Source organism: Gorilla gorilla, chromosome 23 (genome assembly GCF_029281585.2).
Source record: "Gorilla gorilla gorilla isolate KB3781 chromosome 23, NHGRI_mGorGor1-v2.1_pri, whole genome shotgun sequence".
NCBI classification, from domain to species: domain Eukaryota; kingdom Metazoa; phylum Chordata; class Mammalia; order Primates; family Hominidae; genus Gorilla; species Gorilla gorilla.
Window position 1 is genome coordinate 47,752,549 of NC_086018.1, and position 121,896 is coordinate 47,874,444.

General features: G+C 52.7%; 1 protein-coding gene and 1 pseudogene across 8 annotated transcripts; both read right to left on the minus strand.

Annotated features, from left to right (window-relative positions):
• Positions 1 to 51,815: 51,815 nt before the first annotated feature.
• Positions 51,816 to 53,197, minus strand: LOC115931933 (large ribosomal subunit protein uL18-like; annotated as a pseudogene).
• A 14,498-nt stretch (positions 53,198 to 67,695) lies between these two features.
• BRD1 (bromodomain containing 1) lies at positions 67,696 to 121,678 on the minus strand. 8 transcript variants are annotated; one of them, XM_055374412.1, is made up of 13 exons: positions 121,314 to 121,678; positions 116,808 to 118,188; positions 97,781 to 97,937; positions 92,418 to 92,549; positions 91,988 to 92,116; positions 91,235 to 91,547; positions 87,463 to 87,723; positions 80,865 to 80,969; positions 72,057 to 72,192; positions 71,413 to 71,540; positions 70,427 to 70,536; positions 70,007 to 70,161; positions 67,696 to 68,829 (listed from the first exon to the last, which is right to left on the minus strand). In XM_055374412.1, exons 2-13 carry the CDS (start codon positions 118,172 to 118,174, stop codon positions 68,646 to 68,648), a joined length of 3,177 nt encoding a protein of 1,058 aa, XP_055230387.1. In that variant the 5' UTR covers positions 118,175 to 118,188; positions 121,314 to 121,678; the 3' UTR covers positions 67,696 to 68,645. The 8 variants fall into 8 exon arrangements, 6 of the variants coding, with proteins under 6 accessions (XP_055230387.1, XP_055230385.1, XP_055230386.1 ...); XM_055374410.1 differs by having other exon boundaries at positions 80,865 to 81,362; XM_055374411.2 differs by lacking the exon at positions 121,314 to 121,678 and adding an exon at positions 121,080 to 121,153 and having other exon boundaries at positions 80,865 to 81,362.
• Positions 121,679 to 121,896: the final 218 nt, after the last annotated feature.

Genomic DNA, 121,896 nt, shown 5'->3' on the forward strand with positions numbered 1-121,896 from the left:
ACCAAACTATAGCAGAAGTCATCTTTGGTCAATGGATCTAAAGATGATTTTTTTATTTTTTCTAAGTTCAAGTGTTTTACAAATTATTTTAAGTAAGCACACATTACCTTTATAATATGGTAATGTACGTACTGATAAGTATAATGATAAGTATTCTAAGATCCAGGATTTTTATTCTTCCGATGTGTTTGAAGAGCACAAGAGAGAAACCTGTTTCCCTTCCTCTTTGGGCCGAGGCTCCCTGGGCCGTGCAAGGCTCTGCGGAAGGGGAGCCCTGCCCCTGTCTGTCCCGGATGTGGCCCCTGGAATTTGGTGGCTCCAGGAAATAGGAGCTGAATGAACGAATGTTTTATTGAGTGCCTGCTGGAGCCAGGCCTTGTTAGATTGAGATATACTATTAACTAGGTGGGTGGGTCACTTGAGGTCAGGACTTTGAGACCAGCCTGACCAACATGGTGAAACCCCATCTCTATCTCTAATAAAAATACAAAATTTGCTGGGCGTGGTAGCACATGCCTGTAATCCCAGCTACTCGGGAGGCTGAGGGAGGAGAATCACTTGAACCTGGGAGGCAGAGGTTGCAGTGAGCCGATGTTGAGCCATTGCACTCCAGCCTGGGCAACAGAGTGAGACTCCATCTCAAAAAAAAAGAAATACTGTTAAGAAAGCAGAGCCCCACACTGGAGCAGCCCCTGGATATCTGCAATCTGGCTTAACAAATCTATCAGCTAAGTCTGCAGGTGCAAGCCCCGCTAGGATAGATGACACCAAAAGAATAAATCCGATGGATCACGTGTGAAATATTGTATGTTCAAGACAAATCATTTGAACTACCAAAATAAGTCAGAAGTACTCTACAAAAGCAGCTTAAAAAGTTCTTAGATGGCCCTGCTGGGCCAGCTTCTCCAGGCCTCTGGTGATTCTGGGGCCACCAAGTCCACGTTGCCTCAATCATCTGGTGGCACCTGGACCAAGCCAGGGCCGGAGCCTGGCAGAGGAAGCAGGTCCTGTTTGTGTCTCAGAGTCAGAATGTCCTTCTCCATGCGACACTCACACCCTGTCCCAGCTAATTTTTGAATTTTTAGTAGAGACGCGGTTTCTCCATGTTGGTCAGGCTGACCTCAGGCGATCTGCCCACCTCAGCCTCCCAAAGTGCTGGGATTACAGGCATGAGCCACCATGCGCAGCCAACACACTCTTAATTTTATTTTAGCTAATACAGATAACAATAACCAAGGGACTGACTGTTTTGCTTTTTTTATTACTTTGCATTTCCTTATGTATCCAGCAAACCAGCTCCCCAGGAGTTGGATCCATCTTTAAATTCCACTGGTAACTTTCACCTTTGGTAGCTGAGCCCAGACCACCTGCAGCTCCATACCAGGGGTGACCATGTGGCCACCTAGGAATCAAAGTTCCTCAACCCCCACCCTTTTATCCTTTCTCTTCCCAAATCCACGTTTCTATGAGCCAGGCCCTTCTAGCAAATCCCACTTCTGATACCAATTCCGTAGAAAAAAACAAAACTGTTTTTCCTCTGCTGTCATCCCACATCCATCAATACAGAAGACTTCTGTGACCTCTGGAGTCACAGAGGTCAGGGGTGGGTTGTCCCCACCAACAACCAATCAATTGCCTCTGTAGTGGACGGTAGCTGAGTGTCCCCTAATTCAATTCAGCTCTGATACTGTCTACCTGGAGATAGCATCAGAGCCCACAGGTTGAGGGCTCAGTCCCACAAGACTCTCCCCAATTTCAATGCCAGTTACAAGCCCTGGGTTGTTTTGCTTGTGCTTCTGACTAAAAGGCTGTAAATCAGGGTTCCCAAATCCCCTCCTTGGGTTAATAAAATTAATAAAATTTTCTAGTGGGGCTCACAGAACTCAGGGAAACAGTTATATTTCCTGGTTTATTATAAAGGATATTACAAAGGACACAGATGAAGAAATGCATAGGGCGAGTTATGGGGGAAGGGGTATGGAGCTTCCATATCCTCCCTGGCCACATCACCTTCCAGGAACCTCCATGTGTTCAGCTGTCCAGAAACTCCCAGAACCTGTCCTTTTGGGTTTTTATGAAGGCTTCATTATGTAGGCATGATTGGTTAAATCATTGGCCATTGGTGATTAGCTCAACTTCAGCCCCTCCCCTTCCCACAGATTGGAGGTTCGCTGATAGTCCCAACCTCTCATCCTGCCTTGGTCTCTCCAGTCACCAGCCCCCATCCTGAAGCCACCTAGGGGATGCCAGCCATCTGTCAACTTATTAACATACAAAAACACACTCATCACTTTCGAGAGTCCAAGGATTTTAGGACTTATAGGCAGGAAACTAGGTGAAGATCAAATACATATTTCATGGTATCACAGCCTGGAAATAAGGGAATGATTTCCTGGAGGAAGAATCAGATAATTTGAACTTGGAGGTACCATGAGGCAAAAATACCCCTGGGAGCTGCCCATGCAGCCTTCAGCAGGGTCAGCACCACCACCCACACCCCACTGTCCTTCCCAGGCCCAGGCCCTGAGCCCATGCTTTCCCAGGGGAATAAAGGTGTTCCCCTAAGACTCAGACCCGAGTCCAAACTGCAGTGCTCCTTTTTATTTTCCAGGATTTGCAAAGAAAAGAAGGGCTTAGCCTCACCAGCTGCCACTGGAATAAGAGGTGTCAGGTTGTCCCTAGTGGGAGGAAGGATACCTGTCCCCAGAAGAGCCCAAGTGCCCAGTAAGAATGGCCATCTCAGTAGGCATTGGGTTGGCCAGTCCTTGCCCTGGAGCTGTCCTTGCTGCTACCTCCTTCCAAGGGAAGCCAGGAAGGGGCTGGGCTGACCCCACATTTGCACAGTTTCCCAATCACATGGTACAGTTATTCTTTCACTCACGGGGAAATTAGGCAGAGGCCTGAAATCAGGCATCGACTGGACCTCAGTAAGCTGCTATTAAGAATAACCAGGTAAAGAACTAAGGTCATAGATCCTTAGGAAGGAATAGAAGAGCCTGGGAGTGATGACGTATCCCCAGCAGCACACTTTGGACTAAGCGGGGTCATTTCTCTGATTACAAACCTATTATTTAAAATGTCGTGCCAATGAATTCGAAAATTTACATGCAATGGAAAATGTCCTAGATAACTCACCAAAACTGACATAAGAAGAGAAAGAAAATGTAAGCAGCCCTATATCTATCTATTAAATACATTGTATCGCATTTAAAACCTTTCCGCAAAGAAAACTGTAGCCCCAAGGGATTTCACCAGTGAATTCTGCCAAATATTTAAGGAAGAAAATGCTGATTATATCCAAACTCTTACAGAGAATTTTAGAAGCATGAAAATGCCCCAACTCATTTTTGAACCCAGCATGTCATTGATACTTAAGTAAGACTAAGAAATTACAAGAAAATTGAAATAAAGGCCAATCTTCCACATGAACTTGGATGAAAACTCCACAGCAAAATATTAGCAAACCAGACCTACTAACATAGACAAAAAGGAATGTATCACAAATACATCTGGAAGTGTGTTCACCTGGGAATGCAAGGTTGGTTTAACATTTAAAAATCAATCCGTGGGATCTGTCACATTAATGCTGAGCTGAGGGGTTCACCACATGAAAAGATTCCCAGATGAAAACACTCCTTGCCTCCCACTTTGTTGACAGATGCTGATGGCAGTCAACCAGCCAAAGACCTGTGGAGAAGCAAGGTGGAAACTGGTGGGCTTGGCTGATTGGGAAAAAAAATGACCAGAGGAGGAAGAAAGGAGACAAGGAGGAGGCAGTCTCTCAATCTCAGGAAAGCTCCCAAATGCTTCCTGAGCCAGGAACCCAAGACCCACACCTCCCACCACGGGCATTGGTCCCCAAGCCCCCCATCTCCTCAGCAGCAACATTACCCTTAAAGCCCAAATGCAATCAGGTTACTTCCCAATTGAGTGAAACTTAGTTGCAGAGGATGAACCCAAAATCCTACTGGGCCTCCAAGACCCTTGGCAAAACGGCACTACACTGCCCTCCAGAGTTACCCACGTGTCTACCTGTGAACCCTCGACCCCCGAGCACTCATGTCTTTGGGAACTTTGATCACACACACACACCTCTCATGCTCCTGTCTCACCCGACATCCACATATTTCTCTTCTGAGCCAAGACCAGTCCCGCCCTCCCTGGGTGCCCCTGTATGTCCACCCTCCTGTGTTGGGTCCTGCTGTGTCCCAGCACCTGTTCCCAGGCCAGCTCTTCCTCCAGTCCTGGCACCATGCCTCGGTTGTTCATCCCCAGTGCTGGGCACATATGTGATGTCTTTGTTCATTTGGGCCACGGCAGCGAACTACCATAACTTATAAACAGCAGGCATTCACTACTCACAGCTCTGGAAGCTGGGAGTCCAAGAACAGCTCTGGAGGCTGGTAGGCTCTGTGTGGTGGGGACCCACTTCCTGGCTCATAGATGGCATCTTCTTGCTGTGTCTTCCTGTGGTGGAAGGGATGAGGCTCCCTGGAGAAATGGTTGATTGCAGGCCTGGGGTAGGATACAGACCTGGCGCCTTGAACATCTTGTTATAGCAGAGAGAAAAGAAGCCTTCAGAGCTGCGTCACATCAAAAGGATTCAAGAGTCAATTCTGTAAAATCCGCTAGTTCAAAACAATAAGAAAGAAACCCCACTGTTCCTAGTTTTTTGAAAACCGGTAAATAAAAGGAAGAATCAAGCCCTAACCTCACTTTCCTACACAAATGATATCTTGAAGTAGTCAAGTGGTCAAGGAGGAAAAGTGTCTCCTAAGAGAAGAATTCCAGCCCTGCGTGAGGAAGGAACAGTGGAATTACAGCTCACCCCTTTGCAAACTCCAGTGGCAACGGTGGGTCTGGACACTGACCATCAACAGCGGTCACGTGGCCAAGGGCCTGCCAGACACTGAGTGCACCCTGATGAAGAGCACAGGACCGCCGTGGGCCATGCTGCTCACCAAAAAAGCCCAGCAGGCCCACGATCTGACTGTAACCTCACAGGGAATTCAGGGCGGAAGAAGTCATCTGAAATCGGCACCACAGAACACAACCAGCAAAATCCTAAATGTAGAGAAATCAGCAGGCCCAGCGACACAGCCTCTTCAACATGTTCCAGGGAAAAAGGAAGGAAGAGAGCCATTTCCACAGGACTCTGAGACACACCCAAGACCCACCTGCCAAGGCAGCCCAAGGCCAGGCTTGGGCCCTGACCGAACAAAGCAGAACATGAGATGGGAGATGGCTGGGGAAATGTGGACACTGACCAGATATTTGTTGATATGAAGAAATTGTGGGCAACTTTTAGATGTGGGAGTGATATTGCGGTTGCTTTTAAAAAGGAGTTTTTGTCTTTTGGAGATACAAACCGGAATGCCCCATCCATGAAATGCTGAGATCTGGTGCTTCCCTGATGTTCCAACAAAAGGAGCTCTGAAATGAGAGCGTCCTAAGGCCCTGCCAGAGGGAGACGGGTATAGCGGATGATGGTCTAATGCTTTTTCTAAATATGTTTGAAGTTTTTTATAATAAAAGGCTCTTTTTATACAAATCCCCGGGAGAGGCTCAAACCGGCCCAGCTGGGATCCGGGGCCCTCTTGGCCCACCCTCTGTGGCCAGGGAGAGCACAGCTCAGCCCGGCCCGCCCGCAGACGGGCTGGCCCCAGAGCCGGGCCAGGCTGGGCCTGAAGTCAGCACCACGGACAGCTCTGGCCGGGCAGCGAGGAGGAGCCCCTTTCGCGTGGAGGCTGCGGCTCCCAGGCCAGCTCCAGCCTTCCCAAACCAGAGTTTTCTCAAGCTCGGGATTCTAAAAGCATTTATGGGGAGACACAGTCCCCTATTCGAATAACATGGTCAGAAGGGCTTTTCCCAGAGAGCGGTTGAGGCGGGGCACAGCTCAGAACAGCAACATGGCAGCCACCGTGGCAAGACCCAGTGGGCTCTGAGCTGTGGCTGGGGCCAGGGCTTTGCCTCGACTGTCCTGAGGGAGGAATTCAGAAGGCTCACTTCCTAACTGAGCTCGTTTCTAATCCTCATGTATACCAAGAGCTGCTTCCACTAAAGCCCCCCTCTTCCTCCACGGGTCACCTGTCACCTCTTTAGTTTCCTCCTCCCAGAGGCCTCCGACACAAAGACAGGGCTTCCAAAACCAGGACTGAGGCAGCTGCCAGCTCCAGGCTGGGCTCTGGGTCTAGTCTGCGGGAGGAGGCTGAGGAGGCTGAGGACGTCTGAGTTAAGGGCCGGAACCTCGAGGCAATATTGATTATGCATCTTTATCACACAAAATCAAATTCCCTCCGCAGAGAGCTTGAATTGCTGGGAAGAGCAGCAGAGTCAACACAACAATCACACACCCCTGTCCTCGGCGCAGAATTGGAGATTGTATATATTTATTTGGAAAAGGCCTGGGCTACTTGTGGCATCCTGCCAAGACAATTTGAAAGGTATCAACAGTTTAAATGACATTTTCACCTTCAGCAAATACATCTCTGCCTGCTCGGAATGCGACGCTATCCTGCCCTGGCAATCTATGATACAGTCGCGTCAGAAATAGGTGTCAGCTCTCATTACATTCCCGAGGATAAATCCCACTTATCAGGGCCTGCAGAGTCCCAGGCCTCCTGACATCCCATTTCAGACAGCAGCCTCCCACCCCCGCCCCTCCTCTCCCTAAGAGATGCCGTCGGAGTTTTCAATCGCTGAGCTTCTGCTGGATGGGAGGAGATGGGAGGAGACGGGCAGGCATCGCTGAGCTCCTGCTGGATGGGAGAAGACAGGCAGGCATCGCTGAGCTCCTGCTGGATGGGAGAAGACGGAGAGGCAGCCTGAGATTTTCGGGGCATGGTGGACAGGACGCCCTGTGTTATCAAAGACACCTTGGGTGATCAAGCCCCCGGGCCTGTCTGCTCCCTTGCTGGAAAGTTTTCTATTGTCAAAAAGAAAGACTCTGTTGCTCAGAGGCATGGGTCTCCGGGTCATAGTCTCAGCTACCCAGAAGGGCGTCCTCCCTAATCCCAGGGGCAATGAACTAAGAAGCACAGGGAGCTGTGGAGTTACGGAGCCCCCAGGGAGCAAGAGGAGCAGGATGGCGTGGCCGGCGGAATCCTGAGAGTCAGACTTTGCAAACAGAGGAGAGTCTGCAGGGGAAGAAGAGGGTGTGTGTTTGCAAAGGTCTCAGAGAAGATCGATCAAATTTTAAATCTCTATCCAATTAATAATGGAAAAAGAGAGAGGAAACAAATAACCAACACTGTGGGAGGCTGAGGTGGGAGGATCGCTTGAGCCCAGGAGTTCAAGACCAGCCTAGGCAACATACTGAAATCCTGTCTTTAAAAAAGTAAATAAAAATAAATTCATAAAAATTTTAAAGACATTTTTAAGCATTGAAAAGACAATCCACAGCCCGGAAGAAAATATCTGTGAGTCACAAATCTGATAAAAGAATAGTAAGAAAAAATAAATGCACAAAAGATTTGAACTCATATGTCGCCAGATATACAAATGGCCAATAAGCACATGGAAAGATACTCAACATGAGTCATCAGAGAAATACAAACTACGAAGTATCTCTAGACCACACCTTTTCAAATGCCCAGAACTCCGACACAGGCCGTATCAAGGGCTGGTGGGAATCGGGGACACCGAGAGGCAGATACCCTGCTTGCCGCTCCCGCATTTGAGGGCTGGTGGGAATCGGGGACACCGAGAGGCAGATACCCTGCTTGCCGCTCCCGCATTTGAGGGCTGGTGGGAATCGGGGACACCGAGAGGCAGATACCCTGCTTGCCGCTCCCGCATTTGAGGGCTGGTGGGAATCGGGGACACCGAGAGGCAGATACCCTGCTTGCCGCTCTAGCACTTTGGAGAGGAGTTTGGTGGTTTCTGCAGAAGTGAGGGGGACGCACCTACAGGACTAAGCCATCCCGTGGCCAGTGATCTGCCGAGAGGGGTGAACACCATGTGTCCGTGTGAAGACACGCACATGTTCACAGCGGCTCCCCTTGCAATAGCCAAAACCCGAAAACAGCCCAATGTTCCCAATGGGAAAATCATAAACAAGGTTTACTATAGCCAGGCGGTGGAATAGTACTCAGAGATAGAAATAAAAGACTTAGGACTGATACACAAGATGCCATAGATGAATTTCAAAATGATTAGGCTGAGTGAAAGAAGCCGGACGGAAAAACTAAAACCCTGCAAGGCACACGACCCCATTGGCATAAAGCCCTGAAGAGGCCCCTACACGGCCGGGTGCGTGGCTCACACCTGTCATCGCAGCCTTCTGGGAGGCCAAGGCAGGCAGATCACAAGGTCAGGAGTTCCAGACCAGCCTGGCCAACATAGTGAAGCCCCATCTCTACTAAAAATACAAAAAATTTGCTGGGCGTGGTGGCGGGCGCCTGTGATCCCAGCTACTTGGGAGGCTGAGGCTGGAGAATCACTTGAACCCGGGAGGCGGAAGTTGCAGTGAGCTGAAATCACGCCACTGCACTCCAGCCTGGGAGACAGCGCAAGACTCTGTCTCAAAAAAAAAAAAAAAAAAAAGGCCCCACCCAGCACTTAGGGCAGTGGTTGCCTGGGGAGGGGTTTGGGGAGGCGGGTGGGCTAGGAAGGGGGTCTGCAGAGGGGCACAGAGAATCTTCAGGGGGCGGTCTGTTCATTCTCCCGATGGTGGACATGGTTTCACGTCCAGCCTTACCAAAGTGCGCACTGCTCAGTCCTGAGCAGCTCCTGCATGTCAGCTACACATCGATAAAGCCAGACTCGACTCCCCACTGGGCACAGGGCATCAGCAGCGTCCAGGATGCTTTGGGAACCCATGAAAATGTTTTCATTTCTTTTAAAATGTGGTGGAGTGTGACCTTGTAGATTCAAAGCAAGTATTTTAGTTTTTTCTCACACTGGAAAACAAAACGAAAATTTTAGCACCCGTGAAAACCTATTGAATTCTGCCTATAATGGAAAAAAAAAACAAGATGTCAAAAGATTTAGCTATGTCCAAAGTAACTTTTACTATTGACATTATTCTGAGGCAAAGAGCCTACAGTGGCCAAAGCACCATGGGTGGTGAAAGTCACACTGCAGCCCTAGGAGAGGCTGTTCTGTGTTCTGTGTTTTCAGGATTCTAGCTCAGAATGTGTGGTTTCATGAGCAGGGTCAGCCCCACAGGGGAGGCCAGTGCACCCCCACACTGGCGGTGAAGGGTGGCCTGTGTCATTGGGGTCCTCAGTCTCCCGCCAGCACCCACAGCCCAGCCTCACCTGAAGGTGGTCCCAGACTGCTTGCAGCCCTCGTCCCCAAGTCTTGGAGAGGAGAGGCCAGCACATCTCACAGCCGGTTTGGGAGAAAGGCGCTTGGAATCCGACGTTTTATTTTCCCAGGCGTTTGAGTAGTCCTCAGTTTCCGCTTGCTTGCTTTTGTTTTGGTTTTGTTATTGGTTTTTTAGAGACAGGGTCTCGCTCTGTTGCCCAGGCTGCAGTGCAGTGGCTCAGTCATGGCTTCCCGCAGCCTCCACCTCCTGGGCTTAATGGATCCTCCCATCTCAGCCCTGTGAGTAGCTGGGACCACAGGCACACACCACCATGCCTGGCCATCAGCTTTCTGATTTTATTAGAGAATTGACCTGTAAAGGGAAGGAAGCAGCACCTGTGGTTTAGGAAAAGACACCACCACATAGGTTGCCAGATGCCATCCGCGCCATCTGCCCTGAGGGCCCCCAGCAGAGACTGGATCCCACTGTGACCCGGTTAAACGTCCACATGAAATACATCAGGCTCTGTCAGGCCCTGGCACAGAGATGGGCCTGAATCCATTGACATTCACGTCTCCTTTACTGAGTCTCCTGGAACAGCCCACCTTCCTCCTCCCAGAAGTCTCTGATTTCCTCCCTCGCTGCTGCTGGTGCTGCAAACCTAGCGCTCGCCTGAGTCCCCGTCCTCGGCACACCTGCTGCTCTGGAGAGGCTCTCTGTGAATGGTAGACACTCTGGGCTCCCTCGCTGCTGCTGGTGCTGCAAACCTAGCGCTCGCCTGAGTCCCCATCCTCGGCACACCTGCTGCTCTGGAGAGGCTCTCTGTGAATGGTAGACACTCTGGGCTCCCTCGCTGGGCTCCCAGGACCTTTGGAGAGGAAGACGTGAGTCTGCAGCAGCATCTCAGGACAGGAGAGGGGAGGGGAGCGCTCCAGGGGTGGGGCCACGCTGCTTGTGATGCTTCCCATTGCCAAGCCCTGCCCCCGGCTCTTTCTCCCCAGCGCCAGACCAGCCCCAGCACAGAACCCTTGTTCTGGGCAGGTTCAGAGGAGCATCCGGCCCAGGGAAGAGGAGGCCCAGGCAGGTGGGGCCCGGCAGCCCCAAGTGGCCAGAGCTAGGACGATGGCAGGGGCCTAGGACAGAAGAACACGAAGACCCACGGTCAGGAAGGGAGGGCCAGCGATGCCACCTGAGCGGGCATGCGACCAGACCAGACACAGGAACGAGGGCTCTGGGCAGGTGCCAGAGTGGGCAGGAGCCACACACACTTAAAGCCACCTACTTCACACAGAGACACTTATGCACATGCATGTATGACACATGCCACACAGACACACACCACACAGGCATGCATGCAATATGACACGTCTACACACACACGCCAGGGCACACATGCACACAACTTAGGCACACATCACCCACGAGGACATGCGGTACACGTGTTCACACCACACAAGACATACAGTCATCCCTCCGTGTCCGTGGGTTCCAGAACCCCCCAAGGACACTAACATCCACAGGTGCTCACGTCCTTTATAGAAAACGGTGCAGCGTTTACTTGAAACGGGTTCCAGAACCCCACACAGACACTAACATCCACAGGTGCTCATGTCCTTTATAGAAAACTGTGCAGCGTTTGCTTGAAACGGGTTCTAGAACCCCCCACAGACACTAACATCCACAGGTGCTCACGTCCTTTGTAGAAAACAGTGCAGCATTTGCTTGAAACCCAGGCACATCCTCCTGGATGCTGTCAATCATCTCCAGGCCCCCCTGTGACACCGAGTCCAATGTGAATTCTGTGTAAACAGTTGTTACACGGCACAGGTTTTCTAATTTATTTGTATTATTTTTAATCGTTGTTTTGTTATTTTTTAATTTTTTTGATATTCAGTTAGTTGAATCCACAGACGAAGAGCCCACAGATGTGAAGGGGCCATCATATACACACACGTGCGCACATGCACACACAGACACATGCATACTTACACACACACACCCAAACAGCATGACACACATACACACACGTGTCCACATCACACACACACACCCCGCAGACCGGGGGACTTGGCTGTGCCCTGGGGTCTGACCCCGCCCGTCTGCCCTCCCACACAGCCGTGGTCACTGCTTTTGGAAGTGCTAATGAAAACCTGCTGCGCACGAGAAGCAGCAGCGAGTCACCTGGAGCTTGGCAAGCCCATCCCTGGAGGCCGAGGCTGATCACCATAATCCACAGTCCTATTTACATCTCGATTTCATTCTGGGAGCCGCGGCCGCCAGCATTTGCATAACTTACGGCCAGTGGTGTGCACCCTGCCCCGGGGAACACAGACCGTCTCCTCCCCATCAGTCCTGGGACCCGCCTGATTGGCAATTTGATTAGGAGACAGAATAATGCCGGGCGATAGAGTATGTAATTTATTTAAATGTAACAAAACGTGACACGCTATCACTGGAACCTGGGACCACACCTGTAGGAGCTTATTTGACACAAATTGAGATTTCAGGGTTTACAGATATTGCAAATGAAAACTCTCCGTAGGGTGTCAATAAGAGTTCAACGGTTCCTTTTATTTGGTTTGAATTAATCACAATATAGGGAAAAAGTAGGTTCTATTTTTGAAGGCTTTTTGAATAAAATCATTCTAAGAAGCATACATTTCTTCCGGAGATATAATTAAATTTCCAAACTGTAGTTTCCGGCTCTTACCCTCTGCAGTCAGTGCCGGGAAGGAATGTTGCTAATATTCAGGCACCAGGAAAGTTCTCGCTCAGTTCCTAGCCCAGCAGAGCCACTGCGCCCTCTCGGGAGCCACAGAACACCCGTGAGGACAGCACCTGTGGGCTTGAACCAGAAGCCCAGCCCTGCACCTCCCCTCCACTTCCCTTTCTTCTCCTTTTTCTTCCTTTCTTCTTCCTGGCAAACTGCAGAAATACCTTGCTATGAGCTAGGCCTGGACTCCTATCTGTGCAGCCACTCACAGTGGGCAGTTGCATCCGTCAGCCACTGCTGCATAACAAGCAACCCACGCTCAGTGGCCTGAAGTGATAAACAGGTAGTACTGCTCACACGTTTGTGGACAGCTGGGCAGGTGTGGTCTCAGCTGGGTCCACTCATGTGTCTGAGGTCCGTTGTGGGTCCCAAGGCGGTTCTGCCAGGCTTAGCTGGGCTCTCTCCCGTGTCTGGGGATCGGCTGGGTGTCAGCTGGCCTAGGATGGCCTTGACTGGAACAAATGGGCACTCCTCTCTCCTCTCTCATCCTCCAGCAGGCCAGCCCCCGGGTCCAGCAGGGGTCTGAGAGAGCAGAGACTTGCAAGGCCCCTTGAGGCCCCAGACGACAGCACATTCTTCTTTCCCCCACAGTCTACTGGCCAAAGTAAGCCTCAGGCCCAGCCCAGATTCCAGGAGTGACGAAAGAGCCTCTGTGTCTTTTGAGGGGCAAAGCTGCAAGGTGACAGGACAGAGGGTGTAGAACCTGGGAGACCTTTCTGTCCCCTACAGCCGAGTGGCTGCAGTGGGCCCCAGAGCTGCATCCCCTGGCCTCAAAAGCAGAACAGCCATTGCTGCCCCACTGCCTATCCTGGTGTCTCTTCCCCGGACCACACGTCTGAGTCTGGGGCCACTGGAGAAGATGGCATCATGACCCAGCCAGCCTGGCACACGTGATGATGCTCACAGCTGGCTAATCCCGCAGGAACTGCAGGGAAGCAGCTGATTAAAGGCATCTCAAGGCAAATACTTGTAAGCAGCAAAACTGCCTGGGGGAAAACAGACAGTGAGTCCACTCTGGTCCATCTCTAAATCCTCCACTTGCTCAAAGCCAGGGCCTCATGCTTTTAATAAGTTGATCTGCTGAACACGTCTCCCCATGAAGACCCATGAGGTCAACAGCAGTCTCAGCTCTCTCCACGGTGACGTCCTCCAGAGCCTTCTTACAGGATAAACTGGAAAGGTCTCAATATTACAGGGAATAAGTAATTCCTTCTCTTCGATGGGCCATCAGTAACCCCACACTTAATTTCCAAACACATGCAAATGGCAGCTGCAGGCATCCCTTTTACCCGCATTTCATGAGACAGGAACATGAGCGACACATCTGAACATCACTGCCACTTGGAGGGGTATGAACCCACAGAATCAGCGTTGTGGCTGAGGGCTCTTCTATGAAATGTCAATAAATATTGGGCCGGGCGCGGTGGCTCATGCCTGTAATCCCAGCACTTTGGGAGGCTGAGGTGGGCGGATCACCTGAGGTCAGGAGATCGAGACCATCCTGGCTAACACAGTGAAACCCTGTCTCTACTAAAAATACAAAAAATTAGCCGGGCATGGTGGCGGACGCCTGTAGTCCCAGCTACTCAGGAGGCTGAGGCAGGAGAATGGCGTGAACCTGGGAGGCAGAGCTTGCAGTAAGCTGATATCGCGCCACTGCACTCCAGCCTGGGCGACAGAGCAAGACTCCATTTCAAAAAAAAAAAAAAGAAGAAGAAGAAATGTCAATAAATGTGTTCAATGTGTGTGTTTAACATTGTCGGCTTGAACACGAAGGCAAGGAGCAGGCATTGTCAAGAGAATGAACATACTGAGAGGGAAAGAGTCTCCACCTCGCAGTCAGGTATTTCTGAGGAAAAGACATATGAAACGCATGTGGTTTTTCACATTTGGAGAAAGTGACGACTGTAAGAAGCTGACTGGATAAATAGTGGGGAAAGCTCTGTGCATAGCCAGCAGGAGAGTGCCCAGCATCTGCCGGTAGCTACACAGGCTCCTGGGAGAATCACCTTGACTAAGCGTCGATTTCACAAAGCTCCCAAGTCCAGGAGGGATTTCCACCTCTGCCTCCCTTCGTGGCAGTGACTATTCTGGGGAATTGGACTTAGGTGGCCTCTGCTGCCCGGCCCCTCTGCCCGTGCCACAGCTCCAGGGGTGAGTCCTGCCTGTGCCCAGGGTCCCGCAGGTCCCAGCTGGGTGTGGCTGGCATGGCTGGGGGATGGGCCCAGGCACAGGCTCCTCTCCTTGGGTGGAGCCCAGCAGCCCCCACCTCCTGGGCTGGACCCCTGGGGGGCCTGCACTTCCCAGCTGAGCAGGTAGGGAGGCTGCCATGCAGACGCTGTGGTTGGAGCAATTCCAAAGCACAGGCTGCCGTGTGAACAGGAGGCGAGGATTAAAACAGAAATAAGAAGTTCTCTCTCATCAAGCTTGGCAGTGACATACAAGGTCCTTCCCGGCAGAATTTCGCTTTTGTGCGATGAGAAGTTCTTTGCGTGGAGGGTGGTGATGATGACATGATGACGGGCCTGCGCCTGGCGCCAACTCACTGTATGGAGGCCTAAACATGGCCAGAATGGGAAATTTTATGTATTTTTACCAGAATTTGTAAAAGTCATAACGAGTCCAGTCTTTGTGGCAGAGGTATGCTCAAGTGTCTTTTTTTCTTTTTTTTTTTGAGACGCAGTCTCACTCTGTCACCAGGCTGGAGTGCAGTGGCTCAATCTTGGCTCACTGCAACCTCTGCCTCCCAGGTTCAAGTGATTCTCCTGCCTCAGCCTGCCGAGTAGCTGGGACTACAGGTGCGTGCCACCATGCTTGGCCAATTTTTTTGTATTTTTAGTAGAAACAGGGTTTCACCGTGTTGGCCAGGATGGTCTCGATCTCTTGACCTCATGATCTGCCTGCCTCAGCCTCCCAACGTGCTGGAATTACAGGCGTGAGACAGTGCGCCTGGCCAAGTGTCCATTTTTTTAAAGTCCCTCTGATGGTCGCCCACTCACATGAAGACAAGGCACTGAGTATCCGCATCGGAAGGAGAGCCAACGGCCCCAAAGGAAGCAAGCGGGGCTTGTGGGCAACCTGAGGCCACGTGAGGGAGACCTGCCACCAAGAGGCAGAGTCTATCTATTTCCTCTCTGTGAATCTGGGTGGGTCACTTGCTGGGGCACCAGGTCAGACGTGCCCCCGGGGGGACTCCCAGCCTGGACTCCAGGGGACCCAGAGCTTCTGCTTGCACATCCTGGGACCCCAGGGCCACTGCGCAAAGAAGCCCCAACTGGACTCCCGGGTGGAGAACTAAGGGCTCAAACCCCCAGCTCTGCCAAAATTAACTGGAGACTCCCAGAAGCAGAGATGCCTCGCTGCCACGGGGGGCCACAGAGCTGCCTCGCTGCCACGGGGGCCACAGAGCTGCCTGGCTCACCCACCCAAAGTGCCAGCCCTCGGAGTCCTGAGCTACGTGAGCGCTTATTGCTTTCCTTTTTAAGTTTTTATTTTCAGCTGGTTTGTTACACAACAAAAGCTAACTGATTAACCAATAAATTTGAAAATTTAGATGGCAAGAACAAATATAGAGAAAATGTACAAAAGTGATACAAGAGAAACAGAACATCTCAATGATCTTTTGTCTGTTAAAGAAAATGAACCTTCAGGCTAGGCTTGGTGGAGCACACCTGTAATCCCAGCACTTTGGGAGGCCAAGACAGGCAGGTCACTTGAGGTCAGGAGTTCAAGACCAGCCTGGCCAACATGGTGAAACCCCGTCTCTACTAAAAATACAAAAATTAGCCTGGCGTGGTGGCGGGCGCTTTTAATCCCAGCTACTCAGGAGGTTGAGGCAGGAGAATCGCTTGAACCCAGGAGGTGGCGGTTGCAGTGAGCCGAGACCATGGCACACTCCAGCCTGGGCAACAAGAGTGAAACTGCATCGAGAGAGAGAGAGAGAGAGAAGGAAAGGAGGAAAGAAAGAAAGAGAGAGAGAAAGAAGAAAGAAAGAAAGGAAGGAAGGAAGGAGGGAGGGAGGGAAGAAAGAAAAGAAAGAAGAAAGAAAGAAAAGAAAGAAAGGAAAGAAAGAAAGAAAGAAAGAAAGAAAATGAACCTTCAACCTAAAACTTTCTCACAGAAAGTCTCCAGGCCAGGTGAGTTCCCTGGTGAAATTTTTCAAACATTCAAGAAAGAAATAAGCCCAACACACACTGCTGGCACAATGATGCCAGCGTAATCTTGGTGCCCAAACCTGACCAAAGGAAAGGTGGCTATGGGGCCAGCCCTCATGAGCAGATGTGCAAATCTAAACAAGTGTCAGCAACCAGACCCAGTGCTGTCTTAAAGGATCTTGAACTGCAACTAAATTATTTGTCTTTTCATTATTAATTTTTCCAACATTGAACAAATGCTCTTTCACTGACACTGGTCCTCTATTTAGCCACATGTGAGCTTCTAATTTAAATTATGTTATGTTTTTAACATTTTGGCCGTGCGCAGTGACTCATACCTGTAATCCCAATGCTTCAGGAGGCTGGGGCAGGAGAATCATTGAGCCCAGGAGTTTGAGGCCAACCTGGGCAACACAGTGTGACCCCATCTGTACAAAAAAAAGTAGAGGGCAGGTGTAGTGGCTCACACCTGTAATCCCAGCACTTTGGAAGGCCAAGGCAGGCAGATCACCTGAGGTCGGGAGTTCGAGACCAGCCTGACCAACACGGAAAACCCAGTCTCTACTAAAAATACAAAATTAGCCACACGTGGTGGCGCATGCCTGTAGTCCCAGCTACTCAGTAGGCTGAAGAAGGAGAATTGCTTGAACCTGGGATGTGGAGGTTGTGGTGAGCTGAGATCGTGCCATTGCATTCCAGCCTGGACAACAAGAGTGAAACTCCATCTCAAAAAAAAAAAAAAAAGAAAAAGAAAAAACTAACCAGGTGTGGTGGCATGCACCTGTAGTTCCAGCTGTTCAGGACGCTGAGGCAGGAGAATCACTTAACTCCAGGAGGTGGAGGCTGCAGTGAGTCGTGATCACACCACTGCATTCCAGCCTGGGCAACAGAGTGAGACCCTGTCTCAAAAATAAATAATAAATAAACAATTTCTACTATGTTCTTTGTCTAGCCAGTTGTTCTTGTTCCTAATACTCTGTTCTTGTTTTATGAATGATATCTGTCTTCATCTCTCTGAAGATTGAATTTTGAATGGACTCACTGTGAAGTTCTGACTCCTTTGATTACCTCTGGTTTCTCAGCTGTGACTCCTCCTGTTTGTTGAGGCGGCAGCCTCCTTCCAGAGCGGGACGTCTTTGGGTGTTCGGTGATCCTGGCTCCTGGGGGTTTCTCTCCCGCAGGTGTCCAGGCTTGAAGAGGCCTCCGTCTGCAGCACTTTCGCTGCCCTGCTCTTGCCCTTCAGGTTGGATGTCAGTGCCTTGAGTTACAAACCTGTGTTGGGGGCTCCATCCGTCACCACAGCCGGACAGTGCCACACACCTGTGCTCCCCAGTACTCATGGGGCTGACACAGGAGGATGGTTCGAGCCCAGGAGTTGGAAGCTGTAGCACACGGTGACTGTGTCTGTGAAGAACCACTGCCCTCCAGCCTGGGCAACACAGCGAGACCCTGTCTCTAAAAAATAAATATGTATATGTATATATATATATATATATAGCCACAGCTGGGTAATGCAGTGGGTTGAACAGTTTCCAAAATGTTCATCCAGAACCTCAGACTGTGACTGTAGTTGGAAATAGATTCTTGGCAGATATGAGTGATTAAGTTTAGATGAGGTCACGCAGGAGCAGGGTAGGCCCTCAGTCCTATGACTCGTGTCCGTATAGGAAGCGGAGGGGACACAGAAAGGAAACAGGTGCCCGGGAAGATGGCCTTGTGCAGACAGATGCAGAGACCGGAGCGATGCAGCTGCTGCTGAGGACACCTGGGGACACCGGGGCGGGAAGCCGGAAGAGGCAGGAAGGAGCTTCTCCCGGAAACCGCAGGGAAGGCGGCCCTGCCCACAGCCTGAAGTCAGACTCCTGGCCTCCAGAATGGAGGACAACACGTTTCTGTTGTTTTAAGCCCCGCAGTATTGGGGTCTTTGTTCCGGCAGCCCTGGGGCACCCCGTGGACACCCTGCCTGAGGGCGCTGCCCCGTCCCCGGTTCCGTGCCCAGGCGTTTGCCCCGTCCGTCCTGTCCTGAAGGATCGTGGCCGGGTCACTGTGGCAACGCCGTTGGTCACTGTCCCCACAGAGCAGCTTCTGCAACACGCATGACGTCAGGCGCCGCAACCTCGGGACCCCAGTGACCAGGAAAAAGGAGACTTGTGCGTAAACAGAACCAGCATTTTCCAGAGAAACTCCAGAACAGAAAAACATGCAGGGCATTTTGGAGAAGGAGAAGCGGGAGTTGAGACCGTCAGAAATGGCGGGAGTCCGTGCCCTGCACCTGCCAACCGCCCGCCCCGTTCCAGGGCGAAACCGCGTTCTCTCCCTCTCCACGGGAGCCAGGAGCCCGCCCGGTGTTCCCCACCTCGCAGGGGGGAGGGAGGGTGGCCTCCCAAGTCGCACGCGTGGAAGCGGCAGCTCCGGGACCCGGGCATGGGTGGCCCTGCTCCATACAGCCCCGGCCACCACACCCCTGGCCGGTCCCACAGGCTCACACCAGCCCCTCCAGCCATAGCCACAGACAGCCGAGTCCGGCCCCGATGCTCATTCCTGGAGCTCGTGCTCCCTCCTCTGGACTCCCCGAGAACTGTGCCCGGACCGCGCGCCGTCTGCAGAATGAACCGGTGTGCAGAGACACCCGGGCCGGCCAGCCCCTGAGAATCGCCCGGGAGCCCGGCCGGGTGGTCCCCGCGCCTCCCTGGTCTGTCCCAGTCAAAGATCCTGATTTATCGGGGGATTTTGTGGGACTGGAAACCGCCTGGCTGAGGGAGGGTCGGGAGGATTTCACTCCACTGTCTGAGGACTGGCTGCTGATGGCTTTGAAGCCTCCCCTCTCCCTCCTCCCTGGGCCCCACACCGGGCAGGCCTCACTTTAGTGCCTGTAGAAGATTCGAAGCACAGAAGCCCCTGGCATCCCGGGGAACCCCCGCCCCGGCCCCACCCCAATCACGATAAACCCTGGCCTTTGGACCAGCTCGGGTGGGGCGGGGCGGGGGGCTCCTGCTCCCCTGGAAACCTCAGTGGTGTAAGGGATGGGACGTTCTCACCCTCCTGGTGTGTGTGTGGCATCTTCAGTCTTGACATCTGAATCGAACATTGGGCAGGGGTCTCTCCTGTCCTTGCAAGGTGACCGTCGCTGGGATGCCCCGTCTCCAGCTGAGCAACAGCACTGTGTGTCCCAGACCTGAACAGCGAGTGGAGACAGTGCCGCTGTGCCACCGCAGGGCACCTCCCGCTGCCTTGGCCACCCAAGCCCTCCTGGGAGGGATCCAAACCACTGACCAGAAATAACACCTGAAAACCGGAACCCGGGTCCTGGGGTCACACGCAGCCGAAGGGATGGGCTGGCTGCACGAAGGACGGACACGGCGGAGCTCGGCTGTGAGGGTGTCATCTGGGCTCGGAGCTCAGCCGCCGTGTCACCTGACCTCCTGCAACTCCGCGTGTCAGGTGGGTCGTCTGGTTTTATCCCCAGAGCACCATCCTGGAGAAAACCAAGGACACAGCAGAGTATGAGGAGCATGGGTTCCTGGTTCAGAATGAGCTTAAACAAAAACTTTATTGGCTGGGTTTGGCTTTCCATCTGTTTATTTGCTTTTGTCTGTGGTATAAATGTCATGAGGAAGCTGAAAATGGAGAATTAGGAATGGGCCTAAGTTGCTAGTGTCTGAAACCAAGGTTAAGCTGAAGGGGAAGCCCAGGGTGGATGGACCCAATTCTAGGTGGCTCAGAGGCTTCAGGAATGGCTGGATCCAGGAGCTTATGTGACATTATCAGATCTCTCTCCTTCTGTCTCTCCTCTCGCCCTGTCTCCCCCTCTGCCTGCCACTATCACTACCATGCCCCCCAGCCCCCGTGAACCTACTTCTCTTTGAGTCAGGTCAGGCCCCTGAACCCTCCTACCCACAGCCATGAGGAAGATGCTGTTCCCCGCAGCCAGCTTCATGCAGACTCCCCAGTTGGCCCTGCTGTGGGCAGGAAGATGAGGCACCTTCCCTGGCCAGCCATAGACTAAGTGGTGGCCCTGGGGCCAGGAGACGAGGGGGTCCTCTGATGATGGTGTGGGTGCAGTGCAGCTGCCCTCATGAAAAAAAGAAGACTTCAGGCAAAGATCTAAGTAAGAGATTCCAGGATCTACGATAACCCAGCTCCTAGGGGAGGGAGGGATGCAAGAAACACACAGCGTAGAGTTCAACTCAGCAAGAAGGGGCAGCATGGCTCAGAGTGACAGACCCTCACACCCACCACCTGTGTCCCACCAACCCGATGCCCACAGCGGCTGGACAGGCTGGACCAGGGGAAGTCTGCGTCTTGGACGCTGGTGCTAGGCCACCTGCATTAACCCTCAAGTCCACCCCAGTCTGCAGCGTGGAAACTCAGCACTGGGCTTTTGTGAAGATTTCATGAGTTGGTTCCTGATTAGAATCTGGCCCCAACCACAGGCCTGATGAGGCTTTGCCCGGCAGGCCTCGGGGAAGCTACCCTCCCCGCACCAGGCTTCTGCAGCCAGCGCATCACGGCGTCTGCAGGGAGCTGCAGTCCCGGGCCCAGCGGCCACCCCAGCACCAGAAGGCCAGCTCCCACTCACGTCTAGAGTCCTAGGCCAGGCACCAACATCCAGAGGCCTCCTTAGCGGGGTGGGGGTGGCAGCTGAGCCACTTTCCTCCCCTCATGCCCTTCCTGCCCCTGGCCCCAGACTGTTTTCAGAGGCAGTGTCTTGCTGTGTTGCCCAGGCTGACCTCAAACTCGTGGTCTCCAGCGATCCTCCCGCCTGACTTCTCCAAGTGCTGGGATTGCAGACGTGAGCCGCCACTGTGCCCGGCTCTGCCAGGAGCCTCTTGCTGGGGGCTCCTCCTCTTGAGGCGATCCCCACATCTGCACTGCACCCGGCCAACCCTCACCCGTCCCCTCCGTGGGGTGAATGGGACACGGGAGCCGGTGCCTCCCTCTGCCTCTGGTCTGTGGCCACCACCGTAGTGAGTAAACACTTGATGGCCGCGGTCGGTCCAGCTGTTCCTCCTCACTGACCGGCTGGACATCTGGTGGCTCAGCAGAGTGTGTAAGAGCCTCTGTAAGCCCCAGAGCGGGGTGCACTCTCCAGGTAGCCTTGGTCCCAGGCCTGAGCCAGCCCTCTCACACCAAGCTCAGGCCAGCTCTCAGGAGGCACCGCTGCCTTCCACCCTGGAACAAGAAACCGCAGCCACCGTGAGACTCCAGCTCCCCGCCCGCAGCCCATCGGCCATCCAGTCCTTTCCTTTCAATTTTGTCCAGCATTTCCCCAGCCCAGTCCTCCCAGGCCCTGCTGGTACCCATCCCCGTGGTGCCAAGGGGACGCCTGCCCAAAGCCGACCTCAGCCCCTCACGGTGGCTCCCAGTGCCCGTTTAGAAAGAGAGTGAGTTCTTTGGAGGAAAAGGAGAAGATATCCTAGGCAGCCTCTGCAGGGCAGGTGTGGGGAAGCTGGGAGTGGTCCCAGCCCTCGTGGGAGGCCTGTGGCAGCCCCGGCTCTGGAGTCAGCGCTCCCTCCTGGGAACCGACAGCTGTCTGTGAGCTCTGACCCGGCAATTCAGAAGTGGCCATGGGGACTGCGTGTTTGGAATAGGGGTCTCCATCCCTCCGTTAACTGGAGACGCAGTGGGGACAGTCACTGAGACCCCAGGGGAAGGGACACCTCACAGGAACCAGACAGAGAAAACACAGACTTGTCTGAATCCACTTCTAGCATCTCATTAATTCTGAAACATCAAACAGAGCTCGGCTATCAGAGGCAACAACTGAGTTGGAGGAGGTCCTGCTTCACCCCGAGAGGTTTCCCCGGCCCCGTGAACCATTGTTCTGAGGAAGTTCCCCACCTCCTTGCCCGCTCCCCACAGCCACAAGTCGTGAGGGGCTTCCCCCTGGGTGGGGGGCTCCTCTCCACCTCCACTCACCCTGTAACATCTGTTTCCTCTGCCCGGGGCACAGAACAGGGGCTGCTCAGAAGCTGATTTGTTTTCTGTTGAATTTGTTGAAGAATCATATAAAATGGACCCTTATAAGGGAAAGTAAGTTTAAACCTTCAAAAGAAAAGTATACACCAACCTGGTTCAGGGCGAGGAGGCCCTGCTTTCTCTCCAGATGTTGGCTGTGTTAGTCAGAGTTCTCCAGACGAACAGAGCCAGGGGGTCGTGCACAGAGAGAGGTTTATTTTTAAAAATTGGCTCCCACAGTTAGTAAGCTGAGAGCTCACCATCTGCAGCTGGCAAGCTGGACACCTGGGAGAGCCGGACACCTGGGAGAGCCGGACACCCGGGGGAGCCGGACAGCCAGGGGAACCAGAAGCCTGGGAGAGCCGGACACCCGGGAGAGCCGGACACCCGGGGGAGCCGGACACCCGGGGGAGCTGGACAGCCAGGGGAACCAGAAGCCTGGGAGAGCCGGACACCCGGGAGAGCCGGACACCCGAGAGAGCCGGACACCCGGGAGAGCCGGACACCCAGGAGAGCTGGACACCTGAGAGAGCCAGAAGCCTGGGAGAGCCGGACACCCGAGAGAGCCGGACACCCGGGGGAGCTAGACAGCCAGGGGAACCAGAAGCCTGGGAGAGCCAGTGCTGCAAGCTCTAGTCCTGGTCCAAATCTGAAGGCAGGACAAGCCCATGTCCAGGCAGAAGGCGCCACGCCTCCGACAGACCCAAGGAGGCCCCGCACGCTGGGGAGGGACCACTGCGTTAGTCATCCATGGACTCAAGTGTCCTCCTCACAGCCCAGCCATGGTGACACCTCGATTCCGCATCACATCAGCGAGTGCACGGCCTCCAGGTGGCTACGTGCCCTGCGTACTCATCACACTTGGCCCAGCAGAGCCTGGGTGGCTTCGTCTGGCCTTATCTACTGGGCCAACTTACCCTCTAGATCCCCCAAGCCATGGTCTGTGGCGCCCCTTTCTACCGTCCTGCTCCAGACAGCGAGGGCCTCTCCGTGGTTGAGGGCAGGGAGCACAGTCTTTGCCAAGCCCACACGCTGCTCCCGGGACAGCAGGCACAGGCAGATGCAGCCCCGGCCCCGGGAGCAGGTGTGGGCTCCAGCTACACAAAGGAGATCTCAGAATCGGGAAACACGGCCACCCTTGGCACCCAACTTCTTTTTGAAATATTGAAATATTTTTCTTTTTACAAAAATGTGTTGTGTTCAAATGCTATAGGTTTACTTTTGTTATATGGAAATGAATGAATATGGTCTAACTTCTCAGTTTTAATTTTGATAGGGTAGATATCAGTAGACATAAGCCACATAAACAAAAGCCTGCTGGAGTCCTCAATAATTTTTTTTTTTTGAGACAGGGTGTCACTCTGTTGCCCAGCCTGGAGTGCAGTGGCACAATCTCAGCTCCCCGCAGCCTCAACCTCCCTGGATTCAAGTGATCCTCCCACCTCACCCTCCCGAATCCCTGGGACCACGCCTGCCTAATTTTTGTGTTTTTTGTAGAGATGGGGTGTCACTTCATTGCCCAGACTGGTCTTGAGCTCCTGGGCTCAATTGATCCTCCCTCCAGCCTCGGCCTCCCAAAGTGCTGGGATTACAGGCATGAACCATCACACCCAGCAAATAATTTTTTTTTTTTGAGATGGAGTCTTGCTCTGTCCCCCAAGCTGGAGTGCAGTGGCATGATCTCGGCTAACTCTCACTGCAACCTCCGCCTCCCAGGTTCAAGCAATTCTCAGGCCTCTGCCTCCTGAGTAGCTGAGATGACAGGCATGCACCACCACCCCTGTCTAATTTTTTGTACTTTTAGGAGAGATGTCTGTAATCCCAGCACTTTGGGAGGCCAAGCGGGGAGTATCACTTGAGCCCAGGAGTTCAAGACCAGTCTGGGCAACATGGCTAGACCCCATCTCCACAAAAAAATTTTAAAATTAGCCAGGCATGGTGGTGCATGCCTGTGGTCCTACCTACTCAGGAGGCTGAGGCGGGAGGATCACTTGAGCCCAGGAGTTTGAGGTTGCAGTGAGCCATGATCACACAACTGCACTCCAGCCTGGGCAACAGAGCAAGACTCCATCTTAAATAAATAAATAAATAAATAAATAAATAAATAAATAAATAAAATGTACCATCTTAACCACTTTTAAGCGTGTACTTCTGTGGCGTTAAGTACACCCACATCCCTCTGCAACCATCGCCACATTCATCTCAAGCACCTGTCATCTGCCCAGACTGAGACTCTGTCCCCATTAAACACTAACTTACAATTTCCCTTTCCCCACCCCCTTCCCCACAAATTCTACTTTCTGTCTGTGTATTTGATGACTCTAGGCTCCTCACATGAGCAGAATTATGCAGTATTTCCCTTTCGTGTCCAGTTTGTTTCACTTAGTAAATTTTTAAGGTTCATCTACGTTGTAACATGTATCAGAATTTTCTTCCTTTTTTTTTTTTTTTTGAGATGAGGGCTCACTCTATCACCAAGGCTGGGGTGCAGTGGCACAGTAATGCCTCACTACAACCTCTGCCCCTCCTCTGGGTTCAAGCAATTCTCGTACCTCAGCCTCCCAAGTAGCTGGGACTACAGGTGTGGACCACCACGCCCAGCTAATTTTTTGTGTTGTTGGTAGAGACAGGATTTTGCCACATTGCCCAAGCCGATTTTCTTCCTTTTCGAGGCTGAACAATATCCCACTGGACGCGCAGACCACATTTTGTTTACCCATTCATGCACTGGTGGACACTTGCGTTGCTTCCACCTTTTAGCTCTTGTGAATAACGCTGCTGTGAACATAAATGTATAAATATCTGTTCAAGTATTGCGCTCAGTTATTTTGAGTGTATATTCGGAAATGGAATTTCTGGATTACATGGTCATTCAGTTTTTGGGGAAGCCAGCACACGGTTTTTCCATAGCTGCTGCATCATTTTACATCCCCACCAAGCGTGCACAGAGTTCCAATTTCCCTCTGTGCTCGTCAACACTTGTTATTTTCTCTTGCTTCCGTAAGAGCCATCCTAATGGGCATGAGGTGGAGTCTCACTGTGGTTTTTACTTGCATTTCCCTAGTAATTAGTGATGTGGAGCATCTTTTCATGTGGATCTTGGACACTTGTGTATCTTGTTTGGAGAAATGCCTACTCAACTTCTCCACCCACGTTTTTTATTGTGTTGTTTGGTTTTTGTTGTTGTTGAGTTGCAGGAGTTCTTCACACATTCAAGATATTAATCCCTTATCAGGTAGATTATTTGCAAATATTTTCTCCCATTCCACATGTTGCCTTTTCACCTTTTTGATAGTGTCCTTCAAAGCACAAATGTTTTTAATTTGGGGCCGGGCACGGTGGCTCACGCTTGTAATCCCAGCACTTTGGGAGGCTGAGGCGGGCGGATCACCTGAGGTCAGGAGTTTGAGAACAGCCTGACCAAAATGGTGAAACCCTGTGTCTCCTAAAAATACCAAAACTAGCTGGGCGTGGTGGCGGGTGCCTAGAGTCCCAGCTACTTGGGAGGCTGAGGCAGGAGAATAGCTTGAACCCAGGAGGCGGAGGTTGCAGTGAGCTGAGATTGTGCCATTGCACTCCAGCCTGGGCGACAGAGCAAGACTCTGCCAGAAAAAAAAAAAAAGAAAGAGAGAGAGAGAAAGAAAGAAAGTTTTTAATTTTGTTAAGGTCTGATTTACCTATCTTTTCTTTTGTTGCCTGTGCATTTGTGTCATATTCAAGAAATCATCGCCAAAATCAGTATCACAATGCTTTTCCCTTATCTTTTCTTCTGAGAGTTTTAGCTTTTACAAGTAGATCTTTGATAAATTTTGAGTTAATTTTCAAGTCTGGTGCTACATAAAAGTTCTGTTTTATTCTTTTACATGGGGATATCTAGTTTTCTCAGCAGCGTTTGTTGAATGGACTGTTCTTTCCCCATTGAATGGTCTTGGCACCCTTGTCAAAAATGATTTGACTGTATATATGAGAGCTTATTTCTGGGCTGTATCCTATTCCCTTGTTCTATATGTCCTGTGTTTATGCTGGTACCATACTGTTTTGATGACTGTAGCTTTGTAGTAAATTTTGAAATTAGGAAGTGTGAGTTCTTCAACTTTGGGTTTTTTTTTTCTTTTCCAGACTGTTTTGGCTAGTGAGGATCCCTTGAGATTCCACATGAATTTTAGAGTGGGTTTTTCTATTTCTGAAAAAAAAAAATAAGTCTGCATTTGGGAGGCCAAGGCGGGCAGATCACAAGGTCAAGAGATCAAGACCATCCTGGCTAACACAGTGAAACCCCGTCTCTACTAAAAAAATACAAAAAATTAGCCGGGCATGGTGGTGGGCAGCTGTAGTCCCAGCTACTCAGGAGGCTGAGGCAGGAGAATGGCATGAACCTGGGAGGCAGAGCTTGCAGTGAACCGAGATTGCGCCACTGCACCCCAGCCTGGGCAACAGAGCCAGACTCTGTCTCAAAAAAAAAAAGTCTTTGGAATTTTGATAGGAATTGCATTGAATCTACAACTTGCTTTGGACAAGATGGATGTCTTAACTATAATAAGTCTTCTAATTCGTAAACACTGGGTGTCTTTCCATTTATTTATGTCTTTTTATTTTTTCAGCAATGTTTTGTGCTTTTCAGCATACAAGTCTTTCACTTCCTTGGTTAATTCCTAAGTATTTTATTCCTTGTGGTGCTATTATGAATGGAATTTTTAAATTTCTTTTTTGGATAGCTCATCATTAGTATATGCAAATGCAATTGACTTTTTGTGCGTTGATTTTGTATCCTGCAACTTTGCTGAATTCACCTATTAGTTCTGTTAGTTCTAACAGGTTTTGGGTGAAATCTTTAGGATTTTCTGCATATTCCATCATGTTTTCTGTGAACAGAGATAATTTCACATCTTCTTGTCCATGTTGGATGCCTTTTGTCTATTTCCTCTGACTGCTGTAGTTGGAACTTCCAGTGCTGTGTTGAACAGCAGTGAAGAGTATGGGTACGTTTGCCTTGTTCCTGGTCTCAGAGGAGAGGCTTTGTGCCTCTCACCATTGAGTACAACCCTCACCGTGGGTTCTTCCTACATGGCCATTGTTATGTTGAGGTCGTTTCGTTCTAGCCTGGTTTTTTCCATGTTTTTATCATGAAAGGGTGTTGAATTTGTTCAAAGGCTCTTTCTGCATCGATTAAGGTCACGTGGTTTCTTTCCTTCATTTGGTTAACATGGTGTACAACATTGATCGGTTTTCATATGTTGAACCGTTCTTGCATTAAGGAACAAATTCCACCTGGTCCTGGAGTAGAATCCTTTTAATATGCTACTGAATTGGGTTTCTGCTACTATTTTGTTGAACTTTCCATTCTATTACAAAATAAAACGTTTTTATGTTTCATTGATTCATTCTCCTATTCCGGAAAATATCGAACATGCACATGGAATCCCTTTCATATGTGTCTTCGGTATCCCTGTGACCAAGAGCAAGAGAGAGTCACGAGAGGCAGAGATCCTCGGAGACCCAGGGCTTTGAGCTGGATGCAGGGCTGGCCAGGCCCCTGGGGTGTCTTGTGGCGGTGAAGACGGGGATCCTGTGGGTTCCACGTGTGGGAAAAGTGGTGAAGCCACCGTTTGATCATCTGATGATCAGAAGAGTGTGGGTGGCAGGAGCTGGCAGCTGTCACCAAAGCCACTTCCTGTTGTGCTTAGGCACTCAACCAAACTATGTTTTCCAGCCTCCCTTGATATTGAAGATTATCACAGGACTGAGTTCTGGCAAAGGAGTATGGGCATCAGGTGCACCAGCCTGGTCTCCAGGACACCCTGGGAAGCTGTTCCCGGGCTCTTTTTCCCTCTGTCTGGAACCAAAGTGACCCCAGGGCCATGTCTGGAAGCATGTATGGAAGGTGGAGGAATCCTAGGAGAAGGAATCCAGTTCCTGACCATTAGGAACAGAGCCAGCCATGAGCAGCACTGGACTCGAGAGTAAAATACACTTGACTGTGTGCAGCAGCAGAGATTTTTAGGGTTTTTCTATTATACTCACTGAGGTAGTCACCCATGTAGCCACACCACCATCTCTGGGTGTTGAGCTGCACTGGCCTTTCCCTCTGGAACACTCTGACCTCCCCGTCTCCTTCTTTCTAGAACACTCTGACCTCCCGGTCCCCTTCTTTCTGGAACACTCTGACCTCTCAGTTCCCTTCCTTCTGAAACACTCTGGCCTCCCTGGTCCCCTTCTTTCTGGAACACTCTGACATCCCTGTCCCCTCTCGCCTGGCTCTGCTGCCTGCCGGGCTGTGTCCCACGGCCAGGGCTCCAGGGTACAAGGGGAACCTCAGCCTCTCGGGTAGAGAAAAGTCGGGGAACTGACTCACAGCCTCACGCCTCTGGGGCCCCAGTCACTCTCCCACCTCCCCGCTACTGTACCTGCCCCACCCCCTCAGTCGCACACCTGCCCCACGGGAACACAGTGCAGCCTCTAGAAAAAGTCCAGGTGCTGCTTCCACACAGGCACCAAACCTGAACAGCAGCACAAAGGAAGGTGTCTGAAAGGCGCTTGCAACACTCACCCAGAGATAATGCTGCGGTTTCCACAACTGCTCTGTTTTAATATCGACTCCCACGAGTTGAGGGGACGTTATTTTCCTTATTTACAGATAAGGAAGGTGAATCTAGGCAGCCCCTCCCACTCACCCTCCTGCAGCAACGCCCCTGACACCCCTCTACCCACCCTGCTCCGGATGCCTGAGCTGCCTGCCCTACGTGATGGCCTCAGAGGTCTCAGCTGAGGACCTATGGGGGCACCTGTGAGGTCCAGTCATCTGAAGCCATGTCCACACTTGAAGACCCAGGCTCGCTGAGAAAGCTCGGCCTCGGCTGGGCTGCTGGGGCTGCAGGGGAGACCGGGATGACCCAGAGGGAGGAACCAGCACCAGGCTTCAGGAAGGGGGTGGTCGGGGATACTAGAGAGGAGAGTCCGCAGCAGGTCCCAGCTCCGCCGTGTGGCCAGGGACACCCCTGAGGCCTGGTGGCCCGTCCCTGCCCCCCCCGCCAGGGCTTATTCTCCCTCAGGGCACCCAAGAGGAGAAGCCTTCCCCTGCCCTCATACTCTCACTGCAAAGGCCGGGTAGGGCTGAGACATTTCGGAAGGAGACCCACTGCCCGCAGAGAGGGTCGGCCTCCTCCGGGGTTCTGGGGAGGGGACAGTGGCAGGAGGCGCCTGGTGAGATCTGGTGAGCGCCAGTTCCAGACTGGGGGATGTGGGGCACTGTCCGAGGTCCTGACCGTCTCTGGAGGGCCTGACTATGTCAGGCTCAGGACTCAGAGGACCTGTGCAGCAGCGAGAACAGAGGGGTCCGAGGAGGCAGAGACGGGGGAGATGGGGCTCACAGCGGCACTTGTCATGCAGACTCGGGGCTCCTGGGCATCTCTGATACTCAGGGGCCATGGGGTCAAGACAGATTCAGGGATCCGGCCAGGTCCAGGGACTGAGTGGCCTCAGGGTTGCCTCCATCCACTGCACCTGTGGGTCCCCACATGGCCTGAGTCAGCCCAACCTGGAGCTCCAGCCAGGGGCAGTGCCGGAATGAGCAGAGCCTCACCAGAGACCAGTGGTGGTGGACACGGAGGGGATGCCAGCCTCGGAAGGAGAAAGAGTTTATCTCCTAGAGGAGAGCTGTCCGGCCGGGGGCGTGACAGCAGCCTGGGGTCCAGAACAGAGGGAAGGGGCACCGTGCTGTGCGGCCCGGCTGTGCTTCAGCCTCCTGGGAGACTCAGCCCCCTGGGAGGCTGCCCACAAACAGGCCAGGCATCCACCTGGAGGAATGAGCTCCCTGTCAGCTCCGTGGCTCCCCAAACTGGCACATATACCCAAGTCAGACAACACAGAAGCATGGTCTCCATGTGGAGTGGAACGCAGACCCCCTGCCCAGGCCCTGCTGGCTGACCTTGGGCCCCTTCCAAGCCACTAAGCCCTCATCACAAAAGTCAGACGTGCTGATCTCTGAAGCCAGGCCTGACGCCGGGGGCCTGGTTTTCCGCTCTTGACGGGAATAGCTCACAGCTGTGTGTCTATATTGGAAGCCGCTTCTACCAAGCCGTTATTTATATATCTCCTTCCCAAATGGAAATATAAGGAAATGTGTTAGCAATTTTGACTTTATTTCATAAAACACAGGATGAGGCCAAATGGAAGTCTGTTTCTGAATAAGATTACAGATTACAGATCTGAAAAACAAAGTTGTCTTTCAGCTGCAAATATCATTTAGAGAAAATGTCTTGTTTTGTAAAAAGAAGCTGTGTGTTGACAGATTTCTTCCCCTCAAATTCTAGTGGAATTTCAAAGCTCTCAGAGGTTCTAAGCTCTCAAAGTTCTACCTGTGGGGGAGGTGGTGCTTGCATCCTGGACACCCCCTGCCCCCTGCAGGCCCAGTGCAGTGGGGTCGCCAGATGCAGCTCTGTGCCCACAGGCTTGGTGGCAGGGGCAGGGCTGGCTGCCTTGGGGGGGGGATGCCACCTCCGCCCTGACCAGCACCTCAGGTACACCAGCCCAGCAGCAGGATGCAGAGGTTCCAGGATCCCCATAGCAGGACAAACATCCTCATCCTTCCCTGGGCATCTGGAAACCCAGCTATGCCATCGAAGGCTTCCGGGAATGCGCACCTTGCCACTCGCAGCTTGCCCCCCACCCCCAGCTTGTCCCCCACCCCAGGCTTGTCCCCCACCCCCAGCTTGTCCCCCACCCCGGGCTTGTCCCCCACCCCCAGCTTGTCCCCCACCCCCGGCTTGTCCCCCACCCCGGGCTTATCCCCAACCCCCAGCTTGTCCCCCACCCCGGGCTTATCCCCCACCCCCAGCTTGTCCCCCACCCCACCTTTCCTTTAACTCTTGCTCGGCCTCATGTAGAGGTTGAAGGGAACACCCCCAGGCAGGTGACAGCTCCCCACCATCAGGTGACCCACCCGCTGCCTGCCTCCCACAGCCCTCTCACTTGCATCCCCCCAGCAACGCCCCTGAGCCCCCACTTCCTGCCCTGCTTGGCAATGCCTGAGCTGCCTCCCCTATGTGATGGCCTCAGAGGTCTCACAGGGAAGCCTGAGACCCCCGGTGCCATGCCCACCCTGCCCACAGGACCCTTGAAGACCGCAGGTGGCCACGGGCTCCCTCCTTTCTGTCCCCTAGTTCCTCACTTCCTGGTGGTCTCTCCTCGCCTGTCACCTCCCCGAAGCCTTCCTTGGCTGTCCAGGCACCTCTCAGCACACATCTTCCTCTTCCCACCCTGGGTGTCGCATCTGCACGCGTCAGTCAGCGCGCTTGTGCTGGTCTCTCCTTCCCGCTGCTGGTCAACCTCGCCGGGCACCTACCATAGGCCCTGCATCCATGATAGGGACCGGCAGAGCTCTGGGGAGGGCACTGAACCTAGGAGGGCTTCCTGGAGGTCAGTGAGAGTGGAGCTGGGAGTATGAGGAGGACCATCACCCCTGGACTGGGTTCCTGCATATATGAGAGAGGAGACTATGCCATTCCTGCATATACAGATAGGAGAGAGTATCATTCCCGCATATACAGAGAGGAGAGGGTTCCATTCCCGCATACACAAAGAGGAGAGTGTATCATTCCTGCATATACAGATAGGAGAGAGTATCATTCCCACATATACAGAGAGGAGAGGGTTCCATTCCCGCATACACAAAGAGGAGAGTATACCCTTCGTGCACATGCATAACCTCATTGCATGGTGATGAGAAGCCTCGGGCGTGCGTGTGCATGGGCAGTGGGCAACACACAGCTCTTCCCAGTGATGCCGCTTCTGTCTTTAAAATTATGATTAGTAATGAGCGCAGAATTTTTCTTGAAAAAACAAGAGTAAGAAGTCATTTAACGATTTCCAAACTAATTACGAATATGGCCATACTTGAAAAGCCACTCCCTAAAAGTGATGACTTGGCTCAAGCTGCAGTGAGAACCCGCGCAGGAGGCACCCGCAGCCATGCCACTTTTCACCCCGGCCCGAGGCAGAGACCCCTTCACATCCCCACCTTGCCTGCCCCTGCCTCCTCAGTGGGGTGATTGAATAAAGGACGTTGGTTCTGGTTATCATCTTTGAGCTGCCAGGTTTTCTAATGGCTGCATGGAGATATCATTCGCATACCCTCAAACTCACACGCCTAAAGTGCCCAACTCAATGCCTTTTAGTATATTCACAGGCTGTGCGTCTATCATCACAATTTTAGAATATTTTATCACCTCAAAAAGAAAGAAATCCTGCTTCCAGCAGCCATCACTCCGAGTCTCCCGTTTCCCCGGCCCCTGTCCATCATGAAGCCACTCTCTGTCTCTGTAGATGTGTCTGTTCAGGACATTTCACATCAATTCAATCATACACCATGTGGTCCGTGGAGACCAGCTTTGTTTACTCAGCATGATGCTTTCGAGACTCTGTGGGGGCGATCTGGCTGTGGCATCTGTCACCCCATTGATTACCAGGGTTGATTCCACTGATGTGGCCAGCTCAGCGGCGTTCCCTTCCCGCCTGACCACTCCATGTGCCTCCCTCCCAAAACTGTGTGCTCAGCCAAAGAAAATGACCTTCCCAAATAGAAAAGGACCGTTCTTCAGTCCGGGGTGTCCGAGCAGCCATGCTTCCCTGCTAGAACCTCCAAAGAAGCTCTCGAGGTCCATCCATGGTGCAACAGGAATCAGACCTTTGTTGCCATTTAGGGTTTAATACGATTCCATTGTATGGATTACATCACATTTTGTGTAACTACTTATCCCTTGGCAGAAATTTGGGTTGTTTCCACTTTTTGGCTATCACTAATCATGCTGCTATGAACACAGATGTACAGCTTTGTCCATGGACACGTTTGCCTTTCTCCTGGGTAAATGCCTAGTAGAATTCCTGGGTCATCTGGTAACTCTATATTTGACATTGGAGGGAAAATGAGACTGTTTTCCACAGTGCTACACCATTTGCCCCTCCTGCCAGTGATGGATGAGGGATCTGGTTCTCCACATCCTCCCAACACCTGTCATTGTGCCCTTTAGACTACAGCCATCCCAGTGGATGTTAAGCGTTGTCTCTTTGTGGCTTTGATTTGCCTGTTCCTGACAGCTGCTGAAGTTGAGCATATGTCCATGTCCCTAGTGGTCCATTGGTGTGGTTTGGCTCTGTGTCCCCACCCAAATCTCATCTTGTAGCTCCCATAATTCCTACGTGTTGTGGAAGGGACCAAGTGGGAGATGACTGAATTATGAGGGTGAGTCTTTCCTGTGCTGTCCTTGTGGTAGTGTATAAGTCTCACGAGATCTGATGGTTTGATAAAGGGAAACCCGTTAGGCTTAGCACTCATTTTCTTTTGCCACCACCATGTAAGAAGCGCCTTTCACCTCCTACCATGATTCTGAGGCCTCCCCAGCCATGTGGAACTGTAAGTCCAATTAAACCTCTTTTTCTTCCCAGTCTTGGGTATGTCTTTATCAGCAGCGTGAAAACAGAATAATACAGTAAATTGGTACCAGTGGAGTGGGGCACTGCTGAAGAGTTACCCAAAAACATGGAAGTGACTTTGGAACTGGGTAACAGGCAGGGGTTGGAACAGTTTGGAGGGCTCAGAAGAAGACAGGAAAATGTGGGAAAGTTTGGAACTCCCTAAAGACTTGTTGAATGGCTTTGACAAAAATGCTGATAGTGATATGGACAATGAAATCCAGGCTGAGGTGGTCTCAGATGCAGATGAGGAACTTGTTGAGAACTGGGGCAAAAGTGACTCTTATTATGTTTTAGCAAAGAGATTGGCAGCATTTTGCCCCTGCCCTAGAGATGTGTGGTACTTTAAACTTGAGAGAGATGATTTAGGGTATCTGGCAGAAGAAATTTCTAAGCAGCAAAACATCGAAGTGGTGACTTGGGTGCTGTTAAAGGCATTCAGTTTTAAAAGGGAAACAGAGCATAAAAGTTTGGAAAATTTGCATCCTGATGGTGTGATAGAAAAGAAAATCCCATTTTCTGAGGAGAAATTCAAACCAGCTGCAAAAATTTGCATAAGTAACAAGGAGTGAATGTTAATCCCCAAGACAATGAAGAAAATGTCTCCAGAGCATGTCAGAGGTCTTCATGGTAGCCCCTCCCTTCACAGGCCTGAAGGTTTAGGAGGAAAAAGTGGTTTCGCAGGCTGGGCCCAGGATCCCCGCACTGTGTGCAGCCTAGGGACTTAGTGCCCTGCATCCCAGCCACTCTGAAAGGGGTCACAGTAGAGCTTGGGCTGTGGCTTCAGAGGGTGGAAGCCCCAAGCCTTGGCAGCTTCCACGTGGCATTGAGCGTGAGGGTGCACAGAAGTCAAGAATTGAGGGTTGGGAACCTCCTCCTAGATTTCAGAAGATGTATGGGAACTATTACTGCTGTAATAGTACCTTCTATAATTCTTATATGTTCTAGATATAAATGATCAAATATTTGATTTGCAAATATTTTCTCCCATTCAGTGGGTTGTCTTTTCATTTGCTATAATAGAGACATAGTGTCCTTTGATACACAAACGTTTTTAATTTTGATGAAGTTCAACATACCTGTTTTCTCTTTTGTTGCTTGTGATTTTGGTATCATATTTAAGACACCATTACCTATCCAAAGATTTACATGTGTGTTTCCTTCTAAGAGTCTTATAGTTTTAGCTCTTGCAGTTAGATCTTTGAGCTGCTTTGAGTTAATTTTTTGTATGTGTGAAGTGGGAACTCAAATTTATTATTTTGCATATGCATATACAGCTGTCCCAACAGGGTTAGTTGAAAAACTATTCTTTTCCCCCAATAAATGGTCTTAATGTCTTTGCCAAAAACCAACTAAGGGTTTAATTTCTGGGCTCTCTATTCCACTGATCTGTATGTCCAGCCTTGTATCATTACCACACTGTCTCCATTACTGGTGTTTTGTATTCAGTTTTGAAATAAGGAAGTGTGAGTCCCCCAGCTTTGTTCTTTGTAAAGTTTTGAGTTTTGAGGTTATATTCAGGGTCTTTTTAGATTCCATACTAATTTTAGGATGGATTTTTTTCTGTTTCTGCAAACAGGTCAACTTGCGTTTGGATAGGGATTGCACTGATTCTGCAGATCAATTTGGAGAGTATTGCCATCTATTCAGTATCAGTCTTATGGTCCATGAATTTGAAATGTCTTTCCATTTATTTAGGTCTAATTTAATTGCTTTCAACAATGTTTTGATGTTTTCAGAGTTTAAGTTCTCCACTCTCTTGTTAAACATATTCCTAAATGATGTTCCATCTTTTATTTCTGATTTTAGTAAGCTCAGTCTTCTCTCTTTCTTTCTTAGTCTAGCTAAAGGTTGGTCAGTTTTGCTGATCTTTTGGAAGAATCAGCTTTTATTTTACTGATTTTCTCTATTTTCTAATCTATATTTCACTAACTTTTTTCTATTCTTTATTATTTCCTTCTTTCTGCCTGCTTGAGGTTTAGTTTGTTCTTCTTTTTTCACTATCTCAAGTTGGGAGGTTAGGTTGTGGATTTGAAAGCTTTCTTCTTTTTAAATGTAAGGGTTCTCAGATGTAAACTTCCTCTCTGCACTGCTTTAGCTGCATTCCATACGTTTTGGTATGTTGTATCTCCAATTTCATTTATCTCAAAGTATTTTCTTATTTTCCCTGTGATTTTGTCATTAATCTGTTTTGTTATTTAGGAATGTGTGTTACTTAATGTACACATATTTGTGAATTTCCCAAGTTTCTTTCTGTTTTTTTTTCTAATTTCACTCCATTGTACTCAGTGATTGTGTTTTGAATGGTTTCAATCCTTTGAAAGTTACTGAGGCTGATGGATTCACAGCCAAATTCTACCAGAGGTACAAAGAGGAGCTGGTACCATTCCTTCTGAAACTATTCCAAACAACAGAAAAAGAGAGACTCCTCCCTAACTCATTTTATGAGGCCAGCATCATCCTGATACCAAAACCTGGCAGAGACACAACAAAAAAAGAAAATTTCAGGCCAATATCCCTGATGAACGTGATGCAAAAATCCTCAATAAAATACTGGCAAACCGAGTTCAGCAGCACATCAAAAAGCTTATCCACCACGATCAAGCCAGCTTCATCCCTGGGATGCAAGGCTAGTTCAACATATGCAAATCAATAAACATAATCCACCATATAAACAGAAACAATGACAAAAACCACATGATTATCTCGATAGATCCAGAAAAATGCTTTTGATAAAATTCAACATCCCTTCATGCTGAAAACTCTCAATAAACTAGATATTGATGGAACATATCTCAAAATAATAAGAGCTATTTATGACAAACCCATAGCCAATATCATACTGAATGGGCAAAAGCTGGAAGCATTCCCTTTGAAAACCGGCACAAGACAAGGATGCCCTCTCCTACTCAACACAGTATTCGAAGTTCTGGCCAGGGCAATCAGGCAAGAGAAAGAAATAAAGGTGTTTGAATAGGAAGAGAGGAAGTCAAATTGTCTCTGTTTTCAGATGACATGATTCTATATTTAGAAAACTCCATCGTCTCAGCCCAAAATCTTTTTAAGCTGATAAGTAACTTCAGCAAAGTCTCAGGATAGAAAATCAATGTGCAAAAATCCCAAGCATTCCTATATGCCAATAATAGACAAGCAGAGAGCCAAATCATGAGTGTACTCCCATTCACAATTGCTACAAAGAGAACAAAATACTTAGGAATACAACTTACAAGGGACATGAAGGACCTCTTCAAGGAAAACTACAAACAACCTCTCAAGGAAATAAGAGAGGACACAAACAAATGGAAAAAAAATTCCATGCTCATGAATAGGAAGAATCAATATCATGAAAATGGCCATACTGCCCAAAGTAATTTATAGATTCAATGCTATTCTCATCAAGCTACCACTGACTTTCTTTGCATAATTGGAAAAAACTACTTTAAATCTCATATGGAACCAAAAAAGAGCCTGTATAGCCAAGCCAATCCTAAACAAAAACAACAAAGCTGGTGGCATCACACTACCTGACTTCAAACTATACTACAAGGCTACAGTAACCAAAACAGCATGGTACAGGTACCAAAACAGATATATAGATCAATGGAACAGAATGGAGACCTCAGAAATAATACCACACATCTACAACCATCTGATCTTTAACAAACCTGACAAAAGCAATGGGGAAAGGATTCCCTATTTAACAAATGGTGCTGGGAGAACTGGCTGGCCATATGCAGAAAACAGAAACTAGACCCCTTCTTTACGCTTTATATAAAAATTAACTCAAGATGGATTAAAAACTTAAATGTAAAACCTAAAACCATAAAAACCCTAGGAGAAAACCTAGGCAATACCGTTCAGGACATAGGCATGGGCAAAGACTTCCTGACTAAAACACCAAAAGCAATTGCAACAAAAGCCAAAATTGACAAATGGGATCTAATTAAACTAAAGAGTTTCTGTAAGCAAAAGAAACTATCATCAGAGTGACCAGGCAACCTACAGAGTGGGAGAAAATTTTTGCAATCTATCCATCTGACAAACGTCTAATATCCAGAATCTACAAGGAGCTTAAACAAATTTGCAAGAAGAAATCAAACAACCATATCAAAAAGTGGGCAAAGGATATCAACAGACACTTCTCAAAAGAAAACATTTATGCGGCCAATAAACATATGAAAAAAAGCTAATCATCACTGGTCATTAGAGAAATGCAAATCAAAACCACAGTGAGATACCATCTCACACCAGTTAGAATGGCAATTAATAAAAAGTCAGGAAACAACAGATGGTGGCAAGGCTGTGGAGAAATAGGGACACTTTTACACTGTTGGTGGGAGTATAAATTAGTTCAACAATTGTGAAAGATGTGGAAGACAGTGTGGCAATTCTTCAAGGATCTAGAACCAGAAATACCATTTGAGCCAGCAATCCCATTACTGGGTATATACCCAAAGGATTATAAATCATACTACTATAAAGACACATGCACACGTATGTTTATTGCAGCACTATTTACAATGGCAAAGACTTGGAAGCAACCCAAATGCCCATCAGTGATAGACTGAATAAAGAAAATGTAGCACATGTATACCATGGAATACTATGCAGCCATAAAAAAAGAATGAGTTCATGTCGTTTTCAGAGACACAGATGCAGATGGAAGCCACCATTCTCAGCAAACTAACACAGGAACAGAAAACCAAACGCCGCATGTTCTCACTCATAAGTGGGAGTTGAACAATGAGAACACATGAACCATAGGGAAGGGGACATCATACACCAGTGCCTGTTGGAGGGTGGGGGGCAAGGGGAGGGAGAGCACTAGGACAAATACCTAATGCATGCGGGGCTTAAAACCTAGATGATGGGTTGATAGGTGCAGCAAACCACCATGGCACATGTGTACCTATGTAACAAACCTGCACATTCTGCACATGTATCCCAGAACTTAAAGTAAAATAAAAAATTTAAAAAAGAAAGTTACTGAGGCTGATTTAATGGTCTAGTATGTGATCTATCATGAAGAACATCCCATGTGTGCTTGAAAAGAATGAGTGTTCTGCTGTTGTGTGGAGTGGTCTGCAGATACCACTTAGATCTACTTGGTTGCAATGTGTTTGAGTTTTTCATTTCCTGTTGCTATTCTGCCTGATTGTTCTATCCATTATTGAAAATGAAGCATTGATGTCTCCAACTATTTTTGTTGAAATGTCTATGTCTCCATTCAATTCTGTCAGTTTTTGTTTTACATATTTTGGGGCTCTGTTGTTAGGTGCCTATGTTTACAATTGTTATTTTACCTGAAGAATTGGCTTTTATCATTATAAAATATTCCTCTTTATCCCTAGTAACACTTTTTGTTTTAAATTTCTGTAAGTACTCCAGCTCTCTTATGGTTGCTGTTTGCATGGTATGTATTTTTCATCCTTTTACTTTCAGCATTTTTGTATCTCTGAATCTAAAATCTGTCTCCTTTAGACAGTATATAATTGGATATTGGTTCTTTATCCAATCTATCTCTGCCTTTTTATTGGATTGTTTAATCCATTCACATTTAATGTAATTATGAATATAGTTGAATTTGTCTGCATTTTACCTTTTGTTCCGTATATGTCTCCTGGTCTCATGTCTTTTTTTTTGTTGTTGTTGTTAATCTATTCCTCCTTTACTGATTTCTTGTGTAATTAAGTGAATATTTTCTAGTGTAATTTTTTTATTCCTTTCATGGCTTTTTCACCATATTTTAAGTTATTTTCTTAGTGATTGCTCTACAGCTTACCACATATGCTTAACATATCAGAATCTACTTCAGATTTATATTAACTCCAATTATATGTTGGCATGTTATCCTTATATTATTTGTTATATTTTCCTTGTTTATATTATCCTTTCTTATTTACCACTTATTATTCTCTTCATTTGTCTTTTCTTTAACTTTTTTTTTTTTTTTGGTATAGATGAGGCCTCACTGTGTTGACCAGGCTGGTCTTGGAACTCCTGGGTTCAAGTGATCCACCATCTCAGCCTCCCAAAGTGCCGAGATTTCAGGCATGAATCACCCCGGCCACCTTCATTTGTTTCTGTGGGTCTGAGTTACCATCTGTTGTGACTTCTTTACTTCAATACAATGTTGTTCCCCATACCTCCTTTGTGCTATTGTCAAATATATTCAATTTTTGTTTGTTACAGGTCCAGGAATACAACCATATACATATTGTTTTACACAATTGATTTTCAAATCACTCAAAGAAAGAAGAAATGAGCATTTATACTGTCTTTTGTAATTCATTATTACATTTCTAGGGCTCTTTTTTTTTGGTGTGGATTCACATTTCCATCTGGGATCACTTTCAAGGCAGATCTGCCAACCATGAATTATTTTGGCTTTTGTTTATCTGAGAACTTATTTGGCCTTCATGTTGAAAGATCGTTTTCAGGCTATGACAATCTTGATTTACAGGTTTGTTTGGGTTTTTGTTCAGTCCTTTAAATATGTCATCCTACTGCCTCCTGGCCTTCATTGTTTCTGATGAAAAGTCACCTGTCAATCTTGTTGGAGTGACCATGACCATGACCATGAGGAGTCATTTTTTTCTCTTGCTACTTTCAGGATGTTTTTGGTTGTTTTTTGTTTTGTTTTGTTTTGTTTTGTGTTTTGCTTTTGGCTTTCATTCACTATTTACTATGATGAGTCTGCATGGGGATTTCTTTGCATTTATTCTACTTTGAGGTCACAGGGTTTCTCAGATGTATAGATTAATGTGTTCAGCAAATTTGGGAAATTTCCAGGCATTATTTGTTCACATATTTGTTCTGTCTTTTCTCCTTTTCTTCTCAAGTAAACCTGTGATGAGGATGTTGGTGACTGAAAGCTGTCCCACATTGCTCTGAGGTTCTATTCATTTTTCTTCCATGTTCTGTTTTTCAGATTGCATATCTCTATTAATCTATATTCACATTCACTGATTCCTTCTTCTGCCAGTTCTAAACCACCATTGACCCCCTCTAAAAAATCTTTTTCAATTATTGTATTTTTCAACTCCAACATTTTCACTTCTCTTTTATAGTTTCTTTTTATTCATAGCCTGTATTTGAGTCTCTATTGATAGTTTCTATTCATACTCTCACTGTCTTCATGTCTTCCTTTACTTCTTTCTTGTAGAAAGTAAAAGTTCCTCTTCAAAGTTTCCCTTCTTGTTAAAGAATAAATCATAAGTGTTAGAAATAATAGTTTCTTTTAAAGACTAACTTTATGCTAGACATGCTCATGGACATGTAGTACATTGTGTGTCCTTGTACTTTAACCAAGATATCTGTGCTGGATGTGCTCACAGGCATGTCCCAGCTCGCAGCCTATACCCCTTCCTTATTTGGGAATGTTATTACTTTTCTAATTTCTTTCATAAGCAGCTTCCTCTTTTCCTTTATCCTTCCATTACTTTTACCTATTTAGAAAAGTTTTATACTGTTAGCCAATCAGGTTTTAGTTTAAATTGTGCTGTCTGGCTCTGGCCAATGGAGACAGGACACAGTAACAGGGACAAACTCCATAAGGGATAAAAATTGCTTCCCTCCTTTGTTCAGGTGTGCTCTCACCATTATTCCATCTGCGAGGAGCACCCTTTCTGCAGGAAGTAAAGATTGCCTTGCTGAGAGAATTAAATTTATGTTCAAGTGCTATTTCTTTGCAGCACCGGGGAGCAAGCATTTACATATAACAATTCTGCATGGTTTTCTTTAGTTCTTTGACTGTATTAATGATGGATACTTGGAGGTCCCTGTCTGTTAAGTCTGGCATCTGATCCCTCCCATGGGCAGCTTCTGTTACTGCTCTTTTCCCTGTGTATCCGTCATGCATTCCTATTTATTTTAATGTCTCTTAGGTTTTGTTAAGAACTGGACATTTTAAAAACTATTTTTTTTTTTTTTTTTGAGACGGAGTCTGGCTCTGTCGCCCAGGCTGGAGTGCAGTGGCGCAATCTCGGCTCACTGCAAGCTCCGCCTCCCGGGTTCACGCCATTCTCCTGCCTCAGCCTCCCAAGTAGCTGGGACTACAGGCGCCCGCCACTACACCCGGCTAATTTTTTTGTATTTTTAGTAGAGACGGGGTTTCACCGTGTTAGCCAGGATGGTCTCGATCTCCTGACCTCGTGATCCGCCCGCCTCGGCCTCCCAAAGTGCTGGGATTACAGGCATGAGCCACCGCGCCCGGCCTTAAATACTATTTTATAGTAACTCTGGATACTGATTCCCAACTCCCCCACCCCCTAGGGCTTGTTTTTGTTGTTGTTTGCTTATTTATTTCTGACTTGGCTAGGTTACTTTAGTAACATTTATTTCCCCCGTAGAATGGCATTTCCCCCTTCAGCGGCATTCTCTAGTGGGCTCAGCCTTGGGTGTATACACAACCACCCTAGATGACAGCAGTTTTGTTTTCACTGGGGCTATTCGTGTCTCTTTCCCTGATCTCTCTGTTAAGCTCTCTGCCTCATTTGCCATTACCCTCAGCCTGTTAAGCTCCACTAATTACCTGCTGGTCGCTCTATTGTTTTTCACTAAGCCCTGGGGCATTAATTGCTCAGCACACTAATTCAATTAAATTCAGGCAGAAATAGTTTTGAGTTCCAGTCTTAGGTTGATTCTGACCCAGGAGGGCACTTCTTAGCTATCTCTTTACTTAGTTCTTTCCAGCAAACTAGCTGGCCCGTGGTAACAGCTCATTGCTGTTAATTAGGAACTACTGTTTTCTTTTTTTTAACTTTCATTTTAGGTTCAGAGGTACATGTGCAAGTTTGTTATACAGGTAAACTCCTGTCATGGGGGTTTGTTGTGCAGATTATTTCATTACTCAGATACTAAGCCTAGTACCTAATAGTTATTTTTTCTTATCCTCTCCCTCCTCCCACCCTCAATTTTAACAGCACCTGATATATGGAAGGAACTCAACGGTTTCCTGAATTTTTGACTTAGCTTTCTTACAATAACGTATGATGTACACTTGTCTCATGCAGGCTAAAGGCAGAGGGAGCAGGCAGGGCTGCTTGGGGGTCCAAACCCACAAAGCCTGCCCCTGGGAAAGGGACTGGGTGCTGTGAGGCTTAGAGGCTCCAGCTCAGCCTGAAAGGTGCAGGTCAGGCCTCTGCTGGCAGGCAGGGAGCCCTTCAGGGGTGATTTTCATGGAGTGTGAAACTGGACCAGAGACCCCTACACAAACCCGAGGCCCCTGGGCTCAGAGGTTAGAGGTCAGATGCTGCCCTTGTCTTCCTGTTTTCCCAGGAGGAGGCTGCCTACGGGACCCAGGACAATGGCACCCGGGTGCCCAGTGCACGCCCGGGGTCCCCACCACCAGTACCACCCCACCTACCACAGGCCCAGGACGTTGGGCTCAGCCCCAGCCCCAGAGGAAGGAGGAAACTGACAGGTCCAGGACCTTGGGCTCAGCCTCAGCCCCAGAGGAAGGGAGAGACCAAGGACAGCAGCACCTGGGTGCTCAGTGCACGCCTGGGGTCCCCACAACCAGTGCCATCCCCACCCCCTGCAGGCCGAGGACCGTGGGCTCAGCCCCAGCCCCAGCCCCAGCCCCAGCCCCAGAGGAAGGAGGCTGCAGGGCCCTCCACCTTCTGTACTCAGGGCCTGTCTGGAGTTTTCCTAATTAGCTCTCACTGTCTCCAGGTGATGTGAGCCAACTGCATGTGTGTGACGCTATTCACAGCACAGAGGTCAGAGCTGGTGCTCCCAACCACAGGTGTTCAGGGCACAGACGCTGCCTTACTTGGCCCAGTTACACATGCAGCTTTTCTATTGATTTTCCGTCAAGCGAGCCTGCTGCAGACCCAGCTTCTGGGAGTCCTGAAGGACCCACAATCCCTAGGGTTAACCTGCCCGGCTCCCCTAGGTAGTCCCACATCCTCCACCCACCAGCACAGGGGACGTTCATGACCCCCACCCGGGCACAGAGCTGTAGGGAGGGGGGGGTCTCGTGGAAGGTGAGCCTGGAGGCAGGGCCGTGCCCCTGGAGCCATACAGGGGCTCAAAAGGACCTCCTTTCCCCTCCTGGGCACACCAACCAGACTGCGTCCAGCCTGGGCCCTGGGGTCTCAGAGCTTTTCCCGGGAGAAAGACACCCCAGCCTCCCCTGACGAGCTTGTTCCCAGGACAGCAGCGGCCGGGTTGGACGCCCAGTAAGGGGGCCTCGTCTCCTACCCTCTCCATCAAGACAATCATACAGGGAAGAAAGGCTTCAGTGCCAGGGGAAAGTAGGGGGCCTAGGACAGAAGCAGCCCCCGGGGGAGGCAGGGGTTAGCCTCCAGGAGCTCCCGGTGGGGAAGAGCCTGGCAGAAATGTGAGCAGCGCTCTGGAATGAGTCAACCAGCGACAGCAGGCAAGCGGGGGCACGCTCCAATTGTCCTGAGAAGGGCCAGTTTCTGAGCCAAGGCTGCAGCAGCCTAAAGTCCCTGTGGCTGCAGCCTCCATCCCACCAGTCACAGCGACCAAGCCTCGTGGGGAAGACCTCACCCTGCTCCCCTCTGGCCAACCGGGGTCTGCACTCTGAGCCTCTCCAGAGTGTCCGGCAGGGCCTGCAGGGCAGGAGGCAGCGCCCACTCCGTGGGGAGCACAGGTGCCCTTCACCCCTACCCCACCCACAGGGCTCCAGGCAGGACAGGCAGGGCAGGGGTCCGCAGCCCCCCACATGGCCATCCCGGGGCTCCACGGCATCGCCTGGAACGTCTCTGAGCAGCTCTGCCCGAGCCTTCCCCTCCAGAGCAGGCCCCGACCCCCAGCCCCAGGCTCACCACAAGGCCCCCGTCCTCAGCCAGGGCCCCCATGCACTGCCCCAGGTGTCCCAGCCCCGATGGCTACTCCCCGGGGGTCCCACCGCAGTCCCTGTTTCACCCCTGACCCCTCTGCTGGGACATCCGGCCAGGGACCACTGGGCCCTGTGCCCTCACATGCGGTTCAACGTCCCCACCCCATGGCAGCCTTCTGGGGACTCCCGTTGGGGATCGTGGGGGCGGCACCAGTATGGGGCAGGGGACAGAGCCGATTCCCTGCGTGGGGTGTGGTTTGGTCCGCGAGGGCTATGGGGTCCTGGGGGAACGGTGGGCGGCGACCAGGAGAGCCCAGCAGGGACCCCCCCATGCCAGGCCCAGCGCGGCCAGGAGGACCCAAGAGGGGTGAATGAATGAATGAACGAACGAATGAATGAGGGAAGGAAGGGAAGGGGAGTGGAGGGGAGGCCAGGCCCTGAGGGCAGGGCAGGTCCCACCCCTGTCTCAGGCCCCCCATGAGGCAGATGGGCCCACCCTGCAGGAGCCCCTCATTCACTGCCCTGGGAGATGCCCAGCCATGTCCTGCCCTGCGGGGCCTCAGGGTCCAGGGAAGAAGTGGCCCCTTCCGGCCCCTCACAGAGGCGCCCGCTGCACCTGAGGGTCCTCGACCCCACCCCGCCATCCCCCGGACCCCCGCCCTGGGCTCCAGCTTCCTCCCCGCCAGCCCCACCATCCCCGGGAAAGGCCACGCTGTCTCCTGCCTCCCCGTGGAGGTCTCATGAGCCGCCGCGCCCCGGGCTGCGAAGAAACACCCCAGTCCCCTCCCCCACGACCCTCCCTGCCTCCTGGGTACCCTGCAGACCCCACATGGGACTCCCAGGCAGGTGTGACCTCGAAGAGAAGCCACATTTCACCACCTCCTCAGAGACTCAGATGAAGGTCCACACACTAAATGCAGATCTGGAGGAGGCGGAGCAGGGTCACTTCTGACTTTTTTTTGTTTTTGTTTTTGTTTTTGTTTGAGATGGAGTCTCGCTCTGTCGCCCAGGCTGGAGTGCGATCTCGCAGTGGTGCGATCTCAGCTCACTGCAAGCTCCGCCTCCCGGGTTCACGCCATTCTCCTGCCTCAGCCTCCCAAGTAGCTGGGACTACAGGCGACCACCACCAGGCCCGGCTAATTTTGTTTTTGTATTTTTAGTAGAGACGGGGTTTCACTGTGTTAGCCAGGATGGTCTCGATCTCCTGACCTTGTGATCCGCCCACCTTGGCCTCCCAAAGCTCTGGGATCACAGGCGTGAGCCACTGCGCCCGGCCCAGACTTTTCCTTTCTGTGAATGCTACATGTCTTGGCATCTAGCCTGACAGGTAGAATTTACTTGCAAGGAGCTCACATTGATCATCAGTCAAGGATCAGGACTCCAGAAGTAAATCATACAGAAAGTGATCACACCATGTCTCAGGCCACACATGGCCCGTGCGCGCCAGGCCCAGGCCAAGCCTGTGGCAGAGTGGGCAGGTGACCCTGGGAGGAGCAGAGGAGACGGGAAGGCAGGTGCCCCTCAGCTCCCTGCAGCGCCCACCTGGCTGTGGTTTCTCACCCAGAACAAGAAGAATGAAGACCAAACCCTGAGGGGAAGATGTTTCCCAGCCTCTGGGCCAGAAAAGCTGCTCCAGGGAGGAGAGGGGTTGCACATGGTGCCCCACGTCCCCTGTCAGAGGCCGCTGGCAGGACCACATCCCAGAGCACCCCCAGAACCCGGGAGGCGCAGGCCTGGAGCCCGGCCAGGCACACACCAGGGCTACTCCGACCCTGGAAAGAGGTTAGAAACAGCCGCTGTCTGGATTCTCAATGACAAAGGGATGGATGTTCAGGAAGACAGAGGGGGAGTGGGGTGTGGGAAGGAGGACATTGAACAGAAAGGGCCTGGATGCCCACAATAACAAAAGCAAAAGCTGAGGAAACTTCACAGGGGGCAGGGTTGGAAAGAGGAGGGGCGGGATTCAGGCTAGACATAGGAGGGGTGGGGTTCAGGCTAGACAGAGGAGGGGTGTGGTTTAGGCTAGACAGAGGAGGGGTGTGGTTTAGGCTGGACAGAGGAGGGGGTGGGGTTCAGCCTGGACAGAGGAGGGGGTGGGGTTCAGACTGGACAGGAGGGGTGGGGTTCCGGCTGGACAGAGAAGGGGTTGTGGTTCAGGCTGGACAGAGGAGGGGGTGGGGTTCGGGCTTGTTCTGCAAACCCAGCGTGGGTACCTCGGCCTTTCTTATCCCCAGCATGCACTTGGAGCCTGTGCCCCTCACCTGTCGGCGCTCCCAGCTCGGGGGCTTGTGCCCCTTCCTGGTCCCCTCCCCTTGGGTGTTGCCGGGACCTGTTTCTTGCTCCTAAGCCACATCATAGGATCAAAGCGATAGAGTGTCCGTGGCTAAGCGTGTGTGCACGACCACACCACGTACGATTGTGACCCTGCCTTGCTGGAGCCGCTGTCTCCTTTGCTGCGGGAACACAGCAGCCGTGCTGGGCAACACCACGTACCTGGGACCTTCGGTGGCCTCCAGCACCAGAGTGCAGCCTCTGGACAAAAACCAGTGAGAAAATGAAGCCGTCAGTCCTACAGTTGAAAGGACGGATGGTTGCCAGCACCCTGAGTGAGTGTGGAGGTGAACTCTGCCCCAGCTCAGCCTCCAGCCCAGCCGCCACCTGATGGCAGCCTGTGGGCCCAGCAGAGGACCCCACGAAGTGGCGCCAGACTGCTGGCCACAGAGACTGAGATGACAGATGTGGGTCGTTTTGAGCTGCAAGGTTTGTGGTGACCTTGTTACACAAGGACAGACGCTAACACGACGGGTTCCCACAGCAGGTCTCCAGGGCTCAGGGAGTTCTAATCACGAGACCTCGGGGGGGGGGGGTCTTTCGGCTGAGTGCAGAGAATAACGCGGCTGAAGGTCATGGCCAGACGCCTGAGGACAGATCACCAGCCACTGACACCCTCAGCATCGAGAGCTGCTGCCGAATTGTGGCCAGGCCCTTTCCTCTTTTTTTTTTTTTTTTTTTTTGAGACAGAGTCTTGCTCTGCCGCCCAGGCCCAGGCTGGAGAACAGTGGCGTCATCCCAGCTCACTGCAACCTCCGTCTCCCCGGTTCAAGCCATTCTCGTACCTTAGCCTCCCAGTAGCTGGGATTACAGACGCGTGTCAGCACACCCAGCTAATTTTTGTATCTTTAGTAGAGGCGGGTTTTCACCATGTTGGCCAGGCTAATCTCAAACTCCTGGCCTCAAGTGATCCACCTGCCTCGGCCTCCCAAAGTGCTGGGATGACAGGTGTGAGCCACCGCGCCCGGCCAGCCAAGCCCATTTCTAAGAACGTCCATGGGAAGGAAGGAGGGACGTAGCCAGGGCCAGGACCATCCCAGGAGCAGAGTGATGGGTGCGGGTGGGGAGCAGAGCTGGAAGGGGCCCAGGGGCCGTGGTTCGTGGACCTGAGGCCCAGGCCAGCCCCCAAACGCCGCAGCTCCTGGCTCTCCAAGCAGCTTCCTAGGGACCATCAGTAAAACCGTGACAGCAAACCCATCAGTAATGTGATTTAATTAAGAGATAACGACAGTGAAACTGGGAATTGTGCCGGGTAACAGGTCCTCATCGCCTCAGGAGCAACAACTCGGAACTCAGGACATTAATGCATCACAGTGGCACTGTTTGGGGAGAATTGCCGTATTTTTCAAACACCTTCAAACTTCTATTTTCCTTCCACGGTCTCTGAGTTTGCCCCAGCCCCTCGCTGATTAGTTCCAGCTACATCTGCCTTTTCTCATTAAAAGAAAAGCTCGTGCATTTTATTTTCAATTAACTTGCAGGAATCTATCAGGAGAAAGTCCAGCTGAACCTCATCATTCACAGTGCAATTTCTCAGAACCGCCAGGGACGGCAGGTGTGATCCAGGGTGGGGCTGGCCTCCCACCTGCTGGGGCACGTGCACCCCAAGCGCTCTCTCGGGCCAGGGCCGCTGTGCTCAGCCTCCTCCACAAAGCAGGGAGTGTGGGGAGAGGCCTCATCACACTTCCCACCTGGCAGCAGGTGCCTGGACACCTGAATCTCCTCCGCTCTGCCCTCCAGTCTTGTCCCCTTGAAGACACATGGAGCAGGGCCAGACGGCTAATGCGTTAGGATATGGGTTCTGGCCTCTGGCAGCTCTCAGAGCCTGCCTGGTGCTCCCTTGGTGAGAATCTGGCCTCTGGGCACCTCTTGACTCCCCTGGCAAGACAGAGTGGCCTGAGGGAGCCATTGGTCCCAGGGGACACTCGCCAGGACCCTCCCGCAGGCTGTGGATGCGTGTGGCCTGTCCTTGGCTTCCCTGGACCAGACCTGCCCGTGGGCCTCTGGTGTACGTGGGTTCAGTGCATGGCTCCTGGGAGAAGAGTGGCTGTTTAGCCTTCCTCACAGCTCTTTCCTCTCATAAGTTTGCGCCTTTCTCCAGGCCCCAGCTGTGCCCGGTGGCAGGGATGAGATGAGATGTTCTGAAGTACTCGTCAAAGGCCCGGAGAAGCATCGCATGGGACAGGAGGGGAAGGACTCCTGGGGGCCCGTCCTGGGCCTCTGCCCGGAGACCCAGTGTCTTCCTGCCAGCATCTGCTGCCAGGCAGCAGCACCTCCTCCAACACCTCATGCCAAGCATTTAGTGTTTTGTTTGGGAAGTCGCCGGGCACAGCCTGTCTTGCAGGACACAGCAGAGGACACTGGAAATATCACTCATCATCAGAACAACCCTGTTCTCCAGGGCTCAGCCCTCACCTCCACTCCTCAGGGCACCGACAGGTGGGCGGGGCTGGGAGCCTCCGCAGCCCACACCCCTGCAAGGGGTCTTGCAGGAGGGGAGGCATCTGCGGCAGAGCCCAGCGTCCCCACCACCGGCATCCCTGCCTGTCTGCAGTTCAGCCTGGCTCCCAGCAGGCCCGGCAGCATCTCCTCTGTGAGCCCCCAGCCCCTGCCACCGAACATCGCAGGGCAGCCTCACCTTCCCATCCCTGGGAGGACAGGGTCCCTGGAGCGGACACGGGAGTGGGGCCGCCTCACATTTGCTCCCAGAGCAGACCCTCCTGCTTCCCTCCACAGCAGGCCCTCCGCAGGAAGCCCCCTCCCATGTCCTGTCCCCCACACAGCAACCCCGACCGCCTTCACCCAACCTGCCCCACCCCCGCTGCAGCCCCTTTCCAGCCCAGCTCCTGCCCCCCACAACCCTCCTCCTTCTAGAAGCTTCTCCCCTTGGCATTCAGGTGAGGTAAGAGACTGGCAGGACTAGTTTTCTGGTCCCAGCCCCACTGACCCAAACAGGACCTGGTCCAGGCAGGATGAAGTGAAAAAACCAGCAGGAACCAGCAGACGATGAGAGGCGGATCCCTGGCTGCCCTCACTGCTCATTGGCATCAGACATGCCCACCAGTGCCATGACAGTTTACCAATGCCCCATAAGGTGCCACCCCTTTCCATGGCAATGCCCCATAAGGTGCCACCCTTTTCCATGGCAACACCCCATAAGGTGCCACCCCTTTCCATGGCAACGCCCCATACGGTGCCACCCCTTTCCATGGCAATGCCCCATACGGTGCCACCCCTTTCCATGGCAATGACCCATAAGGTGCCACCCCTTTCCATGGCAATGACCCAGAGGCTACTGCCCTTTTCCTAGAAAATTCTAAATAACTTGCCCCTCAATTTGCATTGGCCCATCCTTAATTTGCATGTAATTGAAAGTGGGTTCTCATGGGTATAAATATAGCGGCCAAGCACCCATACACTGTTGGTTGTGGGTGCACTGCCTAGGAGTTAGCCCTGTCCTCAAGAAGCAGTACCGTTCAATGAAAGACTGCTGTCCAACACCACTAGCTCACCCTTGAATTCCCCTTGGGGAAGCCAAGAACCCTCCCAGGCTAAGCCCTAGTTTGGGGTCTTGCCCGTCCAGTAACAGGGGGGGGCCTTCCTCTGCCACTTCACTGGCCCTTCCTTGTTCCCCCTCCAAGTGCAGTGCCCAGGACCTAGACACCACCCACTCACAAGACCTTCCCTCTTTCCAGAGAATTCTGAGTCTTGGCCTGGCCGTCCTAACTCCCCTCCCCACAGCTTTTGACTTTCACCTCCACTGGGCTGTCCAGCCATGACCCCAGCCCCCAGCCCCTTCCTGTTACAGCTGGAGGGTCCTGACTTCCACATCCCCCACAGGGGCCCCCAGCCAAGCACAGCTCCAGACCTGTGGGCCCCATGCAGGCACCATGGTTCATACCTGTAATCCCACCACTTTGGGAGGCTGAGGCAGAAGGATTCTCTCGAGCCCAGGAGTTACAGACCAGCCTGGGCAACACAACAAAACCTTGTATCTAAGGAAATAAAAGCAAAAATAAAGAAAATCAAGATGGTAACAGCAGAGGAGGTCCTCCCATGCGTGCTCACCCAGTGCATGGCTGGAATCCTGCCAGCTCTGCCCCTCCTGGCCGTGCCCCTCTTCCTGCAGATGACTGATCAGAGCAGGTCCTCCCATGCATGCTCGCCCAGCATGTGGCTGGAATCCTGCCAGCTCTGCCCCTCTTCCTGCAGGTGAATGATGGGGACCCTGCACAGTGCCCCCCTCCTCAGAGTTGCCTGCCCTGATGCCCACACAGTGACAGCCCCGCCCTCTCCAGCCCCTGCTGTGTCCCTCCACCTTCACCCCACAGTGACTGTCTGCTTCTGTCCAAGTCCCCATGAACCACAAGCCCGTGGTTGAAGGTCTCTGCCTGTTGCTGAAGCCCCAGTCCCTGGTGTGTCCCCCAGGCTATGGTAGGGGTCCCAGAGCATCTGTTAACCACTGTAGTCAGTTCCAATTTCAGACATCAGTGTCCACAGGGGCTTTGGTGCGGATGCCAGTGCTTTGGGCTGGCCTATTCTACAACTCACCTCCAGCCATGTCATGGCCTCAGCTTAAATCCCTTCAGATGCACAACTGACCAGGCCAGCACAGCAGCCCTTCCACCTGTCTGGGTGACCCTCCTGCCCTGCTGGCCTTTTCTCAGGGCCAGGCTGCAGGTTAAGGCTACAGTGAGCTATGACTGCACCACTGCACTCCAGCCTGGGTGACAGAGCAAGACCCTGTCTCAAAAAAAAAAAATTTATCAAAATCAAAAATGAAAGATGGGATATCACTACAGATCCTACAGAAATAAAAAGGATGATAAGAGAATGCTATGAACAATTTTATGCCAACAAATTACATAACAGATTAAATGGACAAATTACTGAAAGAAACTACAAAGACTTACTCAACAAGTAAACAGATTGAAATAGTAATTTTTGAAATTTCCACACTGAAAAGCACAAGGACGGACGACTTCACTTGTGAATTCTACCACACTTTTTTTTTAGTTGCTGTCAACAAGCTTATTGTCTTTATCTGGAAAATCCTCATAGAAATTGTTTGGTTTAGCTTTCAGCAACCTGCTCCTGAGCTCTGAGGAAGCTTGCTTTCTTTTGAACTACCCAGTCTTTCTTCTGAGCAAGGGACGTTTTCACCTATTCTTTTTAACTTCTTTCGTAGGCTTCTTTTCATAGACTGGATTATCTTGTATAGCAGTATGAGCTTTCTTTTTTTTTTTTTTTTTTTTGAGATGGAGTCTCACTCTGTCACCCAGGCTGGAGTGCCGTGGCGCAATCTTGGCTCACTGCAACCTCCACCTCCCAGGTTCAAGCGATTCTCCTGCCTCAGCCTCTCGAGCTGCTGGGATTACAGGCATGAGCCACCACGCCCGGCCACAGCATGAGCTGTCTTATACATCTCCTCCATCATGTCTGGAGTTAAGATTTTTCTTTTTTTTTTTTTTGGTGGAGTCTCACTCTGTCATTCAGGCTGGAGTGCAGTGGCGCGATCTCAGCTCACTACAACCTCTACCTCCCAGGTTCAAGTGATTCTCCTGCCTCAGCCTCCCAAGTAGCTGGGATCACAGGCACCCACCACCACATCCAGCTAATATTTGTATTTTTAGTAGAGACGAGGTTTCACCATGTTGACCAGCTGATTGTGAACTCCTGACCTCAAGTGATTGCCCTACCTCGACCTCCATAAGTGCTGAGATTACAGATGTGAGCCACTGCGCCTGGCCTACCCTGTTCTTTATGTATTGAGAGAACTGTTTCTTGTAAGCATCTTCATCTTCCTCCATTAAGTAACGCATGTAATCTGCAACATTCTGGCCTATGATGTGCTTCCAGTGTACTTCTGCATTAAATTCTTTGCTTTCAGAATCATGACCAGGGAATTGTTTGGTACCGTGAGGGATAGACCAGCCTCCATCCACAGCTCCCTTTAGGGCACCAAAAACTTTACTGCCAGTGGTAGTTCTGGCAAGGCCTGCATCCAAAGAGTAGGCAAAGGCACCCAGCTGACCATCTATGCTTTCCACATTGTATTCATCGCCAGTCACCTCCACTTGGCCTTCTTAGATCTTGTCCAGGCCAAATCTATTGAGAAGCCTGTGGGCCAGCAGCAGGCCAGGACAATATGCTGCAGTGTCATTTGTCAGGCCAACGTTCACACCATGTTTTGGCAGTTCGTGTGCATACGCTACACAGACTATCATATCCCCCTCTATACGGGCATAAGCAATCTAACAAACGATATCTCTGTTTGTTACACAAACTATGATCCTGTATTTGGATATGTTGTGTTTATTTTTATCCTGTATCACCAAATGTTTCTGAGCATAGTGATCAGCTTTACCCTCGTCTCATCTTCTAAATTTCACCTGGTATCTCTTAAAGCAGGCCTTATTCTTAATTTTAACAAACCCCATCCTATGGAACAGAGACCCACGTCTGTGGCTCAACAGAGACCTACGGGCCCAGCAGCGCAGGGCAGGGAAGGGCTTTACCAAACATTTAAATAAGAAGAAATGCTAATCCTTCAAACATTTTTTCAGCATAACGGAAGACAAGGTAAGACTTCTAGATATGGTTTGGATGTCTTGTCCCCTCCAAATCTCATGTTGAAATGAGATCTCCAATGCTGGAGGTAGGCCTAGTGGGAGGCGTTTGGGTCACAGGGCTGGATGCCTCAAGAATGGCTTGCAGTAATGAGTGAGGAGAATTCACTCATTATTCCTGAGGCCCTCACCAGAAGCAGATACCAGCATTATGCTTCCTGTGTAGCCTGCAGAACCGTAAGCCAAACAAACCTCTTTTCATTATAAATTACCCAGCCTCAAGTAATTCTTCATGGCAGGTGCAAACTGGAGTAACATGCTTCCCAACTAATTCTGAGGCCGGTATTACCCTGAAACCAAAACCAAAGAGATCACAAGACAGAAGATCCCTTCTGAATACAGATACAAATATCCTTAACAAAATACAGAATTCAGCAATGTATAAAAAGGATTATATCCTAAAACCAAAAAAGAATTTATCCCAGGAATGCAAGCTTGGCTTAACATCCAAAAACCAATTAATGCAATACATGAATAGAATAAAGGAACAAACCACATGATCATCTCAAAAGACAGGAAAAAATAGAAAATTGCAAGTGTTGGTGGCGATGTGGGGAAATTGGAACCTCGTAAACTGCTGGTGGGAATGTAAAATGATGCAATTGCTTTGGAAATCAATCCAGCGGCTCCTTAAAATGTTAAACAGGGCTGGGCACAGTGGCTCACACCTGTAATCCCAGCACTTTGGGAGGCCAAGACTGGCAGATCACCAGAGGTCAAGAGTTTGAGAACAGCCTGGCCAACATGGTGAAACCCCATCTCTACTATAAATACAAATATTAGCGCGGTGTGGTAGTGCATGCCTGTAATCCCAGCTACTCCGGAGGCTGAGGCAGGAGAATCATTTGAACCCAGGAAGCAGAGGTTGCAGTGAGCTGAGATTGCATCGCTGCACCCCAGCCTGGGTAACAGAATGAGACTCTGTCTCAAAAAATAAAAATAAAAATGTTAAACAGAGAGTTAATGTATAACCATGCAATTCACTCCTAGGCGTATGCCCAAGGGAAATAAAAACATACATCTACAAAAACGTATATGCAGAGAGATCGTGATGGCTGACAGGCACAGATAGTATGCACCTCCTCCATGGAGAGATCACGATGGCTGACAGGCACAGATAGTATGCACCTCCTCCCTGGAGAGATCACGACGGCTGACAGGCACAGATAGTATGTACCTCTTCTATGGAGAGGAACAAAATAGTAAATAGATGTGCACATTTTGAACAGACCATCCCGGAGAGAATGCTAGGATTCACCAGAGATGAGACAGGAAGCACCAGAAGGAAGTAAGGAGAGGGCTCACGGCAGCTTGCCCAGCAAGGAACTGACAGCCTCCAGGTGGGAGTCTCCTGGACATGCCTAAACTATAAGAAAGAAACTCCCAGGGCTCCACACTCTGAAATGGGCTTTTACAATCTTGGCTATGGGAGAAACCATCCACCCACTAGGCCTCGGGCCCGACATATGGAGCTGCCTGAACATTGCACAGAGACGTCGCTGCAGAAAAGGGAACCCACAAAGAACCTCACAGGCATTCAAACCTGGAGCAGCCTCAGCTGAGGCCGTTTTGAGAGCCTCACTACCAGGGATCTACCAACATGGCTGTAGCCACTGCACTGCTCCAAGGAGACAGGGGAGACTGGGCACTGCCACACACTCCTGGGAGGTGCCCTGTCACCTTGCTGTGGTCTGCTGTTGGGACTGATGCATGAGCATTCCACACAAGTTCTTACCCAAGCTGCTTGCCTAGGAGAAACCCCACCCACTCTGGTCTCAGGCCCAAGGCACCAATTGGAGAGTTGAGCACTGAACCGCACCCTGCCCTCGGCCTGAGCTTGGGCTGAAACCACGGCAGCTGTTATTCAACCAAGAAAAGACAGGCAAACTAGGCTATCCTATGCATGTCTAGGACAAGACCCACTGCCCTGCAATAGGTTGCCGTGAGACTGAGATCCAACCAGACCACACTTCCTGCAGCGTCCTGCCCATGCTGCTTGCCTGGGAGGAGCCCCGCCCTCCCTGGTCTCAGGCCCGAGGCACCATTTTTAGAGTTTAATGCAAAGCTGTGCCCTGCCCTCAGGCCAAGTTCGACTTGACATGGCTGCAGCTGCTGCCCAGTCAAGGAAGGACGGGGAAGCTAGGCTCTCCTACACATACTCAAGACAAGACCCACTGCCCTGCTATGGGTAGCTGTGGGACTGGGAACTTCCCCTACCCAACCCATCACAGCTTCCAGCAACAACAACACAGACTGTTTGCATCCCAGTGGGTTGCTTCACCACCACTGCCGCCATCACCCAAACCACAGCAGCTGCCCAGTTGGTAGCGATGGGGTGAATGTGCTTATTTTTAGGCTCTAGAGCAGCTTACACTGGCTGCAGCGTTGGTGGGTCCTGGGGCTGATTCTTGGGCCTCCAGGTGGCTTGCTTAGAAGCTAGTAGTGGGAGCAGTGGGCCCAGGGATGTGGTTTAGGTGAGGGTTGAAATATTACCTATTGGGTACAGTGTTCACTGTTCTGGTGATGGGTACACTAAAAGCTCTGACTTCAGCACTATGTCATGTATACATGTAAGAAACCTGCACTTGTATCCCCTAAATATATTTAAAACTTTAAAATTTAAAAAAAAAATCACCTGGGCCGGGCGCGGTGGCTCACGCCCATAATCCCAGCACTTTAGGAGGCCAAGGCAGGCCGATCACCTGAGGTCAGGAGTTCAAGAACAGCCTGGCCAACATGGTGAAACCCCATCTCTACTAAAAATACAAAATTAGGTTATGGTGGCACATGCCTGTAATCCCAGCTACTTGGGAGGCTGAGGTAGGAGCATTGCTTGAACCCAGGAGGTGGAGGTTGCAGTGAGCCAAGATTGCGCGACCGCACTCCAGCCTGGGCAACAAGAGCGAAATTCCATCTCAAAAAAAAAAAAAAATCATCCGTACCCACACACCCTCACATTTGTACACACCCACACACAATTTTGTTCTCCCAGGTGAATGATTCAACAGCCAGCCCCAGACTTCGTATGATGTTACCCTCCCATATTTTAGCATGTATCTCTAAAATAGAAGGATTCTAAATAAAGATAACCGTGATATCACTAGCAAACCTAACATTTGTATTAAACAATCGTTCCTGTCATCAAATATCTTGTCAATAGTCAAATTTCCCCAGTCGTCTCATATATTGGATCAAATCGGGATCCAAACATTGTCTACACTTTCCAGTCAAATCTTTAAGGAGATCTCAGTAACTGCCCAAATTTTATAAACTCAATTTCACGTTTAACCACAGCTTTATCACTTCAATTTTCTTTTAAAATGTAGATTCTGAATGGCTGGTAGTCTAAGCTCGTCTGGGCCCTGAAGCTCCCCTTGGTTTCAAGCGTGAAGTGACATCAGCCCACACCTTCAGGTTGAATAAGTCTATCTTACAATCTAGTTAAGAAAAACTAGCTAGGCCTTTTAAAAATGTTTTTATTCTTTCTTGTCAGGGAGTAGACTTTATATTCTACCCTCCAGAATATAGAGTTTATTTATGGTAACACTGTTTATGACAACTTCAGATGGGAACTAACCCAAATGTCCATCAGCTTGGCTAAACAGACTAGGTTATGTCCAACCAATGGAAAACCATGCCACATTTAAAAACAGTGAGGTGGCTGGGCGTGGTGGCTCACACCTGTAATCCCAGCACTTTGGAAGGCCAAGGCAGGTGGATCACTTGATGTCAGGGATTAGAGACCAGCCTGGCCAACATAGTGAAACCCCGTCTCTATTAAAATGCAATAATTACCCGGGTGTGGTGGTGGGCGCCTGTAATCCCAGCTACTTGGGAAGCTGAGGCAGAGGAATCACTTGCACCCAGGACGCAGAGGTTGCAGTGAACTGAGATTGCGCCATTGCACTCCAGCCTGGGCAACAGAATAAGACTCTGTCTCAAAAATAATAATAATTAATTTAATTTAATTCTAAAAATAAAAAAATAAAAACAGTGAGGTCACTCTATCTGTGATAACGTGAAAGTGCCAAGCTATACAGGTGATAAAAAAATTAAACAGTGTGGGAAAAAACAAACTTGTACATAAATCTTCACAGCAGCGCTATTCACAATCCCCAAAGTATAAACAGCCCAAGTGCTCGTACGCTGATGAATGGACAAGCAAACTGTGGAAGCCCCATGCAAAGCAGTGTCGTTCAGCCATGGGGAGACGTGAAGCTCTGACACCTGATACAGACAACGCGCTGTAAACCATTGCACCAGGTGCGGGAAGTCAGGTACAAGACGACCAGTACGGTATGATTCCACTCACAGGAAACGTCCAGAACGGGCAGCTCCACACACTCAAAGCCAATCAGTGTTGCCAGGGGCTGGGGGAAGAGGAAAGAGGAGGGACTGCTGATGGGAACGGGTGTCCTTTGGAGGTGATTGAAAGATTCCAAAATTGACTGCGATGATGGTTACACAGCTCTGAGAATGTACTAAAAACCAGTGAATTGTGTGCCTTAGATGGGTGAATTTTCTCATGCCAGCGATATCTCAGTAAGGCTGGAAGGACACAGACCTGATCAGCGAGGAGGGCCTGGGCCTTGCTAAAGTGGGCAGAGTCTGTGGGGTCCATTGGCTCAGCCCCAGCCTCTCTGTGCAGCCCTGGGGCCTGGCTCCTTCTGCCGCACCCCACAAGCTGCCCCCTCTCCCCAGCCGGGGCCCCAGGCCTGCTCCTCTCTGAGCTGAGCATCACCTTTGCCAGAGGAAGTTCAAAGCACCTGGACCCCAACACCCCAAGGACCCTTGCAGGCCTCTTGCGGGATCCACTTCTCAGTGAGCGCGGCCGTGCGCACCCCTGGGCCTGAGGGCTCGGCATCTCCCAGGTGTGCAAGGGGCTCTCCGTGCAGGGCTGTGAGCAACGTGGGAGCAGCCGGCCGCAGTCTCCAGCCCCTGGGGCCTGCTGGCATCCCCACCAGCCCCCAGCCTGGGCACCCCACCCAAGGAACCCGGCTCCCAGAGTCGGGGGCACTGATTAATATTCACACAGGCAGGCAGCAGAGAGCTGCTGAACCCTGAACGCGAGGCAGGGAAGAAAGTTGAAGCATCTGCTATCTATAAATCAAAATGAATTTACTCTTCCTCTAAGAACAGCCGCTGTAATAGGCCGCAGCCAACAGGTCCCATGGTGTGATTTCTGCGCAGGAAGCCACTGCTCACACCGGGTGTGGAACCATTCGTAACCCCCAGGGGACCCGCTGCTCCACAGAACCCGACAGAAAGCTCGAGGAAGGCCAGGCTTCGGGGGTCACAGGCCGGGTGCCGGAGCTGCTCCGTGGGTGGTGCCCGAGGGATCCCTGGGAGGAGCCGTCAGCCCAGGCAGTGGGTGGAGACGGGCTCTGCCTCCTGCCTTCACCAGCTCTGCCCAGCTCCCGGGTCGCCCACCACAGCCCCGCCAGAGCAGGCAGATGTGCAGATGCCAAGCCGCACTTGCTCACTAACTCACGTCCTCACTACAACGTAGTTGTCGAGTAAATGCTCTCCATGGGTTAAAAATATAAGTGAGATGGCCGGGCGCGGTGGCTCACGCCTGTAACCCCAGCACTGTGGGAGGCCGAGGCGGGCGGATCACGAGGTCAGGAGATCGAGACCATCCTGGCTAACACAGTGAAACCCCGTCTCTACTAAAAATACCAAAAAATTAGCCAGGCGTGGTGGGGGTGCCTGTAGTCCCAGCTACTCGGGAGGCTGAGGCAGGAGAATGGCATGAACCCGGGAGGCGGAGCTTGCAGTGAGCCGAGATCGCGCCACTGCATTCCAGCCTGGGCGACAGAGCAAGACTCCGTCTCAAAAAAAAAAAAAAAAAATCTCTCTCTCTCTCTCTCTCTCTCTATATATATATATATGTAGAGACATGAATGCCGATTCTTATGATGCTTATTTATTCATGAAACCAATGGCTTACATGCCAGAAATTCAGTCCCTGGGTTGACACCAAAGCCAACTGTTGGCTTTTCCTGATGAATGGAGGGGCTGGGAGAAGCCGCCTCCAGCTGGCAGCCTCAGACCTGTGTCCACCTGGCAGGCCCCCACCCAGGCGGGGACAGGCCACCAGGCGGGAGTCACTGGGGCACTGCTGGGGCGCAGGACACTTGCAGGATGAGTGAAGGAGGAGGAGAGGAAGGCGGCGAGGACCACCTCAGCCACTCTGACCTTGCCTCCTGGCCACGCCTGGGTTCTCAGAGGCAGGAGCTGGGGGGCTGGAGGGCTGGGGGCCACAACCACTCTCCAGCTGCTGTCACCCTCCCTGGCAACGAACCCCAAAGCCCTCACCTCCCCACCGCGGGTGCCACACACAGGCCTGGTGCAGGTTCCATGTTATCTGTGTCAGTGTTTCCCACGCAGGGCCAAGAATTACCAGGACGCTGCTATCATGGCCCAGCAGCATCCGTCAGCCACCACTCACCTCGTTCTGGCTCCAGCCACTCGTGCCAGGGTGGGGAGAAGCCCGGGAAGCCAGTTCCCCACGAGCCCCTGGCTCAGCCTCACAGCCTGACTGCGGGTGGGGAGAAGCCCGGGAAGCCAGCTCCCCACGAGCCCCTGGCTCAGCCTCACAGCCTGACTGCATCATCCGAGCCCTTGGCCCTGGCCTGCCCTGACCCTCCTGTCCCCAGGCCCGTTTCCAACCTCCAGTATCTACAAACAGAAAAGGACAGTGCCCCGCCCAGGGGCTTCCCTTACGGCCCCTGCGGGGAGTGAGGCCTCCCTACTTCAGGTGGGCCTGTAGCAGCTGCACCTGAGGCAGGGCTGGCAGCCCCTGTGGGGAGTGAGGCTGCCCCACTGCAGGTGGGCCTGTAGCAGCTGCACCTGAGGCAGGGCTGGCAGCCCCTGTGGGGAGTGAGGCCTCCCTACTTCAGGTGGGCCTGTAGCAGCTGCACCTGAGGCAGGGCTGGCAGCCCCTGTGGGGAGGGAGGCCGCCCCACTGCAGGTGGGCCTGTAGCAGCTGCACCTGAGGCAGGGCTGGTGGCGCCTGTGGGGAGGGAGGCTGCCCCACTGCAGGTGGGCCTGTAGCAGCTGCACCTGAGGCAGGGCTGGTGGCCCCTGTGGGGAGTGAGGCCGCCCCACTGCAGGTGGGCCTGTAGCAGCTGCACCTGAGGCAGGGTTGGGAGGAAATGGCCACCTGGGTCAGCCAAGTCAGATGGGAGCAGGATGGGGAGGAGCCCAGTGGGCCTGGGGCCTGCAGCCACCCCCACAGCAGCACACCCAGGGCAGGGTGCATGGGGACCCCAGGCCCTCAGGAGAGAGCTGGACCTGAGTCCATAGCGGGCACGGGAACCAAACCAACCGGGCTGCTGGACAGGTGCCTTCCAGCCCCACTGACCAGCCCTGTGGCCAAACGGACGTCAAAGCCGGAGTGCCGCGCATCCCCCAGGAGCCAGAGTGGCAGGTGTGGGCAGGTGGCCCCGACCTCTACAAGGTCATGCGTTTTTTTTTTAGTCTAATTAAAGATTGGTCAATTTTGTTTATCTTTTCAAAAAACTAACCTTTTGTTTGTTGATTCTTTGTATTGTTTTCTAGTCTCTATTTTGTTTAGTTCTATTCTGATCTTTATTATTTCCTTCCTTCTATTAATTTGGGGTTTGGCTCATTCTTGCTTTTCAGTTTCTTCGAGGTGCACTGTTAGGTTGTTTACTTGAAGTCTTTCTATCTTTATATACGTAAAGTGTATCTCTTTATCTATCTATCTAGGTAGATAGATAAATAGATACAAAGAGACAGGGACTCGCTCTGTCACACAGGCTGGAGTGCAGCGGTACAATCGTGGCTACCTGCAGCCTCGACCTCCTGGGCTCAGGTGCTCCTCCCCACTTAGCCTCCCAAATAGCTAGGACCACAGACACACACCACCACACCCAGCTAATTTTTGTATTTTTAATATAGATGGAGTTTCATTATGTTGGCCAGGCTGGTCTTGAACTCCTGACCTTGTGATCCACCCACCTCGGCCTCCCAAACTGCTGGGATTACAGGCATGAGCCACCGTGCCCGGCCCTGACTGTGTCTTTTCCAGTAGCCTGTCTTTGAGCTCATTGATTCTTTCCTCTGCTTGACCCATTCTGCTGTTAAGAGCCTCTATCAATTTTCCAGTTCAGCAGATGTTTTTCTCAGTTCCAATATTTCTGTTTGATTTTTTAATTTCAATATCTTTGTTAAAATTCTCTGATAAGTTTCTGAATTGATTTTCTGGGTTATCTTGGAGATCGCTGAGTTTCCCTACAACTGCTATTTTGGATTCTTGATCAGAGGCTCACATGTGGCCATCTCATTAGTCACTGGTTCCTTGCTTTGTCTCTTTGAGTGGTTCACAGTTCCCCGTTTGCTTGTTTCTTGTGAATGCACATTTGCGTCTTTGCACTGAAGGATTAGTTATTTATTCCAGTCTTCTCTGTCTGGCTTGTTTTGGTTTTTACTGGGTATGTTTGCTTAGAGACTCTTTGCCATGTACCTGTTGAATTTTTTTTCTGCTAGGTTGCTGCCTCCTTCTTCGGCACTAGAGGGCAACATAAGTCCAGGTTTTCCTCAGCTCCAATAAAGGATCAGAGTGGGGCTTCCCATCCCAAATGGGGAAGGTCCCACAGGGGATACCCCGGCAGTGTGGGAAGACTGGCTGGGGGTCCGTGCCCAGGGAACCTATGGACTGTGCCTCCTACCATGTAGCTGAACAGCCTGACTTGGTGCCTCCTTTGGCTGCATTACAGGGCAGTTTTTAGAGCTGGAGATGCTAGTCCCACCTCTTCCCTTTGTCTCTGGCTGGCCTCAGGGATATTTCCCCTTTAAGCATTCTGAATGCTTCCCTTGGGTTGAAGCAGAACAAGTCTCCTTCCAGGGAGCCCAAGATACTGGGAAGCTGGTAGTCCACCTTGATCTCATTTTTCCAGTGCAGAAGCCTTGAGTCAGGGGAGATTTGCCCACACTTGGTGCAGGTAGACTGGGGGAAGGGACATCATAGATATAGAATTCCAGTTCTCTTACTGCTTGCTCAGAGTTTATTCACTTCTCTGTGGCCCTGGGGACTGTCTCATCCTCATATTTGAGTTCTGCGATGTTGCTGGAGATAATCTTGGTGCTGAATATTTGTTTTGGATTTTCTGTGGCAAAGAGTGAAGCCAGCTTGCTTCTATGCTGCCATCTTGGAACTAGCCATCTCCTCAATTCTTTTTTCGTTTGCTTTTAATTATAGGTGATAATAACAAGTGAACTCCATAAACCAGCAGGCGCCACATGTGGGTGCATTTGCCACGTATTGATCCTCCAAGGTGGGGGTTGGCTAACCCATCCTGGGCTCTACTCCCCACCCCCCACCTGGCTCGCCCGTGGGGGCGCCATGGGAGGCCGGTTGCTGAGCCCCAGAACCTGGCTGTCCTCACCTGTACGACAGGATGGGGTGGGGAGTCAGAGGAGGCAGGGAGGAAGTAGAGGGTCTTGGTGCTTCAGAGTGGGAGTCCCCACAGCTGGGCTGATGTTAAAACTCTGGGGCAAGAGATCAACAAGAGATGTGTTTCATTTGCAACGGGAGAAACACTGTATTGAGATAAGGTAGAGCTGCACTAAGAGTCAGTGAGCAGAACATTGTAAGTGAATCCTAATGTCATGAAATATCCACGCAGGAGGGGTCCTAGCTCAGCAGAGCCGTTGCCGGCCTGGTCAAGGGCCAAGCTCACGTGCAGGCCCCCTCCAGGGAGTCCAGGCTTCTTACTGCGTCGCTGAGTCTGGCTGCCCCAGCCCCAGGGCTCCCAGAAGCCCCCACTCACACAGTGGAGTACACACCCCACCATGCTCCCTGGAGGGGGGACTTTGGCTAGGTCCCGAGAGTGGGGGGCACGGGGACCTCTGGGCACTTCACTTTGGACACTCATTATACTGAAATATGCATAGAATTTGGCCGTGATCTTCTGCTTTCCATGAGAACAATGTGATTTTTGTAAACTAGCAGAGGCCTTCTCTCCTACTTGTGGTGTGGGAGTCATTTTGGGATCCTCCAGCCTTTGCACATCACTCCCAGCCCCCACTCCCCGGCATCCACAGGCCCTCAAAGCTCACAGAGATGGAACAGCTGTGCTGCCTGGCACCTGGCCTTCGGCCCAGCCAAGCCTTGCTGCCCTGAAGTGAGCCCAGCAGAGGGAACAGGATGACAGCCTCCAGCTCCGGCCACAGACACCGCCTGACCGGCTGTCATCTCCAGGTGGACAGGAAGACACTCTGACAGCCTCCAGCTCCGGCCACAGACACCGCCTGACCGGCTCTCATCTCCAGGTAGACAGGAAGACACTCTGAGTCCCTCTCAGAGCCATCCCTCAGAAGGGGGAGCACTGGGGGAGGGGGGAGGAGGCCCCTGAGGGCCACCGTGGTACTCCACCGACCTCCCTTCCTCCAGATGCTCACAGGACTCAGTGCCACGGCCCAGCCTGGGGGTCAGCGCTCAGCCATCAGGTGGGGCCCCTCACCCCTCGCTCCTCCCCAGCAACTTTTTCAGTGCAGTGGGCACCCAGAGGACAGGGCCTGTGAGGCCAGGGGTCACTGTCCACAAGACTGCAGGGCTGGACCGAGGCTCTGGGGATGGAGATGGTGATGGTGCACAGAGGAGGCTCAGAGGTAGCACTGACCGGGCACGGGGACAGGCCGGGGGGTCAGGGACGAGACCCGAGGGGACCCCCACGCTGAGAGGGCCTCAGGGGAGGGGCGCATCTGCAGGAAGGGGCTGCAGAGCCTCCCACCCACCCCCTGTGCTCGCAGTCCAAGCACAACCTGGGTGCTCAGAGCCTGGGCCCAAAGGATTTGGAGCCTGAGTGGGTCTCTAGGGGATGGAGTGAGCAGTGCAGATTTGGGCTGGACCTCCTGGGGGTCTGACTGAGGGTCTTCACTCCCTACCTGCTGCTGCCCCTGGTTCCTGCCACCCCCATGTGGCCCAAGGCAGGGCCCACCCACAGCGAAGGGGACCTGGGGCTCAGCTCCTCACTGCATTCTCCCTGCAGCCCCTGTCCTCTCCCCATGTGACTAAGGGGCTCTCCCCACCTGGCTGAACCCCCAGCTCCCTAAGCCTCACGTTTCTGCCCTCCCTTTCTTGCCCGCACTGCCAGATACATGACTATTTCCTCCTCCCCTGAAGTCAGGCAGGAATAACCTCCCCAAACCAGAGGGACTCCCCGGCCGGTGACAGAACCAGCCAGGGACAGGGGTGGTCCGGGGGCCAGCCCAGGGCTCGGCGGCAGCTTGGCAGGGGCTTGAGACCCGGAAAAATGGACTCCGACACTACCCAGGAGGACCCCCCAAAAATGTCCACAGCATTACACACTGACGGACACTTTGGAATCATCCCAGCCTCTCCGAGCAGCCCGTCCTCCTGCATACAAGGCCCACCACAGCCTCAGAAATGGGAAAGACAGATCGGCTTTCCCAAACTGCTCACGCCCCAAGCTAGGAAGGAGCAGCCCAACTTTGAGCCAATTCCACAAGCAAACAGTGCTGGTTTTAGGGAAGGACGAGCCGGACTCCATGCGACAACCCTGCACAGCTGGGTGGGCAGCTGCACCCAGGACGAGTGGGTGCAGGGGACGAGGCCAGCTGGACACACCTGAGCGGGAAGCGAGGATCCCACGCTGGATACGGAGCCCCCTGCCTGAACCCCCTGCCTGAACCCCACCAGCCAGTCATCGTGTAGACTCCAGACCCCCCACCAGCCAGTCAACCCAGGGAGGTGAGCATGACTCAGTGGGCGCCCCCACAGTGGGTGGGCTTCGCTAGGGCACAGCCCGGAACCGAGGGAAATTGGATTGCTCTGCACTCTATTTTGAAGGCCTTTTCACATCGGCGTACTAAGTTCCTCCTCATTCTTTTTAACCCACTGCCACAGGTTTTTCATCCAAGACAGGGTGGAGTGGTGTCAGTCAGAACAGGAGGCCACACTGTGAACTTGGTTCCCAAACATGAAACCCTGGCGGCTTCATGCCCTGAGTGCTCTGGGTCTCAGCTGCCGACGCCGAGGCGCTCCTCCGGGGGCTGGGGGGGCCCGGGGTCCTAGCGGGGTAGGGAGGCTGCGGGGAAGTCAGTGGGGTGCGGGCGGTGTGGACACCTCCCCAGCCCCAGCCGGCTCCAGTCCCGGTGGCCTTGGGCCAGAACGGATCTGCTCATGAGGTGGGCACCAGCCCCGTGGGCTCAGGGAGATTTCAAAGGCTCTGGTTTTGGGGGAAAAGGTAGGGAACCTCTTGCTCCCTCCTGGTTCTGAAAAGCCAAGACGCATCAACTCCCCGAACCTACACGCCCACCCTCCCCACGCTCAAGCCAAGAGCGCACCGCCCTGGACTAAGGAGGACCGCGGCGAGGGCGCGCCCTGGGAGACAGAACCCTGGAGAGCGCACGACCTGGACGGCGGGCGAGGCCAGGATCCGCGTCTGAGCCGCTGGGAACCCATGAGCCCCGTCCATGGAGTTGAGGAAGCGGGGTCGCCCCACGGGGTGAGCGCCCTCTACACAGCGCGCTTCCTCTTCTCGTTAGCGCCGCGGGACCAGCCTCTGGTTCTGCACCTCGCGCTCTGGGAGCAGCGCCCGGCTTTGGCGAGCGCTTCCCCGGGGCTGCCCAGCCTCTGCTCCGCTCGCCCCGCCAGGCCCGGCTCCGCGAAGCCCCCAGTGTCCAGCCCAAGGCCCCGATTCCCCAAGGCCAGGGCCCCGGGGCAGCATTGGAACAGGGCGCGGACGCCAGTCCTCCGAGCATGGAGTAACTGCAGCTTTTGAGAAAAGAAAGCGGACCCCATCCCATCGAGAACGCGGCGCCTTGTTTAGGGACGTTCCTGGGCCGTCAGGGAGTGTCGCCGGCTCCTCGGCCCCTCCCTCCTCCAAGCCCCCACCCCCGACAGCCGCCTCCCTGGGGACCTCCCCTCGGGCTGCGCTTTCAGCCCAAACACAGGGAGGTCTTCCAGGAGCCTGCCCAGTCCCCACAGCAGCCCAGAGACCCCCACTCCCACCTGTACCTGCCAAGCCTTCAGAGAGGGCGGCCTGGACATGCCCCGCACGGGAGGAGCCCCGCCTCAGCACCCCTGCAAGTGGCAGCAACCCAGAAAACCCGTGAGAGGCCTCTGAGCAGCCCAGGAAGTGGCTGGAAGACGCATAGGCAGCTCACTCCTCTGTAAGAGCAAGAACGGGAGAACACATGCTGACCCCTGCTTTTGCAGAGGCGTGATGCTTCAGGACAGGCGCGCTCAGCAGGTGTCCATCTTATTCCACACCTTTGTGTTTATATCATCTTATTTTGCATTTTATGTCTAATTAATAATATGCAGCTGGCCAGGCACAGTGGCTCAAGCCTCTAATCCCAGCACTTTGGGAGGCCGAGGCAGGTGTATCACTTGAGGGCAGGAGTTCGGGACCGGCCTGGGCAACATAGCAAAACCCCATTGCTAATAAAAATACAAAAATTAGCCAGCCGTGGTGGCGGGCACCTGCAGTCCCAGCTACTCCGGAAGCTGAGGCAAGAGAATCACTTGAACCCAGGAGGCGGAGGTGGCAGTGAGCTATCAAGCCATTACACTCCAGCCTGGGCAACAGAGAAAGACTGTCTCAAAAAAAAAAATTAATACGCAGCAGAATATTATGTGGTCAGCCCAGGCAGTCCCCCCCACTCAGCCCTCTGTCCCTACAGCTCCAGGCACTCCCCCAGCCCCTCCCCTGGACAAGAGGTAATGCCCAGAGGGTGAAAATCCACCAAGGTTAAGCCAGAAACAAGCTCAAAGCTTCGGCATCTCCCTCCGCTCAGACCCTTAGAGCAGATTCCTCTCATCGACAGCACGATCAGGCTGTGGGTGGCAGAGAAGGGGTGCAAACTGCACCCGCCATTAGCTGGGCTTCTCGGTGGTAGCCGAGTGCTCCACTGCCTGTCCCCACCTGGCTCCTGCACCCGCTTCCTTTCTGGGTGGGCGGTGGGTGATCCTGGGGGCCACCAGCTGCTCGTGGTGGGGAGGGGCCTGCCGGGCGGGGCTGGCTGTGGGAAGGAGAGCCACGACAGATAGGAAGCACCTGCCAGATGCAGGACAGCAACTATCTAAGGAAGACTTGATTTCCAAGTTTCTATGGAGATGTTACAAACGGTGTAGGCTTAAAAAAAGCATTTAAAACTTTTATGTAACTTAAGTTTTAAAATAAAAATATGATCAGGTGAAATAACAAATAATGCCATCCCATGACAGTTTTCAAGATAAAGGCGTGTCCCCACCCCCTGCAGCCAGCACCCCACCCGTCCTTGGGGCTCACCTAGCCGTCTAGGGCTGTAGGAATAAAATGGCCACACCGTCCAAATCTTGACTTTATTTTTAATATAAAAAATGCAAATTTGGAAACCCACCCTACTTTCCCCAACATAATGCTTTACCTCTTAAAAATAAAAATAAAGTACTAATTCTATATACATCACAGGTACCATACAAAAATGTATCCAAAGTTTCTATTGCTACCAAAGTGTTCTAAATTAAAACAAGTTACAGAAAGCCCCTCATTGTAAACAAAAGATTACAAGTTATAAAATCAAAGTACACACAGGCCAGAGTCATTTATACAATGCAATGCATTCTGCTCCCAAGCCAAGTTGAATTTTTATGTGCCTGTATAAAAATGCATATCAATATACCTTTGCAAATGTATTTTTCATTATAAAGCAAATGAATACACTTTCTACAATAAATAATCCGCTGGGAGGCACACCTGCGGGGTTTGAGGTGGGCGGGACGACGGGAGCGGGGACACACCCACCGGCGGTCACGGGCAGCGGAGTGTTTTTGGTGATCTGCAAGTGATGTACACAGCATAACTTTATTCTCCCCTCTTTCCACAAAGTACCATTCAAAATAATGTCATTTTCTTTCTTAAAATACACATTTGTCATTGTAAATGTACATCCCGTCTTATTAAATAAGTGGTACTCTGTGTAAAGAGCATGATTTACAAAATTATTAAACATTCAAAAGTCTTTAAGAAAAAGCTACATATCAAAGAAAGTGACGCCAGCAGCACGGCCCGGGGACGTGCGACAGACGCACTGGGCTGCCCGGACGTGCCCACCCCACTCACAGCGCCCAGACGGAGATGGGTTCCTAGAAAACTTGGAAATAAAACCTCCCCCCTCCCCGGGGAAAAAGAATTAAAGAGCTACAACTAAAAATCAGAATAAGTTAAGTTTTGAACAATATACAAACATGTACAGCTTATCAACACTATGGACAAGACCCGCGCTGGCGGCCGGGCCGTCAGTCAATGTCACTGAGGTCGCTGGTCGGCTCCCCGTGGACGCGGCTCAGGTGGTTCATGGCGCGGTCAAAAGCGATCCGCACGGCCTTCCGGATGCTGGAATTCCTCCCTTCCATCATCTTTAACTTGTCTATAGTTTCGTCAATACCAAGGGGAACCATTTTGGACTTAGGAAGCCACTGCCTTTTTAAAAGGAAAAACAAGGGGAAAATCATTGCTTGCACATGGTATTTCAGCATGCTCCATGTAATCATCTAACATATTCACTGCCTCTGATAGAAAGGGGCCCTGCTCAGCACCGCCAAGACAGCTGGGCCCCGTGCAGGGACAGGCCCGAGGCCAGGAGTGCACCCCTCCCTTCCCCTCCCCGACTTGGGGATACGGGGAACTAAGTAAGGCATAAAAACCATCACCTCCTCCCCCACCTCCAAAACATTTCCCAGTGCCTGCTGAGTGACAAGACATGCACACACCAAGCCCAGAGTCAGGGTGGGCCCCGGAGCAGAGGCCAGTGGTTGGGGAGACCCCATCAAAGGGGCCCTCGGATGGACAAGGTGTGGGCCTTGCTCAGGGCCTGACAAGAAGCAGTGGCCACGTGGCCAAAGAGGCAGATGTCGAGCCAAGGAAGAGAAAGACGGTAGGGATGCCTGTGCTGCCAGTCCTGCCCCAGGCACACCATAGGCAGGTGGCCCCGAGCCCCTGCGCCAGGTCCCAAGTGCAGCCAGCTCCACGAGGAACCAGGAAGCACCTGCCGGGGCCACATGCGCAGGGCACAGCCGGGGCCACAGCTCCTCCCAGAGGCATGTGCTGCCAGCGTGTCCTACACAGAGGGATCTTGGGGTCTAAACCCTGGCACATGAGGGTCCCAGACGCTCTGGGAAAAAGCAGCTCAGGGCACAGGGGGAGCCTCCTGTGATGGGGTGGATGTCTGAGCAGAGCTGGATGATGCTGGGACAGGAGGCTCTAAGAACAGGGCCAGAGGCCAGGCCCAGGCGGGGGCCATGTCCTGCAGTACAGGGGTCCGGGAGCACAGCAGAGGGACCCCCAACACTGGAGCGGACACATGGGTAAGGAGTAGGGAAGAGACAGTCCAGGCCAATGGGGCTCAGGCGAGAGGGAGAGGAAGCCATCAGGCAGAGACAGACCCTGTGCTCAGTACCCGTCCCACAGTCCCGGCGAGGGGGCTGGGCAGTGCCCTTCTCCACCAGGCAAACAGCAGAGCACTCACGTCCGACTTTAGCTGTGCCAGGGCCCAGCAGACAAAGAGGCTGCTTGCCACAGGGACACTCAGGTCACCGAGCCCACGGCCCCCACACAACCACCTCAGCCGGTCCCTGGAGTCTAAGGCCTCTCAACTCACCAACTTCTCTTATTATCAAAAAAGAGAACAAGGAACAGCTTCTCATCGGACTTGGTCTGCATGTGCTCCCCAATCTTCAGCACATCCAGGGGTGGGGCCGGGATGGTGACGCCGTTGTGGTGGCCAGGCACACGGGGCATCTTGGGGTCAATGATCTGCACGAGAAGGACCCGCTGAGGTCACTGTGAGGCTCACACCCACAGACGACTGCACCTGTCACTGGCACCCCCCAGTCCCCCGCAGCTGTGTGAGCCTCCTCAGACCACCCCCGCCTCCCCCTACCCCAGCTGTGTGAGCCTCCTCTGGACCCCCCCCCCCCCGCCTCCCCACCCCAGCTGTGTGAGCCTCCTCGGACCACCCCGGCCCCGCAGCTGTGTGAGCCTCCTCTGGACCCGCAGGCGCCACGAGAGCTGTACTCACCAGTGCCGGGTAGGAGGGGTAGCCGCTGCACTTGGCCCACACCACCTTCAGGGGCTCCAGCACCGAGGCGGCGGCATCAGTGGAGATCCACATGCTGCTCTGGCCGACTTCTGCGGAGAGGGGCGTCAGCAGAACACAGGCGTCAGCAGGACACAGGGGGCACACCCTGCCCCCCCACAAAAGGTGCAGCAACAGGGTGGGTCCCCCGAGCACAGCCCAGCTCCCAGGCCTTTCTCAGCCACCCCGGCGGCACCACTGCCTCCCCTGTGGAGTCCAGGCCCTTGCATCCCCACTGTCCCTGCAGCCCACCTGGGGCCACCAGCCTCCCACGGACCCAGGGAAGCTCCTCCCCTCCGGGCTACAAGGCTCCAACTCCAGGTGCCCAGCACAGTCCCTTCTGAGCCCTCCTTGCCCCAAGGACAGGGCTCCCAGCGTGCTCCTCCCTCATTTACACAAATGACACCCCAAATCGGAAACCAAAGTCCTGGCTCCCCCTCCGCCAGACCAGCTCCCTGCTGTCCCTCCCACCTGGGGGATCTCCGTCCTGATGCCCCCTCACAGCACGGCTGCCTTCCACAGTGAGGGCTGTGCGACCCCAAACCCCGGGGCCTCCCCCTCCCCCAGGGGCCTGAAGTTGAGGGCACCCACCCTGCAGTCAGTCCCCTGTGCAGCTGCAAATGACCACTGAACCTAAACAACCCAAAACAGCCTTGACAGTGCCTGGCAACCAGCAGCCACACAGAGCTGGACGTTCCACAGGGAAACGAAGGCAGGATGGAGGAGGCACCACCTCCGCAGGCACCCCGGCAGGGCCACAGCCCAGAGCCCCTCGGTGTGTGATGAACCCTTCCCCGGGAGGTCGGCCAGGGTGGGGCTCCACACAGGGCACCATGCTCCCTGAGCCGGAGACCCGTCCCCAGCAGTCGAGCCCTAAGACGCTAACCAGGAGGTGTGGAGAGCCATGGAGGCAGGTCTGGGCGACTCACCGGCTGCGATCCTGGCCGCCTTGGCGTAGTTCCCATTCTCGATGCAGGAGATCAGCTCACTGCGGTCCTCCAGCGTGTGCCGTCGCACAAGAGCCGGTTTGCCCCGCCCACATTTGGGCGCATTAAAGCTTCGGGAGGAAGAGCAGAGGGAGTCAGGCGCCCCGCCCCTGCCTTCAGCCTCACTCGGGCTTCGTCCCGTGAGCTGTCCGCCACCAAGCTGGCCACGCATCCTGCCTGACACCCCCGCGGCCAGACAGGCCTGTGGGTGTGCAGGTCTGGAGGGAGTGAACCTGTGGCAGGGGGGACTCAGGAGGCCAAAGTGGCCTTCACAGGGCAGACAGGCAGGGCTGTGCTCATTGCCAGATTCTGGGAGGTAAAGATCAAGTGTAAAACTTCACTGCAGATTCTAAAATTGTGTTCCTATTTCACGCAGTGTTTTTCCTACTTCTGCTTGAATTCTATAAAGCAGATTAATATGCAGCATGGGAAACTGTCCACAAGGGCAGAGCACACATGAATCCCGGGCCAGAATTTTTCAGAGAACACTAAGATGGGAGCTGGAATGTCCCGGCTTCCAGGACAGCCAGGCGGGGCGGGCGGTGCTGGGAGCCGCGTGGCAGGAAGCGCGGGGCAGCGGTGCCCACCTCGAGTCGCAGAGCGGGCTGTTGCTGGAGGAGATGCTGGACTCGGAGGCACAGCGTCGTCGGGGTGTGGCCTTCCTCCCCAGGCCGCCGCCCGGCTCCTGCTCGCTCCTCGCACCCCCAAAGCCGTTGGTGAGACCTGGAACACAGGCGGGCAGGCCCTGAGCTCAGCACAACCAGGGCACACTCAAGCATGACTCAACTACGTTACACTTGGAACACATCTTACAAAGCACGTTTCACAGACAGGTAAGACAGCATCTTCCTTTTCACTCCCGAGTTCCCGAGCATAGTCCTTACAGTAAGCAGACACCAAAGTTACTCGTTAAATGAAATCAACTTAACAAATTGCAGTCGGCTCCGATCATAGTAGTTTGCTGAGCACCATGAAGATGCTCCTCTTGACAAGCCCGGGTCTTTAAACAGGCTCTGTGAAGGCAAAGAAAGGATGCCGTGAGCCTGCCATGGGGGCAGATGTGCAACCTGTGAGTGCAAACACGGGGGCGGCCTGTCCACGTGGGCACAGGCCGCATTTGAACGGAAACTTCACCAGGCCGAAGGGGCCACCAAAGACACAAAAACATGTTCACAGGAGCAGAGCTCCAGGGAATAGGAAATCAGGTTTTAAAAAGAAAAAACCTTGGTTCAAAAGACAAGTGTTAACATGAAGTCAAAAATGCTGACGAAACACTTTAAAACACAAAATCCGGGGCCATCGCCGTGTCTGAGTGTGTCTGGCCTCGCTCACCATGAAGCTACAAGTATTGTACACAGCTAAACAAAACACCACTCACAATTCCATCATCTCAATGTTTAAAAAATAAGGCAAATCTCAGTACTTTCCCCCTAAAAATCCTGACTTTGTCAGTCAACGGGAAACAACACATCTGCCCAAGGCCCCCCGATGAGGTCCCCCATGGGAGTCACAACAGGGGGATGATGTTCCTGCTGGGGGCCCTCTGGGTGTGAGAGCTGAATGGGTGTGTGATTTTTTTTTTCTTTTTTGAGGCGGAGTCTCACTCTGTTGCCCAGGCTGGAGTGCAGTGGCACGATCTTGGCTCACTGCAAGCTCCACCTCCCGGGTTCATGCCATTCTGCTGCCTCAGCCTCCCGAGTAGCTGCGACTACAGGCACCCGCCACCATGCCTGGCTAATTTTTTGTATTTTTAGTAGAGACGGAGTTTCACCGTGTTAGCCAGGATGGTCTCGATCTCCTGACCTCGTGATCCGCCTGCCTCGGCCTCCCAAAGTGCTGGGATTACAGGCATGAGCCACCACACCTGGCCATGTGAATTTTTTTATCCAAAAAGAACCTGTTTTCCTGCCTACCTACCTCATCCTTAAAAAATTTTTAAATCTATTTCCAAAGGAAATTATGTGAACTTGTAAATAGAGCATTTCTGTAGAATTTTTTTGGAAACGATGTCTTGCTCTGTCACCAAGGATGGAGTGCAATGGACTCCATGGCTCACTGCAACCTTGACCTCCTGGGCTCAAGTGATCCTCCTGCCTCTCAGCCTCCCGAGTGGCTGGGAGACATGTTTTGAAGGGAATGGCTGGACTGCGGGATTTTCCACCCGCTTCATACGCTTCCCGTCTGTTCTCAATGAGCACGACCGACTTTTCAATACAGGGGCTGAATCAACCTCCACCCGCTTCATACACTTTCTGTCTGTTCTCAATGAGCATGACTGACTTAAACAGAGGGGCTAAATCAAGCTCAGAAGGGAATGCACAGATTGGGCGGGTGCACTGCTGCCCTCCACAGACTCAAGTCAGACACCAGCTCCGTCTCTCCTGGACTGGAATGTACCGTGAGCTCCAAGGGAAGCTCTGTGTTTCTCATTTTAACCTCGGTCATTTTAAGGCAGGAACTGTGGCCAGTTGGGGGTGTCATACTCATTTCTGGCAAGGGAACAAATAAATTTAAAAACCTACAGGAGAAGGCCTTGAGCCACACGCTGAGCTGCCCTGGGGCTCCACATCCTCCCCATACTCATCACAGAGCGGGCTCAGACCCTGCACACTCAGGCCCCGAAGATGTCTCAAGAGGGAATTAAAAGTCCTGTCCTGGCCCCCGAGAACCCCTCAGGAGCAGCGACTCCATCCCTACTCCAACCTGAGTGGGTGAAGGCAAGGGAAGCCCACCCAGCTCGCATCAGCAGTGGGCGGACGGAGCCCAGCACCCCTGCCAGCATTCAGCCCACAGGCCTGGAGAGGGGTCTGCCAACGCATGTGAGCCATCTCCAGAGAGCAGCCACGAGCCTGGCGACCCACACCCCACAGCCAGGCCCCCAGCGCACTCCAGACCCCAGGTGCAGGGTGAGCCTGCTCCAGGCTGAGCAGACGCGGCCCAGGGCCTGGGTGGGGAGGCTTTTAGTAGTTATTGGTCGGCCGAGCAACGGCCACTTGGGGGAAGACGACGACCAGTGCGGCCTTCACGAGACTGCCCAGAGGTGCCAGCCTGAGGGCCCTAGCACGAGAGCACCCGCAGCTGTGCCGGCACCAACACAGCCAAGCCATGCACAGACCACTCAGCAGCCACGACGGCCCCAGCTCCGTGTGCACCACCGCATGGAGTGGGGCCAGGAAGGGGATTAAAACACAAGGCAAGTCCTTAATTCTCAGAAAGAGGAGAATGATAAAACGCCCCTCTTAATTTTCCTAAGCATTCAGTGAGTGCGCGTATGACGCAAGAACACACAGAGGTTCTGCGTGTCACCCATGAAAATGTGACAGCACCCGGGAAGACGTGGGCAGCACAGACAAACCCAGCCCAACTGAGACACCACCCAGCCCAACCAAGACACCACCCAGCAGGAGGCCTGGCGGGGGTGGGACAGCTGCAGGGCTTGCTAACAGGTAATCTGGGGGCTGCGGCAGTGCAGGGTCACCCAGGAAGCCAAGAAGCCAGACTAGGACACAGACACATCCCGGGAGGCTCTGCAGCCACCGCCTGGAGTCCCCAGAACCTCGGGGGAGCTGCAAGGTGGCCTGCGCTGCCCCGACCCTCCCAGCCTCCACCTGGACCACCAGAAAATAATCTAAGACAGCTATGGTTCTGAGATCTCTCAATCTCGGCCCTGCCAACTCCCGCCCTAGGAGGCTCTTCCAGCCAGCTGGGAGATGTCCACCATGACCCACGCCTCAGCACCCCTGCAAGGACCTCAGCCCAGAACATTCTGAAGCCCAGGCCAGCCTTGAGGTGGGGCCCAACGTGGGGAACCCAGGGCCTAAGGTCTGCAGAGATGGGTGCCCAGTCCATGAGGCATTTGCAAACAGTAGGCACTGAGGCTGAGCCCAAGCCTCTAAATCGTGTAAATAGCAAGGGGCAACTTCCAGCAACTTTTTCAGCACGAGGTTTTTTTTTAATGCTGAAAGTAAAGCTGGTGACTGTGAGAAATACATTAAAAGAGGCGGCGGCTGCCAGGAAAGAGCTGCTGCCCCATCAACACAGGAGCTGCACGGAATTCCCACAGCGGCCAGGGTCCACCCACCCTCAAGGGCCTTCCCAGTGACCTCCTAGGAGGCCAAAGACTGAACACAGAAATGTCCCTCTCTGCCCCCAAAGGAGATGGCGCAAAGGTGTCCCACAGCCCAGCCAAGCGCAGTCCCCGGAAGCCTGCCCGTCACCAGGTACGTCCACAGCACACCTGCAACTGTCCCAGGAGGTCCCCAAAGGGTCTTCTGAGAGACTGAAGGCCACAGTGGCTGAGACACCACCCCTCCCGACAGGGAAGAGAAGCCCCAGGGCCCACCTGGGGAGGCGGAGGCCTGCAGGTCTGACTGATGGGCCGTAGTCTCCTCTGGTCTCAGGCTCCCAGCCCCCAACCCATGTGGACACCACAAATCCTCCAGGCCACAGGTGCAAGAACACCAGGCCCTGATCAGTGGCTGCCGAGACGCCTGAGGGCACGGAGCCATGGGAACACAACCCCACAGCACGGGATACAAGCCCGCCCCTGCCCGCCCCTTCCGCCGGCACCCAAGCTGCCACCTCGGCTTCTCCGGCTCATGGGAAGCTTGGCCGTATGAAGCAGGTGGGCTGAGCCTGCACCCTGAAGACCAGAGCCCTGAGGGCCCCACGCAGTGGCAAAGGAGAGCCCACTATCTCCTGTTTTCAGTTTCACTTTTACCACCGTTAAAAGAAGAGCAGTTCTGGTGCATTTTTCAACCTCTCAACAAAAACACACACGGAAGAAGATTCCAACAGCACCCTGCTCTTGCTGGGACCCGCTCCGTGACAATGCAGCCGGGGATGGTCAGAGACAGACCCAAGGCCCACGTTGCTGGGACCTGCTCCATGACAATGCAGCCAGGACGGTCCGAGACAGACCCAAGGCCCAGGCCAGATGCCTGCACAAGACTTGCCCCATGACAATGCCGCTGGGGACAGTCAGAGACAGACCCAAGGCCCACCTTGCTGGGACCCGCTCCGTGACAATGCAGCTGGGATGGTCAGAGACAGAACCAAGGCCCAGGCCAGACGCCTGCACGAGACCTGCTCTTGCTGGGACCTGCTCCGTGACAATGCAGCTGGGGACGGTCAGACACAGACCCAAGGCCCATCTTGCTGGGACCTGCTCCATGACAATGCAGCTGGGATGGTCAGAGACAGACCCAAGGCCCATCTTGCTGGGACTCGCTCCGTGACAATGCAGCTGGGATGGTCAGAGACAGAACCAAGGCCCAGGCCAGACACCTGCACGAGACCTGCTCTTGCTGGGACCCAGCTCCACGACAATGCACCTGGGATGGTCAGAGACAGACCCAAGGCCCAGGACAGACGCCTGCACAAGATCCCAGGCACAGATGCCCCACCCCACGAGCAGGACTTCTCAGTTGGCCGCAGGGGCACTCAGCGTGGTGACCAGCAAGAGACAAACAGCAGCACTGCTCAAGAATCCACTGGGGATTGTGGGGAAAAAACAGAGGAAGGGGAAGTAAGGGGAGAAGGAAATCAGGTAGAAAACCCAGAAATACAGAAGATGCTAGCGAGTGAGTGAGCACGCACTGTCCATGCCACATCCTCAGACAGTGCCGAGCCAAGTTCCTCCATACCCCATGGCACAGACACAGCACAACGCGCCTGGGCATGGCCGTCACACCCGAACCACCAGTCACTATGGGACGGCTCCGCACATGCTCAGGACAGCCTCAGAATGCTGTCCACTGTGTCGTCAGCTGCAGCAGGCTCCCAGCCGGTGCCGGGCTCTCCTCTGCGTCCTTCGTGACTGTCCAGAGGGAAGGCTGAGGTGCCACGACATCCCGCCAGCTCCAGGCGTGCACCAGGCGCCAGCACCATTCCCACTGCCAGGCTCTGACTTACAGAGGGGGTGGGCTGGGGTGGGGGAGAGCTCCTCCAGGGCTGCTGTTTGTGATTTTGTTTAGAGGATGTTTGAGCTGATGATTCCAATGTGATCCGCAAGAATTAAGTGAAAGGCAAGATGCAGTGATCTTTGTGCGTTCCAAAACGGCCGCTTAGCAGAACTCCAGTCCAAGTTGAGGTAAGAGAAAATGATTAGGGTCCAAAGAGTGAACTACCCAGCACATTAGTGGTTAAAGTGAGAACCTGGAAAACAGTGAAAAAGCCATTTAGTCTGAATGAAAGGGCAGGACAGCTCAGCCTCCTCCCTGAACAGCCGAAGGACACTGAAGACACCCCCGCGCTCTCACGCCCCAGCATGTGCACACAGAGACTCGCAACAGGGGTCTCCGCAACGGCGGCGAGTGGACAAAGACACCCCCACGCTCTCACACGCCCCAGCACGTGCACACAGAGACTGGCAGCAGGGGTCTCCGCAACGGCGGCGAGTGGGAGGCCGCTTCAGGTGACGGTTCACTGCTGGTGAGCGTGCAGTCGCGGAGGAAGGAAGCCACGAGTCAAGGCCAGACTCTGGGGCTGGGCCATCCCAGGAACAGAAGCCTGGCGCACAGCACAGCCGGCCCACGGGCGACACAGGCAGGAGGCCCACAGTGAGTGCATCGCCTCAGGACCAGCGACCCTGTTCAGCCTAACTCAGAATTGTGCGTGTGCTGGAAAATGCCAGATAACTCCCTAAAGTTCAGAGCACACAGATGCATGTATGGAAAACATCAGAACGTTCCGGATAATTCCTGTCCTAAGACTGCGAAGAACTGCAGCTCGGGGCAAGAAATCCCCCACATGCAGAGCACCAGAAGGTTCCGGTGAAACCAAAGCGAGGGCGGATGGCGGGACTGGCACCATTCAGAGCACGCCCAGCCCTTCCCCGGGCGCCTCGGCCACAGCAGGGGAATGCCTCCCACTCCCGAGGGCCTGGTCTTAATGCTGCTGAGGCTCCCGGCTGCTCAGGAGAGAGCTCAGGAACTCACCGCACCTCCACGGAAATCCACTGTCACTCGGGAATGAGAGAGCAGAAATCTCCACTTCAGTCAGGATCAGAGGGCACCATGATTCTCAAAAGCCACCATGGGCCACGCTCACTGAAGGTCTGCAATAAGACTGCTCTACACCACCGTCACCATGGGAAGCCTGCAAAACACTCCACTCCAATGTAAGACAGTGGCCCGGAGGGGACACGTGCTCTTCTACAAGGGACATCTGATGAACAAGCCTGAGAGGTTGCTGAGGACGTGGCCGCCAGCCGGCAAAACTGTCCACAGTGGGAGCCCACAGCTGGGGCAGGGCCCGGTCAGGTGGGGCCACCTGGTGGAAGCCACCACGTGAGCATCCTGCTGAGTGTCGACGGGAGGCCGCCTCAAACCCCAGCCCCACGGCCGGCAGGGCCTCCACGCACACAGCCCCATACCTCTGCCGCCGACAGACGTGAAACCCCGAGGAAGTGGAGCGTCAGCCGAACTCCAAGTTCTGCGTGCAGAGGGGACGCCCACAATTGTGCTGAACCAACCTCTAGTACCCAGTGCACAGCACCCTGACCCGATTCATCGCAGAATTTCCGGGGTGCTTGGAAAACCAGGTCAGAGTCTTTCACCAAAGGTGGCTAAGAAAGACCAACGTGGTTAAGACACATCCCCCAGTCCTGAGTCAAGGACATCTATCCTTATTGGTATCTTGTGAAACATTTCAATAGCTTCCTATTACTTAGAAAGCAAAAAAGCTTTTTCAAATTATTTCAAAATGCCAATTTAACATCAATCCATCAAAGTAAAAGGACATGGGTAAAAAATTTCTACACATTCATGTGCAAAATTTTCATACAAATCAAAATGAAATTTACCAGAAATTACTTTGGCAACAAGAGGCGTGACCTGCTTGCTGGCAAGGGTGGGAAGTGAGCCTCCCTCTGCACAAAGACCTTTGACAGTGCCTGGTCTCACTCCCCTCCCCGGACGCTTCAGGCCAGAGACCAGCAGAAGGAGCAGGGACAAGATGTGAGGGAGTGGCCTGGGCAGGTCTTGCCCACCACAGCCTTCCGTCTGCACCCGGCCCGGTGAGGCTCCATGACACAGGACTCACTTGCTGCCACTCTGGGAAATAAGCAACACCCACCCAGCCCCACCCTCTCTCACTGCTGAAGTGCACGAGGCACCACCGCACACCAGCACAGCCAGGAGAAAATGCGCATCTCCTTATCTAGGTATAACAGGCAGACAGGACAGACGGGAACCAAGCCTTGACTCGGGACAAAAACCAAAATGACAAACACGCTCCAGACACGCTTCCAGAAAAGAGTCGCTGGCAACCTGAGCCGGCACCTCCAGAAGCGCAGCCAGTACCGAACAAGCAAACCGATGACAGCTGCTCCTCTTTAAAGGACAAACTCCTCAGCTTCCTCTGAGGGGCGGGGAGCAGAGGCTGCAGGAACACAGCTGCCTCCTCAAAGTGTTCTCAGCACAGCACACACACGGCAACACCCTCACCGAGTAATTCAACAGAGTTCAGTTACAAAAGCGCAGCAAGAGATGAGAAGCACTTTCCGGTGCTATTTCAGCAGGTCCTAATACCTCATCACATATGTGGCTAAGAGGGCCACACAAAAAACAATGAGTAAATGTTGCTGAAATCAACTGCAAAGTACTGCATTTACCACAAGGGCAGGTCCTCTCAGAGGCCCAGGGAAGGGCCAGGCTCAACCCCGGGTCCTAGGTCTGTGGGGCTGCAGGAGACCTGACTGAGGGGTGCAGAGTCGAGCTCCCACAAGTGCTGGGAGCGGCCAGTCACCAGCTTATCCAGATGTGCACAGCAAAGTCAAGATGACCAATTAAAACTACACCTGAATTCATTCTCAGTACTTTTTTAAAGATCAGAAGGGGCCAGGTGCAGCGGCTCACACATCTAATCCCAACACTTTGGGAGTCAGAGGCCAGGAGTTCAAGACCAGCCAGGACAACACAGCGAGACCCCATCTCTACCAAAAATTTTCAAATTAGCTGGGAGTGGTGGTGTGCACCTGTAGTCCCAGCTACACAGGAGGCTGAGGCAGGAGGATCACCTGAGCCCAGGAGTTGGAGGCTGCAGTGAGCCACTCACTCCAGCCTGGGTGACAAGGCAAGACTCTCTCTTTAAAAAAAATCAGAGAGGAAGTATGTGGCAGAAGACAGGACCAAGGACCATCGACCCCTGGCCCAGGGCAGCCCAGCAAGGTTGCACAATCTCTCGTGGCAAACAGGCCCCCCACGAAGGCGCCGGCCTCAGACCCGCAACTCAAGGCTTTTCAAAGAAAACACTGCACTGTTGTCTTCTCTGGAAATTAAGAGAATGCTGCAAAAACAGAAGCTGGACACCCCCCCCATCACACCAATGATCCTGAAGGAGGCTCCCGGCACCGGTCGGCAAGGGCGCCTCTCAGGGCCGCCCGCGGCATTTACCTGCGTCCAGGCGCTTTCCTGGGGACTCCTCCTCCACCTCAGAGTCTCCGCATGTGCTCCGCGACCTTTTCCTTGGCTGCAGAAGAGTCTCCAACCTCGGAAGGACTACAGACAAAAAGGTTTTGGTCCCTAGCTGAGGAGAAGTTGGCTGGGTTTCAGTGTTCTTGGCAGACTTTGGGGGGCTTACACTTTTCGATTTGCAGAAGAGAACAGAAGTGCGTCTGTTTACATCGCTTGCTGGCTCCGCCACCGCGGAGGCCGCCGCCGCCGGCACATCGCCACTACTGGCGCGGGTGGGCTCTGGAGGGCGTCCGCTTACCAGTGCGCTCTGAGTGCAAGCGCTATGTGATTCATTATCAAATGTGACTCTTTTGAAAAGTTTACTCTGCTCTGGGTTGAGTTCTACTGGTTTGAGGGTTGGTGGTTCTGAATTAGTCTCCGAGTTTGAAGGAAGAGGTAATGCATCTGATGGTTCAAGTTTAGGGGGAGATTTATCTCCTGAAAAAATTATAAATAAAGTGATTTTTGAAAACTGAAGATTATAAAATCTATTATAAAACTTACTATAAATGTGAAGTCCACCAAAATACTAATTCAGTTAAGGAAACAAGGCATCGCACGTACTGTCTGCTCGGCAGTGTGGGCCCCGTGGGCTCGGGCCACACTGTGTGTGCTTCCCTAACGCCAAAGGCTGCGGCCCTGGGTGCAGTGCCCAGGCACACAGTTACCCTCTGAAAAAAACTGTGAAAGATTATTTCACATGCGCCAATATTAAACACGTCACTCGAGTTCATGACAGTTTCTGCAATGAATAATTCACTTACCTTGAGGAAGAAAAGGTATCTCACATTACTAAAGGGGCCTTAAACGGGCATTCCCACAGAGCTCTATTGGGCCACGAAGTTAGCAAATAAAAGGAAAGAAACATTAAATCTGATCTCTGGTCAAGGTCTTAAGTCAAAAATGCAAAAACAAACAAACAAAAAAAACAGGGAGTGGTGAGTGGCTGTGGATGTTTCTCAGGAGAGGCAGGGAAAAAAGCCCCGCTCCCCACAGCACAGAAGTCTGTGCCACGTTCCCAAGTATTGTGATGGGAGCTTTCAGGGAAAAAAAAATCTGACTTTTAAAAACAAGAAGTCTTTGGAAAAAGACTGCTTTAACCTCTTTTTAAAGTCTTTTTGACATTATAAAAACCAGAAGTGTGAAATGGTAAAAAGCCCGAGGTCAGGAGGACGGCCTGGGGCTGGTCTGTCGGGCTCTGTGCACTGTCCCGAGTCCAGGGGGCCGGACAGGCTCTGGCACGAGGCTGACAGGGCGAGGCGATGCCACAACAAGCCAAGCCCAGCCACTGAGGCTTCCTTCCAAGCAGGACCGGTACTGACAACAGGAAGTGTGACATAAAACCAAGAGTGACACTTTAAATAATCCTTAGTATATATTATCACTGGGTACAGTTTTCATTTCATTAAACCTGCAAACTTCCCTAAAACCGTTTGAACTACGTATGGTTACTATTGTAATTCAAAAAGTTGTTTTGAAAATACAAAACTACACAACTTAATAGGACTCAGAGCAATGTTTTGAGGCTGAAGAAAGTTCTCCCGAGGCTGGGCCATGATGCCGGGCAGCAGTGCTTTCGGCTGCGAGGTGCCTCTGATTTCAAATGACAGTCAGCGCCTTAGAGCACCTCACAGCAGATTCAAATACAAGGGGGAAGCCTCACCTCAACAAAAAGCCTCCCATGCCAGCCGCCGGGAGCACAGCTGTCATGTGGGAATGCTGGATCCCAAGGCAGGGGCACACGCGAGGTGACAAAACTCCCTCCCTCCTGTTCAACGTCGCCAACAGGCTTAAGGAAAAGGTGTTTGTGAAACACCTGGAACACTGGCTGGAGGGAACTGGGCAATGCGGAGAAGGGCTGCTAAAAGGCCGGAGGGAACTGGGCTGCGGAGAAGGGCTGCTGAAAGGCTGCTCATGAGGATCCCTGGTGCCTGTGCAGCAGCAGGAGGGGCTTCAGCACTGAGCCTGCAGCGTCCTGACACAGCTGGTGTCTGGGGCACAGGGCCTGGGGCCTCACTTCACTTCCTGCCTCCTCTTCCACCTCCTGGCCTCCCCCGCACCCCAAGCTCTCGTCCTGATCACGACATTCAACTGCTCACTGCAATCCCAACAGCCTCTGCAGGGCCAAGGCCAGTGGTCAACCCCAGTCTTGGCCTCTATGGGTGCAACAGCACCAGGCCAGCAGAGATTGAGCATGAAGGAGTCTCCTCCCAGCACCTCCGGGAGACCCCCCTTCCCCCGACCACCTCCAGCCCACCTTCCCCACAGCTATCTAACGGGCACCGTAAACCCCCATCTCCTGCTTCTGGTGCAACCCTCAGAACCACCACTCCTGTCTGGCAGCAGCCCTGAGACGTGCAGACGTCCCTGCCTTGCAGCAGGCCCTCCCCAACCATGGTCCACAACCCCTCCTCCACACCTCCAGCTCTCGGCCCAGCTAGGACGCCCCATGTGGGACTCATAACCATCTCCACGCTGCAAGGACTTCCCTAACCCCTGGTCTATCCCAAAGCGGGCCCCTGTGGCCCTGTCTCAGCTATGCATGCACCCCACACGCGCCTGACCTCTCTGCGGCAGCTCCACATGCAGGCCGGGCTCCAGCTGCCAGCATGCAGGCTAAAGGATGCGTTCCTGCAGCACTGACCAGAGGCACAAAGGAGGCCATGGTCAGGAACAGAGGTCGCTGTCGTCCGGGTGCTCAGCCACCTGCCCAGCCGAGACCACACAGGCCCCTCCCCCAGCCAAGACCACAGAGGCCCCCGGACCGTTCAGTGCCTCAGTTCCTCATCCATAAAATCAGAAAAAACAGGACCTGAGCCTCCAGGCTCCACGACACAACAGGCAAGCCCAACCCGTCCCTCGAGTGGAAATGTGACTGGAAGTTGACATACAAGAAGGAAAACTCCTCTCAAAGCTCGCTGACTCTGGGCCATCTCAGGCTGTCACTTAACTGCACATGAGAAAAGCTCAGAACATGCTCGATACAACTCGGGCATAAGCCTCTCAGACCCCGTCAATGTATCAGTCAGGATCCTAGAATTCCAGTCCCTGGAACTTGTCACATATTCCAAATGGCAAAATGGTTATCTAATCCAAACCAGCTACTCTAAGAAACTAAAAGACCTAGTTAAGTCTGCAAGAACAATTCCGCAATATTTTGCCCACCTGGCCACCCGCTATGTCAATCAAAGGCTTCTGTATCAAAGCCCCAAGATGCTTTGGAAAATCACAGCGTAACACAGGCAGACATTTTAGCTCACGAGCAGCAACCACACTGTCCCTCCAACAACCCTGCCTCAAGCCTCCGTCCTCTGCAATCCTGAAGGGACAAAGCTGCGTACTCCGCACCTTCTACCCCGAGGAACACGCATCCTTCCTTTCCTGAGGGCCACAGTGCTCCACGTGCTCAGCGCCCGTGCACGGCAGGAGGACCTCCACACGTGCACTTCAAGGGCCCACAGCTGCCCTGGACTAAAGGGGACGCCCCGGAGCCTCTGGCAAGGACATCACTGTGACTGGAAATCCCAAGGACTCGAAATGCAAGCCCCTTTCACCAGCTCACGGTGCGGGCCCTGCTCCTCCTGACTGCACTGACCTGCCTCACCATGTCAGCCGACACCAACCTCAGCACAGGGTGGAGACAAGCCCTCTGCCAGCTGCAGATCCGTCCCACAGGCTCATCAGACAGGCTGGAATCCCAGCTGGGGCGTGGCCCCCACCCAGCTGACACGCAGCCCCGGGGAAGTCAGCCCTGGCAGGGCCAGCTCACAGCAACAGCCCGAACCTCTGCACTCGGCAGACTGAGTTGCGGCTATGGCAGAGCCTGCGGGAGGTCCTGTACAAGGGGGCAGACCGGGGCCAACCGTGCAGCCCAGGAGGCGTCTCCTTCCTTCAGACACTAAAGTCTCAGGGGCATGGCACTCAACGGCTACAGCCTTGTTCAAGCTGCTTCAAGTGGAAGCAAAATATAAACACAACACACAGACTGTTAAATTACAGTTTAAGTGAGACTGTGTATTTGCCATTGAGGAATTCTCTTTTCAGGTGTGAAAATATTGTGGTTATATTTAAGAAAAATGATGGAGAGGCTTTACTGATGAGAACGTTCATGCTGGGTTTTTAAATGTCTGATTCTTGGTTTTCATCCTATTATAAGTATCGTAAGTCACATTTCTATACCAACCAACAAGCTTGCTTGTGGCTGTCTTCCCTAATGACTTCCCCATTCCAGTCTGGCACTCGCCTCTCCAGAGACCCCCGTCTTCTCTGAGGGGCAGGACCCCACCCGCCTCGCCTCGGAGTGGACTTTCAGGCCGCTTGCTTCTCCACCCACCTTCCCATCAGCTCACAGGAAACGCCCTTTTCATCAATTGAGTCACTGTGAACACTGGGTGTAAACAGGTGATTCGAGGCCACCTGTGTCTCAGTCACATCGTGTTTTCCTTACAATGGCCCCAGAAAAAAAATAAATAAAAATAAAATGATTCCAGAGCTACAAAGCAACAAAAATGGTCTCCAAAGGCTCCTGCTAAGCGTTGGGGGTTATGAGGAGCCACGCTCACCACAGCGGAGGGCCAAGCAGCTCCAACCATGCGAGGTCCTCAACCATGCGAGGTCCTCAACTACGCGAGGTCCTCAGTCCTGTGACCCAATAACCGTGCGGGGTCCTCAGCCCTGTGACCCAATGGCAATGGAGGAAGCCACTGATAAAAAAAAGCTAAAAAGGTAACTTACTGCCCTACAGTGAAAATAGTACAACTGTGTGCGAAGAGAAGCGCTGGAAGCTATTTGAGAATGGTGAGCGGACCTGCTGGCAACCTCCTCACAACTCAGTCCTCAGGGCACAGAAGACAAGGACGGAAGGGCAGTCCACCTAGAGGGAGGCCCGCACAGCCAGAGGATGCCTCGGTGGGCTGCACGGAAGCAAAGGCTGCGGGACCAGGCACCAGCCTGGACTCCTGGGCACAACAGGGCGGCCCAGGGCCCGGACAGGTATGGCTGCCAGAGGGTCCTGTAGGCAAACGTTCCTCAGAAAAAACACGAGGCCCCCAGAGCAGAGGAGGGATCATGTGCCAACAATAACAGCCTCTGAGAGAAGAGCAAACCAAGCGCTCACCTTGAGACAGAAAAGCCTTTATTCTATGGACCTAACGTAATTGATGCCAGCCCCAAAAGAGACATTCTAGAGTCTGGGTACTATACTACGGTGAACTAAACAGAAGAATCCCAAAACAGAAAAACAAACAGGCACAAAATGAGCAAAAGGATGCATAAGAAATTCTCAGCTGTGTAAGTTTCTAAGAGAAAGAAAAGCTTAATGGCTCTCATTCAAGTTGCCCAAATGTAAAACAGGATAAAAGGGGCGAAGCTCTGCAGACAGGAGCCACAAGAAGTTCAGGGGATGAAAAGGGCCCTGAGACCATGGGGACCCGCTGACCTGTGTGGCATCATGAAGACATTGCGTCACTCCGAGCACAGACGTCCATAAGAGATGAACATCTTTGTTTTAAAAGAAAATTGTACAACAATTCTGTGTCTTATTTCAATTGTCTGCTGTTCTGACTTGGATGTGCAGGGGAAGGGCAAGAAGGCCAAGAACCAGCTGCTAATGTTGTGGCAAGAGGGTCTGACCCTACTGTCTGCTTCGTGTAACCAGAGCATGTCAAGGTCAACTACAGAGACACACGGCAAAACACAGTGGCAATGACTTTCTATCAACGTCTCCAAATCCAATTTAGTTTTAAAATTCCTCTTTCACCAAATATGGGACACACCAGCTCTACTTCCTCACCCTGCCAACCTAGATGTACACAGACCATCGCTCGTAAACTCCCTCCTCACCATGCCAAGCCTGCATTTGCCCTGGGTTTTGCTAGTTCTCCTTCTAGATAGGCGGATTTCTTCCCCTACATTTATTTCTTAGTCATAAAAACATCTCTGCTGCCTGGACCTTTCCCCAGACATTCTTTGGCAACGATCACGGCTGCTACCTACCAACTCTGCAGAGGAGCTGGCCGGGGACCCTCGGGGCTGACAAGGCCTCTGCAGGTACCGTCCCTCCCTTCACAACATCAGGGAGGAGTGTTTAAGTGCCAATAATCTAAAACAGCCCTTTCAAAATGCTGCATTTGATGGCCTAGCGCACAACTAAATGGCTCCCCGTCAATTTACAAAATACAACAAAAACATTTCTCACTCTCATCATTCAGGCTACCTTTACTCTTCAACATAGTGTAAGATCTAAACCATTCTTTTCAAATAGTTTTTCAGGCCCAAGTTAAAGAGAAAAATTTTATTCTGTGCCTTAAATTTTATCAACTAATTATGTGAAAAAACACAGACAGCACAAATTATAAAGTCTCTTTAAAAGGAAACAACAACCCAGTGGGAAAATCAAGTGTTCCGGGCTTTGTGAATTTTACGGAACTGGCGCTAACCTGAGCCTCCGTGCACACCAACGCTGCTGCCCGTGTCTGGGTCTGTGCCTGTGCCTGAGCCCTGACGGCAAGAAAGCGGGGCAGCCCTCACCGTGGCTTACCTTCCTCACCCGCCTCCGGCCCCAGCGCAGCTCCGTCCTCTTCGAAGCCTTCCAAGCCTGGCCCCGTGGGCGGGGGCTGGCTGTGCTGCTGGCTCAGCTTGTTTCGGAGAAGGGCAATTTCCTTTTTGAGCAGCTTTGCCCGCTTGCTCCGGGAGCCGCTGGACTTCATAGCGCAGGTGAGGTCGAGCATGTCCAGCAGCTCTCTCAGCTGCTCCTCCAGGCCCAGGTGGGCTCTGTTGGCGGGGTCCAGCAACCTGTCCACTGAACCAAAGGACACATGCCGTCAGTCATCAGGTCCCACGCACCTTCTGGGAACACATCACTGGTCCCGTCTTTCGAATCACCTTCGGCCGAAGCCCTGAGAGTGGCTGTTAGCAACGAGGCCCAGGCCCTGCTCACCAGAGGCCCCTCCCCTGCACTCTGAACCCACGAGTAGCTGCTGCTACAGGAACACACTGGGATGCTCCTGATGGAGAATTTCTATTCCCATGACACTGTCAGCACAGAAGGGGCAGCGTCCAGGTAACATCGCAACCTCTCCTGGACCAGGACCCACTGAGGCTCCCTGTGCAGACAGCCTGGCTGCCTGGGTGAGGGCACAGCACACAGACCCCAGAGAGAGGCGCACGCTCCACCAACCCGGCACAACTCAGTTGGACCTGCGCTGGCTCTGCAAACAGAGGTGACGACTGGCAAATGTGTTAAGTTAGGGCCATTGCACATCCTAAGTGGTGTCTTAGCTGAAGTCTTCAGACGCTGATCATTGTGTGGCTTTAGTAAACGGGTTGTAAAATTCACAGATCATTCTGAATTTCAGACGTATTTACTACAAAGTCCCTAGAAACTTCGCTTTCAAAAACACCAAAATTTATAAAGCACAAATTACCTTAAATAAGTAAGAGATGGCCAAGAAAAGAAACTGCTCCTCAGAGCTATCTGAAGATAAAACCAGAGCGAGGAGAGAGAAGACAAAAAAAAAGTAAGACTGCCCAAAAACACATGAATTCTCTTCATCTAGAAACAGGTCTTTTACTGAAAGCATCTGTCTTTTTGGCTGAATAAATAAAGTAGTAGTAGAGAGAAACAAATCAGTCCTTCAAGACTTGTATCCGTAACATCACTTTGAACAAATGTCATAGATAATACTCAAAAATGTTCATACAAAAAAACACATCCTTTGAAACCCCAAGAAGAAAGCCTCTGTTTCTTTCAAAACAGAGACCCACGGCCTCCAGGTCTGTGGCTCAGGCTCCAGGCAATGGGAGGTGTCGGCTGTGCTGAGAAGAGCAGCAGGTGCACCCTCAAGGCACACCATGGCCACTGGCTCACCTGTGCACTCCCAAATACTGAGAAAGAAAGAAACCAGGACTTCTCATCCTTCATTTTCTCCTTAGCAAAAAAACCCGCGTGTAGAAATTCACTTAACAACTTGCATGACCATGATCTGAAAGGCGCTGACACTCAGAGGCCTCCACACCTGCTCTGTTCGAGGGAGGTGGCATGGTGCTGGGAGCACGATGTGGGGGAGCACAGGAGCAGGGCCCTAGGGGCAAAGGAGGCTCCGGGCTGCTCAGAAGACAGGGAGTCCAAGAGTGATGCATCTTCCTGCTTTGAAGGGCAGGCAACCAGCATACGTCCTGAGCAGCCAGCAGCGGGCACCAGGTGGGCGTCTGAGAGCTGATGGCAGGCAAGGCATCCAAGCCAGAGCGTGAAGGCTGTGGGGGGCGGGGGAAGCTTTCCCACGGTCACCAGAGGCTAGAGAAGGACCTTCCAGGACAAGCATGAGCCCATGGAGCCCTGGGCTCACTCTGAGGCGGCTCAGCCCTGGCTCCTCTCAGATCCCCAAGGGAATGTTTCGGAAAAGGATAGCTGGTCTGATGAGCCTGGAGAGCGCAGCTTCAGAGAGAGGTTAAAGCTCCACCCGGGTTCACCAAGAGCCAGCAGCACTGTTTGGAGCCTGTGTTTATTTTCTAAATTTCTCCAAGAAAAACGTGTTACTCTTAAAATCAGAAAAATCAGAGACAAAGAATAAAAATATATTTCCATTGTGTTTTCTTTTTTTTTTTTTTTTTTTTTTGAGACGGAGTCTTGCTCTGTCGCCCAGGCTGGAGTGTAGTGGCGTAATCTCGGCTCACTGCAAGCTCCGCCTACCGGATTCACACCATTCTCCTGCCTCAGCCTCCCGAGTAGCTAGGACTACAGGTGCCCGCCACCATGCCTGGCTAATTTTGTTTTTGTATTTTTAATACAGACAGGGTTTCACCGTGTTAGCCAGGATGGTCTCGACCTCCTGACTTCGTGATCCACCTGCCTTGGCCTCTCTCTTTTCTTTTTTTTTTTTTGGAGATAGGGTCTCACTCTGTCACCCAGGCTTCAGTGCAATGGCACAATCTCCGCTCAATGCAGCCTCCACCTCCCAGGTTCAAGCGATTCTCCTGCCTCAGCCTCCGAAATAGCTGGGATTACAGGCATGCGCCACCATGCCCGGCTAATTTTTTGTATTTGCAGTAGAAACGGGGTTTCTGCATGTTGGCCAGGCCGTTCTCAATCTCCCGACCTCAAGTGATCCACCCGCCTCGGTCTCCCAAAGTGCTGGGATTACAGGCATGAGCCACAGAACCTGGCCCTATCCCCATTCTTTAAAAGAGTACAGCCCATCCTCCAATCCTCACAGGTGCCGAGTGCTGCGGGACCCCACGGGAAGCAGGGAGCCCAGTACTGCTGCCATGAGGGGAACAGAGGGCGAAGCAATGATGGCCCAGCTTGGCTGAATCCCATGATGGCGGGAAGCGGACCCCATGATGGCGGGAACGTGGACCCCGCGATGGCGGGAACGTGGAAGAGAGGAAGAGGGCCAGGCCTCATCCCAGAAGAAGCGACCTAGCACGGGTCAGTGATTCATCAAGAGAAAGGGTAGGCCAAGAAATCAGGGATATGGGACCTTTAGATAAATAAGCCAAACACACCGTGATTTCTGCTCAGTTTGTGGCTCAGAGCTGGAGCTGAGGTGCTGGAGCTCTACGTGCTTTGACAACCCATGTGGGCAGGACACACCCTTCGACAGACAATCCCAGAGGTGCCACTAACAAGCAGGGTGCAGGGGACAGCCCTGGTTTCCAAGGACCAGTCTAGAGAAGGGTGCAGGTGACTGCACACGGCTGCAACACGTGCCTGGGCAACCAAGAAGCACAAGCCCAGGCTGGAGTCCAGGTGGGCCGTGGACACGCTCCCAGAGCCCTTTCTACAACATGCGCAAACCACGAAGTTAAAGGGCTGGAGGCAAAGCCAGAGTTCCTCCGGCTTCACGCCACCCTCAGAAGTTAGCCGAGGCCCACTCTGGATGAAAACCCCCAACTAAGCTGCTTTCTGGGTCTGCATCGTCGAGACCGGCCACCCCACAGGGAGCCACAGCCACATAGTCCTCTTGGTGGGCACCCAAAACGCAGCCAGTCTGAAGTGACAAGTGCTGAGCGTAAAATACACATCAGATGGCAAAGAAGGTGAAAAGCTTATATATCCTCAGTAACGTTTACTGATCCCATGTTGAAATCAACTCTTCCATACACTGAGTAAAATAAGACATATTATTAAAGTAAATTCCACCTGCTTGTTTTCCATTTTTCAGTGAGGCTACTAGAAAATGTAAATGATGTATGCGGTTGCATGCTAGTGCTCCCGGACCATGCTGATAGGGAGCTGGCAACACAGAGCAGGACAGAGTCTGCTAGAAAGAGCGTCTTCCACCTCCTCCGGACACGGCGCCAGTTCTTACCGTCTTCCCAGGAGAAAGGCCGCCGCGGTGCCGCAGCAGGCCGCTCAGGCAGGTGCATCCCCGAGGCCTCTTCCAAGCCGATGCTGTCCACCTCGCGCCGGGCCTGCCTCAGAACAACACCTCCCTGATCGCGCAGCCTCACCGCGGCTCTATAGAACACGGTGTCCCTGGCATTGTACTTCATGCAGTTATCTATAATGAGATCAAAATCCTCCTCAAACTCATGGAGGTTTTTATACCCTTGAGCTTCTAACCGTTTCCTCATTGTGGCAAAGTCCATGGGATGTTTAATGTGATCCAAATAATCTGGTACCTAATTTTAGGGAGGAAAAAGAATCATTTACAAACTAAAACAGGATATTAGTTGACTCTATATTTATTATTCCATATAACCCACAAGCCCATCCTATCTGAGAGCCACACACACACACGCACACGGTACAGACATAAGACCCAAGTACTGCAGGGACCTTCCCGACCCCAGCTCCTTCAGCTAAAGCGCATTGGAGGGTGCCGGGCGGATGCTGCCACAGCTCAGGGTACTGTCTGCACAGGGCCTCTCGCCCACTGCACTTTCAGTATTTTACAATGAAATGTATCACTTTTATAATTTAAAAACAAATACGTTAAATAAAAACGAAAATTAAGAACACAAGGGATGTACTCTAGCCAGTCACACGTTTGCCGGTCAAACGGCAGCACAAATCCACAGTCACACATGCGGCAGGACAGACGAGCGCCGCAAACACCCACCTCCTTCAGACTCACGGGCTGCGCAAATATCCTGGCGGGGTCTTTGTCCTGCAGCTGGTCCAGCACTGAGCGCAGCAGCACCGTCAGCGGGGTCAGCCGCAGCTCCATGGCGACCTGCTCCACCTTCACCTGGGGGGGCCCAGCAGAGCCTCAGCTTTAGGGAGCCGCACATGCGTCTCAGCCCCACCACACGCCCCACAGCCACAAGCAGCCCCCACAGGCTCCTGTGCTTCTGTCCAGGCATAGGACAATGCAGCCTCCACTTAGGGCTCTGCAACCCATGGCAGCCAGGCACCCGGCCTGGGCTGAGCAAGGCACTGCCGTGGGCCAGGACCCACCGGGTGCAGCCCACCCTCTGCAGGAGCTGCCAGCGTCCCACCCACGCCCCGTGGCCAGTGGTGCACTCCACGCGGGACAGGCCCAGCCCCACCTGCTCACGCTTGAGCTTCTCCCGCTTGCGCAGCAGCTCGATCAGCAGGCGAGCGCGCTCCAGGTCGTGCCGCAGCCGCTGCCAGTACTTCAGCTTCTCTTTGGCAGCCTTCATCTCCTCATCATTTTCTCTCTGAGAACAGTGAACACTTCCGTCAGTCAAACCCAGAGGCTCCTTCTGCAAAAGGCCTCAGATACCATGCAGGTGAGACCCCAAGAGGCATCCACGGCAGGGGTCCTGCAGGCCCATCCTGGGGAGGACAACAGACCCACCCTCACTAGAGAGCCCCAGGACAGCACCGGGACAGAGGGGACAGAGGAGACAGAGGGGATGGAGGGGACAGAGGGGACCACCAGGCCAAGGTGAGCAGGGGGCTGGCCCCGGCGCACAGGTTCCACCCTCCAGAGAGGACAGAGGCCTCCGCAACCTGGCGGCGGGGGGACCTTCACAGAACCAGAAAGGCCCACAGAGGTGGGGCCAGGACAGAATGGGGGACCCTCGAGGACCCTCCAGGACAGCTGGGAATGGAGGGAGCGGCTGGAAAGAAACCAGGTGCACAGAAAACCACATGCTGGGCCCATCCTGGCTTGGACAGAGCATGACGGGGGCCTGGCACACAGCCGACCTGCTGCCCTGCCCTGCACAGCACCTCCATCCCGACACACGTTTCCCCACAGCCAGGGTCCCACCTCCATCGACAGCACCTGCTCCCTTCTCAGTGGACAGAAGGGTGCGCCAGACAGCACAGGCCGCCAGCCTCAACCCAGCCAACATCCACACCAGGGTGATCAGAAGAAAATCAGAGCCCTGCAAAGGCCATGACACAGATGGTCGCAGGAGAGTAGGCCACCTGGGTCTGCCCTCAGCCCCATCCTCACCATGTCCCCCAGGCCTGGCCGCATGAGGCCTGCTCGTCACAGTGCCGGGGCACCCTGACCCTACCTCAAAGGGGAGAGGAAGTCAACGACGGAGTGGGCCTGAGTGGGCCCCCAACACCTGTCATCCTCCACAGCTGCAGGACACGCGCGCCCTGACAGCCTCAGGACAGCCGTGGCCATCAGTTTCTGGCACATGCTTCACAGCCCTGAGACCCTCCTCTCCCCCCATGCCTCTGTCCCCGGGTTCCCACCTGCCCACCTCAGGGTACCGTCATAGCTTTTCAAAGGACGGAGGGTGTGAAGGCAAAGACTGCTGAACTACAAGATGCAACGACCCCGGACTCCAAACTGCTCAGAAAAGGAGGCTCAAGGAGGGAGGCCGAGCCCCGCACCCCCACCCCCAAGGCCAGGCCTCTCCACGGCGAGGCAGAGCGTTGCTGCACTGGTGTCCCCTGAAGTGAGGATCTCTGGGTTTACCTCAATGTTGCTGAACACCCTCAGGCAGGAAATCGGGGCTAAGAGTAACAAGATCCACATCAACTCAAGCAAAGGCAGGAAAATGTGGGCTCCAAAAACCAAGCTGCCCGGAGCATCTGAGTATTGCCTGTCCCTCAGCTTGCAATCGACACTTCTGAAAACCTCGGCCAAAAGGACATTTGGCCTGGGAATCTGTTACAAAGCGGAAGAAATCTCCTCATCACCAGGAAGCCCTTTATCACGCACTGGCTGCTAAGCAAACTTACTAGTCTGCTCCCCAACCTGGTTTAACAAACGCCATCGGCAGTGGCAGGGGCCCCGTTGACAGCACCTGGGCCCAAGGTCCCATGACACATGCAGCCTCATCCACTCAGAAGGATCAAGGTTCCTTACTCGGCTCTCAAGGGCTCGATATTTCCCATGTAAAAATCAACAGTGGGAGGCTCCACGAGAAAGGACAGAAGTGAAGAAGCACTCAGGCATCCCCACTGTCGGGAAGAAGCACTGAGCGCCTCCGCGTCCATTCCAGACACATGGGGGAGACACAGGGCAGGGCTAGGGGACGGTCAGGTTAAAATCGCCTCTGCTGGGAGGCACAGGCCAGCTCCTGGGGTGAAGGCCCACAGTGTTACAGAGTGGCCGACCCCAGGCCTCCTGGCAACAGCACCCAGCTCCTGCCACTGGGCCCAATGCCGCCAGCAGGTGCGTGGGACTGGCAGAGGCCACACACGCAGCACAGCAAGGACGACGTGGGCCGCAGCGCCCAGCATGCCACAGGACAGACATTGGGAAAGCTGCAGGATGCGCTCCCAGGACAGGAAGGGTGGGCCACGGGAGCAGGAGACACAGTGGGACGCCACCAGCATACACACAAGTCGCTGCTCACCCTTTATAAAGCTAAGCCGCCGCCCCCGTTCTCCCTGCGGCCTTCAATGGCCACACACATCAGAACAAAAACCAGGGCCTGTATGCGCAGCCAGCACAGACCCGCCATCGCTGCAGCACCCTCGGCGCCTGCTGGCCTCTCAGAGACCCCGTCCAGTTCATCCACCTGCCCCCACCACAAGGTCCTCTCCAAGGGTCAGGCTGGGGCAGGTACACAGAGACACAGAGGAATCAAATGCATCAGGTACTTCCAAAGCTTCAAAACCATGAAACCACACCAAGCCATGGCCATCCCTGGCCAGGAGAAGGCAGAAGCACAGTCTCTCCCAACAGCCCGTCCACACAGAGGCAGGTTTCCAGGCTCTCCACGCCGACTGCTGTGCTGCGGCTCAAGTCCAGGCAGCTCCTTCTGCTCCTTCCCAGGTGTCTTCGAGAAGCTGCCCCCTCTGCCAGAAGAGCTGCTCTGGCCGGACTGTGGGGATGTTCTCTCCTTACAAACATATTCTGCACACAACAGGACGTGAGGCCTAACAGGCAGCGATGAAGCAGAGACGGCCCAGCTGGCAGGTTCCAGCGGGTCACCTCTTCTTTGCAACCCTCCCCCTTCCCTTGCCTGGCTCCACCACGCCCCAGGCCACCCCCAGCTGCCTGGGTCCCCGTGGCCCCTGCCCACTGGCCCACGTGTCCTGCTACTGCAGGGATTCTGGCCCTCGTGTCCCAGCTTATGAGAGTAGAAATGACGATTCCCACAGCTGGACGTCCCCTGTTTAGCCACATCCACACCCACTTTCCATGGAATCTGCCCTTCACAGCTCCTCTGTGGCTTATCTGGAGTTCTGTCCAGCCCCGAGATAAGACCCAAGATCTGAACCCTCAACTTCCTCCCAAGAAAGCCTCTCTTCCATTCCCCAACATCGCGGGGGCCGAGACCAATGCCTCCACTCTCTTCCATTCCCCAACATCGCGGGGGCCGAGACCAATGCCTCCACTCTCCCTTTCCCCAACATCGTGGGGGCCGAGACCAATGCCTCCACTCTCCCTTTCCCCAACATCGTGGGGGCCGAGACCAATGCCTCCACTCTCTTCCATTCCCCAACATCGCGGGGGCCGAGACCAATGCCTCCACTCTCTTCCTTTCCCCAACATCGCGGGGGCCGAGACCAATGCCTCCACTCTCCCTTTCCCCAACATCGTGGGGGCCGAGACCAATGCCTCCACTCTCTTCCATTCCCCAACATCGCGGGGGCCGAGACCAATGCCTCCACTCTCTTCCTTTCCCCAACATCGCGGGGGCCGAGACCAATGCCTCCACTCTCCCTTTCCCCAACATCGTGGGGGCCGAGACCAATGCCTCCACTATCTTCCATTTCCCAACATCGTGGGGGCCGAGACCAATGCCTCCACTATCTTCCATTTCCCAACATCGCGGGGGCCGAGACCAATGCCTCCACTCTCCCTTTCCCCAACATCGTGGGGGCCGAGACCAATGCCTCCACTCTCCCTTTCCCCAACATCGCGGGGGCCGAGACCAATGCCTCCACTCTCTTCCTTTCCCCAACATCGCGGGGGCCGAGACCAATGCCTCCACTATCTTCCATTTCCCAACATCGCGGGGGCCGAGACCAATGCCTCCAGCCCCCAGAGCTTCCCGCCGCTCAGCCACTTCCTGACTCTGCCTCTTAAGAGCCCCCCAAACCGTGCTGTCCTTTCCGGGAGCCCTGGAGGCTACGAGGTGAGGACAGAGGAGAGATGGAAAGCAAAGTCACATCATGGAACGGAAGATGCAGTTAACTCATTCAACAGCCAAAAGACATTCACTGAAGCCTCAACTCTGTGGCCACGTGAGGATCTCACTTGGAGAGGGGCTGGCTCACAGACCTGCCCAGGGAGCCCCAAGTTCCATGGACAGACACACAGTGGGGCAACCCAGGTGGACGGCACGGGAGACCTGGAATACTCCACAGCCAAGACGCGCCAAGGCCGTCAGAAAACTTTGGACCCCACCACACCAAATCAGATCCACAAACCACCACCTGCCAGACCAGAGCACCAGACTCTGTAGTTCCCTGGAGCACAAGGCAGCCACGGCAGGTGACTGAACAGGGCTCACGCTGCAGGGGCAGAGTCTGCGAGGCAGAGACAGCACTGGCCACCGCACCACCGCATGGGGACACAACCGTGAACCCTGTAGACTCAAGCTTCCTGTGAGCAAGTCGCCACCTCACAGCAGAGCAGGATGGTTTCGCTTCGTGCCCAGGATGGCAGTGAAAAGCACCATGAGGAAATTCCAAGAGGCACTCAGGCCACGCGACGCCAGCAGCAGACAGCTCTTACAAAAGACCAGCGGCTCCTCACTAGGCAGCGTGGGCAGAGGGCGCTGGCCGCAGGTCCTGGGCCGTGTGCAGAGCTGCTTGTGTTTTCAATTTACTTCTGTGCATGTCACAGAAGCTACTTCACTCTGTAAACCCATTTTTTCAGAATTGTTTCACAGTATCAGATGACTCTATAAACTCAAACCTACTATCAAAATTTAAGAGTTTGGGTTTGTTCTTTTAAAAAGGAAAAGTCCTGCTCCTTCCCTCCCACTCTCTCAGCTCTCTCGAGCCCTCCCCACCCCACCACAGTCCCAGCTAAACCAACCTTCAGAGCAAGGCCCTCAAAATAAACCACTCCTCACATATTTCCAAAAGCCACCCTCCAGGCCCAGCACACAGACCCCCACCCACATGGCCCAGGTGTGCTCACCGGGTCCCACTCCTGCTGTCCCCAGCCCGGACGCTCATGCAGCCACAGCATAACACATCCCTGAGCATCCCCAGTCCCCAGAGCTGGCCACTGCCCATCAGCATGTGTGCGGGCAGGGCAGGGCGGGGGAGCGCAACTGAAAACGGAATAAACAACCCAGTGACAGGCATGAATGAGAATCACCCCCCCAGTCGCAGATTCAGAGCCCAGTGCACACCTAACTCCTCCTACAGCTCCAGGGCTGGACGAGACCGAGGCTTCCCAATGGGGAGCCTGAACCCAGGGGGCAGCACCACGACCAGCCTGAACCCGGTGCCCTCTCCCTGGAGAGTGGGGGTGAGAGACGCAGAAAGGCTGTGGGGGCCACGAGCCACGTACCTGCTGTGAGCTTCGCTGAGACTGCAGGCTGGACTGCAGCCGCCGCAGCAGGGGGGCACCGTTCCTGGACAGCCGCTTGAGCAGCCAGTAGCTGTGGGCTCGCTCCACAAACTGCTTCTTCCGCTGAATGGCCACCTGATTCGCAATCCTATTTAACCTAAAACACAAACACTCAGTGTATCTTTGAAGCAGTACATTAAGATGTTTCATCACATAAACTAGAAATGACAGTAGTACTGCTAATAAAACCATGTGTTCATACTTTTTCTCCCTAAGCCATGACACCTGTAATTTCTACTATCCCTAGTGCTGCTAAAACAAAATTCAAGATCTCCAACCATTTGAAGATTTCATCCACTTTTTAGGTTGGGCACAGTGGCTCCTGCCTCTAATCCCAGCACTTTGGGAGGCCGAGGCGGGGGGATCCCTTGAGGCCAGGAGTTTGAGACCAGCCTGGCCAACATGGTGAAACCCCGTCTCTACCAAAAATACAAAAATATTAGCTGAATGTGGTGGTACATGCGTGTAGTCCCGGCTACTTGGGAGGCTGAGGCAGGAGAATCGCTTAAACCTGGGAGGTGGAGGTTGCAGTGAGCTGAAATCGCACCATTGCACTCCAGCCTGGGTGACAGAGCGAGATTCTGACTCAAAAATAAAATTAAAAAAAAAAGATTTCATCCACTTCGCATTCACTACAACATTTATCAGACTGAATATCCAAAAAGAAAACATGCTGAGCAAAGCCTTCAACAGTTTTCATTCTTTCTATGTGACCCCATCTGCACACAAGCTGACTTCAACCACATCTGTGTCAGCGGGCCCAAAACCTTAGACCCTGTCCACTCGGACGCCATGGGAGAGGTGGGCACTGGTCACCATGTCACCTCCAAGAAGAGAGAGAGCTCAAGGTATAAGCCGCTAACAGGTGCTGTTTTACCGTGCTCACTAAAATGACATCAGTCATCTTCAAGTCTCCCAAGAAATGCAAAGTGCTGCCCTTGGGGGCACATGGAGCCACCAAGACCCTCGGCGCCTCTCATCCACCAAGGGAACCCAACACCGCCTCTTCCGGCAGAACCTGGCTCAAGCGTGGAGCCTGCAGGAGAACACTCACCAGACCCAGAACTGACCATGAGGTGCCTCCTCACAGGGAACCCGCCGGGGGAACTTTGCCAGAGTGACCCATCAGCAAGAGCTCCCGTGCAGATGTGGAACCCCTTTAGGCTAAAACAATCCTGCCCACCACTCCAAGGGCAGTCTGCATGCTCAGGACACCAAACGCCTGCCCACGAAGCACAGCCCTCCAAGGACAGCCAACGGAAGGAAGCCAGAGGCCGGAGAGGGCATCGGCAGGTGCACTGGGACGCTGGGCTCTGATCACAGCCCCACAGGGCTCCTCCTCTGCAGGCTGGGCTGGGCTGGACCTGGTCACCTCATGGCCTGCTGTTTTGGGAGCAGTTTGTTTTTACCACTTGGGACTGAGGCAAACCATGTGCGGTCAATAGCACAACCCTTAACTCTTCTGGTTCAGTGAGTCTTTTTTTTTTTTTTTTTTGAGATGGAGTCTCACTCTATTGCCCAGGCTGGAGTGCAGTGACGCAATTTCAGCTCACTGCAACCTCCGCCTCCCGGGTTCAAGCAATTCTCCTGCCTCAGCCTCCCTAGTAGCTGGGACTACAGGCGCCCGTTGCCACACCCAGCTAATTTCTGTATTTTTAGCAGAGACAAGGTTTCACCGTGCTGGCCAGGCTGGTCTCAAAACTCCTGACCTCAGGTTTCTGTCCACCTCGGCGTCCCAAGTGCTGGGATGACAGGCATAAGCCACCGCTCCCGGCCCACACCCAGCTAATTTGTATATTTTCAGTAAAGATGGGGTTTTGCTATGTTGGCCAGGCTGTTCTCGAACTCCTGGCCTCAAGTGATCCACCTGCCTCAGCTTCCCGAAGTACTGGGATTACAGACATGAGCCACCACACCCAGCCAGCCCTATCTCTTAAAAAAGAAAGAAAGATTGTTTGTTTTTATTTCTTCTGACCCATGAGATGTGAGAAAAGATTCTGACCTCATCACAACAAGCCACCATCTTCTCCAGAGTCAGGGCTTCTGGAAATGTGAACAGCCCACAAGTTGTGAGCAAAAAGGCTTTGATGAAAATGCTTTAAAAACTTAAGAGCCAGATGCAGGGGTGTGCGTCTGTGACCCCAACTACTTGGGAGGCTGAGGGAGCTCATGTGAGCAAGAGGCTGAAAACCCCAAAATTAGAGCGAGGAAGAGAATGGAAGAGCAGCTTCCCAGCTGAGGCGGTGAGCACCCCCCCTCAACTCGGACAGAAGAGTTAAGGGGAAACAGACCTCATATAAGAAAACTAAGCAAAGACATACATATGACCATCACAGAAAGCGGTCCCTGAGGGCTGGGTGGACTGAGATGCCAGCAGTACGGGCAAGATGAGGGAGGCCTGGGGGCAGCAGCTGCAATGCCCACCTCAGGGATGATTGCTGACAAGTCAGAACCCACACTAGGGGCCGGGCGCGGTGGCTCACGCCTGTAATCCCAGCACTTTGGGAGGCCGAGGCGGGCGGATCACCTGAGGTCAGGAGTTCGAGACCAGCCTGGCCAACGTGATGAAACCCCATCTCCACTAAAAACACAAAAATTAGCCGGGTGTGGTTGTGCATGCCTACAATCCCAGCTACTCGGGAGGCTGAGGTGGGAGAATCGCTTGAGCCTGGGAAGCGGACGTTGCAATGAGCCAAGATCGCACCATTGCACTCCAGCCTGAGGAACAAGAGCAAGACTTCGTCTCAAAAAAAAAAAAAAAAAAAAAGAAGAACCCACACTAGGGAAAAGAACCCCGGAAATGAGGGAGGTCACCAGAGTTCCAACATCAAGTATTCCTTGGATTTTTGTTAAGCCAAGTCTACATGCTGACACATAAATACTTTACCATGGGACCCACTAAATGCACTAGGGAACGTATGGATAGGAAGACCAATATTGTTAAGATGTCAATACCACCGAAAGTGATCTACAGATCCAATGCAATTCCTATCAAAATACCAATGATGTCTTTTGCAGAAATAGGAAAATCCACCCTAAAATTCATATGGAAATCAAGGAACACCCAACAGCCAAACCACCTTGAAAAAGCTGTAAAAGTCACGCTTCCTGACTTCAGAACTTACCACAAAGCTACAGTCATCAAAACAGTGCGGTGCTGACGAAAGGACAGACATATAGACCATGGCAATAGCAGAGAACCCTGAAGCGAACCCTCCCGTATCCAGCATAGACTGTTGACAAGGGTGCCAAGACCATTCAGAGGGGAAAAGACAGTCTTTTCAGCAGATGGCACCGGGACAAGTGGATATGGCCATGCAAAAGAATGTGAAGTTGGACCTTGCCTCATTTCACACACAAAAATTAACTCAAAATCAATCAAAGACCTAGACATAAGACCTAAAACTATAAATCTCTTAAAACAGAAGGGAAAAGCTTCATGACACTGGATTTGGCAATGATTTCTTGAATAAGACACCAAAGGCACAGGAAACAAAAAGAAAAAATAAACTGGGCTTCATGAAAAATGTTAAAATGTGTGCATTAAAAGACACACAGCAGAGTGAATGGGAGGAAATATTTTCAAATCACGTATCTGAAATGGGATTAATATCCAGAAACTCCTAAAACTCGACAAAAAATAACCCAATTCAAAACTGGTTAAAATACTCAATTTAAATAGACAATTCTTCAAAAGTGCAAATGCTCAATAAACACAGAAATGCAAATCCAAACTATGATGTCACCTTCACACCTATTAGAATGGCTATTAAAAAATACTAACAAAAAACAAACAAAAAAAATGTCGGTAAGGATGTGGAAACCCTGAACCCTTGCGCAGCACCGGCAAGAACGTAAAAAGGTGTAGCCGCTGTGGAAAACAGTGTTGTGGCTCCTCAAACACTTAAAGACAGAAATGCCGTGTGACCTGGCAATCCCACTTCCGGGTATACACCCAAAAGAACTGAAAACGGGCTCAGATACTTATCACCCATGTTCTTCACAGCATTATTCACGATGGCTAAAACATGGAAGCAACCCAAGAGCCCATGGAGGAAGGAATGGGTAAGCAAAAGTTTATCTCCACATACAGAGGGTTATTCAGCCTTAAAAGGCAAAGAAGTTCCAATGACATGGAAAAACCTTGAAAATGTGCTCAGTGCAATAAGCCAGACACAAAAAGACAAATACTGCCTGATTGCGCTTATGTGAGGGACTGAAGAGGAGTCAAATTCATGGAGACAGGGAGTAGAACGGTGGACGCTCGCAGCCAGGGAGGGAGGAATGGGGAGTTCCTGTTTAACTGGGACAGAGTTTCAGACTGGGAAGACATCTGAAGATAGATGGTGGTGATGGCTGCACAGCAATAGCAATATCGAAGTGCTTCATGCCCCTGAGCTATACACTTACAATGATTAAGATGGTACATTTTATGTTATGTGTACGTGACCACAGTAAAATACTGAAAAAACTTGAATACAGAGAGTTAAATGGAATGTGCACCTTCCAAATGAGTAGAGGAGGAAAAATGGCCCCCACTCCAAAACAACAAAACCATCTGAGTCAATACATCAGAAGAAAAAGTGAGCCGGGCGCGGTGGCTTTCCGCCTGTAATCCCAGCACTTTTGGAAGCCGAGGCAGGTGGATCACGAGGTCAGGAGTTCAAGACCAGCCTGGCCAACATGGTGAAACCCCATCTCTACTAAAAATACAAAAAAATTAGCCAGGCATGATGGCACACGCCCGTAATCCTAGCTATTCAGGAGACTGAGGCAGGAGAACTGCTTGAACCCAGGAGGAAGACATTACAGTGAGCCGAGATCACACTACTGCACTCCAGCCTGGGCAACATAGCAAGACTCAGTCTCAGAGGAAAAATAAAGAAAAAGGGAAAAAAAGGATCATGGAAACAAATCCAAAATAGATCAGTAATCCAACATAAGTCAACAGTCTAAAGTTGCTAATGAAGAGGTTGTCAATCTGGTTAAAAATTTAAAATTCCAGTTTTAGGCCAGGTGCAGTGGCTCACACCTGTAATCCCAGCACTTTGGGAGGCCGAAGCAGGTGGATCATGAGGTTAGGAGTTCAAGACCAGCCTAGCCAAGATGGTGAAACCTCATCTCTACTAAAAACACAAAAATTAGCCAGGCGTGGTGACAGGTGCCTGTAATCCCAGTTACTTGGAAGGCCTGAGGCAGGAGAATCGCTTGAACACGGAAGGCGGAGGTTGTAGTGAGCCGAGATCGCGCCACTGCACTCCAGCCTGGGTGACAGAATGAGACTCCGTCTCCAAAAAAAAAAAAAAAAAAAAAATATGTAATTCCAGTTTTAAAATACCACAGCAAGGCTGAAGCTGGACGTAAGGAAAATGTTCAGGTGTACACTAAGGAGCAGAAAGGGGGTACTGCTGACCGATCAGCTGAACTGAGGCCAGAGAAACACCATGACTGGAGTGAAGAGGGCTACAAGGGCTACTGCACCATGATCGAAGGAAGTGACCAAATTCCAAATGCGTACACACCGCCTAACGGGACATCTTGAAAATATCAAATGCAAAACCTCCAGGAGCTACAATGAGAACTGTTAAACCTACAAGCCTAATGAAACCAATTCACACAAAAATAAATTAAGGATATTAAAAATGTAAGCATGACTTATACATTTGACCCAACAAGCTCATAGAGAATACTGCATCAAGAACACACATATTCACAAGCACAGATGGACTATTTATAAAAAATGTATAACCTGTTGGGCCATAAAGTCTCAACAAGCATCAAAGAATGAATGCGTACCATGCAGGTCACGTCCTTTGCCCACAGCACAAGCAATGGATATCAAGGGTTTAAAAAATTAATTTGGTTAAAAAAGAAAGAAAGAGAAAGAAAGAAAGAAAGAAAGTGAGCGAGCGAGCAAGCCCCACATGCTTCTAGACTGCTATCAGGTAAAGGTAGAAATTATCATATATAGGAAAACAGTGGCCAGACGCGGTGACTCACACTTGTAATCCCAGCACTTTGGGATGCCACGGCGAGAAAATCGCTTGAGCCCAGGAGTTTCAGAACAGCCTGGGCAACACAGTGAGACCCCAGCTCTTAAAATATATATATGTGCATATATAAAAATAAATAAAACTCCTATTAAAAGACCCTTGGTTAGGCAAAGGCTTCTTACATGTGACACCAAAAGCACAAGCAACCGAAGAGAAAACAGATAAACTGGACTCCATCCAATTTGTAAATGTTTGTGCTTCAAAGAACACTGAATAAAACAATAAGATGACCCACAGAATGAAGAGAAAGTATTTGCAAGTCTTGTATCTAATAGGGAGTCTAGTACCCAGAACAGACAGAGAACTCTTATGACAACAGTAAGAAGTCAGCTAACCAATGAAAACATGGCAAAGATCTGAACAGACATTTCTCCAAAGGAAATATGCAAATGGCCAGGCAACATCTTCAGCCACTGTGGAACTGCAAAGCAAAACCCCCCTGAGCGATCGTTGCCCCTGCACCGTGGAATGGGTATCATCAAAAGGACAGCGCCTGAGAATATACAGGGGTACAGCTGCCTTGGAAAACAATCTGGCACTTCCTCAAAATACTAAACAGCATTACCACATGACCCAGCAACTCCACTCCTAGAATATACCCAAGAGAAATAAAAACACACTACCTAAAAACTGTTACACAAATGTTCAGAGCAGCATTGTTCATAATAGCTCCAAAGTAGGAAAAAAACAAACATCCATCAAAAGATGAACAGATGTTTTTAAACGTGGCCTATCCATACAATGAACATTACGCAGCCATGAAAAGGAATGGCACACTGACCCAGGGGGCACGATGGATGGACCTTGGAAACACGCTCAGTGAAAGAACAAAAAAAACACATTTCATAAAAGAACAAAAAAACACATTTCTATGAAATGCCCACAACAGGCAAATCCACAGAGACAGGATGCAGATGGGTGGCTGCCAGGGGTTGGGGGAGGATGAGAAGGTGGGAAGTTGGGGTAATGGCTAAGAGGCACAGGGTTTCCTTTGGAGGTGATAAAAATGTTCTAAAATTGGTTGTGGTGATAAATGCACAACTCTGTGAACTAAAATCCACTCAACTGTACACTTCACATGGGTAAATTTTATGGTGTGTGAATGACAAGAGTCCCCCCTTAACCAAGGGGGATAGTTCCAAGACCTCCAGCGGCTGCCTGAAACTTGGAACAGGACCGAGCACCAGCCTGGATGTTGGTACCTGCTACTAAGCGGGCTAAGGGGCAGGCAGCTGCACGGCGTGGGTGCACTGGACAAAGGTTAGATTCACGCTCCCGGCAGGCAGGACAGGACAGTGAGACTGTGATCACGCTGCTCAGAATGGTGCACAACTGAAAACTTATGAACTGCTTACTGCTGGAATTTCCCATTTAATACTTTCAGACTATGGCTGACCATGGGCAACTGACACCATGGAAAGCAAAACCACAGGTAAGGGGAGGGTACTAAGTGTCTCAGTGAAGCTGACAAAATTCTGCCACGGGCGGCAGAACAGGGATGGAATGGGACACACTGCACAGGCGAATTCGGCCGGCGGTGCTGAGTCTCCCAATTCCTAGGCTATGGGTAGGTTTGTGGGCATTGCTGTTTACATTTATGGTCCACACATGATTTGGCATGTATCAAACATCATCAGTTTTTAAAATATACTAAGATCTATAGTATTAACATATCAAAAATTCCTCTCAAAAACAGAAAAATCACACAAAATTTAAAAATACGTTAAGATTAAACAGTATTTGAGAGGCAGAAATAAAAGAACATGGATAAAATCCTAAGGCAAGGAGCACAGTCTGCTCCTTTTTTTTTTTTTTTTTTTTTTTTTTTTTTGAGACAGTCTTGCTCTGTCACCCAGGCTGGAGTGCAATGGCGCAATCTCGGCTCACTGCAAGCTCCGCCTCCTGGGTTCAAGTGGGAGACTGAGGCAGGAGTCATTCTTCACAGATACTGTCCACAAAGACAATCCAAAAGAATCCTACAACATGTTGTATCCATCTACAACACACAGCTAAAAAAAAAATGCTAATTTTAAGAAGTACTATATTAACAAGTGCCTAGAAATAAATCTAATAGATTTTTATGGAGAAAACCATCAGCTTCTATTATGACATTAAAGAAGTCCTAGAGAGAGCCAGGAGTCGTGGCACATGCCTATAATCCCAGCTACTCAGGAGGCTGAGGCATGAGACTCACTTGAACTCTGGAGGTGGAGGCTGCAGTGAACTGAGATCATGCCACTGAACTCCAGCCTGGGCAACAGAGCAAGACCTTGTCTCAAAAAAGTAAAAGAAGTCTTACATGGGCAGCAAACTGGGCCACCTCCATGTTTAAGTGAAATTAACAGTGTAATTAACGGTGTAAAGAGTCCAAGCTTCCTAAAGGAACACTAATGTCGGTAGTACTCTAACCAGAAGTCTGACAAGGTGAAGCAGGAACTTTAAAGCTACTGCCCACTGTACACAGACGCACCAAGGACCTCACACACCAGGACCATTCTGGAGATAAGGTGCCGCCCACTGTACACGGACGCACCAAGGACCTCACACGCCACGACCATTCTGGAGACGAGGTGCCGCCCACTGTACACGGACGCACCAAGGACCTCACATGCCAGGACCATTCTGGAGACGAGGTGCCGCCCACTGTACACGGATGCACCAAGGACCTCACACGCCAGGACCATTCTGGAGACGAGGTGCCGCCCACTGTACACGGACGCACCAAGGACCTCACACGCCAGGACCATTCTGGAGACGAGGTGCCGCCCACTGTACACGGACGCACCAAGGACCTCACACGCCAGGACCATTCTGGAGACGAGGTGCCGCCCACTGTACACGGACGCACCAAGGACCTCACACGCCAGGACCATTCTGGAGACAAGGGGTGCCCTCCCAACCGCAGACTGAGGCTCAGCACAAAGCTGCTGGGTGGCCCAAGGTCCAGGTCACAGCTGGCCTGAGACACCAGGAGGCCAAGCAGGCTGGCTCACAACCCAGATGACTCACCAAGCCTAACCCAACCTCACACCAAACAGCAATTCCAGGAGGGCTCAAGACTCCTCGAGGTGGCCGGGCACCATGGCTCACCCCTATGATCCCAGCACTTTCGGAGGCTGACATGAGTGGATCATTTGAGCTCAGGAGTTCAAGACCAACCTAGGCAACATAGTGAGACCCCATCTCTATTTTTTGTTTTTTTGAGATGGAGTCTCACTCTGTCGCTAGGCTGGAGTGCAGTGGCATGATCTCAGCTCACTGCAACCTCTGCCTCCTGGCTTCAAGCGATTCTCCTGCCTCTCAGCCTCCCTAGTAGCTGGGACTACAGGTGCCCACCACCACGACCAGCTAATTTTTGTATTTTTAGTAGAGATGAGGTTTCACCATGTTGGCCAGGATGATCTCAATCTCTTGACCTCGTGATCCGCCCACCTTGGCCTCTCAAAGTGCTGGGATTACAGGCGTGAGCCACCGCACCCGGCCTTTTATTTTTATTTAAAAAATTTTTGGCCAGGAGCCATTAATGGCTCATGCCTATAATCCCAGCACTTTGAGAGGCCGAGGTGGGCGATCACTTGAGGTCAAGAGTTCGAGATCAGCCTGGCCAACACGGCGAAACCCCATCTCTACTAAAAATACAAAAATTAGCCAGGTGTGGTGGCAGGCGCCTGTAATCCCAGTCACTCGGGAAGCTGAGGCAGAATCGCTTGAGCCCAGGAGGTGGAGGCTGCAGTGAGCCGAGACTGTGCCATTGCACTCCAGCCTGGGTGACAGAGTGAGACTCCATTAAAAAAAAAAAAAAAAAAAAAATTTGTAAAGACTCCTAGAGGAAATACAGGGAGCAGCTTTACGGCTGCAGAGTGGGGACAAGTTTCTTAAAGCAGACCCAGCATGCACATACCACATAGGAAAAGGGTGATAAATTTGAGGAGTACGATGAAATTAACAAACTTTGGTTCATCAGACACTATAAAATTAAGGTTGCTTTTAAGAACCTTTACACACTGAGAGGTGCATGAATGGAATTTCATGACCAGGACTTGCTTCAAAACAATGGAATGGAAGGAATGGGAGAGGGGAGGCTGGCCAGGTGCGTATAACTTCTGAAGTTGAGTGAAAGAACAGGGGGCTCTCTCTAAAGATTTCCAAACTAAAAAAGAATTTTTTTAAAGACATCACTAAAAATGAAAAGATACACCCACCCACGGGCACAAGCCCACGACAAACAGTGCACAGGCAGGGCAGGAGCCCCCGGTGCAGGCCCAGAACCCTGGCATGACACACACGCAGGACCCCATGCCAGGTGGTGCGAGGTGGAGGACGCCGTGCCCACATCCATCGCTCAGGAAACACGAGAGCAGCCGGCCAGAGCCCTGAATCTCACCTCAGGGGACTCCTGCACCAAGGCTGGGGCACCACGAAGCCTGCTGCCCATCGCCAGGGGACACCTGCTCTTTTCACATGCCTGACATGCATGGGCAAGGGCCACATCTGGGATCCTCTCCGACAGGGCAGGGTGTGCAAAAGAGGACGCAGCCCCAGCAACAGGCAACTCTATGTAGAGCACCTGGGTAGTCCCTGCTCTCTTTATTTTTGCGAATATTTTGTAAATTTGAAGTTATTTCCACATAAAAAGGTAAAATCAAGCTCCCCACCAGCCCGAGCCCGGGAGGTGCTCTCAGGAAAGCCACCATCGCCTCCAGCAGGTAGCACCTAGGCTGGAGCAGAGGTGATTATGTGTGGCAGTAATCTGCCCCGCTGTCCCCAGTAGTAAAGAAAACTTCACATAAATTTTCAACCCCACTTCCACCAAAAGTAAGTAAATATGGTGAAAGTGAAGAGAGACAGAAATCAGCTACACTGTGGTGTCTCCCCTCTGCTGAGAACATCTTCTACATGCCTGGGGTGCTTCAGGGAAGAGAACCCGGCCTAGAGGAACGGTGCCCCACAAAGCTAGGGGTGGGAATGACATGGTTGGGTACCCAAGTCGCCGGGGGCAGGGCAGAGCTGTCTAAATGGCCAGATGACTGTGGTTCATGGCCCACAGCCCTGCTCTGCGAAATGTTACCTTTAGTTCAGTAAATGCCAGCATCTTTAGGAGAGTCTGAGTGCAGAGGAAGGTGCGGTGAGGCCAGTGAGAAACACAGCCCATGCTCTGAGCACTCAGAGTTTTCCCCAGCACAATTTTTATTTGCTTCAGCTTTTTCAATTAAAACAAATCTAGGCCAGGCACAGTGGCTTATGCCTGAAATCCCAACACTTTGGGAGGCTAAGGCAGGCAGATTACCTTAGGTCAGTCAGGAGTTCGAGACCAGCCTGGCCAACGTGATGAAACCCCATCTCCACTAAAAACACAAAAATTAGCTGGGCGTGGTGACGTGCACCTGTAATTCCGGCTATTCGGGAGGCTGAGGCAGGAGAATCGCTTGAACCCGGGGGGCTGAGGTTGCAGTGAGCCTAGATCACGCCACTGCACTCCAGCCTGGGCGACAGAGCAAGACTCCATCTCAAAAAAAAGAAAAAAAAAAAAAACTATTTCCAGATACAGTAATGTCCATTTCTGTAGAGGAGAATCCCTCCTGCCTGTCAGCCTGCACCGGGAAGGGCTCCATTGTGAGCTGCCAGCTACAATCTGCACTAAAACCCAGAAAACCAACAAAGTCACAGGAGGGCAGGAATGAGTCAGTGTCTCAAACGGCATTCAGGTCTGTTCCTCATACAGGAGAGCAGGCGCTCCTGCAGGCTGCATCCACCCAGGTGCCCTCCCGAGCTCCCAGGCACTGGCTGGACCTGCCCTGCAGCTCCTCCTTCCAATGTGTCGTCCTGGCGCTTCCTTCCCGAGTGCCCACCACTCCAGACCCGATGCAGGTCAAGCACAGGGAGCTGCCACCTGTGGCCTCAGGGCCCCTGCCATGCCTCCCAGTGCCACCCGCAGCAGCCAACTCATGCACCCACACTGCCCGGGAGGCACCCACACAGGGCCTCCCGGTGCCACCCGCAGCAGCCAACTCATGCACCCACACCGCCCGGGAGGTACCCACACAGGGCTCTCTCCATTGGGCACTGAGCCAGTGTCTCCTGCTTCAATCCATGCCAGATACAAACTTTTATAAAACAAAATTAACAGCCAGAAACATGGAGGAAAAAAAGAATTAAAAACACAAGCCAAAGGGGGCCATGGCCGGTGGCTCTAATCTGTAACCCTAGCACTTTGGGAGGCTGAGCACCACTTGGGCCCAGGAGTTCAAGGATGGAGTGAGCTAGGATCGCGCCACTTCACTCGTGCCTGGGCGACAGAGCAAGACCCCGCCTCAATTAAAAGAACAAAACAAAACCTCTGCAGGTACCCACTAGGTGACAGCTAGGATCCTCACAGGGCCTACCTAGTGGACTCAACGCCCCCAAGACAGAACAGCTTCCCCACCCTCTGAGGACGGCTGTGCAGGTCAACAGCCTGGGGCTGCAGCAAGTGCCCAAGGGAGACAACGCCTCCCGACAGTGACCCCAGAAGAAGTTCCAGAATAGTGACATCTTTATTCCAGAGTCAACATACTACCCTCCAGCATTAGACTACAGACTAAGGCTGGGGCTGGGCGAGGTGGCTCACACCTGTAATCTCAACACTTCGGGAGGCCTAGGCAGGAGGATTGCTTAAGCCCAGGAATCCAAGATCAGCCTGGACAACATAGTGAGACCCTGTCTCTATAAAATAGACTAGGGCCAGGTGGCCTCCAACACTGCGGGAAGTGAGTCCAGGTAGGAAAAAAGTGCCTTCCGAATTCTGGGGCCCAAGGTGCCTACCCTGCAGGTAATAGTAGACAGACACTCTCTGGACTGCGGGGCCAAGGCCCGCCACCCAAGGCCCTCAGCAGCCGGCATATACCACCTGTGAGTGACCTTGTCTACACAGGACTTTGCTATCCGTCCGCCAGGACCTGAGGGAAGAGAACTGCCGGACCCCATTCCTGCCCTTCTGCCACCATTTCAGACACCCCACAGGGACTCATTTTGGGGGTTCCCAAATGAGTTCCCACTGACTTCCAGGAAATCCATAAGCTGCTCTATGACCCCAGCTTGGGTGACCATCTCTCCTTGCCACGCTGACCCTTTTCCCCTGACCTCGCAGTGCCTCAAGCTCCAGGAATGGCTCAGAAGGGGTGCAGAGCCAGTGGTGATGGCACGGTGGGTCAAGGAGTCACCCCTGGAGGTGATGTGTCTGGCAGAGGCCTTGGGGAGCTCAAAAGGATGGCACTGGGGGTGCATGACTGTTCATGAAGCCAAAGAGAAATTAAAAGAGGCAGCAGAAGGAACTTTCTTCATGTGAGATAGTTCAAGTTCAGACTACCTGCTAACAACATCTATTAGGACATGGGCTGGACCAACTAATCTTCATATGGAATACCAAGACAGGAGATCCAGACGAACTCCATCATGTGCACCAAGCCCAAGCTCAAACAATCAGCTGGTGCAGCATGTCTGCTGAATGACTGTGCTGTGATGGGCTAGGACCAGCAGGCGGCCCAGGGGCCCTAGACTACTCTGTTCACCTCCATCCAACCACATCGCTCTGCACACCAGGCACCACCTCTGTAGGCTCACCACTAACAAAGGGACCGGTACCATCTGAGGACTGCCTTTACCAACAAGACTAAAAGATTTCTTGGAAGAATATCAATTCCAGGGGTCAATGTTTCTCTTTCTCTAAACATCCCTCACATAGACGATCTCCAGATGCAGCTGCGTCAAAGAGAACCAAAATTCAAGAGACTGCTCTGGATAACCATGCAAAACCCCTTAGAGACAGGGTCTCACTCTGTCACCCAGGCTGGAATACAAAGGTGCGATCACAACTCACTGCAGCCTCGACCTCCTGGGCTCAAGCAATCCACCCACCTCAGCCTTCCAGTGTTAGGATTACTAGCCAGAGCCACCGCACCCAGTCAACTTTTCTAACAGCTCAAGTCACTCTAATTTAAATGCATGAGAAGTATCTAGGTATTTAAAGTTCGCCACGTATTTTCACCTAAGTGATGCTTCCCTTCCTAAGGCTGACCAAGACCAGTTGATCCTTTTAAACTCAAAATAAAATGACACCAGTGAAGGCGGGAGGAGCACCCTATCGGGGTGAAAGCGGGAAGAAAACCTCATTCGAATGAAGGTAGGAGGAGCACCCATCACAAAGCCTTGCCTATCTGAGGTTCTTGTCCGTGAGGTTGAAGTCCAGGCTCTCGTAGTAGAGGAGCTCCTCCTACAAGATCTGAAGCAGTCAAAGGAACCAAACCGACATAGGCCGTCTGCCTGCTGATCACAGTCTCTTTTAAAAAAGACACTTTCTACTTTGCATTCTGATGAACCTAGGAGTTTTGTTAAACAGATTATGCGTGTATTTATCCCTCATTTCATGCAATAACCAAAGAGAGTTATCAGGAAACCCTGTTTGTCTTTTCACCCCATGTATGAACTCTCATGTGAATGAGTCCTGCAGTAATCCATGTTAAGGGAGCCCTAATTTCAAACTGGTGCAAATGGAAAAGACTTTCCCTTTTCCTTTAAGACTAAAGACAAAATGTCCTCCTGACCGGGCTCGGTGGCTCACGCCTCTAATCCCAGCACTTTGGGAGGCCGAGACAGGCGGATCACGAGGTCAGGAGATCAAGACCATCCTGGCTAACATGGTGAAACCCCGTCTCTACTAAAAATACAAAAAATTAGCAGGTGTGGTGGTGGGCACCTGTGGTCCCAGCTACTCAGGAGGCTGAGGCAGGAGAATGGCGTGAACCCGGGAGGCGGAGCTTGTAGTGAGCCGAGATCGTGCCACTGCACTCCAGCCTGGGTGACAGAGCAAGACTCCGTCTCAAAAAAATAATGTCATTCTATACAGGTGCAACTCAATCCATTAATAAAAACTGATGTATGCTGGAGAGAGGAAGTGAAAAGAAAAAATAGGGCTGGGTGCGGTGGTTCACGCCTGTAATCTCAGCACTCTGGGAGGCCGAGGCAGGCAGATCACCTGAAGTCACGAGTTTGAGACCATCCTGGACAACATGGTGAAACCCCATCTCTACTAAAAATACAAAAATTAGCCAGACACCGTGGCACACACCTGTAGTCCCAGCTACTCGGGAGGCTGAGGAACGAGGATCGCTTGAACCTGGGAGGTGGAGGCTGCAGTGAGCCGAGATTATGCCATTGCACTCCAGCCTGGGCAACAGAGCAAGGCTTCATCTCAGGGAAAAAAAGAAGAACAGAAAAGAAAAAATAACAATAAATCAATGTAAGGCCAGGCATGGTGGCTCACGCCTGTAATCTCAGCACTTTGGGAGGCCGAGGCAGGCAGATTGCTTGACCCCATCTCACCAAAAAATAAAAACATTAGCAGGGCATGGTGGCACATGCCTGTGGTCCCAGCTACTCAGGAGGCTGAGGTGGGGGAGTCGCTTGAGCCCAGGAGGTCGAGGCTGTAGTGAGCCATAACCATGCCACTGCACCCATCTGAGCAGAAGAGCAGGACTCTGTTCAGGAGATTCTCCTGCCTCAGCCTCCTGAATAGCTGGGATTACAGGCGCGCACCACCATGCCTGGCTAATTTTTACATTTTTAGTACAGATGGGTTTTCACCATGTTAGCCAGGCTGGTATCAAACTCCTGACCTTGTGATCTACCCACCTCGGCCTCCCAAAGTGCTGGCATTACAGGTGTGAGCCACACACCCAGCCCTGCCTGTTTTTCAAAGTGTTTATTTACCGCTGTTATTATTTAATCATAGTATATCAAACTTACAAAAGAACAGATTATAACCTTAAAACTATCTCTTTTAGCCTGGCGCAGTGGCTCACGCCTGTAATCCCAGCACTTTGGGAGTTCGAGGCGGGTGGATCACCTGAGGTCAGCAGTTCGAGACCAGCCTGGCCAATATGGTGAAACCCCGTCTCTACTAAAAATACAAAAATCGGCCGGGTGTGGTGGCAGGTGCCTGTAATCCTAGCTACTCGGGAGGCTGAGGTAGGAGAATCACTTGAACCCAGGAGGCGGAGGTTGCAGTGAGCCAAGATCACCGCACTGCACTCCAGCCTGGGCAACAAAGCAAGACTCCACCTCAAAAAAAAGGGGAAAAAAAAAAAAGAACTATCTTTTTTACTTGAAATTTTAATTTTTTAAACCACTAGAATTATAAAAGCAGTCCGTCCCTGAAGGCAGATTCTGTTCTGTCCACAGGGAATAAGGAAGATCCTCTTTCTCTAAAATCTCTAAAACGCTGCTCAGATGGGGTCACATCTCCCTTCCAGTGTGACTGGCTGGCCTGAAGCATAACATCCTCAGATGCTCTAGGTGGGTCCTACACCAGAGCCATTGGTTAGTGCACACCATAACCAACTAGACTCAGCATCCCCGCCCACGGCTGCACATCAAGAAGCTTCACCATGGGCCAGGCACAGTGGCTCGTGCCTGTATTCCCAGCTGAGGCTGGGAGGAGGCTGAGGCGGGAAGATCGCTTGAGTCCAAGAGTTTGAGGCTACGGTAAGCCATGATCACGCCACTGCACTCCAACATGGGCAACAGAACAAGACCCTGTCTCTAAACATAAAATAAAAAATAAGAAGCTTCATCCTCATCTACACAGAATTCAAATGCACAGCTGAGGCCTCCTACATGCACCCAGGGGTAGTGCCCAGGGCCTAAGAACGGGGCTGCCAGATCAGCTGCCTCTCAGACCACAGCAAGGCAGTAAACCCAGTTTCAGGCAGCAGTCAGTACTGTATTGAGAGCCTGCCCCTCACAACCACCCCAGAGGTGGGTCCAGCACCATGGTGCCAACAGGCCAGGCGCACTGGGAGCTCCTCCACTGGTGGCAAGGTGGCCTGAAGCACCAGCATCTCCTGGAGACTGGGAAACCCAGACTGCAGAGACCGCGGCCAGGAACACTCGTCCAGGTTTGTTTCTGTCTCTCTACTCGAAGCTGAAATAATAGTTTATTCCGAAGTTAGGAAAAGAACAGAACCACATAGTACGCGGTTTAGCTCCAATACATGATTTCAAATATTTAGGTCGAGTTTTCTTCTCAATCAGCCCTGGCCACTTCAGCCCCCGTGTCTCTGCATGCAAACGCTGCCTCCTTCAAACAGTCCTGCCTACCCAACATCAGGAGCCAAAGAACAGAGAGCGTGCGGCCCGGCCAGGCCCGGCCTCTCCCAGAGCAGGTCATCATCTGGTACTGGCCAGGGAAGGGAGCACTTCAGACTTTTGGCTCTTCATTTTGTTAGATCATATTTTGTTTATTTTGCTTCAATTTCAGTAAAGCTGAAATTTTTAGACCTCTTATACAGAAGCTCTTAATACAAACCCTAGACTTTTTGACTTATAGGTAGAAATCCAAGCAAAACCATCTCTTCAAAGTCAGATTAATTTACAAAGACAAACACCTTGGTTTTGACGGGGTTTTCCCTGGATGGGAAGGATTATGAGCATTGTTTGTTCATTCTGTCTGAATTGACTAATTATCTGAGTATTTACAGCTCTGTGAAAAGAAACTGGACTTCACTTTGGCAAACTAGAGTAATATTAACAAAAATCACTTAAAACTTTTTTTTGAGACACAGTTTCACTCTGTCACACAGGCTGGGGTGCAGTAGCACAATCTTAGCTCACTGCAACCTCCCAGCCTCACCGCCCAATGCAGCTCAGCCTGCATGCGTCCCACCTGTACTGCCCTCCCCTCACATATGGGGCAGGTCTGACACCTCAGAGGGTCCTGCTCACTGACCCCCGGCAGTCCTGGAGGGTCTGTGTGGTACTGGGGCTCTAGGCGTCTCCCCCAGCCAAGCTGCAAGCTCAGCACCAGGCTGGCTCTACCCGCCCTGTTGACCGGCAGGCCCCATCTGTGCTCACAGCTCCTCCCCTTGTTTGGCCACCCTTTCCTCAGGGCATCTGCAGCAAGTGGGGGGCACAGCACAGGAAACGGGGCCAAGGCCACAGCAGTGGATGTCCCGACGCCGGCAGTCACTGGGAAGCCCAGGCCAGAGCCCCTTGGGTTGAAAGTCATACAGAGTTCCTGCGTGGGCTTCATTCCTTCTTAAAGTTTAGTCACTGAAATTCTTAAAAATCTTCACTCACGGCTGGGCATGGTGGTTCACGCCTATAGTCCTAGCACTTTGGGATGCAGAGGCATACTGCCTGAGCTCAGGAGTTCCAGACCACCCTGGGCAACATGGTGAAACCCCGCCTCTACTAAAAATACAAAATTAGCTGGGCACGGGAGCACACGCCTGTAGTCCCAGCTACTCGGGAGGCTGAGACACAAGAATTGCTGGAACCTGGCAGCAGAGGTTACAGAGAGCTGAAATCGTGCCACTACGCTCCAGCCTGGGCAACAGAGCAAAACCCTATTTTAAAAAAAAAAGGCTGAGCAAGTGCTGTAATTCCAGCACTTTGGGAAGCCAAAGCGGGCAGATCACTTGAGGTCAGGCGTTTGAGACCAGCCTAGCCAACATGGTGAAACCCCGTCTCTACTTAAAAAATACAAAAATTTGTCGGGCATGGTGGCGCACGCCTGCAGTCCCAGCTACTCAGGAGGCTGAGGCAGGAGAATTGCTTGAACCCAGGAGGCGGGGGGTTGCAGTGAGCTGAGATTGCGCCACTATACCCCAGCCTGGGCGACAGAGCAAAACTCCATCTCCAAAAAAAAAAAACTAGAAAACTACAGATCATTCCAAGCCTACAGACTAAAATCTTTTACAACATCTATTCCCCAAAAAGACGTGGTAAACAAGCAGAACCACACTTCAGGGGAATATTAGGAAGCTGCGCCAACAAGAAACGCAACGACCACACAGCACGGGCCCTGCAGGCTGTGCCCACGTCCTCCCAGGGTCCCGCACTGCAGGCTCCTTGTGGACTCAATGCTTGGACACGCTTACCTCTGCGGGGGAATATAAGGAGCGCACACGGTCGGCAGGACCGCACAGGGCTCAGCCAGAGCTTTCTTAGCCTTTTTTGCCTTCTTCCTGACTTTGGATGTGGACCTGACCGTTTTAACCGAGCTCTCTTTTCGACAGACGCCATTTTTCATTTCGACATCCCCGTAAATATTGAGAGGCCTCCGGGTGCAGCCTGGAGGCGTGTGGACATCACAGTAAGCGGTCTTTCTGACGGAGAAGGTGGTGCCACCGCCAGTCAGTTCCTTCACGGGCTCCATTTTCATGTACAGGCCAGCCTTCTGGGCACACGTCACATGGAATGCTGTGTAGCAGTTTGCTTTGTGGCACTGGATGCAGGCACCCACGCCCTTCTGCTTACAGAGGTAGCATGTCAGTTTCCACCGGGCTGGAGGGATGTTCCTCACCCCATCGATGGGCTCGATGAACACCGTGTTGGCAAAGCCGACCTCTGGGATCCACAGAGCACACACCACGTGACCCCAGCGGTCGTCATCTGTCTTTTTGAAGGCACCACCCTTGTTGGGGCACAGCACACAGTCGGCGGGCCGGGCCCGGGACTGCAGGCAGTGGCGGCAGAGCCACTGGCCCTCGGGGATGTAGGGCACCCCGTAGCACTCCTGGTGCACGGCCAGGTTGCACATGTCGCAGAAGAGGATCACGTTGCTGTTCTGACACTCCCCGTCCATGCAGATGCAGCACACGGCGTCCTCGTCGATCAGAGACTGCTGCTCGCCCTGCTTCTGGTTCTCGCAGTGCGACTCCTTCTCGAAGCGGTCCATCAGGAACTCAAACATGCTCTGCGACACGGCGGGGACGCAGTCGCCCTTGCGCTTCTCATTGACGATCTCCAGCCACGCATAGTCCTCCTCGTCCATGTCATACTCCACCTCGTTGTCCAGTTCCTCGGCCGACTTCTCGATGAACTTGTAGTACACGGGAGGCCTCCTGGGGGCGGACGGAGGGCTGTACTCCACGATGCGCACCTTGGGCTCCGGGAGGGCACTGGCCGAGGCCGGCGTGCCGTGGGCGCTGGGGAGGGCCTCGTTTTTCTTTTTGACTCTGTTGTTTTTGTGACGCTTAGTTCTTAAGCAAACAGGAGGCCGCTCGCTGTTTTCCTTATTGCTGTTGCACTCACTCATCTCTTGAGCAGTGAGGTCATCTTCCAATATGATCTCCAGGGGATCAAAAATACTGATCCTGTGCAAGCGCCCTTCAATTTCTATCTCTACCATCCTTTGAGCTTGAGCGTAGGTCAGCGTTTCTCGCGTAGGGGAGTGTTTAACACTGCATGGGGAAGAAGGATGCCTCGCTGCAGAGCCTCGATGACATCGTCCTTTCCTCCTCATTTGGTAATGATTACCTAAAATGAAGGCAAAAGTAAAGGTAATTCTACGCAGGGTGACCAAAGACTCGAGAAAGCCACAAAAGCATGCTTGGACAGATCTAGCTCAGCAGCTCAAAGCCCAATCAAAGCAAAACTCACAGCTAACCTCTTTCCAAGGTGTCCAAAACCACACATCCAGGCCTGAGCGAGTCCCCAGGACCAGGGAGGGAGCAGCGGTAACAGGCAGAGAGGCAGCCTGAGGAGCCCTCCTGAGCACCTGCGTCCCTACCACCACGCACCAGTCCCCTCTCAGACCACACCAACAGGCTGCGGAGACCACAGCAACGCTCCCCAAGGAGGAGGGGTCCGGCCCAGAGCCCACAGCTGCAGGACTTTCCCGGCATGCAGGCGGTCCCCCAGGAAGTCCACATACAGGGCTGGACCCCACCAGGCACAGAGGCTATGCCCACCAGACAGGCATGCTCAGTGGCTACGTGGTCCTATCGGATGATCCCCCTAAACCACTCTTCCCCTCCCCACTACTCCCAGGGAGAGCACTCCCATGAGCCCAGAGTCACCACAGTCCTTACAGCATTCCTGCTGGGGCCGGGGGTAGGAGACAGATCACAGCCTGTCCATCGTCTATAGACAGGCCCTCCACACGCACACCACGGCACAGGGGACCAACAGGGGAGCCCTGTACTGGTCTGAGGGGACAGTCTTGGCCCCTGGGAGGCCCCAACCCCGCTTCTGCAGAGCCTTGGCAGTGACCACCATGGAAACCACCACAGGCTGAGCCAACCTGCCCCTTCCCCTCAGGGGCACTCCTCAAGCCCCACTGAGACCATGGTGCTGGCCACCTCCTCCTCCTCTCTGAGAGAATCCAGACGCGTGCATGACGCCAAAGGGAATCTCTGTTCTCCCCAGCACACGTGAAGGCAGACGCTCCACTCAGGCTCCATAGCAAGGGGTGACCCCCAGGAACCCCTCGCTGCTTGCAGAGACCCTCACCAGGAGGGTCGCCAGCGCTGGCTCAGGTGCCTGAAGACTTGGCCACAGAGGCTTAGGAGAATCCGCTTTTCCAGAGGTGGGCAAAACCAGTGAGCTGCCACCCATACCTCCAGCTCCCTGTGGCAGAGGCCTCTGCTGTCCAAACACCACGGACTGCGTCTATTCCTAGCTGTCCCCAGGGTGCCTGGCGTGTGGACACCTCCTGTGAAGATCACCAGCTGCTGAGCAGTGCCTCCCTCCAAAGCGCCACACTTCACTGACAGGAAGCAAAATGATTTTTCAGTGACTGACTCGCAAAACAAATATTCTCAGCTGAAGCCCAAGGCATACTCTGCATCTAGCCCTGCCACGTCAGGGACGCCTGGCCTCCGGGCCCAGGGGGATCAGGGGCACCCACAGCAGCCTTGCCCTGATCTATTGGGCCTGAGAAAAAGCCCTCAGGGAGCAGGCTTCCCTCTGTGAGTCCCGAAAGGAAATCCCACAGACTTCAAGAGCACTTCTTAAGACAGACCCTCCAGACACTGCCTATCTTTCTCTGTATCAGACAGAAATCCTCATTGTATGCTAAAACTAGATTGCAATTACCTACAGAAAGGAATAGGAGAGAAAATGTGGTCGGCCAAACCTCAGCCCCCTGCATCTCCAGGGCCTCCAGGTACCCACTCAACCCTGGATTCCCGGTGAGCTGTCAGCACAGCCACCCCCCAGCCGGCCCTGTGAGCCCTGCAGAGGTGACACCGCAGCCTGCAGAGAGCGACCCTAGTGCACCCGGGACGCCGACACGCGTCATTACTGAGGTGGGGCAGAAGCAACAGTTGGTTACTCACCAGATCAGAAACGAACCTGTAATTTTCCCCTCGACAGCAAAGTCCTGAGTCGCCCTAACGACAAGCAGCCCCTGGAAACCCACTCTCTCCCAGGGAGCCGTGAAGCTCTTCATCGCAACACTTTCTACAAGGGAAGAACTGAACCGAAGGCTTCACGGCCACGGCAGCTCTGTACCCTCAACATGTAACTGGGACCCGGGGAAAGCAGGCCCTCAGCAGGGCAGGGCGACCCACGACCTCCTCTGCTTCACCGCTTCCCCCCTGGGCCGGTTCTGTCCCTGGCCCTTCCACCGGGACAAGCATTTCCACTGGGAGGGATCCGCGGGGGCACACACGTAGCTTCTCAAGGAATAATTCCCTTAAGTACATCCTGAAGAGCCCTGCGGGCCAAAGGCGGGGAAGGCTGCCCACAAGGCGGCCGCTTCCATCTTCCCACCGCCCGCCCAGGGAGAAGCCGGCCACGCGCCGGGCCTCTCGGTAAAGGCCACAGGGGCCGCGGCCGCTGAGCTGTGCGAAGTTGTGTGAAGCACACAGCACTCGGGACGGCGCTGGGCCAGCCAAACAAACACATCCGCCGATTCCACTAACTACACAACCACCTGGCGACAGACCCTCAAAAACAGACACGGGCGGCCGCGCTTTCTGGGCAGACGGGGCCGCACCCCGCGGGGCAGGGGCTCCCGCTGCTACGGATTCTCAGAACTCCCGCGTCCGCTCACAAGAGCCGCGTTTCCCGTAAACTGCGCCTCAATCGTGTCACTCGTTTTAAAAGGCCCGGGGAAGCCTCGCGTTCGTCGCGAGGCGTCTCCCTGCAAACGCCCGGGGAGGCCGCGGTGCCGGTTCCCAAGCCCGGCCGCCGCAGGCCGCGCGGCTCCTGGGCGATCTCGGGGCGCGTCCCTGCTCACAGGGAGTTCCCGTCTTGGCAGAGCTCGGCGGGCCTGTCTGTTACATAAGGGGCGGCCCGGCCGGCTCGGCGGCTGCCCGAGGCCCGACCCGACTCGAGCGCGGACTCCGGGCAGGCGCCCGCGGCCCAGGCCGCCGAGACCCACAGCCCGACTCGGCCTCCCTCGACTCCCCGGCCTGACCTACCCGGTCTCCCCGCCCGGCCTCCCCGTCTTCCCGCCCGTCTCCCCGGCCGCCCGGCCCGACCTCCCCGGTATCCCGGGCTCCCGGCCCGCAGACAATGCGGAGCCGCCGCCGCCGCCGCCGCCAAACATGGCGTCGGCACCACAACCCCGAGAGGCCGGGCCGAGGCGGCGGCGGCGGCCGGGCGGCCCGCGAGGCGGCGGGGAGGCCTCCCCGGCCAGGCCCCCGCCCACTCACCTTCGGGGCGCCGCGGCCGCGGGAGCCCGGCAAGCGGGCGGGCGCGGGGGCCGGCGCGGCCGAGGCGGTGCTAATGGCGCCCGCGGCTCCTCCGCCAACGGCCGCGCAGGCCGGGCCCCGCCGCCGCTCCTGGGCGCGGGCTCCTCTCGGCCGCGGCGGCTCCGGGCCCGGCAGCGGCGGCCGCGGACTCTCGGGCAGCGGCTCGCGCGGCGCGGGCTCGGGCTCGGGGCCCAGCTGGAGGCCCGGCTCGGGGGGCCCGGCCGGCGGGCGCGGGAGCGGGCGGCGGGCGGCGGGCGCGGGACGCGGGGCTGGCTCGGACGCCAGGGCCGGGTCGCTCGCTCGCTCCCCAGCGAAGCAAACAATGCGGCGAGCGCTCCGCCCGGCGCGCTGCGTGCGAGACGCGCCCCGCCCGCCGCCGCCATGACGCGCGGACTCCGCTGCCTCGGCCGCGCGCGGGGGAGGGGGCGCCGCGAGGAGCGGGGGCCAAAGGGGGCCCTTGAGGCGGCGGGGACCGGGCTGGGAGTGGGGGGTCGGGAGGATGGAGAGTGGGGGCCCTTGAGTTAGGGAGGAGCGGGCCATTAGG

What these genes read in the sequence shown, in the direction of transcription:
- BRD1 (XM_055374410.1), bottom strand. Translation starts at nt 118,174, where the DNA reads ATGAGGAGGAAAGGACGATGTCATCGAGGCTCTGCAGCGAGGCATCCT. An exon ending in CCTTATATTCCCCCGCAGAG is followed by an intron (nt 97,938 to 116,807) that starts GTAAGCGTGTCC and finishes TTTGTGTTTTAG; the next exon opens with GTTAAATAGGATTGCGAATC. An exon ending in CTCAGCGAAGCTCACAGCAG is followed by an intron (nt 92,550 to 97,780) that starts GTACGTGGCTCG and finishes CACTGTTCTCAG; the next exon opens with AGAGAAAATGATGAGGAGAT.